Genomic DNA, 121,896 nt, shown 5'->3' with positions numbered 1-121,896 from the left:
CTGTCCTGATTGGAGAACAGGAAAAGAGCCTAAAGATCTTTTTTTTTAGCACAAGGGTGCACGCAGTCTATTTTCTAGAATTTTTAAGTGTATTTTTTTCAATACGGCAGCTCTCGCAGGCATCAGTAAGAGCGGGGTTCTGATTTCCCCGTTTCCTGCAGGGATACACAGGTAATGCAGGATGCCAAGCGCAACTAGCAGGGCGTAACCTCACCCACCTTTAACTACAGCGTCAAACGAGCGGTGCTGCCAAATCCGGGGACCACAAGACGGACAGCAGCACTTTTGAGAACTCCCAGGTGCCCAAGGATGCCCGCATTTCGGGGACCGGTACCCAGTAGAGGACTTAAGAGAGATGCGCTTCCAAGCGCTCAGCCACCGCCGGGCACGGGGCCATCCCTGCAAGCCAGCCCCTCTCGTTTTAAACAAGCACCCTTGCCGCTACTAAGGAGAGGCTTGAGGCGAGTGAGGCGCGCAGCTGCTTCGCCGTGGAGGGCTCAGTTTCGCGGGCAGCGGCGGGGCCGGCGGTGGGCGGGCGGTCTCCGCCCTGTGCCCGAAGCGCGAACGGACCCTCAGCGCGCCGCGGGCCGGCCCCGCCCCCGCGCGTTGCCCCGCCCCGCCTGGCCCTCAGTGGCTGTCCGCTCTGCCCACCCGCAAGCCCCGCCTCCTCCCCGGCTCTCCGCGCACCTCGATTTGCCGGTCTCCCTGTCAATCACCCGCGAGAGGGCGAGCGGCGCGTCCCGCTCGCAGCGCCTGAGCCGCGCTGGGGAGGGGTGTCCTCTCCGAGCGCCGCCGCCGCCGCTCTGTCTCCCTCCCTCTCTCCCTCCGCCCCGGAGCGCCCTCCGGCCAGCCCCGCTTCCGAGCCCCCGCGGCAGGGGCGGGGCGGGGCGGGAAGCGGTGCCGGAGGTGAAGGGCCGCACACCGAGCCTGCGCCCCGCTCCCTTCGTCTCGCCGGTAGGTCTCCGTCCCGGCCGCCTCTCGGAGCGGCGGCAGCCGCAGCACCCCCGTGGGCCGAGGACTTGGAGCGGCTCCCTCCCCGTTCCCCCGGCGGCCGCGGGGCGGGCTGCGTGGAGCGGGACGGCTGTGCCTGTGCGGGGCCGTGCCCGGGGGTGCGGCGGGGCCGGCGGGCGCTGCCGCCGGGGGCCTGCGGGGCTTGGCCGGCGCGGGAGGGGCCCCGCGCGTCCCTGCGGCTGCGCTCCCGGCTGGCAGGAGCCGCCGCTGAGAGACCTCCGGGTGCCCTCTCCCGAAGGAGCGCTTCCCTGGCGGGCATCGAGTCGGGTTTGCGGGAGCAAGTGAGTAAGTTCGCTTTCCTGTTCTGTAGAAGCAGGTTGCTAGAGTGCAGTTGTGCTGGGTTAGCGGGTTAGAGTCAAATTGAGCTGCCAGTGCTCTGCTGTTTTATTTTTGCCTTTTATTTTGCTTTTTATAAAGTTATTTACAAACACACTCTGAATATAGTGGTTTTAAGTTTGGTTAATTAAAGTCTCGAAAAGTGATGTTTGAAGTGATTCGCCGTGGAACTTGTACAGAGCTTATTTTCAGGTATTCCAATTGACTTTGCTGGTACACCCTTAATGAGCGTTAAAGTGACATGCAGCGTGTGAAAGGAATTGGAATGTAATCGAAGATTCTTTTTTTTTTTTTAGTGTCCTTTGTACGTAAGAACTTTTGTAAGTACATACGTAGTTAGAAATACATACTGTGCAAAACTATCCTCTATTTTGCATGTCCTTTAGCATGTTTATAAGTAAGGCACACTGTTAAGCATATTAAGCCTTGCTGCCTGGGTTATGGCTGCTTGTAGGGATAAGCAACTTCCCTGCTCTGTAGACTCACACCTTTTCAGAACACAAATTAGTATCATGTAGATGCATTTTGTCCTGAGCTCCGTTGGGATGTTAAAATCCAAAATGGGAATAATGCAATTTCACTTTTAGAGGGAAAAGATAAGGTAGAGGTTTCTGTGTTAACTGTATTTTAGGGGATATCTTCTCTCGACCTCAACATCCTTTAGTCAGTTTCTTTTGAATTGAGAGGTTTCAACAGTTAAACAGTATTTTCAGTTGAAATAGGTGGTATTTTATTATGCTAACTTGAAAGGGAGAAATTACCTTGCAAACAGCAGACTAGTTACATCAACTGAGGATGACTTTCAGCTAATGAAATTAGCTAATGAAATTAATCTTTTCCTCTTGCCATTCTACTTTTGAATCAAATAGTTGTATTGGCTTATAAAATGTAAATTAATTTTAGAATCTAGATTACCAGTTCTGATACAGTGATACATCACATTTTCTGTAGGGATTTTTTTTTTTCCTGTGTGATCAAAATAAGTATATTTAAGGTTAGTTAAGACATTCAGCCTGTTTGTTTGGAAGAATTACAGGCCCTATCTTAACCCTTCTGAAGTTTTTCTTCCCTAAGAAAAAAAAAGTAACTGAACCTACATAAGAGTTTTTCCTCATCCAGTTTACTTATTTACAATTAACAAGGCTGATTTTACTTCTTGTGGTAATTTTTCAGTTTTTAATAGTCTCATAATTAGATTAAGTGCATTTTTAAAGCTGATGCAGTTTATCAAAACTTAGTGTCCCCACTGCATCTGCAAGGTTTGTCCCATGAAAATAGGGCTGTTCATGGTTCACTAGTTACTGAATTGTTCTGTGATTAGAAATATCAAAGTTACATGCATTTGTAACATCTTTACTTTTGTCTTAAAAACTTGTTTAAAAAAATATAAGGAAGTTTCCTGCTGTTGAAGATAAATTTAATTTAGTTATGTCTTTGAGACAAAAATAGATCAAATGTGAAGAATAGGGAAGTGCCAGTGGTTACTTTTCTTCAGTATCTTCTAATTATAAGGAGAACTTTCTAAGGAACTGATCAACTGTAGTAACTTTATCGAACTTTTCTGAAATTATTCCAGCTGAACGTTTTTTGTCAGTCTGTTGTAAACAAAACATGTAGCTACTTCTTGTTCCTTACGTTTTTCTTTTTACTTTTAACTGATTTTTTTGGAGTGTCATACATAAAAGTAATAATGTGATTAGAGGCATACATAAACCACAGGAATCACAAAGTCATAAGGGAGTTTGACACGCTGTTTCTTCAAAGTTTAAGCTCATCGATTCAGCTGCAAATTTATGGCAGGAGTTCTCAGTCAATCCTTCATACCTCACCTGAGGCTGTAAGAGCAAAATGCCTGACAGTACATAGGGGAAGATTGGGACAGTGCTTCTTAGCAGTGGACTGTGTTTTGATGATCTTAAAATGAAGATGATACCTGGGAGTTGTTTAACAATGAAAATTGTATATTTCCAACTAATGTACCCTGGAAGAGTAGGTAAAAAAATTAAAACATGTTTTTTGCTTTGCTTTTGGGCCTTTAACAGTCTTTCAAAGGTATTTTGAGACTTCTATGTAATTGGTTTCCTATGTCTGTTAAAAGGTAAAAAAGTAACTTTGATGTAATTGTTGTATACTTTCTGACAATCCTTAATTTGATTTTTTTTTTTTGCTATGTAGGCATTTTAATGCTTCCTCGATGCTGCTGCAAAACCAGTGCAGTGAAATCAAGCCTGCTGCTGCTGAGCTTGTTTTTCTAAGTGTATTTCTGAGTAGCATCTTAGACACTGTCACTAATGTTCTAGTGGTTTGTGAGCCAATGCTGAAATAGCTGGGTGAAGAAAAATGTGTGTGTTTAAGCTAAACAGTTGCATGAATAAAAGCAGACTAGTAAGAAAGTAGTTAAACACTAGGCTGATGATCACAGATAAAGGCAGAGACTGGGATGTTTAACCCTCCCTGTGATCTTAGGTAAGCCACTTATAATTTAATGTCTCCTCTTTGGCAAAGGGGAGGTGTAGAAGAGGAGACATCGCACACCAGTCCATGCTGCAGAATAGGTTTGGTTTGTGGTTACTTAGGGAGCTTTCTGAAAGCAGTACTTTCAGAAGTTGTTTTGAAACTCTTAGTAAGTAGTAAAGTACTGAGCTAGGTTAAAAAAGCATGGATTAATTTATTTTAGTTAGATTTAACTCACCTGCTAAATTTAGTTCTAATGTTTTATGGGTGGTATAGTAATTGCCTTAAATTAATAAGCAGGAGGATTCTTTCTAAAAAAAGTTGTAGGGAATATTTATAAATATTAAATATGCAACACTTTGAGAGTATTATAAATGTATTTACCAGTGTTTTCTTCTAGAATGTTTATTGAACTTCATGTTCCTTCATTTGTGATAGAGAGCATTTTTCACAGCATTTTTAACATCCACTCTTCCCTCTCTTGTTTATTCCTTTATGTGATGTTTTTGAGAATGTCTAGAAAAGCTTTTTAATAGATAAAATCCACTCTTGGCTGTTCAAAAAGGGGTATTTTATACAAAATAAGTGTACTGTAGGTATGGAAAGCTGTAAAATTTTCTCGCTGTTTGTGTGTCTGGTGTTCTGCCTTGTGCAGTGGAGTTAGGAATGGGGGGAGACATATTGATCAGTCAGAACTGTCTTTGCAAAAATGTTTACTCAGATAACTGCAGGTCACAGAAGTCCATGACAGACATACGGGTAAGATTTGCGTATTGAAGTAGGTTTATTACTTAATCTGACTTTGTGTAGAACATCGCTAATATAATTACAACAGTGTTTTCTCAGGCTTTATGATCTTCTCTGTAAGCTTACTAGCCAGTTATGCTTTTAATATACCAAGACTTTTTAGTAACTGTTTTGCTTAACTGAAATCTATTAGTAATTTAATGTCATTGTCCTAGAAATAATTTTTCCCTAGATTTACCTGGGTAGTAATTTATACTCTTCATCAACCACGTTTTAATGTTGTAGGGTTTTTTTTTTTTTTTTTGTTTGTTTTTGTTTTGTTTTTTTTAATTGAGACAGGATGTGGACTGTAACAGTGGTGGATGATATCCTTTTCAGTAGTCCAAAAATACAGAGATATTTTATGACAAGCAGAGCCTAGATTTCATTTTGAAGTGTGTGGCTTGTCACACTTCCTTACAGTCTCTGGAATTATTCACTAGGTAATTTGTGAGATGCTATGCTCTTTTTTCAGTAAACCATGTACAATAACAGAATGTAGATGGAACAGATTCCAGCAGCAGCATAATTAAAGGTCCTGTTTGGGTGGCAGTTTGTCTGTGGAGGTTGCTGAGAACAAGTGTGGTGTCCTTTAAGAGGTGCACTCAACCATTTGTGGAACACCAGCCATTGCAGCTGTGTTCCAGGCTGTTGAAAAGGCTATCCCTCTCTACTTCCAGGTATTTCCCTGCTTCATTCCCAGCTGTGCAGTTCTCTATGCACTCCTGCTCTGCGTCTTGTCTCTTGTGTCTTCCACTGAGTTGATTCAGCTTCTGTTCAGTATGAGTTACTGTTGAGTGTGTGAGCTTTCTGTGGGGTTAGGAGGTCTAATGGCTTCACTGAGGTGTTGGAGCACTGAGGCTGGAGCAGCAGGAGCAGCAGGTAGTGTGGCCACCTGTAGCAGGAGGGGAGTGCCATTGTGCGAACCCATTATATTGTCTAATTGCATTTTTCATAACAAAATTTCAGACTTAGGTTCTATTGTAGCCTTAAAATGGTTCTTTTTGGTTCAGTATGTCTTTGAGCTTGAAGTGCTAATTATGTAGTAAATGTTGCATCTGTTATGTTGTGAAAGCTGCATGGGCTGTATTTTTGTATAAAATGCTTTAAAGATATGGGCTTCTGGCAGGTTACCTTTGTGATATTGGAAGCTGTGATTTAATCCGAGGTAGGGCACACCTCTGCAGCACAGAGGAAAGTACTATTTAAAAATTGTATTGTTATATGTAGAAAAATCCCATGAGTACCTCTCTGTATTTAAGGCACTAAGCATTTTCTGTTTTAGGTCTCTGAATTTAAATGAAGCAGCCAACATGACTGTATGTAAAGGTGTGGAAGACTTCATATTTCAACAGCTTTTTAATGTAATGGTATAAAGTGATCATCATAACTGGTCTACTCTGGCCTCCAGTCGGGAGGCCTGGAGACACACCATCTATAACGCTGCTGATGCCTTTGAGAACACCCGCAGGATCACTCTCGAGGAGAAAAGACAATGCAGAAAGAACCGTGTCTTGCAGGATATACCACCTAAGGAGTCTTTCTGCTGTGCCTTTTGCAACTGGACCTGTCTATCTCATATTGGCCTTTTTAACCACCAACGTGCGTGTAGCAAATGTGGGTAGAGCCCTTCCCAAATCTTTGTTCGTGAAGCCCAGCCATGATGATGATGATAAAGCAATCTTAGAAAGGAGTTCAGTGTTGCTTTAGGGGAGATCTGCTAGCTTAAAATGAAGTACATATTTAATTTCAGATACTATTAATATTTTTGATGGCAGTATGATGTCCATAAATATACAACTATCTTGAATCCTAAGTGTGCAGTAATTGTGGGAATATGAAGTAATACTACAGAGGTTGGAGTTGGACATGATTGCATTAAGGTCATGTTTCACTCTAACCTCAACCACTAGTATTTTCTTAGTTGTGTCTTGCACATACTTTCTTCCAAAAACAAAGAAGTTCAGTATAAAATCTTTTTTCTTTCTCTTTCTGTGGAAGATCACCTCAATTGGTACGCATTAATTTCTTGCAATGTTCCAGGAGTAGGTTGCTCTGTGTATCAAGTTATAAAAGTTTCTGTTTAACATTTGCTACCAGTAGGCTAAGGCATCTCTAAATGTGGAAAATAACAAATGATGAAACTTGAATTTATGGGTAGCAGTAAAGAGGGACAGAAGAATTTTTCTAACAGACAACAGGAAGACAGAATGACCAGATTTGCTCTTAAGCTTTTGTCAGACTGGGAGATAAATGTCTTTGCCTTTCAGAAATGCTCTTTGAATCTCTGATCTAAATTTTCCGGTTTTGAGCTTTTAAGTGAAATCTCTTTATTATACTTTGAATTTTCTTCTAAAAAAAAAGTCTATTTTTAAAAGAAATAAGGAATTTTTATCTGCAGTTCTCTCATCTGCTGCCTCTACAAATATGGAACTTTTTGGGTGCTTTTTACCAGGCTTGGATTGTTATGCCTTTGAAGATAAGTTCCTATAAGCTTCATAAAATCAATTTACATAGTAGATATTAGCTATCCATGGTGAAGAAAGGATGTTATCTGTTCTGTATTCAGCTTGTAGCTTGTAGTACTAGGCCGGCAATAGTACATCTCCTTGCTGAGTGAGAAGGGAAGGTTTTATTGTGGGAAGAAACAAGGGGTTTTGCAAAAAAAGAGAGCTCAAGATTTATCAGAGGGAAGCCTGGAAATACTGTGGAAACATGGAAGATATCCAACAAGCTGAAATTACTGTACTGAGTCTGTGTGGGTGTTGAACACTAATCTGTAGATAGCTAAGCTTAGCTAATATTGATACTTTTGAGGAACAATTTGCTTAGTCTGAATCTGTTGTAGTCTTCCTAAGTAGTACATTAAGAGTTTACTACACAGTGCTTATATCAAAATACCGACATTTTCTCATTTTAGTGCTTGAGAATTCTTTTTAATTAAAATCCTTGTAGTGAAGTAGTTGTTTCAGACCTTGGAAACATCAGGTTATTTTGTTCGCAGAACTTTGAGTTTACACCAGATGATTTCATATTCAGTATTGTTTGGTTTTGTATAAAGCATTGAGAAACTTGTTTTTTCCCCTGAGGTCCATGGGAAGTCAGTGGTTTAAGTATGTTTTATATTACATTACTATTGATGAATCCAAGATCTTACCTAGTGTTTTTCATTAAATTTGTGTCACTATGCGTCTTATGCATTCAATACAAAGGTGGCAAGCATGATTCTAATTGGTGTGGTGTCTGAGACTTCACCATACCATTTTATTCCACATTAAGCTTGTAAAACAAGAAAAAAAAAGTTTTTACCATTTAGAGGCTGTAATGCTCTAGTTTCAATTTAATAAAGGCATTTTAGGTATACATTGCAGTGAAAGCCATACAAGTGAGGAGAGTTGCAAGTATATTTCATGGTAAAGTAGTTGGATTGCTGTAGAAGGTACCTATTTAGTTTATGGAGGCTATTAAGAGAGCAGAATCACTTGATTACTGTGTAGTTTTTTATTGTCAGAAAACCTTGACAGATTTATAGCTGCAAAACTTATTCTGGAAACCTTTTCCTGTACTGTGAGTTATCCCTTTCCTTATATGCGAAGTTGTATAACTTGACTTTGGCTCCCATCTAAGTTTTTGAAGTAGAATCTGACCATGTAATTAAAGATAAGTGAGAGGAGGGATTGTCTCAGTGAATTAGAAATGCTTTTAATTTTGACAGCTGATCTTCACAGTCACTGTGGAATGCTACAGCACACTATGTACTTTATCTATCAAAATTCTAACCTGAAGACAGAATTAATGTCTTTTGGACTTTGAGAAAATATTTGTTGGTTTTTTTTTTTTTTTTTTTCCTTCACATAGCACTGGAATGCTTTATTTTAGTGCTTGATTTTGTATTCAGATGTAGTTACGGTGTTAGATGAAATGCAATGCTCTTTTTGCTTTGTTTTCTAACTTTTAGATGTGTTAACTTTACAGTTTCTCTGGCCTAGTTTGAAGCTAATCTGTACCTTTCAGTTGTTCTGTAGTAACAGTTTAGTGCTGTGATACGTTTGATGTAGAAAATTGAAGCCTCCATTATGTAGTATTAGCTAGCTCAGCACTAGCTTTCTGTCAGCTGTGGACAATATAGCCCATTTAAGTTTGTATGAGTGTGGTGACGAAAAAGTGGAAAAACCAAATGACTGAAATATTGCTTAACCATCAGTGATATCCTTTCTCTGCTCTATAGTAAATCAGCCTTCATACTGTCACATTAGATTTTTAAAAATTATTCCTTGTGTTATCCTTCTCCCTTCTGAGAACTGACTTTCAACTTTTACTCTAAAGTGATGATTATATAATAGTGCAAGAAGTATGAACGCACCAAAGTTTTAATCAAGTAAATGCATTCACTGGCATGGAATCCTGAAGTGAAGTTGGCGAGATTTTGTTGTGAAAGTCTATGATGAAGTGCAATTTGTGGATTAGGGCCAAACTTGTCTTCGAGGTCAATGAGAAAATATAAATGTTTATGCAGTGACCAGAGATAGCAATCTTCAGCTGGTCTTTGTTTTGAGTTAACAGAGATGAAGTGATTGCACAGAGATCTTAATTGCTGCATAGTTAGTCCAGTCTGTCATTTGTGAAAAATTGTGTTGAGTTGGGGTGAGACTGAGTACTCTACAGGTCTTTTGATGTGACAGTATTTTGACCAGAACTGGCAACTGGGTGGTGGAGAACCATGAAGTTTGTTAGGTAGTAGTCTTTCAATTGACAAAATTAAATGTACAGAACAGATACTGAAGTTTGGGTATTGACAGCCCTCAGATTTGTTTATGTGACTTTTAAACCTTGGTACAAGAAAAATTACACTAGCTTAACTAGAATAGACTTTCTAAACAAGCTTCAATAAAGATGAGGTATATTTTTGGTTACTTTTTGTACAGAGGAAGGTTTGATTAAATGTGTTAATAAAGCTATTTTTCTGTTAGATTGTGTGCATTAAAGGAGGATTATATGTGGCCATATTCGGTTTGCTGGTGAACTTTCCCTAGGGAAATAGCTATATGCATGCAAATTGAAAAACTCCTTCCAGAATCTCAAACTAATTGTGTTCATTGAAAGTAGTGTGTGGCAGTTGATACCATAAATGATAAATGTAATTTCTTTTTTTTTTTTTTAGTATATGTACAACTAGAGAAGAAAACATGGCTTTTTAGAAGGCTTGGTTGTGTACATTTTTATTCATGAGAAAGCCACTTGGATTTACCTTGACATTTTCAATTAGGCTGCTTCTTTGAGTGCATCTCATTGATAAGTGTTTGTGGACTGAGACTGTATCTATGTAGACTTAGTTTCAGTTACATAAAATTCTGTTTTATGGGGGAAAATCATACACATCTGTAGCAGTAAGCAATTCGTTTTCTTAAACCTTAATTTTCAGGTATGCTGACAGTCTAATTTGTACACCAACATCAATAAATTCTGTTCTTGTTTTGTTTTGCAAAACTACTGTGCTAATGTAGAATGGGTTGATACTACAGAGTGTAGAAGTGCAAAAAGACTGGACACTGCCTGAACAGTACATTTGTCTTAGTTACTCACAGCAAGTGAACTGAAGAATCTGTGAAAAACTTAGACCTCTAAGTAAAAAAGAAGTGGTTATGTAGAAGGTACTTGAGATGCAAACATCGTGTTGTTGGAAGTTCTGGTAATGCAAACAAAGTTTAGGTGCGCTTGTGACCTGCTAGTTGCCTTGGAGTGCTGAAGAGCACAAATCAAAATAGGTGTTTTGAAGCCACCATGCACACTGAGAAACAAATTGCACAGCTGAGCACCTGCATGATCTGTTGTAAGGAGATTTCATTTGCCTTTGAAATTAGGGTATTATATTTGCTTTCTTAAATAAACAGGTGTCTTCTAAAGTGTGATGAATTTGATGTGCATGTGATCAAAAAGTAGCAGTTGCTTTGTGTGTTTTCCCTCTTTGCTGCTGAAACTCTGGGAAGGATTTGGAAGTTAGTAATATATTATGTACTTTTTCCTCTGTGGAATAAATGTGGAGAGTGTGGGATCCCTTGTTCAGTATTTTGAAAGGCAAGCTGGCAGGGAAAGAAAGCGAGCGGTGGTTTTTGATGGCCTGAGTGTGGTTGCTGCCGAAGCTGATTCAGGTACATTGTTCCTTCTTGTGTGTCCCATGTGTTTTTCATCTTATTATTGTGGAGACAGCAGTCCTCCTATGCGAAACTGAAAAAGCCCATCTTTTTTTCTTAGGTTAATTCACATCTGCTGCAAAATATTGGGTTTCTTTAGGGAAAATGATGTTCCTTCAGAGGATTTGCATGTTCCTTTTACAGTGCTTCCAAGGTAGTTGTTTACCTAACTGAAGTCAGAATAAGTACCTAGAGTAAAGTATTCCTTGATGACTTAATTAACATCTGAAAGGATGAAGAAGTTTGAGGTGTGCTAGAGGTGGTAGAAAGGAAAGAACATATAATACGAATTTGTATTTTGATTTTTTATGTTAAAAAATTAAAAAACCCTATAAAACTAGGCTTCACTGGACTTGGAAGAGTAAGATTGAACTTCCCCAGTTGTATGAAGTGGATTCCATTTTTGAGAGCAAAATGAGTTACTGATGAATAAGTTTTTATTATGTTGAGTTTACATTCAGAAAATACCTTCTAAGACTTGTAAAATGATTCAGTAATGAGAAATTTTGATAATTCAGTTGATAGCTGAAGAGAGAAATTATGACAGGAGAAGTTTGTTTGGAAATGTTTTTTGTTTTTTTCAAGGCTAATATCATGAGTTTGTACCATCTGTAGAAGTTTTTTGTACTGAATATTTCAGCACATTGATTTTGTTGTTAGTTTTGACTGAAATGCTAAAGATTTTGATTTTTTGTCCTACTTTGGAAATATGAAAAATGATGGAATAATATTTTTGTTACATTAATTGAATTATGCAATGAATCCTAACAACTTTTTATCTTAGAGTTTTCCTAGGAAAGTAATATACACAAAATAAATCTATAGACATTTATTTGTAACATAAATCATTGGAACAGCAACTCAAGTCTTTCGGGTCACATGGAGATCATGTGAAGGCCTGAATTTCTCTCACTGGACTAAATTTAAAATTATGAAATATTGAATGATTAAAGAGTGGATTAATTTTTTAATGAAAAACATGGATCTGACTAAATTGTATATAATTTTAGAGATATTTCTCAATTCAAATTTTATCCCAAGAGTTTTTCAAAGTTAGAAACTGCTGTCCTAAACTTTGAAGGGTCCTTCAATTGTGAGCATTTTTGCTGTGGATTTGGAATTTCATAGGTGTTTTCTGTTGCATGGAGACGTATATAAAAATGAATGAAAATTATGCAGTCATTTAAAGCTAGGTGTTCTTACTAGCCTTAGCTTTCCACAAGACATAAAAAAGTACCAGAAATAGTTGATTTGATATTTAAATTTTGTATTGATGATCTCTCAATAAATCTCTTGTTCTTGAGCTTAGTTTCAGATTTGTAGTATGAATTGCAGATTTTCTGCTGTTAAATACTTCAAAAGGAGTTTTGTTGAATAAAATCCCATATTATTCTCTCTGTAGTCCAAAAGTATTTGTAACATCTAAATGAATATTGGAAAATGAATGTGACTGTGCTTCATCTCTGGTAAGAGCTTCTTAGTAGATGAAATATTCCGTAAAAACTATGTGTAATGCTGGAGAAAGGCTTTTGGAAATCTGTGGCAGAGGCATTGGAAACTTTCTCTGAACTCTTATAGAAGGTGTGAAGAGAAGCTGTGCTGCTAGAGTAATGTCAGTGCCAAAAATCATGAGACCTTGGGAGTAGAACTATGTGAACAAAGACACTTGAGGGGTGAGAAGAACTGCAGAGGTATGAGAATGCCAGGAGGCTGAGTGAATTTTAAATACCTTGTGCTTAAACCAGGGATGTTTTTTTTACTGTCTCTCATAGAATGATAAAATGCCCTGGGCTGGAAGGGGCCCACAAGGATCATCAAAGTCCAACTCCAGCAAAGGACAGCACCAATGATCACACCATGTGCCTGAGAGGCTTGTGCAAACGCTTCTTGGACTCAGACAGGGTTGCTTCTGTGACTACTTCCCTGGGGAGCCTGTTCCAGTAGCCAAGCACTCTCTGGGTTAAGAACCTTTTCTGAAAATGTAACCTAAACTTGCTCTGACACAGCTTTGTGCCATTCCTTTGGGCCCTGTCACAGGTTACCGCAGAGATCAGTGCCTGCCCCTCCTCTTCCCCTCACTAGGAAGTTGTAACTGCAATGAGATCTCCCCTCAGGCTCCTCCAGGCTGAACACACCAAGTGACCTCAGCCACTCTCATACGGCTTTCCCTCAAAAGGCCCTTCACCGTCTTCGTTGCCCTCCTTTGGGTGCTCTCTAATAGTTTAATATCTTATGTTGTGGTGCCCAAAACTACCACAATATTCCAGGTGAGGCTACCCCAGTGCAGAGCAGAGTGAGACAATCCCCTCCCTTGAGTGGCTGGTGATGCTTTGCCTGATGCCCCCAGGACATGATTTGCCTTCCTGGCTGCCAGGGCACTGCTGACTCATTCAGCTTACCACTGACCAGGACCCCTTTCCCCGGTACTGCTTTCCAGCATCTCATTCCCCAGTCTGTACACACATCCAGGGTTGCCCCATCCCAGGTGTAGAATCTGGCACTTGTTCTGTTAAACTTCATAACTTCATACAACTGGTGATTGCCCAGTCCTCTAATTTGTCAAAGTCTCTCTTCAGGGCCTCTCTGCCCTTGAGGGAGTGAAGAGCTTCTTCCAGTTTAGTATTGTCAGCAAACTTAGTATTCCTTCCAGTCCTTTCGTTCAAGTTGCTTATGAAGATGTAGAAGAGAATTGGTCTGGGGACGGAGCCCTGTGGAACCCCACTACCGACTGGACACCAGTCTGATGTTACTCCATTCACTATAACTCTTTGTGACCAACCCGTGAGCCAGTTGCTAACCCATCGCATGATTTTGTCCTGGGAGAAGGATCCTGGGGAGACAGTATCAAAAATCTATAAGGAAATCCCAAAAGATTATATCAGTGAGCTTCCCTTGGTCAACTAGGTGGGTTACATTGTAATAAAAGGACATGAAGTTTTTCAAGCAGGGCTTTTCTCTCATGAAGCTGTGCTGACTGTGACTGATCGCTACATTGTCCTTTAGGTGTTTTTCAGTATCTCTCAGAATAATCTTCTGCACAGTTTTACCAGGCACTGAAGTGAGACTGACAGGCCTGTAGTTTCCAGGGTCATCCTTCTTGCCATTCTTTAAAACTGAGACAATGTTAACCAGCTTCCAGTCAACTGGGACCCCTCCAGATTCCAAAGACCATTTGAAAATCATCAAGAAAGGCCTCGTGATAACATTAGCCATGTCTTTGAGTATTCTCAGATGAATCCCATCAATCCTCATAGATTTGTTGGGATCCATTTGGAGCAGCAGATCTTGTGCATGTTCAGAATCAACTGTGAGTTTTTCATTAGCCATGGTTCTCCAGATCATGGTGCTGGGACCTCCTTCCACTATCATTGGAGTTGAAGACTGAAGCAAAGAAAGCCTTGTCTCTGTCCCTGTTTGTGGGGTGACCATCCTCATTCTCTAATGGGCCAATGTTATTTCCAACTGCCTTTGGCTGTTAACGTGTATTAAAACACTCTTTTTATTGTCCCCCACAGTTCTGGCAGCTTCAACTCCAACTGAGCTTTGGCGCATGCATTTTCCCCCTGCAATAGAAAGCATCATCCCTGTATTCCTCCCGTGTCACCTGACCTTGCTTCCACTGGACATACACCTTCCTTCTTTGCCTTATGTCCGAAAGAAGATCCCTGCTTAGCCAAACCAGCCTTCTGCCTCATCTGCTTGACTTCTGGCAATTTGGAGTTGCCTGCTCCTGTGCCCTTAGGAGGTGGTAGTTAAAAAATGACCAGCACTGATAGACCCCAGAACCTTCAAAAACATTTTCCTGGGGGACCTTACTTACTGGTTCCCTCAGCAGCCTGGAGTCTACTCTCCTCATGTTGAGGTTTTGCTGGCACTTTTCCTCCTGACAGCAGAGGTCTTAAATTCAATCTCTTCATGGTTTCTGTGGACAAGGTGACTGCCAATCTCCACTTCTCTCACAAGATCCAATCTGACAAGGAACAAATCAAGGAGGGCACTTTTCCTTTTCACTTCCTTTAGTAACTGTACCATGAGGTTATTATCCAGATGTTTTAAGAATTTTCTGGACCTGTTTGTGCCAGCTGTATGATGCTCCCAATTAACATCTGGCAAGTTGAAATCCCCCATAAGGATGAGGGCAGTTGTTTGGGAAGTATCTTAGTTCCTCAAAGAATAATTCATTGGTGTCATTGTCCTGTCTGAGAGGTCTGTTGCAGACTCTGAGGATGACATCCGCATTATTTGTTTGCCCCTTAATCCTTATCCAGGGGCTTGTAAATGTGCCACTGCCAACTGTGAGCTCCATACATTCCAGCCCCTCCATTACATACAATGCCACCCCACTGCCTCACCTGCCCTTCCCGTCCCTCCTAAAGAGCCTGCAACTATCGAACATGGCACACCAGTCACAGGACTCATCCCACTAGGTTTCACTTGTGCCAGTGATGTCAAATCTCTGGGACTGGGCCAAGTTTTGAACTCCTCTTGTTCTTAGTGCGATGTGTGTGTTGGCATAGAAACATTTCAAGTATGGTTTGTTGTAGCTGACATGGAGCAGATTAGGGATCTCATTGTCACTCAGTTCCTCAAGTTTTGGTGTGCCATCCCATTGCTTATCACTGGCAAGCCTGTTTGTCCTTTTCCTTCTTCCAATCTAGTTTAAATCTCTGTCAATTTTTTTACTTTCCTCTACAGTTCTTCTGCTAGTAAATGCTTTTCTTAAAATTGGAGAAAAATGTTAGTATGCTGGTACTAGCAGTGATATAGGATTTTGTAATTAAACTGTGAAAGGCATTGCATGTGATACCTAAGGGAGCAGTTATGGTTGCGTGTTTCATTTACCTTTGTCACTCCTGGCACTGGAATGTTTTATTTAGCAGCTTTGATATTCTCTCTATCAGTTTATTTAGGAATAAATCTGGAACATGAAAAAGGAATTAAGTAGATAGTTTGTGTTTTAAAGGTGACTTGTGCACTTGAATTCTTGTGACAACACCTTGGAATATGTAAACTTGCATATAATTACAGTGATGCTACTGCTGCAGACTTAGGCATTTGAGAAACGTCTGAATAAGGAAGGTGCTTAAATGAGTTATTCTTTTACTCTGTCTTATATAGTGTCCTAGAGAGTCTTTATTGCTATAGAACAGGGTTCTTGTGAGGCAGTCTTTGGTAGTGTTAAACAGGACATTTTCAACTGAGATTCAGAGAGCTGTGCAGACTTATATCTCTCTAACCTAGGGATGTTCAGAATATTTTTCAGCAGTAGTTGTGAGAGAAATTGAGGTTGAGTGGGCATGTATGATCTTTGGTAGTGATGTAATCTAAAGAGTTGGCAGTTGTTGCCAGGGCACTTGCAAAAGGAGAACTTTAGTACGGATATGATTAGATGGTTTGATCAAATTCTTGCAGCCCTGCAAGAATTTTTCTTGTAGCTGGTGTTGCACTGCACGATTAGGTTTTGAATACTGAATCAAGGAGGAAAATATTAGGAGGATTTAAAGAAAAATTTCTCCAGCGTATATATAGGTAAAGTTGCTTGACTTCACAGATTTTCTGTAGCAGCATATGGTTCCTTAATGTGTTCTTTTGGGTGATGTGTGAACTTGGAACAATAGCAGCAAAGCTGTTGAATATACCAAGTGTATAATGGAACAGACAGATCCTGACTATGTTTTTCTAAATCACCTGTTTATTCACCATGTGTGTAATATTAGTGTTTATCTTCAATGCCTTTTATCTGTTTTCTATATGTCTATTTCTGTATGGATTCTTAGGGAGTTTTCAGTGTTCTGAGTTCTTCAGGATGATACAACTACACAACATGAATTTATATAAAAAATAGATTGATTATACTGGTGAATTGAAGGATCACTTTGTTTACACACCTGTATAGTTCCATTAAAACTCATTCAGTTGCTCTCTGTGTAGAATTTTATTCATCAGAGAGAATGAAAAACAAACTTTTGAAGCAAACTGGATTTTCCGAGTTAGAGTCTTTGTCTATTAAGCAAATTTTGTGTGCAGATCATCAGTGTGTAAAACATTTATCAGAGTAAAAATGTCTCTTTGAGAGAAGAGTTGTCTATCTGTCCTCTTCAAATATCACAAATTGCTTTTTTAACCCTTAGGCAATAGATGTCTTTAGGGAATGGTTCCTTTGGTACTTTCATTGACTTTGTTGAAGTATTTAGTCACCTATCATAATGCAGGAAAAACATCACTGAAGTTGTGAGTTCAAGTGCCTGAAAGTTTTGCAGTTCTAATGCATATGGGTGAATTACAACATGTTTGTGTAATGGAGCAGAGAACTGAGCAAACCCTCCTGAGCTAGCAATAACTACTGTAATTCCAGAGCTAGTGGTTTACTAGCTTGGTGAATCCAAGTAGTAAATTTTGCCTTTTGGCTTCTTACATCAAACGTGGTAGAAACAGTACTGTCAGAAATATTTAATTCTCTATGGACCCAATAAATACAGTTGACATTAGGTGCTTCTTCATTGGGTAATTTGTTTTGGGATGGCATTTGTTTTGGGATGGTATTACTACAGTCTTGTGGCTAAATTTATTCCAGTAAATTTGAGTCAATATTCTGTTTAAGTTATGTGTTGATATGGACCAGTAGCCTGGCTATCTTTTGCCACTGACCTTGTGTTTCTAAAACTGAGCTAGAGATTCCTTTTATACTTCTGCAGGTGTTAGGTGTGTGACTGTTGTCAGTCACCTGGAACATTGTCATCACTTTTCTTGTCTTCACACCTCCTCTCCTTGCTTTTCAGACAATCTCTCTGTGGTGCTTGGGCAAGTATCAAATTACATCAGAAAAATAAGACCTCTAGTAGCTGATGTTAGTTGGGCTTCTTAGTTACTCTGATATTACTTGCTTTCTTACAGGTCTTCCAGTCTTGTTTCACTTTTTATCCTCAGTCTATTTGGAATGTTTCTAATGAAGATCTAATTAGTTTTCCTTCTATGTAATACTATTTTGACTTTTTTTTTCATAGCTTCCTTTGCCTTCTCTTTCTTTTTATACTTGAACATAATAGTCATTTCACTCCTATGACATCGCTTTACTAGCTTGGCTTTTATGGTGTGTTTGCCATTATACTGATATTTAGTCATATATTTTTTTAACCAAGAATGTTTACATCATAGCAATATTCCCTAGTACTGGGCTGAAACTTATTGTTCAAGTGTGCTCATTTATGTTGACAGAGATGAAAAATGAAAATTAAACAGAAAATCAAGCTGTGAGATGGATGACTTTTTTTTTGGACAGATTGCCCATACAGCCCATGTAACCAGCACATATCAAGAAAAGGGATTTGTGTAATTTAGAATGCTTACACTGTATGTGTTATTTTTTCTCTTTAGATGATGCATACTTTTGAATGATGTCTGACTTCTGAGCCTTATAAATTATGCTGAGTATGAAAAAAATCTGCTAGACTTTCCTTAACAGTCTAAGAAAACTAATGCAATTCCAATAATTTGTACTTGCATTTTGTATCAGAAGTTTTTACATGCCAAGTAATTACAAATACTACAAATACATATGTCTTTGCCTTTTAGTGCTTTTCCTCTAGAATGTGAGCATTATGGTGAAGAAAAGTTATTCCCATCAACAGTATAACACTGTCGTAGGTAAGTGCAGTATAAATAAATGAAAACCTTTTGTATTTCTAAGGTAAATACATCATAAAATGTTGTACAGGAACTTTAGTATGAAGAAAGTCATAAGTGCTGTACTTATTTCAAATTAGTTGTAGATTATTTTATTAGGAAATGTTGTAAGAGAACACTTGTGTCCTGGAGAAACGGTGACAGGAATGCTTGCATGTTTTCTTTTTAATATCTAGTGTGGGAAAAATGTATGGGACTTATGATGTTTGTTTAGCAGGTATCCTATAAAAGGTACTAATTTCTGTTTACATAAGAAAGCATACCCATAATGTAAGTGAAAGGGGAAGGATATAAGTTAGCATGTAATAGATTTGTCCAAATAATAGATGCATTTCTGGAAATTGAAATTTATGTTGATCATAATGTATTTGGAATAAGCAAATCTAGGATTGCTTATTGTTAGTTCTCATTGAATATCCAGTAAAATATGGAACATAAGTATTTTTTTCTTCAGTATTTAAAATATATATGTGCATTTTATTGCATCAAGTGTGCTGACCTTTCTAAGAACTAAATAGTGCCTGTGAAGTTCTATCTCAACACACTTAATGTCTAGTTTTATTTCTTCCCTGGCTTTTGTAACAATAGTGGTGAGGAAGAATGACCTGTTGTTTCCCGTTGAGTCTATTCCTCTGAGATCTGTGGTTTGGAAAGTGATGTTAGGGTATCTGGTAGTGGTGCTTAAACCTGAAAGGTTATGTAGTAGCCTAACGTGCTTGTCTTTTTCCCTTAAATGCTTCTGTCTATACCATAACGCACCACTACATTCACTCCTCACCTCTGAAGTCCTTTTCCCTTGCATTAAGCAAGTCGTCTTGGACTGGAATCTGCATTTGTTTTTTTTAGTTGCTCTCAGAACAAGTATTTCATTTTCCCTTTCACAGTATTGTGGTCATTGGAAATTCTTTGCCAAACAAATTTCCATGTACTTCACTGTTCAGGTGACAGGTTAATTGGCTGTTGATTAATGATTTTTTAAATATCATTTAGTTTTAATCATGGTATGAGTACATATGATTCAACAGATGCAATTATTCAGGTGGCTGTTCATATTATTTGGTATATTTTCTCTACTTGCTCTTTGATTTTTGAAATGTAGTAAGCTATGAGGCAAGTAATAATTCTACTTTGTGAGAAATGGGTTTAAGAAATGAAAATGTCTTCAGCTCAAAGTATTTAAAATAAGCTCCTGGTGACTACCTTTAAAATAGGCTGTAGCACATGAAATGCATTTTTTCAGAGGATGTTTTCTTTTACAGCAGTGTATTCCCAACACTGAAGCAAAGATAGCAAAATAATTTTGGACAGGTATTTAACTTGTCTTGAAATTTTGCCTATGTAGTAGCCAACTGCCTCGTGGATTATGTGTTTTCACACCATTAAATAGGAAACAATATCCCAAGTTTTCTTGGGGTTCTTTACTGCAGTAGTAAGATAACATTGCTTTTGCTGAAGTTTGTGTGGGAATTAGTGTCTAGTCAATGATGCTAAACAGTGGAGAAGGAGACTGGGGAAACAAATTTATGACTTACGTGTGGTAGGGTAGAATAAGTAAATATATTTTATTTTTAGATTCTAGGAGTTACTGAAAAAACTGAAGCGCCCTTGCCATGGGTTTATAAATGTGCATCTCAGATATTTTAATTTGGAAAAGATAATATATTTATATAACTTCCATAACTGCAATGTGAGCATGTTCTTAAAACAACAGATATTACTTGAGGGGGAAAAAAATTTAAATAAAATGCTTTCTTTTGCAGAGCTGTCGTAAGATGGATTGAGAGTCTAAGTGTCAAATTTTAAGTGTGTTTATCTGTTCAGGAAGTAGTTTTGTAGGGTGTTTTTTGTTGTTGTGTTTTTTTTTTTAATATCTGATGTATGAAGTGTTGAGATTTTTTAGCACACTTCAGTCACACCAATATCTCTTGCTATTACATCCTAGAATCAGAGGCTTTAATTTTAAAGAAGTGCTTTTCATAGATCTGTAAAGCAAATATAATTAGTTATAGCTTAATTGTGTGACTGGTTGAAGGGAAAGATAATTTTGTACAAGAATAACTTTATTTTTCTTTTAACAGAATTCCTGTAAATACTAGTAAATGTTGCTGATGTAGTGCATTCTGGAGATACGTTTTTACTACAGATCCTACCAAGGCTTTGCAAACAGGATGAACATGTTGCTGTTGACTGCTTACTGACAGTAACCAGCTGGGCACTTTCTTCATGATGTTTTCATTCTTACATTGTCCAATTGGAGTTTGCTTGTACTGATTTTTTAAAAAGAGGAAGATATCAAAGTGGAGTACCGTAAACTTGACATGGAGAATAAAAATAAAGACAAAGATAAGCCAGATGAAAGAATGGCACGGCCTAGTGGGAGATCAGGCCATAATACACGTGGAACTGGTTCTTCAAATTCTGGCGTGTTAATGGTTGGCCCTAACTTCAGAGTTGGTAAAAAAATTGGATGCGGTAATTTTGGAGAACTACGGCTAGGTAAGATCCTTGTTTCTGTATTTCAGTTTACATTATTCAAGACCATTTTATGCAGGGTAAACATGAAAATCTCTGTATGAATACACCACGCAGCTTTGCAAACTGCTTTGAAACTTCAGATGCGCAAGGCAAATTTAATCCATCTTTTGTGGCTTTACCCTGCCAGTGCAAGCTCCGTGGTTTGTGAAGAATCTCAGTAGCAGGAAACTTTCTGGGATTAAAAATGTTTTCTAAATACGTGCAGTGCTATCCTAAATTCAGTCAGTTGTCTCTTCCAAGGTGCTGGAAGTTACTTCATGATTATTGTAGTTTTCTGTATTTTCTGACTTCCTGAAGCAATTTATTCATTTGTATTTGATACTAGATATATGTGAGACATGTCCTTCTCCTGTAAGTCCGGCTTATAGTACTGTGGTCTTGCAGATCTCTTTGAGATACTGTGGCAGATGCTACAGCGTTTTTAGTAGCAGCAAGCACTTGGATTCCTTCCTTTTCTTTCTAGTGTAGTCAGGCCAAACACTGAAATGCTGTTAGACATGGGCAGTGAAAATCCATCTGTAGAAAAAATTTGGGAGATGAATAATTAAATCACTTCAGTTCCCCACTGAACAGATGGCTGAATATCAAATGGTGGAGAAAGCACAGACTGAGAAGGGACTATAGGGTTTTGAAGAATTTGGCCAGCAAAGCTGGAAATATTACCATTTATTAACATAGACACTAACTGTATCTGTTTGGAAGACTGTATATTTAATTTTGGAGACTTGGATTTCCATGATGGACAGCATGATTATCCACGGTTTTCAAGGTGTGTGAATTCTGTATGTGTTAACAAATTAACTTGACACCTAATGGCAAGAATTTATTCCACTATTCTTGAAAGGCTTGAGTTAATGCAGTGCTTCAAGCTTTAAAGAGGGGTGGGTTTCAAAGTTAGATATTTGAGACTATGGTGAGCTATGTAGGTGTTGTTTCTGTTCATCTTTGCCTGTGGGACAACTACTACTCATTGTCCTTCAGGCAATATTTCTAATATAGTGCTTGCATAAAATATAACTTGTTTTAATATAGGGCATTCTGAGGACTGTCAGGATGTAAACAAGTTTAGCAAATTAATACTGTAGAGGGATTAAAGACAATATTGCTTCAGCTCTGACTGAGGACACTGAATTTAACAATCTCAATAATAGCTACTCTTGTTATTTCTAGTAATAGTTAAACAAGATTGATACATTTTGACCTTTACATTGGTACATATGTGCCTTTGCAGTCCACAAGTCAAGCTGAAACTCTGTCTTTCAGTCTTCCATAACTTTTGTATACTGGCTTTGAATGATAATTTTTGTTTCAAACCTCTTTGTGAACTAAATCAAACCAGAAGAATTAGTATTACATAAAGGTAACTACAAACTAATAAAGTTAATTTTTTCCTGTCTCTCATCTTGGTCACAGCATACAGAGTTAATTAAAAATTAATATCAGATTAACTCATTTGCTTGCAGCAGGTACAGAGTGAAATAATCTTTCATTTTAAATACAATATTAATTTAGCTAACACATAGTCTGACAGTACTGAAATAAAATAGAACAAGGAAGTAAAAGAAATAGAAGGAAGATAATAGGGCAGTGTACTGTCCTGCAGCAGTCACCAGGACAAGGGCAGCCTTTCTCATTTTAGTGTCTGTGGGTTTTGCATATATACTAGAAGTTTCAGGGAGTCCTTGTATCTCCTCTTCGGGGCTCCTCTCTTGTGGCAGCCAGTGGCAAGTTCACCATAGAGCAGATCTTAGGGAGGCGGTGGTCCTTCATCCTGGAGATGTGTCCTGCCCAGTGCAGCTGTGTTCTCAGCAACATGGCCTCAATACTCGTAAGTGCTGCCAAATTCTTATTTATTATTATTTGTGAGGTAAGATGTTTTAAATGTAAGTTACTGAAAGCAGGAGTTAAGATTGGTATTATAGATTCTGATTTGTTTGTTTTTTTTTTCATTTGTGTTGCTACAGTAGCAAGTATTTAGTGGGCACCTTTTCTACAAAGATGCACACAAGCACTTTGTTTCGTATACTTATGCAAATGGGAATATTTGAGCATGTGTTTAAGGTCAAATCTGAGATACTTGAAGGAGGAATAAAGTTGTTAGAGCGGTGAAGTTGTGCTCAGGAGACAGAAATTCAGTTATGAATTGGTAGCTGTTGTAGTTCTTCCTCTTGAGAAGAAAGCAATGGTCAGACTTCAGTAGTGACTTGTGGATCCAAATGGTAGCAATAAAAATGTAGCAAATGACTGTGATTTGCAACCTTGAAAAAGACTAAGTTGTTTTGAATATTGGGCTGTTAATTTTAAGGGTCTTCTGAGTTATAGTTAAGATAAACTGATGGATTAGTAACAGAAAGCTTGTTGCTATTGTGATGTATTACTCAGTACCTGTTGTGTGTTTAGAGACAGATCAACAGGGGTGTCAAATCTACTCTTTGCCATATTTTAAAGTGACAATTGTCTTGATTCACCATATGGAAAGTTAAGGTACCTTCTGATGTTACTTGAGAATACATGTGCCATTACAGCATCTGGCTACTGTAACCCTGTATCCAGTTACTTAACTGTAACTGGATTTGTTACCTACTCCAAGTAGCTGATTTATATATCTAATAGGTAGAGTGAGCAGGGCTCCTGCAAGAGTTTCTGTGAGTATCTTATGGAGTGTAATACCGTGCAGAGACACAGAGGCCACTTCAAACAAAGTACACTTTTTAACAAAAATGTAACTGAAATGATCATGAGATAAGAGAGAACCATTTAAGATGCCTGTGTTTCTACTCTAGTCCCTGGAAAGGTCTTGGAATTACACACCATATTGTGGTCCAGTTAAGGCATGCTGCTCATATTGATTATGTGTCTGTTACTGTGCAGCCCTCAGGTAACTTGCTTTTGGTAAAGTTGATCTCTTAACAGATGTGATATTGTTGTGTCTTGTTTCAGCTTTACAAGAGTACTCTATTTTTTAAAATAAGAGTCAGACCTGAAATTGTAGTTTTTGACTATCGGTGCAACTCGATTAGAGGATGGTGTTGATAACACCAAGGCAGGTTCAATCCCTACACGGACCATTCATGTAAGAGTTGGACTTGATAATCCTTGTGGGTCCCTTCCAGCTCAGAAATTCTGTGACTGTGATTCTGTGTAACTGTCTTTACAAGGAACTTTTTTATCTTGGTCCATGTCTCTTCCCTGTTTGATTTATTTTACAAAATTGAGCTTAACATGGCAAATTCAGACCTGAGTAATATTACAGAGAAAAAAAGTAGAATTACCATTAAAAATAATATATACTAAATGCATTTGAAGGCTGTAAAGAAACAAAAAGTGCTGGAAGTGACGCCTTACTTTTTCCTTTATTTGCTGTTTTTAATTTTACACCTATAAAGCTTGTTATAGCATTTTAATCTTTGCATACCATTTGAATTAGTGCTTGTTGAAATATGCTTATCCAGTTAAAGAATCATTTTTAAAGCAGCAAATGCATTTTCAAAATGGAGTAAGCATATCAGTAATGTTCTTGTCTTGTCCTAACTTCTAGCTTAGTAAATTACAGAACTGAGGAAAGGAAAAGTCCTAATTAATTTGAACTTTGGTGTTTCAAAATCATATGACAATACTAAAGTAAGTTTCAAATAGCAATAAAAATGAAAACATGGAGTATCACATTCCATTTATAGTAATTTATCAATTTTCAAACTTTTTTTCGTACATAAAAATTTTACAAACTTACTGACATAGCTGAAACTCTCAGTGAAATTGCCACTTCTTACACTGTTCAAGAAAAAAGTTCTCTCTGTGGTATTAGACTAATAAAGCTACATTTCTTAAGTCACTACCAGAACACCTAGCACCTTAGATGAAAATGTTTCAAAGACTTTCTTGATGTTTAAATGGCATTTTACTTTAACAGAAAAGCCAATGTCTCACGTTCTTGTTTTTATTCTTTTTTCAAGGAAAAAATTTATACACAAATGACTATGTGGCAATTAAACTGGTAAGTTAATATTTTTTTAAAGGATTTGGGATGAAAAACTAATCAAATTTTTCCTTTCATATATATAATAATTTGATTTCTTTAATGGAAATCTTGAATACTCTTGTATGATTTCATCGAAATAGATAAAAGCAGTCAGTGATAGATGTAATTGTATATGTTGGTCATATTGAATAAAACCAGTGTTTAATTGCTGTCACTGTTCTCAAGGCTAAATCTGTGTTTGCAAAGTCTGATGATTTACAGCTGCTTCAAGGATACACTTGACAGTCATCTTAGTAGATTCCTTTGTTGTCCAATAAGTAGAGGAACAACAAATTAAATGTGAATCTGACATCAGGTGACTAGAGAGAAACTCCAGCAATTCTGCAGACTGCATGTAATTTAATGCCCTTACTCCTGCTCCAAACAGTTTTCCTCTTTATCTGTTGGTATTTGCACATCACTTTTGGTGGACACGTTTTATTTGCAATGTTGTGTAATGTTTCTTTCACTTGGAAACGTGGTAAATTTGGGTGTTTTGTTAATGTATTCTTGTTCTGCTTTTCTCAATCTTTCATCAGAACTACTCTTGTAATGTCATAGTTTGCTTTTGGATACTTTAAACTTCTTGGTAAATTACTGTTTTCATAACCAAAGTATTTGACGATGAAATTCAGTTATTTACTTTTTATCACTGAAGGAATTTTAGGACTCCAGTTAATTTCTTGTTGCTGCAGTAGAACAGAACTTTTTTCATAGTACAGTATGGTCTCATAAAGTGAAAGGTATGTGGAAACAGAAATGCATGGCTTTAGATGAGAAATCTAAAAATCATTACAAACATAATAAGCTTCTGAAAAATACTCCTGTCACTGTCCTTGCTTAGTAAAATATTTACTTTGGGAGTAGTTAAAGTTTTAAAAACATACAAGTTATGGTTTGAAATAGCAACATTGAATACAGTTTTGAGAGTTATTATGCATTATATCAGATTAAAACTCATTTTGTTTTAATGTTTCTTGAACTTATTCTGTACATCCAGTGCAACTTGAAAATAGTTTGAGAATTCTTCTAGCTAAAGCCAGTTTACTACAAAGCGTACTTAGAAATATGTTGCAAGACAGTGATTTTTTTTTAGAACACTAATTACTTGATGTAGAGCAAGAGAACTTTTTTAATCTGATCAGTTTTGGTAAAACCGTTTTTATTATATGTAACTTAGTAAACTTGGCTACCATTTAAACCCATTTCAATTGTCAAAAGATACTGTTCAGTAGCAACACTTACTGTATTGGTTTCCCAATAGCTCAGTCTTATAGCTGTTTGTTTCCAGCTGATCAAAAAGCTTGAAGTAACTTTTTTGTGTAACTTAAAGTCACAAAAGAACCAGTATAGTAAAACATGTGTGTAATTTACTACTACTGCTTAAAGAACTCTGAATATGAAGTTAACTTTTGGAATTGTCCTCTTACCTTAGCTTGTGAAAGGCTGTAGTATCTTTGCAATAAAAAGCAGATGGAAGGAATCATAGTGAAAATCAACACTGGAGTTTGCATCATCATTGTAAGACAAAAATACATTTATTAGCCAGTAGAACTAGTGGGTTCTTTTAATATGGTTCTCCATGGTTTGCTTTATTTCAGTATAACTTTCAGATCTTTTAAACTTGTTTCCAAATTGGAAAGGATTTGGTCACAAGATTCAGTCTTTTAAAAGCACTGCATCAAACTGTAGGATTTAGTTGGATTTTGCACTTATTCTGTTTCTCCTATTTGAGGCAGTGCCAGGACTTTATTCTAACAGTTAGGTAGGTTGTACTTGCTCGAGGCACACCATCCTTGCCCTTTTGAAATGTAAACCTTAGAGTTTTTCTCTGGCACTTACTAGTTCTGTGCTTTGAAAGCAGTCGTTAAGCCTATGCCTAGTCTTTGTTTTGTTATCCTAAATGAAGCACACTTAATTTCCTCTCAGTTTTGCATCTGTTGTAGTTCAACTTTAGCCTTCTTGAATGGGGTTACTTCAATTGTGTATGTATTACAGTTTGAGCAGTTACTCTTGGCAGGTATGGTTGTGATAATCTCTCCAGCTGTATCGTAAAAATGTGTTTGAATTCCTTGTGGTAGCATTCCATTGTTGACCTACTGTTGTCTTGTGAGCAGCAAGACATGTCCTATACCTGATGTTTTGTGTATCAATGGTAACCTTATATACCAGTACAGGAGGACTGTGTGGGTTTCTCTGGGTTTATACAGCAGCTTTCAGGAGTACTTCTAATGTTAAAGTAAGCGTTTGACTGTTTTGACTTAACCTTTTCATTGTGTTGAATTAATATTTCCCTCATGGATGAAATTATACAAGAATGTTCCTTTTAATGATGCTTGTGGCAACTTCAGGACTTGCGTAACAAAATAGTTTATAATTTTTTCTATGTGTGGCCCAAGGGTCATACAGTGTATGCATTTTAATGTATAATGTTAATATGTAAATACATTATTTATTGTGGTAAAACAGCTACAGTTCCAGAATCTTACTCTTAATCCGGCTTCTTTCATTATGGCCTGTTCTGGTTGGGGAGATACTCAAGTTAAGTTAGAATAGACTATTTTAAGAACTAGAATGAGACTCTTAAGAGCTGGAATTTATCAGTTGTGCACTGTGTAGTGGTGTTTGTATGTTTCTGCTGATCTATTAGTATACAAATTGATTTCTTGTGGTTGGGTAGTCCTTTAGCAGTAACTATTTGGTATATATGAACCCTACCTTTCCTGCTCACTTCTTTATTTATTGTTAGATTCACTACTTTTATTACATGACCCTGTATTTGACTTAAACCTCCTATTCAGCTTTTTTCTCTCCTTCATTCTTTTCTCCCTTCGACAGGTTTCTCCATTGCCCGAACTTACCTCCTCTGCAGGACACTTAAACACTAAAAAAATACCAACTAAAAGAAACAACTTCTGCTTGAGCTTGTCATGATCCACCAGTAGGGGCTAGGATGTTTACTGTTAATCCTTGTTGGGCTGAACAAAGACACCAGGTCATGTGTCAGGGAGCTCTTGTGCTTCATTGTACAGTTGCCTTAATTCTGGCAACCAGCCCACTGCTTCGACTCCAAAGGTGTTGGCTAACAAGCCCTTAAATTCTTACAATACTTTTCTTAAAAGCGGTGGCTAACAAGCCCCTAATTTTGTACAGTACACTTCAATAAGCTCTCAACTCCCACAGCAAACTTCTCAAACGTGCTGACTCACAAACCACAACACTCCATTTCAGTTCTCAGAGGTGCTGGCTACTGACCCACAGCACACTTCCACAACTCACCACTCCCACAACAAACTTCAGTATGGGGTAGAATATGATAGCTGTGCTTTTCCCATGCAAAGCAAGGGAGGAGAGAAATAAAGGTGGAAAAGAGAGAGAAAAAAGAAATTCACTTGTCTGTAGATTCTGTGTTGGTCCTGCTGTGTGGATGGTCTGGAGCTGGGATAGCATGACAAAATGAGAAAGAGAGTGAGAGGGGCCAGTCTGACTCCTTTTATACTTAACATTGTGCAGGCTCTTGTGCAATCTAGACCTTTCCTGCCGTTTAGTTCATGCATGCACAGCCAGCCCTTTAAGCCCTTCTCCGGGGAGTGACTTGAGGCGCGGGACTGAGCACAAGTCTCAGGGAGAGCAGGAAGGTGGCTCAGAACAGCGCTGCCCCACCTCCATGGGGCCCTCTCTTCCAATGACACTTTTTCTGTTATAACGGTCACAATGTTTGAGACGAAACATGGTTATACCTGGTCCTCCACAGAGCTGCTTCTGGAAATAAGTCAGTTTTTCTTTCTTTGTGTGAAAGATAGCAAGTTACAAAGTAGTCATTGCTGCCTTTAAACTGTAATCTTTAAGGCACTGATTCATTAGTCCACTGTTAAGATTTGAATTGCTAAAATAAGTGAGGTGTGTTTGGAAAGAAGATTGCACTTGGTTTCAAGATTAGAATGCTTTCTTCCTCCTCTTTTTGGTTTCAAGGAATTACCACAGTCTAGAATGATACTTTTCAGCATCTCTTTAGGAGGTTGTAGTAAATCTAAATCCTAGTGCATGTCTGTTTAAGAGACTGGTCTTTTCCTGTAACAAAAGAATTTTTTACCTGAAAATAGTTTTTGTTTGCCATTGCTTATGGAAGTGTGAGGCAGAGAGTCTGAGCAGTAGTTCCCAGTGTATGCCCATGTGTATGCCCATGTGTATGCCCATGTGTATGCCCATGTGTATGCCCATGTGTATGCCCATGTGTATGCCCATGTGTATGCCCATGTGTATGCCCATGTGTATGCCCATGTGTATGCCCATATACTGAGCAGGAGTTCCCACTGACTGACTTAAAAACATGAAAAGCTGATTATTGATATTGTGCTTTGGGTTATCAGAGTTCTCGAAAACTTCAGACCTTACAGTTCAAGTACACTGCTTTTGCAGAGCCCTTTAGAAGGGCAGTGACGTCTTCAAAATGGTATAGTAATTTATCCTAAGTATTTGGGACAAAAATAGTTGTGAAAAAATACATCATGGACTTGAAACAGATTTCACATTTCAGGTGTCTTTATCCTTTTATTTGAACATATAAACATCCCACAAAAGAAAAATAGGAAGGAAAAAACTTGGCTCAGAAGACCCTGTCTGATAAACTGAGGAGCTGTTGTTTCTGTTGCTCAGGTAACTGGGGCTTAGTAAACTGCCCATTGATTCTTTGATGGGAGCAAGATCCCGTGTCCCTTGTTAAGAGAGAAATGATCTTTTGCAGAGAAAAGAAGGTGTCTAGGTTTTAATACTGAAGCTTTGAAATAATTAGAGTTGAATATAAAAGCAGTGTAGGGAAGGTCATTTACAGAAACATTGCAAATCTCAGAACAGTTCTTTCAGGATACTTTAGTGAAGACCTGAGTTTATGTAAGTAAAACAAAATACACTAGTTTCTTTTGGTAAGCAGAGAAATTGACTTCAAAGTCCTCTGAGATTAACATGATATTTGAAGAGTTATGTGTTCCCAAGCTTATTTTTACATGCCGAAATGTACCGAAACACTAATAAAAATAAAGAATCGTGTTTTGCCATTTCTTTTTTTATTCTTGTAGAAAAGAAAATTGTAGGTGAAGAGCTTATCATGCTTGCCCTTTCACATGTTTTGTTGAACAAGTTGATGTATTTCTTTTGCATGTCTGGAGTTACAGGAAGATATCTAAACGTCCTTACAAAAATAAGGCAATTCCTAAAGGCTGCCATCTAGTAAATGGAATGCAAGTACATATTACCACATTTTGTTCCCCTTCACTACAGGGAGTAAAATTATTTAATTGTCCCTCAAAGTTTAACTTTAGTCTTTGGCTGTTATGTAGTTGTCAAGTAGACTTGCTTGACTGTTATAGAACATTGCCTTCTGGAGGCTTATCAGGACTGTTTCCTGCAGATGACCAGAACACACAGTGCTCATGAAGAAGTAGACGTGTGTGTCAAAAACTGGAAGGTGTTTCTTTTCCCTAAAACAACTTTTTGTGTACATTTATTCTTGTAAATTTAATACATACAAACTATTTTTCATCCTTTTTATGGGACCATCTTACAGCATTGAGAGGCTATTAAGTTGTTAACGTACTATCGATTGAGGCAAAACTGTATAATTGAACAAAGTTAAACTTAATTAAACCAGTGTCTTGTGTTATTATAATCAGCAGACATGCAGAGTTTTGTGGAATAAAATATTTTCCTTATAGCAGGCAGAATCACAGCTTTTAATTAGACACTATGTAGAGAGTGATTTATTTTATAACTAACAGACTTTTATAACACTGCTGCAGGCAAACTAGTAGCTAAATTTGCGTAGTTTTGTGAACGGTTAAAATGTTTAAATAAATGCATTATAATGGATTTACTCATACCTCTGAAAGCTGAGTACTAAAGGTTGATAGTTGCACTGATTTGCTTAGGCTCACGTTTACAGTAAAGAGTTTTGTTTGAGAATATCTGTCTTCAATACTTGATCATAAATTTCATGTGTGCTTCTCATGAATTTTAAGTAGAATTGTCTGGAGGCCCAGGTAGTCTTGCTTAGTAATTAATTTTTTGAAGGATAAACACTGTCTTTTTTAGAGAGTTCTTTCTCACTCCTTTGGAAAGGATGACAGTGTTCAGCTATGATGAATGCTCTGAAGCATAAAAAGCATATAGTAAATTCTATTTCTTTTTTGCAGAACCTGTTACATTGGTCTTTCTTTACTTTTAGGCATCAACCTTTGGCATCCTGGCAACATCGATTTACTGACAGGGACTTTGACAGGAATTGGAAACACCAGAGTGTTTGAATGAGATGGGTTGAGAAAGAGGACTAAGTTTCTCATGATTGCACATGAGCTCATAGTTCTTATGCCCTGGATATGACATTAGGAAACAACACAGGTCGATAAACTCATAGCTTCTGGAGAAGATTGTGTGAGGAAAATGATGAGCACCTTGCCCAAACTTTTCCAGAAAATTGACATCCAGCATTATCAGTTATTGCTGCTAGCTATATTAAAAGACTTACCAAGTATGTGCTGCAATTCTAGTAGTAACAGATTGTGTAATATAATGCACAGATAATGTCCAAATTATCACTGGTGCATTGGAAGATCACAGAATCAATTAGATTGGAAAAGACTGTTGAGACTCAGTCCAGCCTATGAGCGAACACCTCCATGTCAACTAGACCCTGGCAATAAGTGCCACATCCAGTCTTTCTTTAAATGCTTCCAAGGATGGTGACTCCACCGCCCTGGGCAGCCTGTTCCAATATCTAATCACCCTTTCAGTAAAGAAATTCTTCTTAATGTCCAACCTAAATCTCCCCTGGCTCAGCTTAACCTTAAGACTGTGTTACATATCACAAGAAACTAAACAAAAGATGCCCTAGGAAATTACTTCAAGAATCTTGTGGTAAAGTACCTTTAATTTGCAAAGGGAGATACTCAAGAAGTTAGGGCTTTCGTTTAGGTTATTTGTGTGTTCCTGTGCTTCATCCTAGGAGTGCTGATCTATAAGACTTGACATGCTAACATGTCGAACACAGAACTAAGATTTCATTAGTGTACATAAATTATGTTTAAAAAGGCAAGATTTAAACTACAAACTTATTCTGGGGCTTTTCTTTATTTTGGATTTATAGTTTAGGATGGTGATACTCAGTTTCTGCTAAGCTTGTTACTATTTGGTGAAAGGATTCGGTATTTTTTGTTAAGATCCTAGGATAAAACATTTTTTAATAAGGATACATTTATTGTGGAATAGGTTTTTGGAGAGTCTTTTCAAGCTGTTAAGTTGCATATCAATGTCAGTTTTTGAGAACTGCAAGTCATAACACGTACATGCTTTGGAGTGCCATGCTATTTTTTAGGTATTCCATTGTGGGTCTGTGCTTTGGTTTGCATGTTGGATGCCGGTCCAGTGGAGCCATGCAAGTTATAATTGGCCCTTTATGCACTAGTGTCACCCGAGGGAGGCTTCATTTTCTTGGTTTCTTAATTACCAGTAATTTTGGAAAAAACATTCAAACTTTCTACGTGGCTTGAAAACAGCAGGGCTAGTTTGGCTGGTAGTAAGTTAGTATATTAGTTTTTAGGCTTTATTTTAAATGTTGTTTTTGTTTTTAAATCAGGAGCCAATGAAGTCGAGAGCACCACAGCTACATTTGGAATACAGATTCTACAAGCAGCTAGGATCTGGAGGTAAAAAGGAGTGTTACGCATTTTACTGTGATGTAATCCAGACTCAATTTTTGACAGAAGTTTTTGGATTTAGGGTATAAATCTACTTTATAAAGTGTTCTTAGTTACTTAAAGCAGAAAGAAGCCCCATGAGTGAGTGGATTAATGTATAATTTTTTTCAAGTGTTGTAACACATTTTTGTTCTATTCTTTAATTTAAAATGTGTTTATGGAATCCTGACTATTTAATGAACCTTAGCTGTCACAGCGTTTGTCTGCATATGGGTATGCCTTAAACTAAGTAGTCTGAGACTATTCCCAGTGCATTCTCTTTGAATAAACACTGCAGATCTCCAAACTGCTGATTACTAATCACATATTTTTATTTAAAGTTGCTGTGATACTTCAATAGCTTCAGACTCAAGTTAGCTTTACTTCACTTTCGTTGGTACAGTATATATTGCTGCTTGCTAGTTTTAAACCTCTTAAATACTTCTGTAAAAAGTTTAAATGCAGTTTAATATTTGAATTTCTCATTTCGCTCCCCTTGGTGCTTTTATACCCAGAAGTACTCTTATGATGGTCGCCTGAATGATCCAATTGTCACCTTTTGCTTTTATAGGTGAGCAATACCTAAAACTTCTCACATATTTTTGTGCCTTTCACAAAACTGCATATAATTAGTTAGCAAGATGTGAAGCTTCTTAAACTAGGAAAGTGAGTGCAGATATTCTCTAAATCAGTTATAACCTAGGAAAAAAACCTTATATCTTTTCCTTGAAAATGTTCCTTTAATTCCTAGAGTAGGTCATGTAGTTAGCTATATTCCCATTTTTTACTAATATAGAAGTTTATAGTATAAATGGGCTACTAACTGGCTTTTTACATGCATGCTCAGGTGGTTTTTTTAGCAAAGGCAGCCTGGATTTTGTGACTGATTTTAGTTATGCTTAAACTGGTATAAAATGCTATTTAAGATTAAAAGTCATATCTGAAAGTCAGGGAATACCACTTTCATTTTGTTGCCTTGAATGTGTGTGCATTATAATGACTTTTAATACTTTTTAAATACCACTTTCACTTTTTTACTTAAAATTCAGGATCGTATGTTCATTGCTGCAGTGGCCTGGATAGGGTTTCTCTAATTTAGTAGCTTTCAACATTTTTTTATGTTCTTTAAAGGCTTTCTCTGGTGAAACCTACCTTCTAATATGTTCAATTTATATAGAAAATTTTTTTGATGCTCTGAGGATGAATGCTTTGCAACCAGGAATCTTTAGAGACAGCTCTTTGCAAGACATGACATGGTCTATTCCTCTTCATAGATGGAAGATAAAATTGCAGATGGCTAGTCAAAATGTTGAGTCTTAAATGCTTGCTAATTGGAGAATGTCATCAGAATATGATGTCTGGGTGTTCTTTTGTTAGTTATAAATTGTCAGCATACCCTAGATAGACTAGTGAAATAGCTAATAAGTGCAAAGCTGAGATCCTAAGTACTTAACTAATGGGTAATGGCAACCCACAAGTTAGGGACTGTACCAAGCTGTGAAAACCAAGGTGTAACTATCTAAAATTGGAAAGGAGCTGTGTACTGGAGGTAAGAATAAAGCCGTAATTTCTAGTTCAGACTTCAGAAATTAGACAGTGCTTCTCAGAGGTAGGAACCCTAATGGGAATATTTCTTGGGTAAAAAAATGTATTAGTGAATGTAACTTTGTATACCTTTTTGTTTACTGAATAAAGTAAGATAAAGATAAAGCTGGTGACTTACTGAGCTTCATCAATATTTATGAAGAACCTTGTCTTAGACGTCCTCTGTTTTTGCAGTAACCTGCTTTTATTCAAAAGTGAAAGCCTGCCCCAGCACATACAGAACCCTGAAAGCTCCTTTCTCAGCCTTTCTCAGGTACACACTTGAGGCTTGTGGTAAAGGCTCACTGAGAAGAAATATTCTTTTTCCTATCTTCTACTTAGAAGTTGAAAAAATTGCTGATTCCTTACCTTGCTGCAGCAGTCTCTTTTTCCGTCTTTGCAGGAGTTGGGTCCTCAAGCCCAGGAAGTCAAGCAGTCTAAGATTCTTCAAGAAAAAAAGTTGCAGTATTATGTATTTTCTGTTCTCATGTAATCTGTGGCAGTTGGTTTACTGATTTTTCATAAGATGCTTGTTTACTATCAAACATGGATTTAAGAAATTTTGTCACATGAACAGTTGCAAAACATAGTGTTGGAAAATTGGTGGACCAAGTGATAAATTCAGGAAGCAGCTAATCCTTCCTAGAACATGAGATATTAAAAAATCTTATGCTAGATCTATCCATGAGGACAGTGTTGCCTTACGGGCAGTGCTGTACTTTTGTCAGAGCAAGAGTAGATTAAAGGATTAAAGAAAAGTAGATTAAAAGTAGATTAAAGAAAAGTAGATCTTCAGTGTGCAAGTTGCAGAAGAGTCTATCATAGGAGGTATAAAAGTAGTTTTTACTGCTGGAAGAAATTTCAAGTATGGTAATTGTGAGCAGATGGGAGGTTTCTCTGGTACATAATTACTCACCACACTAGCAGTCACAATTATCTGAAGCCTTCTGGCTTTTAAGTCCCTAAAAATCCACATTTGCAGACTTTCTTAATTACAATGAAGTAATCTTTTCCTTAGTAGTTTTTGTTTATTCAGACAACCTTTTTGTAGTTTGGTTGATAGCTTTATAACTGTGTGGACTGGGTATTTTGCATTTAATTGTACAGAACTGTGCTTCCCCTTCTCATGTTTACATGTATTCATGTATATTAATAACAAGTGACTACTATAGTTTCAGAAGCAACTGGAGAAAAGGGAGTAGTACTCCCTTTCTTTCCCACTCTTGTAAGCAGAACCATTATTTTCTGAATTCTCAGTTTATGCTGCAAATTGACTTGTGCTTAGTGTGAAATAACCTGATGCTTAAGGGATAAAATTCCTGTAGCCCCTGTGAAATCCCACCGTGTTTGGAGATGGCATGGGGAGGAGGGAGTGGCATTAACATGGCAATGAATAGTTCTGGAAGAAAATGAGGTTATTTTCCTGCAGTATCTCCCTGAAAGCAAATAATGAAACTGTTATTAGGATTACAGGTTATTTTACCTTCCAACCCTTTTCAACAGAACTCCTTTGTGCTTCCTCTGATCTTGTGGACCTCCTTGAAGAGTAGGAAGAAGTAGCATTTTGAAATTGTATGTTTTCTTGGTATTCCCTTGTCTCAAGCCAGTATTTGTCTACTGCAAATCTCTTTATTTATTCTTATAATATCCCTTTTTCTTTCTTTTCTAGTGACCTCGTGGCTTAGATTTTTTTTTTTAATATATTTTATTAATTTCTGTGGAAAGAATCTTGCTTTTCTCTGTTTTGAATGCCATGAAGATGGAAGACATGCTTGAATGGAAAAAAATTTGGAGGGATCTTTTATAGTTCTCTCTGAGAGAATAAGGGAAAAAATAGACATAAAATATGATAGATATACAGTTTTTATATACAGGACTTTTAAACTGTATTAATTCTTTGTATTTAATAAAAAGTGCTCTTGACTTGCATGGATAATTATTAACATTTCAATGTATTCCTTTGCAGAGAATCTGCTCATAAAGAAGGTTTTACTCTTAAATATACTTTTTATTGATTATACCTCCTAAGGAGTTATACCTCCTAAGGAGTCTTTCTGTTGTACCTTTTGCAATCGGATATGTCTGTCTTGCATTGGCCTTGTTATCCACCAGCGTGCTTGTAACAAATGTGGATAGAGCCTTTCCTAAATCTTCGTTCGCGAAGCCCAGCCATGAATGATGAACTTTTTATTGATGTGCCTGTGAATGTGCAGTATCTTGTAGGTGTTTGTCAGGAAAAAGAAAAGTGAAGAATCTTTCCTAAACAGGAAACATTTTATGTACTTTTGGGTTTTTTTTGAAACATTATTAATTATTCATGCAAATAGACCTAAAACTTATTAAAAATAGTTCTTAAATTAGTCTGAAGATGTGGCTTATCTTAGTCTCATCATTATTTAGCTTTCCTTTAGCTTTTTTCTTTTCTGACATAATGTTGTCATTCAGTAGCTATGAGCATGTTTTCCTCCTGAAGTTTGAGGTCATACAGTCAGTATGTAGAAATTTCTAGCCAACTGAATGAGCGGCATACTGATGGAATTTAAAATATCTTCTAATAAAATTTGTTAAATGTGTATTTTCTTGAATATTCGAGTATGAATTGTAAGAAAAACTGATATGTTACCAAAAGCGCAGTACTACAAATAAAACTATTGCTGAATTCTTACCTGAAATTGCACTGAGAATTTTGGAATTAATAGAAAACAGTTTTGTATTTTTTATTGATTTCTGAATTCATCTTTTATACTATCAGTCTTTCTTTGTACAATTAGAAGATGAGCTGTAGGTGTATTTCATGTGGTATGCCCATAATTTAACTGTACTTAAATTCAATTTCCTAGGAGGGGCTGAGGAGGAGAGGGGTAAACAGTAACTGCTGCCTCAATTTGACTACAGCAAAAAAGTACTGAGTAAAACTGAGGTTTTTAATGTGGGATTTTTTTTTTCAGTTAAAAAAGCCCTTATTGGTGAAAACTTAAAATGTTTTAATTCTTTAACAGCTAGGCATTTACAGTATGGTACAGTTCCCTTTCGCAGAAAGCAGTCAGTAAATTAAAGAAATCATGTGTTATGTGTTGAAGAGTGTAAAAACTATTCGACTTTTTGTTGTCTAATTTTTCTAACGTGTCTTAATGAAGGAGTGGTTATCATAATGGCTGCGAGTCTTTCCAAGTAAGTGAAGACTCTTTTGTACTTACTCATCTGATAAGTGGAACAAAGGAATGGCAGGAGCTTCTGCTGCTTAAGGTATCTTAGTAGAGCTCCTGTCCCTGTGGTGCTGTTAAAACAGACTTACTATAGTACCTGTCTAGAGCAATGAGGGGTATCCACTGTTAGATTTTTATTCTTTCATTTGAGGCCATTTTTAAAAGAGACAAAGATCTGTTCAGCTGTTGATTATCCTACTGGTCAAACTGCTGTATTAGTATTTCAGAGAAGGCAGATGCTCAGTATTGTAAATCATATCTTATTTTTCTTAACTTTTGTACTTATGTTCTTTTAGCTGAAATCTAGTTAACACTTCCACTCTAAAATCTGTAAAAACTTACAGGGTGACTATTGACCAGTAAATGTATAAAATACATATTTGTGTACTACAGAAAAAGGTGTTATACTTCAAAAGGCTATGACCACTGTGAAGTGAATGCTAAGTATTGCATTCTGTCTGTGAGTCTTTTTGTGATTCGCTACCAACAGGCATGTGGTTAATGTGCTCTGCATTGCTATCTAAAAGTATACTTTTTGGTTTTGAGGTTGTGAGAGCCTGTCTTTGGCACAACAGAATCATAGTACTTGTACAGCGGTAGTCAAAAAGTTGCTGTTGGGTTAGTGGTTGAAGAAGATTGCAGTGCAGGCATAATGTGATTTTGGAAGGTACAGAAACGTTACCAGATCACTTTTGTACATATTGGCTAGTAAGAACAGGTCTGTAGGTAATCCTGAGGCGCTGCAGGCAGGGAAGTACAAAGCATTTGTGCGTGGTGGTCAGCTGCTGATGCAGAGCTGTGGAGTCTGCTCCATTTTGGTAGTCAAGCTCAGTAGAATATTTATTTTAGCTTTTAAAGCATGTCAGGATTTGCCAGACAATTGTGTTTTGGTTTGGGAATGTAGCAATGTGACTTTGAAATACTCTGAATTTCTGATTTTGAGAGGGGCAGAGTGCCTTAAGGCTAGAGACTGAACGCTTCTTTGTTATGAGGTACACAGCTTTAAATGCTGCTATTTATGTTTTTTTCCTTGTTCTCTGTGTTGGAAATATTTGATGGTTTGAAGGCCAAGAATGAGGTTCAGTACTTCAGTGTTTAGTGCTTTTTCTTCTAGGTAAAGACAAAAACATTCATGGTAACAAAATTGTGATTCGTCATATAATTTCACTTCAGACCAGTGTTAGCTGGTGTATATGAGACCCAAGTGTGCCGTGATACCTATGCAATTTTTTGTACACCTCTATTCAGGATATAGAATGCGTGAAGCAGATATTAGCACTAAAAGACAGGCTATCTTTTGTATTCAAGATAATTACGGGTGATTTTTTTTTTTTGATCTGTTGCTGGGAGAAGGCAATGGGATACCACCTTTAATTAATCTCCTGGGCCATAGCCACCTTGCCTTTCACTTCAGCCTCTGGATGAAAATGTAGCACAGCTTGATTTCATCAGAGTGTGTCAACATCTGTGTTTTGCTATAACTCTTCCTAGGACAAAATTTTCAGCTTTATGTTTTCTTGATTTCTTTCTCAGTTGATAGACTGTAACTTATTTTACTAGGTTGATATTCTGCCATATCAGGAGGAAGTATCTCAATAACAAGTCTCCTTTAGGGTAGTGCTAGAAACAAATTGTAGCTCAATTTATACAATTAAAAATAACTTAGCTCATTCTATATTTGCAAAATATTTTGGGATTGGTATCTTGCCCACACTGTTATTATAGGATAAGAATTATGGAGGTTATTGGGGGTTTGAAGTGAGTTTGAAAAGATTTTTTGCGAGTACTCTAATGCGATATGTATGCAGACATATCTGTTTGCAGCACATAGACTGTTCCCAGTACTTAGTTAAAGTAGTAGTAATTGACTGGAGCTTCAGATTTTAGTATATTATTTAATTTCTAAAACAAATGTATTATGTTTGTAATGATCAGTAACAATGGAAGTGGAAGATAAAATGATAAAATGTCTTACCTGGGAGCTACAGAGTTAGCAAGTAAGTCAGTTCAGAATAGTCTCAGTTGACATATGAATTACATTTCATGAGTTCTTACAGGTGTATCTGAGATGTCTCATTTTTATATATCTTGCTAACTGTCATGCAGTATAAATGTGAAGTGAATTTTATTAGTAACTTCAGAACTTTGCTTTGAGATACACCTAGGTAGGTAACTGAGACTTTACTCTTAAATTGAAAGCTGTTTTTAATTTATTTATTTTTTTAGTGAAACTGTCCTACTTTATTACTTTTGTTCTAATTTGACTGAGGTCATTATGTAGAGGAATAAACAGTAAGCAGTTAGTTGAAGTTTTTTTAATCTCTGATTAATAAAAATTAATGCAGGTGATCTTAAAAAAGAATACTCTATCCTTAATTTAAGAATTTATCTGTAAGAGTGCTTAAACTGAATCAAATATTGAATTTCTTGACTGAAGAGGTATCTGTTCATAAGTGCTGTTAATCTGTGTACTGATGGCTGCTATGGTTTTGTTATGAGTTTGGGATGAAGCTGACTCCATTTTGAGTTTGTTGCTGCTGATACAATTCCTGTAATAGGAAGGTTGAGCTGCTCAATTATCAATGTGAATATGCTAATATTTATGTTTATGTGAATGAAAGATGACGATAATAGCAAATTTATTTTTCATGTGTAGTCCCACAAAAACTATAAAAATGTTTCTGGCAGTTTTTCTTGTTTTATACTAATCCTTTTCTAACATTTGGCTTAAGGAAATGTATAGAATTTTCTCAATTTATATTTAATTTTTTCCCCTAGAATAAATGCAAGAGATCTGGTAAGAATGACAACTGCATAATAGATTCACATGATAATATTTCTGAGAAACAGTGATTACTGGTCATAAGAAGCCTGGTTCTATGCAAAAATTTATATTGGTGATTGTGACATCACACAGAGATTTCAGAGATTAATTGTGGGGTTTTTGTAGCATACAATAGATAGCTGTAATTGTGAAAGGAGGTTTGATGATACAGTTCACAGAACAGTTCATGTTAGATAAATGGATATTTGATTTAATAAAGATGACAATAAAAATGCATCTGTAATTCTGTTTTAGTAATGTAAATACCTAGTTACAGAAGATTTTTTCCTTGAAAATAGATTTAACTGTTATACTGCTATTTCTTATTTATGCAAACATATTCTTATTTTTACAAATAAGAAATGTGGTCTAAGTTTTTTGGTGCTAAATTCGTGTTGCTGATACAGTGTCTCATTCCATGTTTAGGGTTTTATGGTTCATAGATGATCGTGGTTTCAGGAGCATTACAGTGCTATGTTTTGAGATATTGTATGGCCCTTCTGTATATGCTGCTTTGGTTCAAGTCAAAACACACATATGGCACTACCCTGGATTTTATAATCTCTTCCTTTGAGAGGATTCACACCAGATTTTGTAGACTAAGTAGAGAATACTTGTGTTTGTGGCAGTTTGTTGAATTGTGTCCTTGACAGAGTACCAGTATGGATGTGCCATGAAAGATAACTGTTACTGCAAATCTACCTAAGGTCTTTTGTTTTTGTCCAGTGAACTGTCACATGGGAAGATTAAAAATACAGTTTCAAGGCAGTAGTGTATAGGAAGCTGAATACAGAACACCTTGTTCTGCAAGAGCAGTCTTGTGTATTTTACTAGCATTTATGAATCTGATTTAGCAAACAGTCTAAGCAATAAGATATAATGCATATCACATCAGTGTGTTTCTTGACTGGCTTAGAGAAAACTCTAGTTACTCTAGTAATGTTTTCTTTATTCTGGTGTTTTTATCCTTTCATCATTATAGGGAAAGTCAGATCTGTCAGCTTTAAAAACTTTCTAGACGTCATGTACATAAACTAAAGCATTTAAGCAAACATTAGGCAATATAATCCATAAATCCACCGAACTGGGCACACATAATTACAGTAAGCCAAAAGTGAATAAGCAAACAGGTACACTACTGTCAACATCTCTGCATTCCCACTTATCTGCCAGGATTTCTCCTATGTGTACTGTGATACAACCATCTGACTTAGTGAGAGCTCCAGTGTGAATCCATGCATTTAATATTAGAAAAGCTTAGTTTCTTAGTTTTAGAAAAAAGGAAATACAAAATTATCTTTCTATTTCCCTCCCTCCTCCCTCTCCCCACCCCCCAGCACCCCAGTGGATAGTAATGCGCTTTTAGGGCATTTGGTCTCTTATTTTGGAGACCGGTGTTGTATAGCGGCAATGTTTTAGGTGGCTAATGAAAGTTAACTTTTCTAGAAAAAGAAACTGGAAACCAAGCGATATTCAAATAGTTAATTTCAAAGTCACGACTTTCTTGATTTTTGCCATGAGGTTAAAATGGTATTCAAAGTCATATTGATTTAAAATGGATTTACAATTTTATCACAAAGCAGTCACATAAAGTATTGTAAATGGCTTTAATAAATTGAGATCATTGAAATGAAAGTGTTTTACTTGTGATCATCTAGGGATAAGCAAATGTGACACATATCTGAAAATAAGAATGCTGTATTCAGATTTTTAAATCTAGAGAGGAAGTAGATGTTTAAGTGGTAAGGTAATTTAGTGAGAGTATGTGAATCTGTTGTTTTGGCCACAATTAAGTTTCTTCTTTGGTGGAAGAGTTGGAAGTTACTTGTAACTTTTAGTGATGTTTGTGTGATAATGACTGAGTTCCATACATAATGGGAAGCAGTACTTCTTTTTATAAAGGATATTTGAGAATGGGCCAGAAGATATGTCAAGGTAATAGAAAGGATTGAATGGTAATGAATTATTTAGCAAGAAACGTAAGAACAATGACTTTTATTTCACAACAAGACGACTGGGATGTGTCTTAAAAGTTTTGAATAGTTCCTTCTTGTGGAAGGAAAGTGATTGAAGTCAGACTAATTCAGAATGGAAATTATATACATCTTCTTAATTGATAATACGTATTGGAATATCCTGTCAACAAAATAGGAAATTCTTAATTCTCTAAAAATCAGAATTTCTGTGTTTTTCTAACTTAACCAATATCTCTTAAAGATTTATGTAGAAGAGATTATTTATTTCTCTATAGTGGAGAAAAAACCTCAGATTCTATTTATTAGTATCATGTTACTTTCTGACTTATCTTCTGGAGATTTAGAGACGTGAAGAGATAATACAAGTAGCAGGATGATATTAGCTTATTGTTTTTAAGTAAAAGCAGTAAGACTGTTTTGATTAATAACCAAAACCCCCAATTTCTAGTACTTTGAACTATTAATATGAAATTATTTTATCAATATGGGTAATTTTAGACAGAATGCTCCATATGTGCCTTGCAGAAGTTATAACGTGTTAAACACAATTTTGGAGTGTTCTGGAGTTTTCACCTAGTCAGAAGATCAAGTCTTTTAGGTATCTATCTGGTAATTAGGGATGATTTTTTTAAAAAATGAAGAACACTATCTTGTACCATGTTCTGATACAGTATGAGGTATGCAATATGGTCTATACTCCTTCATTAGTAGCGATAAGCTACTCCTGTGAAGTCTTTCTGAAATGGGTATAATTATGCATGTTAAGTATATTAGTATAGAGATGGGTATGATTACACATATTTAAAATAAATTGAAGGTCTGGTCTTAAAACACTGAACAGTTAAACTGAATTTTTAGAGGTTCTCCTTTCATTATTCTTACTTGTAGGAAAGAGATTAATGATAATGCTCTTAAAAACATGTCATTCATTTGATTTTAGTTTTGCTAAAACAGTTTATTTTTTTTTTTCCCCCCAAAGCTGTAGTGGAAACAATTATAAATCTGTGCCCTCAGTGTAAGTGGCACTGTAGTAAGGTATGAAAAACCCAAGACCTCAAAAAACACCCAGAGTTAGGGATGTTTTAATTTTTAAACTCACATTTGCCCTACAGAGAATGAAGGTGAAATCCAGTGTTTCATTAAGGTATTCTAAAAATAGGTTTAGTACTTCTGTATAGTACAGTAATTGTAACAATGGATACTGTAGAAAAGCTCACAGGAAAGGAGTAATGCATTTTCATAGTACTGAATATTTCAAATAAGTGAGACACAGAGGATATGTACTGAAGAGCAAAAAAAGAATCTGGAATAGCTAGGTTCCTTATATAAACAAAATTTATTTTGCTGAATGAGTAAGATGTCCTGTGCATATGAAAAGTGCAAGATGAATAAAAGCAATGATACCAAGTTATTTTTAATTAAATAGTCACACAATGCATACGTACAAAAAGGTGTAAGTAAAATTGGATCATAAGGCTTTAACTGTTGATATTTTCAAACTTCTGGATTGCCTGCCTCTGATTAATGAACTCTCTGGTTCATTAATCTCTTTTGGGTTTTTAAATTATTTCTGCAGACAAAAAGGTGGGTTTATTACTAAATGTAGGTTTGTCATAGCCTTATTTTAAAAGGTTTAATTTAAGTGTGTGGTGGGTTTTGGTTTTTGGTGGGGTTTTTTTCCATTTTTTTGGTAAAAGAACGTATTTAAGCCTCTTTTCATAGCTTTTTAAAATCTGTTTCAATTTACTGTTCCAAAACCTAACAGAGAGGTTCTAATTTTTATTTTTTATAAAATGTTTATATCTTTCACGAGTCAAATATGTAACAGTCACAAAATATTTAATGAAAATGATACTATCTTTATTATTCCTGTTGTATCTTTTACCTGTAGTTTGTATGAGGTTTTATTTTTGCTTTCGTGTGAAAAGTGCATTTATAACTTCACAACAACTTGAAATCGAGTAGGAATTTTATTGGTGTGTTCATTAATCGTATTTAACACCTTGTAATTACTTTGCATTTTCATTTTACAGATGGAATACCTCAGGTTTATTATTTTGGCCCATGTGGCAAATATAATGCTATGGTGCTAGAACTACTTGGACCTAGTCTGGAAGATTTGTTTGACTTGTGTGGTAGGACATTTTCTCTTAAAACCGTTCTTATGATAGCCATACAGTTGGTAAGTAGAATAGATGTTAATTTGAGTATTCACTAGAATAACTAAATTAGTCTGCAATGGATTAAATGCTTATTTAACTTAAGAGATTTGCAGTTCTCATGTTTTAAATTGATGTCAGTGGTCTTTAAAGAGCATGTGATACAGTTTTAGTAGGAAAACTGTCTTATGTTACTTCCATTTACTTTGTTCCAGTTTTTCAAGAGTCATTGCATGAATATAATTACATTACATCCTCGGAGTTCTCACAGGTCACAACCTGAAATAATGAATATTAGTTTGACATACTCTTTTAAAAAGAAAACTTTAATTAAATATAAATAATTCTAGCACGCAAAAGCAGTTGGATTATGAGGCTGCTAAATAGCATAAATATTTTTCCTGAGCATTCTTGTAAGCAAGAAAGCAAACAAACACATGAAAGATTCCTCAAACCCTCCCAGAAATTATAGCACAAAATCATTCAATGAAGAATTATTGTCTTTTTTGAAGATTTCCTTATTTGGTTTTGACCTAAGGGTGGGTGGAAATGCAAAGAAAGACAATTAAATCTATGCATGTTTACCTTGATGATATGAGTTTTAAATAAGTCCTTATGAAATATTAATGATACTGAACTTCCACTTCCCTGAATATTACTCATGAAGGGTAAAAATAGCTGTTTAAAACACAACTGTAATTGTATAACAGGCCTCCAGCTACAGAGATATAGACATATTGAGCTTATTTACAGCCAAAATGACCAAGGTCTTTTTTTAAAATGCTGAAGTTATCACAGATCCAAAGATCCGTTTTATTTAACACTTCCTGTTCCTTTCTGAATACAGAAATTTTGATAGAAAGCGATCCAACTGGAATGTAATTATATGCATAGTGATGAACTTTCAGTGCTTCTCTTGTTTGTACCTCTAATGTGTAACAGATCTACATGAAACTTTGCTACTCACTGCTTGATGACAGTTTCTGGTTTTACTTAATGTGCACAAAACATAGTTGTACCACCTGTTTTTAAAGAAGAAAACTGTTAAATACATGATTCATGACTAATGTCCAGTGTGAAGGTTTCCAACACACAAACTGATGTATCTGCTTAGGGAAAGTGTACAATTTTTATTGATCTTAGCTGGGAGATATCTTGTTAAGAACAATATCCCTTTGATTTTAAGATGGGGGTGATTTCTTCTAAATATAAACTCCATGTAAGATATGTAGCTTCTAACACATTTTAATGTGATAACCTGAAGCTTAAACTAAACTTTCTGGTTTTGTTGTTTGTTTGGTTTTTTTTTCCCTTTTTCTTTTATTAAAGATTTCTCGCATGGAGTATGTCCATTCAAAGAACTTGATATACAGAGATGTAAAACCTGAGAACTTCCTAATAGGACGACCTGGAAACAAAACCCAGCAAATTATTCACATTATAGATTTTGGTTTAGCAAAGGAGTATGTAGATCCAGAAACAAAGAAGCACATACCATATCGAGAACACAAGAGCCTTACAGGAACAGCTAGATACATGAGTATAAATACACACTTAGGAAAAGGTATGTGTGCTTTTTAAGTGCAGAAACAAGAATTGATCAACAGCTGTGATTTGTCATAAACCATCTTGTTTTGTAGTTGTAATTTTTCTCAGTCTGTAGTCATTAAGAAGTACAAGTTTTGTGTACTGCGCTAATATAGTTTGTCCTTATGGAAATACTGTTTATGGGAATAATATTTTCTGAATCTCTAATCATCATGGTGTTGTTTTGGGAATTGTTATCTTTGTTAGATATATGTAAAAGAAAGATGGGGTATATCTTTTTGTATTATAACATCTTCACATTTAGAAGTATACCATGGCAGAGTGAAGTGTCCAGGAAGCAGATACACTTATTAAAGATAGTAAAGTGAATAGATTGCAACAACACAGGTTTTCAGTGGTATCTTGCTAGTTTTCTGTTCTCTTTGAAATGCATCATAAAATAATAAAGTAGCTTATATATGATACTGATTTCTTGATTATTTTTTTTAGTGCTTACACTGTTAATAAGGATTTAAAGGTTATGCTAACGAGCTAATGAAAGGACAGAATATATATAAAGATGAAAGTTGTTATTATTGAATGAATAAATTTACCTGGAAAAAGGTATGAGCACTCAGATCTTTGTTTATTCCAGTTATAAAGAGGTTTTCTAGTGAAAACAGGTTTGACCCCTTTGAATTTGTGTAAACTGGTTGTTTATCACTGCATGGTAATCACTGATTAGGTTGCTCTTTGAATTGGTCATAAAAATGTTGCACAATACATACAGCTCAACTGTAAGTGCGACTGTTAATATGGCAAATGAGAAACCATTCACACTTTTCAGACAGCAAGAAGGTGCTTTATCAATAAAGCATAACCATAGAATCATTTAGGTTGGAAAATACCCTTAAGATCATTTAGTCCACTATTAACCCAGGACTGCCAAGTCCATCACTAAACCACATCCCTAAGCACCACATCTACAGATCTTTTAAAATATTTCACAGAATGGTGACTCAACCACTTCCCTGTGTTCCAGTGCTTGAGAACCCTGTTGGTGAAGAAAATTTTCCCAGTCTAAACTTTGCTGTGGCACAACATGAGGCTGTTTTCTCTTGTCCCGTCGCTTGTTACTTTGGAGAAGAGGCTAAACTTTCAGATAGTTGTAGAGGTCTCCCCTGAGCCTGTTTTTTCCTCCAGGATGTAAACAACCTCAGCTTCCTCAGCCACTCCTCAAAAGACTTATGCTCCAGACCCTTCACCAGCTTCATTGCTCTGTTTTGGACATGCTCCAGAACCTCAAATATAGGATTTGAGCTTTCTAGACTTAGCTTTTGGAGCTCAGTCTCCTCAGATAAAGGAAGCATTCACTGTATTTTTCAGGCATGAAAGCTGATGTCAGCTTAGGGTGACTTAAATTTTTGACACTAGGCTCTCATCTCCATTAGACAGAATAGACTTTTGAATAATATAAAATTTTCAACAGTGGCACAATGACTTTTAAAATCAAATAAGCTTTTTCCTTCTTAAATAAGAAGATTCCCCTATCTCATTTAAGAAAATAAACACGAATATGAAACTGGTAATTACTTGAAAAACACAACTGAATTTTGTTTATATGTCTGATATTAACACAGGAACATAGTAAATGACTACAAGGGTGACTTTTCCACTCCTTAAGTAGAGTCTTGATCTCTGGTTAGATGTGTTTATTGTTGTTTAATCACAGAATGGTCTGGGTTGGAAAGGATCATCTAGTTCTGCCCCTTCTGTGGGCAGAAAAACCTTGCACTAGACCAGGTTGCTCAAAGCCCCATCCAACCTTGATCACTTCCAGGGATGGGGCATCCACAGCTTCTCTGGGCAAACTGTTCCAGTGTCTTGGTGCCCACACAGTAAAGAATTTATTCCTAAGATCAAATCTAAACCTACCCTCTTTCAGTATGAAACCACTACCTCTTGTCCTTGTAAAAAGTCCCTCTCCACCTTTCATGGAGGCCCCCTTTGGGTACTGGAAGGTGCTGTAATGTGCTCTCTGGGGCTTTCTCTTCTCCAGGCTGAGCAGCCCCAACTCTCCGCCTGTCTTCATAGGAGAGACACTCCCTGATTGTCTTCATAGCCCTTCTCTGGACTCGCTCCATGTACTTCTTATGTTGGGAACCCCAGAGCTGGATGCAGCATTCCAGGTGGGCTCTCACCAGAGCAGAGTAGAGGGGCAGAATCCCCTCTCTCTCCCTGCTGGCCACCCTGCTTTTGATGGAGTCCAGGATATGATTGGCTTTCTGGGCTGCCAGCTCATGTCCAGCCTCTCATCTACCAGCACCACCAAGTCCTTCTCAGAACTGATCTCCATTCTCTGCCGAGCCTGTACTTGTGCTTGGGATTGCCCGGATCTAGGTGCAGGTTTTGCACTTTTCCTTGTTGAACTTCATGAAGTTTGCACAGGTCCACCTCTCAAGCGTGTCCAGATCCCTTGGAATGACATCCATTCCCTTCAGCATGGTCACTGCACCACACAGCTTTGTCTCATTGGCAGACTTGCTGGTGGTGCCCTCAATCCCACTGTCCACATCACTAGCAAAGGTGTTACCCAGCACCTGTCCCAATACCAACCCCTGAGGAATGGTGCTCCTCACTGGTCTTCACTTGAATATTGAGTTGTTCCCAACAGCTTAAGAGTGCAACCACCTAGCCAATTCCTTGTCCACTTGTTCCATCTGTCAAATCAGTGTATCTCCAGTTCAGAGACAAGGATGTCCTACATTAGTGTCAAAGGCTTTGTACAAGTCCAGGTGGGTGATGTCAGTTACTCTTCCATCCTGCACCAACACTCTATCTGTGTGCAAAATCACCAAATTTGTTAGACATGATTTACCTGTAGTGAAACTGTGTTGTCTGTCATCAGTCACCTCCTTGTCTTCCATGTCCCTTAGCACAGTTTCCAAGAGGATCTGCTCTGTGATCTTGCCGGGCACTGAGGTGAGACTGACTGGCCTGTAGTTTCCCATGTCTTCCTTTTCTTGCCTTTGTTGTAATGGGGGTTACGTTTCTCCTTTTTCCATCTGTGGGAACTTCACTGAACTGGAACAATTTCTGAAATGTAATGGTTAATGGTTTAGCCTGAGATTCCCTCAGGACTTGTAGATGCATCTCAACAGGTCCCAGGGACTTGTGCACCTTCAGTTCCTGAGATGGGCTCCAACCTCTTCTGCAGTGGGCACCTTAATTAAAGGTATAAATGAAAATAGGGTTTTTTTTTTTTACATAAAGTCCTCATTATTCTTAAGACAACAGTATGACATACAATGTGTACTTGTCATGCAACTTCATTTTTCTGTAACAGAGTCATCAACTTTGGGATTCATTATTTTTTTCAGAAAGGAATGCTGTTCTGTCCCTTATATTATTGTATGAAATCCTATCATTTTTAGTAAGACTACAAACTCTAGGTTTCAAATTTTTTTTTGCTAAATTTTATCGACTGATAGTTCAAGTTAAGTAGGTTGTCACTTTCCATTTCTGTATCTAACCATGTAATCTTCTTGGTAGCTAATACTGTCTTTTCTGATCCAAGTAACTTTCTTTGGGGAGGAATGTAGTGTTTATAATGGATGCTTACTAAAGACTGAATGTCTGTTCTATAAACTATATTATGATTATGTTATTGTGTATCCTAAAAAAAAGATGATTTCTGGGAATAGCCTGCTGAATGAGGCTCTAATGTTCATTTAAATCAGTCTATTTGAATTGAGATAATTGTCTGTAGTTCATGAACTAAATAACAGGTACCGGTTTCTTATTAATTTAGCTTGCTTCAGGTGACCACTTTGAGAGAGGAAACCATCTGCCCTAAAGCTTTGTTGTGTGTTTGTCATTTTATGATCTTATTACCTTTTAGGCAACATATCCTCTTAATCTCATTAAATTGTGATACACTAGCATCTGTATACATTAGCAGGTCTTCCTCTAGCTGATGCTTGAAATCCTTTTTTCTTCTAGTTAGTCCACTGCTAGTTTTTTTCCAGTTTTCAGAGGTCCTTCTTTGAATAATAGCAGTATAATCTTTGGTTTTCCTGTTTCTCCAGCTCATCTTGAAGATTTCCATCCATAGGAAAGTGTGTTTGATTACTATTTCTTAATTAGCTCAAATTGGTCAGTGAAGAACTTAAATGGATTCTAAATAATAATCACTGTCCCTAGAACTAAAACAAACAAAAAATCCTTTCTCGTAGCAGAGTTTTGAGAGCATTGTGAATTCAAATGGTGTATCCTAGAAGTAGTTCCCAAAGAACTGTCCTAAAGAAATATCACCAGCAGTCCAAAGCTCATTTAAAAAAAAGACCCTGAAAACCAAAAAGCCAAAATCCTCTTAATTTGAAATAATTTCAAGATAAAGATTGAAAGTTTCACCTTTCATAGATAGGATTCTCTGTGAAGGAGCCATTGCCTCCATAAAATACTTTTTTTTTTTTTTTTTTAGAGCAGAGTAGGTTAATTTTTCATCAGCATAACTTGTAGGAATCAATGTGAAAGAGAGGGATTAGCAAAAACCTAACAGAACTTTCCAGTGCATTTTTGTGGGCTGCACCTTAGTGTTGCCCATAGGTGGGCCGTCTGTTGCACACTTGTAACATTCTGTGAAGTACTCATTTTCTGCATGCCCACCCTATCTCATAAAGAGCACAGAATTTCTGCCAGCAACTGGAGCCAACATTTCTTTCACGTATTGGAACCTGTGAGGCATAGAACTCTACAGCATAAAAAGAACTCTGTAGCTTATTCCTGCTTTCTTCTTACCCTGTGTGATTGTATCAGGATAGCATGTGATCAGTAAATGAGATGTTGTGGGGTTGGCAGAGAAATTCAGATAGAATCAAATTGTCTAGAGGGCACTGAGAAAAGTGGCAGGAGTGGGCAGTGAGAGTGGAGGAGTGAGCACAAGAAGAGTGTTGGCAAAGAAATTGGAAACATGGAAATGAGTGAAGGAGAAATGATCATGAAAGAGCCTCATATGGCTGGCAGATGTGTGATGAAGTAATGGGCTAAATATAGAATTATCATGCTAGTATGTGTTTACTCAGTGTTCAGATGAGAAGGTAGGGATAGGAAGTACGTTGTTCTATCTATATGAAGATTAATAATTGTTCTTCAGATGCAGTATATTTATGGCAATATTATGTGTTGATCAAATCAGAGCCAGGTTGACTTTGTTAACTTTGCTGTATTTAAAAAAATCAAACAATCTTTTTTTTTTACTTTGATTTCCTACTCTGTTTTTCTTGTTGTCAAAGCATAGTGATTTTGTCTTTTGAAATACTGGGTGAAAACAATTTTATAATTTTGTTTTTCTGCCTTGTGTCAGGGAGGAACTCAAATTTAGATTTGAATACTGCCTGTTTCCTCAATACGTAATACAACATTTGTTTCAACAGCAGTACAGAATGAAGTCTGGTGGAAATGTAAAAATGTCTTTTCTACATGTAATTTAAAGACGTGGTATTATCTATTGTGTTTACTTTTCCTACAAATAATGGATTTAATTTAAAAACTATATGAAATTGCTTTGAAAACTTTGAATGCACTGTGTTTTACTTGTTACTTTCTGTTTTAACTTTCTGTGAACTTTTTGAAGGACTGCCACTGCTTTAGTACAGATGAAAAATTATAGCCTTGCCAGACATTGTGTACTGTAAAAGCTTAAATATCAGCTAGACTTGAGACAGGTTGTATGTACATGCCTCTTTATGTTGGTTTCTATTCAAATAATAGTACTTCTGAGCCTTCTTCAGTCCACCATTGACTTGCTCAGAAATTCCATTATGGGTCCCGCAGGAAAAGGCTGTCTTCTCCATGGCTTTATAGAGAAAAAATGAATTCAATTTAAGTTTTCTTAAACTGTTTCAAGTTCACAAGTAATGAATTAAAAATATTGTAATTAAAATGCAATTTTAAGGGTCAAACTAAATTTTAAATAAACAATATTTTAAAATAAAACCAGTTTTTTACAGCAAGATAACTTGCTTTAAGTACTGTTGAGATGAATATACCTGCAGTCTGCATCTGCTTTTTTTTTTTTTTTATTTTAGCTGTGTTTGTAATGCAGGGCATAGTACACCAGAACCCCCCAATACGCTTAGTTTGATTTCAAGTACTCTACATCTACCAATGATTTTTACATAATTTTGAAGCTAACCTTTCAAATATAATGTAAAATTACTCAGCTTGAATTTTCTAATAATATTTGCCTTTCATTTCAGAGCAGAGCAGAAGAGATGATTTGGAAGCTTTGGGTCATATGTTTATGTATTTTCTCAGAGGAAGTCTTCCATGGCAAGGTTTAAAGGTAGTGGGATTTGATATCTTCCTCTGTCCTATTTTCAGATCATCAGCTTTTATTGACATGTTTGTTTTTTTCTTTTTGAATGTTTGTCTGCAGGCTGTATAACTTCAGATGCTTGTTTTGTTCTTGTATCATAGGCTGATACATTAAAAGAACGTTACCAAAAAATTGGAGACACAAAACGAGCAACCCCTATAGAAGTATTGTGTGAAAACTTCCCAGGTAATGTCTACTATTTATAAAAATGTTCTTATTGATTTATAAAACAAAACTGGGATAAGTAATTGCTTAATATCTGGCTTTAAAAATAAATAAAATAATGCTTCCAAATACATGTATTATGTACTATGGTGATAAATCACAGAATTGGTCAGGTTGGAAGGGACCACAGTGGGACACCTGGTCCAACCTCCCTGTTCAAGCAGGGTCATCCTAGAGCATGTGGCATGGGATTGTGTCCAGATGGTTCTTGAATATCTCCAGTGAGGGAGACTCCGCAATCTGTTCCAGTGCTTGGTCACCTCTCAGTAAAGCAGTTCTTCCTCATTTTTAGGAGGAACTTCCTCTCCATCAGTTTCACCCCTTTACCTCTTTTGCTATTGCTTGGCACCACTGAGAAGAGCCTGGTTCCATCCTCTTGGCACCCTCCCCCTTCAGACATTTACACACATTAATTAGGTCCCCTCTCAGTCCTCTCCTGTCAAGGCGGAACAGGCCCAGCCTTTCCTTCTAAAAGGGCCACTCCTCCCAGCTTTATGTCATCAGTGAACTTGCTGAGGAGGCATCTACCCCTTCATCCAGGCCATTGATGGATAAGTTAAACAATACTGGGCCCAGAAAGAAGAATTATCCTTTTGGAGCAGCAGCAAGCTAATGCTGTTTTTCTTAAAATGTAGATTCTTCTAAAGGAAACAAAAAAATATTATATGTATGCTTACAGTGATCAACTAGTCTGCATTTTTATGTTCACACATAAAATTTTGCAAGCCCTTTAAGCTCAAATATTTTTAATATGTTTTTAATAATAATATGTTTTTAATACAGTGTCATACCCCTGTTAAAACCAAGCTGAATTGGAAGCAGCTTGAACTAATATTTAAATTAACTTGCAAGTTTTGGGTGTCACTTCTAGCTCTCCGTAAGTGCAAGGAGAATCAATGAGGTATTGGAAAACTGGAGAAGCAAATATGACATTTTTTAAAAGTTGGACTAAAGTGTTCAGAACAGGGGATATACGTAAAATGGACATGATTTTGCCAAAATATAAATAAACACCTTGAAAGGTAATAACAGTATCACTGATAGGAAAAATAGATTTGCTGAGAATAGCTCATGACAGACTGATTTTGTTTCCTCTTATGAAAGGAAATCCTGTCCACAGCAGGCCTTGTGGACAGGAGCAGATACTTTGTCATATACCCCTTTCTTTACTTTTCCTTAGTCTTGTCTCTGTGAAATAAATTGAGGGGGGAAAAGAAGTAGAGGCATTTCTTTCCCCACTTTTTTGACGTACTGTGCATTAGAATTGGAAGGTTGAATGGAAGAACTAAACAGGTAATGCAAAGGGAAAATTAGTGAGGGATCACTTGGTAGGATATGTTTAGAATATGGCAGTTTATCTCAAAGAGCATTATTACTATTAAGTAACTTTTCTTTCTGGTAATTCACAGATTCGTAGTGAACAACTGTTCAGGTTTTAGGGTGAGAAATGCTTTAAAATGAAATAATTTTTTTTTTGGTTCCATTAAAAGAGGTAATGAGAATTACGTATATTTCTTATTTATATAGAGGAAATGGCTACATACCTACGTTATGTAAGAAGGTTAGATTTTTTTGAAAAGCCAGACTATGACTACTTAAGAAAGCTCTTCACAGACTTACTTGATCGGAAAGGCTATATGTTTGATTATGAATATGACTGGATTGGAAAACAGCTGGTGAGTACAGTTAAGCTGTTAGTAATATAATGGCCATTTTATGTGATCAGTTTTGAGTCAGTGGTTCAGAATTGAGTTTCAGGAGATGTGCACCTCAAGGCTGTCATTAGAATTGTTAACAGCTGCTATTACAAACCCATTTTCAGATGCATTTTCTAACATTATCTTTTGGCTTGAGTGTTTCATATTCTTTCTCTTTCCAGACATACTCTCAGTATCTAAGTATATCTCTGCTCAATCCAAAATGGGGTTGCATAAAGAATTACTTTAACCCTTTAGTCAGGTTTCATCAGAATGTTCTAACTGCTAACTGAAGAAAGTATCAGCCTAAAGTCTTTCAGAATATTAATTTATAATAATACTTAGAATTGCTACTTCAATTATGTAATTCTTAGTTTGCTTTTTTCCTTTTTGATGTTAAGTGTAAATATCTAGTGAAACTTCTTATTTAATTTGATGATTTTGTGTTATTGGAAACTGTCAGATTCAAAGACTATTTTCTTTTACAAACCAGTAACTTTTGATGAGACTTAGAAATTTGGGGGTTTTACCAGTAGCTTCGTATTATTTATATTTGTAGCCTACTCCAGTGGGTTCAGTACATTCAGACCCTGCAATGTCTTCAAACAGAGAAGCATATCAACACAGAGACAGAATGCAACAATCCAAAAATCAGGTAAACTACTCTTATAAAATTATCAACATTAGTATGTTTTTGTCTAATGATGTGTGCTATGTTATTGATTTTATTAGAGCTCCAAAATAAAATTGACACCAGGTTTTCTCTGTTTTGACTTGGATTTAAGTAGATCCTTGTTAAAGTTTACAGATCTAGAAATACATTAAAATGTCCTAAAAATTTGCTTGTTTGAAGCTATGATATAATGTAGCTTACATTAGTAGTGCATTTTCTCTCTGATACTTCTTTAATCACTGTCACTTTCCATATACCATGTCATCTATTTGGGTTCATTTTGGTAACGTGTATGTACAAGATTTTTGTTTTTTTTTTAAACCGGGCTAATGACCAAGGTGGTAAAAATTTTAGAAATTCAGAGTTCTGTCCATTTACCTTAGCAAAGTTAGAAGGTTGCATTGGTGTACCTTTTCTTACTACGAATTTTGAGTTTTAGCTGCTTCACCTCTCTATGAAAATGTATGTGTAGTCATGTGTAAGTATGTTGATAATGCAGAAGTGCAATCTATACAGGAATTAAGTGTATAGTGCTTCTGTGCCTTTAAAAAAACCCCAATAATAATTAATGCACAAATTTTTTATTTTCGTAATTTTTTTTCTTCTTTTGCATAAATTCCTAATGCATTCAAAAATGGTAGTCAGCAGACCATAGGGCAGCTTGGGACTCACAACAAGCCAATCCACATCATTTGAGGGCTCACCTGGCAGCTGACAGACATGGTGGCTCGGTACAGGTATTTTCTGCTTCTTTGCATGACTTAAATTAGTTGTTTTCTGGTACATAATACTGGTATCCTGTAGTGTATGACATAATTCACATTTTCATATTAAAACTACTTTCCAGTAATGCTCAGAATGTTACTCCTTGGTTCACAGTTGTCAAACTGAAATTAAAACAGGTGTAGAAACTATGGAACTTTTTGTTTGTGGAGTTTTTCCTGCACGTTTCTTAGTGAAAGTCTAAAACAATTGAACTGTCTTTTTAATGGAATGTGCACTTAAAATAGTGCAAGCAACTGAAGTTTACACTTTTGATGTGTTAGTTATATTAGCAACTAAAATGCACTATTGACTGAATTCAGTATTATTCAAGCCATGTCAAACAGTGCTGCAGTCTTGCCAGTGTGATAATTCCATGTCTTCTTTAAAGCTTTGGAACTCAATTAAAACTTAACATCCTCTAAATTTTGCTGCTTTAGAAACAACTGTCATGTGTCATGTAAGAAAATCTAGTAATGATAATTATAACTATGTATCAAGAAAAGTTTCAAAGTTTTGTGCTTCTCATTAATAAATCTTTTAAAAGCTTTATGGTATATTTAACTTGATTTGCAGTAGTTCTCTCAATAACATCAGTTTTAAAGGAAATAATTCATCTTTTGAGAACAGTATAGTCATGTGGAATCAAAGTTGGATTTGGAGTTGTCTTCTAAAATTATTACTTTTTAATTTTTTTTTTAATATTAGAAAGAAAACATATTTAATGTGTTAAGTTACAGTCAGTAGAACTTTGAAATTGTATGTCATATCACTTGTTTGATAATTGTAGCACTTAAGAAACCTTTTATTCTTTGTCAGATAAAATGCAACAATTGCAAGAGATATGCTTAATACCCTTTGGGGATGGGGAGGACATTTTCTAGGAAATAACAGTAATATACCTTACTGTTAATATAATGGGGGGGGTTTCTCAAAGGATTTTTAGATATTTGCTTTCATGTTTTCCAGTCCAAGTGACAAGTGTGTACATGCTTGAGTTGGATCCTTTTTTTTAAAGTCTGCTGTCCAAGGAGATAGATGGGAATAATTAAACAGGTGCTCCTGGGAAAGAAGTGTGATGGAGAATGCCATGTGAAAGCTCTACCAATGCTAGAGTTGGGGCCTATTTAACTTGTGAAAAAATCATACATTATTTCATTTACTTTGTGTAAGAAAAGAGAAGAAAATAAGAGTTCTTGCAAATGCCTTTGCATACTGTCACCTGTTCTTTGCAATAGTCAGGATTGCTAAGTTGTATTGTGCATGCTTTCCATCCAGAAAGGGACATATACCTGTCTTTTTATTTCTTGATGTACCCTACCCTTACTTGAGTAAACTAAAGACAAAGGCTTCAGTTTTTGATCAACCACTGTTATGAAACCTTGAGTGCGATCCCTGAGGATCTCTTTAGAAAAATTCATTTTGAATTTAGATCATGGAGCAGAAATCCTGAATTATTAGGACTGCAGACAAAGTTGACTACAATATTAATTGGATAGCATTACTTTATATGGATTAATGCAAGCTGTAGTTGTGGTTAGTTATGTAATTATGCAGAAGAAGTTCCACATGAACAAGAGGAAGACTTTCTTTACTATGAGGGTGGCCAGGCACTGGAAGAGGCTGCCCAGACAGGTTGTGAAGTCTCCTTCCCTGGAGACGTTCGAAAGCTGTCTGGATACAGTCATGAGTAACGTGCTCCAGGAGACCCTCCTTGAGCATGGGGGTTGGACCAGATGACATCACTAGTGGTCCCTTCCAACTGTAACCATTCTGTGCTTCCTTTGGACCCAAAAACCCCTTTGGACAAGTTGAGCAAATTTTTTTTACCCTTACATCGTCAGCAATGCTCCTGTCTTATTTAGCAAGTACTTCTGATGCACTTTCCACTGTGCTTATCACTATTACAACTGGATATTTCACAAGAAGCAATGAAATTTATCTGCACAGTAAGATACCTGGTGAAGTGGTTGGGATCATACTGTTTCTCCTTCCAAGTAAATTTGGACAATGATGACAATAAATATTAAGATACTTGTTAAAAAAAAAAAAAACAACAAAAAAACCAAAACCAAACAAAAAAAAACAACCCACAAACCGAAACTACTAACCTAGAGTGTTTGGTTCAAAATGCCTGACCCACCATCTTATTGTTAAAGTACAATTCCTATTTATTTCTGTCACTGAATGTGAAGTGCTTCTGTCATGCGCAGTGATATGAAACTAAGCTTAAACCACCTTGTTGAAACTACACCGACTTACCTGTCATCATAGAAATAAAGCCCAGTCTCCCACAATTCCTTCAATTATGTTGACTAAAATGTAACTAATTAGATCCTGCAATCTCAGACATCTTTTGTTTTGTTACAGGGCAGCAGTTTTTCTTGTCAGTGGTTGCTATTTTAGTCAAACATGAAAAAGAAGAGAACTCAGCCTAATGTAGGCATATGGCATGGAAAATGCCTTAAGTGTAGCAGACTTCTGACGCTCTGTACTTACTTAGAAAAGGAACCACAAAGCAAACCTCAATAGGCTAGGCTCTTAGTTCTGGCTATAAATAGATAAGATACAACTGCTGCATTAAGAGGAGAGCTTGGAAGGGTGAGGGGAATAATATTATGATAGTGGCTTTTCTTCCTGCTCCTTTTGTCTACATTAATCTCTGACCATCAGGCAGCAGCTGGTAATAATCTTGGACTGTGGACTACTGTTGGTCTCTGCAGCTGATTAATTTTTTGGCAGTGTTTTTGTGTTCTAAAAATCAGATACCATTTATACTCTTCAGTCTAGCAAATGTCTTAGTTCTCCCTTCTTCTAGTGAGTACGCTTTTGAGATACAAATGAATCAGGCCATACAAAGATAGAAACTAAGGAGCATAAATACACTAAAGAAGCAGAGACAGGGTTAGATTGATTGGTATCAGGAAAGTGTTTTGTGCCTTCCCTTAAGACTCTGAAGAGACATGAGGGAGATGAGCAAACCTGATCCACTGAGGTGCTTTGCTTAGTCCACTCACTGAGTGTGTCATGTAAATGTCAGTTCCACTAATAGATATGAAAGGAAAATGACAAGAGCATGGGGATACCAGAATGAAACCTGGCAAAGAAACTATTACTGAAATAAAAAGAATTATGGAATTAAAAAATCTATTGTTTTTTTTTTTTAAGATTTAGGAGTTAACAAATGTGAGTCTGGCACTGGCATAATTTCAAGTCTTTCTGGTGATTTCAGGTAGTAAGCTCAACAAATGGAGAACTCAACACAGATGACCCAACTGCAGGCCGTTCAAATGCACCCATCACAGCTCCTGCAGAAGTAGAAGTAATGGATGAAACAAAGTATGTCCTTGTTTTTGTATTCTTTGGATCTCGTGGGCTCAGCTACTTCAATATTTTTCTCATATAGTTATTAAAGAAATATTATCTAAACTAATAGCCACTGGTGAGGGACAAAACTCCAGTGCTCTGTCTAGTTTTGTCTTTAAATTTTTAAGTAAAAGACTTTCTATAGCTTGTACTTTTAGGCTAAGACTTTAATAACACATCTTGCTATGCTAGAGAAGTGCATGCATTTTTGATATTTCAACTAATTTTGAAATATTTAGGACAATCTTCTGACTACCAACAGCTATGTGTGCAAGATGTGAAATTCTTTCTCTGTGTGGTATTCTGATTCTCTTTTTTTCCTTACTCTCCTTCTGTGTAGCTGCCAGAAAGTGTTGAACATGTGGTGAGTTATACAGCATAAGCAGGCAGAAATAGCCCCAGAAGCTTTGTTCTTATTATTGGGTTTAAAACTAATATCAGGGAACTTTAAAATAAAATGTCCATTTGAAAATCACAAAACACGTTTTAATTCCGTGAAAAAATTGTTTTTACAAGTAGCTGCCTTCAGGAGCTATTCTGCCAGCTTCAAATACTGCTTGCTTTTAAGTTGTGTAGTCTGTGATGTACTTTATTTCAACCTTTTTAATGGGCACTAGAATATTTTTTCCTACTTACTATTTTATTTTAAAGGGGAAAACATTTTTTTCAGATGTTGTAGCTTTCAGCCAGTATTTTAACATCTAGAAAATAACTAATAAATAATAAATGCTAGCCAATGTTTGAACTTTGCCATTTGTCTCTGTAAATGAAATATTTACCAGAGTATTAGTCTTTAACAACCTGCTAACTAATCACTAAAACATAACTTCAGGGTTCCTTAAAATTACAGTGTAATGAAAGGGAGAAATATTAATGTCAGTTAACGTGGGATGGACAACAAATGTTTATGCATTTGAGTAGTAAACTCAAACTTGCAAAATAGTACAGAAAAATATTCTTGACAGCTAAGGCAATATAACTTACAACATGTTTTATTTTATAATTGTACCTGGAATAGCATTTTATAAGGATATGTACCCTAGTTTATTGTCAAATAGGGGCACTCAAATATGAAGGATACATTAGTAACAGAGCAATCCAGCGGCATTCCTTAATATCAGTTAGTGTTGTAGGGACTGTTTTCCTAACTTTTAGAAAAGGGGAAATTTTTGAAAAGCCAGATTTTGAGGTTCTGGTGTGTAAGGTTTATGTGCATGTGTAGTTAATATTGTCGTGAGTGGAGGTGTCTGTTGTGCCACATTTCTGCACCAGTTTTCTGTAATGACTGAAAAGAACTAAGTTCTTAATCTACCATCTTTGTAGAGTACTGTATTATTATTTTACTGTCAAGAATACAGTTTTCTTATATATATTTAAACCAAAAAAGTTCCCAAAGAGCAAGGATGTTAGTAGGCTGTTCATGGATAAATTCCCTGTCCTCTCCCTTTGAATAAGCACAGTGACAACCTTCCTTATGCTCAGTTCATGTACACACAGGAAATGATTAAATTTCTCGTGTTTTGAATAGTGCTTAGCACAGTTCAACCCATGTTTAGTTATCAACTTTACTTAGTTATGTGCAGAAAGTTAAAAGAATTCATAGTAGCTAGGATGCTCAGCTGCTGTAGAAGTATAGAAATTTATTTTCTCTGATGTAAATGTGTGATGGACAAATATGCTGTCCTTGACCTCTTTTGCTTAGTCTTTACTGATTTTGTTACAGATGAGATAACTAGTCTCAATATCCTACTCTTTAGATAAATCTTCTTTTATTCAAGTATGAAAGTCAAATTAGTTTTCTAGCACTGTCTATTTAAACTGCAGTTTCCTCAATCCCTGGAGTTTTTTTAGGGGATAGAAGTTGTTTTATATTTTGGCAGTAATACACGTGTGCCCCTCATCCACACCTGCTCCCCAGCATTGCTAATAAGCATCAATGCATAAGTATACATATTTTTTCAGAAACAATGCTTTAGAAGGTTTAAGTAATTTTACATTTTAACATAATAGTTACAATCTTAATATCAAAAAGTATTGTGAGACATTTAAACATGCATTTATAGATTTTTACACTGCTGAAGAATGTAAGGAAATGCAATAATCACTGTCTTTCGTGTCTATGATATGAACATTTTTGGTGTTAAGGAGACGTTGTTTTCCAAAAAGACTCACTTTGTGCCTCTTTCATAATCTTTTCTCCTTCTGAAAATATGAACAAAGCTAACCTCTCTTGCTGATGTCTTCTATTTATAACACAAATATAATTTAACTGAATATTAGCTCTTCTGTCGCCATTTCAGTGGAATATTTTTCAGTACTCAGTATATTCAAGATTTTTTTTCCATTGATTTATTTTGTTGTTTTGGGACATTTTTTCAACACTTTCACTGTTTGATAAATATTTCTGTACTCTCAGTATATATTCTAAATCTTATGTCATTTTCATGGTGTTGCTGTGCAGCAAACATGAGCAGTAGGTGTCAGGTTTTTGGCATTTTGCTGACTTGGTTTTGTTTTTTGGGTGTTGGTGATTTTTTGTTGTTGTTGATGGTTTATTTTTTTGTTTGGGTTTTTAAAAAAGTAGCTTTCAACCCTACTTCAGTTGTTACTTACTGGAGTTGTAAACCAAGGAGAAAACTAACCTGATCACTGTTCTGCCCTGACATTTGCTGACCAATCAGCCTCTCTTTCTTTTACTCTTTGCTAGAACAGTTGCTTCTATGAGATGTGTGATTTGCATAACCAAAAGGCTCTGCCATGGGAAGACAGAGAAGGGCAAACAGGAAACCATCTGTCCTTTTTTCATCTTGCATCCTCTTTGACACTGTAAACACTTGTTACTAATCCTGCAGTAAAGTGCTGCCACGTGGTAGATGGCAAATATAAAAACACAGCTATCTAAACACAAATTAAGTTGCTTTAGCATGTTGAGTGAAGGGACTGTTCAAATGGTAGAAGGAAGGATCTTTAACAGGAAAAAAGTTTTAAGAAGGATGTTTTAAGAAGGACAAGAAATATTCATTACATGCTGAGATTGCTACCTTAGATAATATCTCAAAGGTCACTTTAGATTGTACAGGAAAAGTTTAGTGGTTTTTGAGTTTTATAGATTGCTATTATACTGCCTACTCTAGAAATGTTTTATAAACTACAAGTAAAGAGGTTAGTGGTCATTAAATGATTTATGTAAAAAGAAAAAATCCTTTCCTAGAATTAGAGATTTTTAAAACTTTTTAAAACTTATTTATTCTTATGTATTTTGCATGTATATTGAATGATATATTTGTAGCCTAATACTGTTTAATAATGCTCCATTCTGTAGCTTTAAATATGGCTACAAGCATATTGTATTATATATAAATGGTAATAACACCCTCTAGTGACAGTATCCTTAGGAACATATCTACATTTCTTTTATGAATTATACTAGTTGAGAGACTATGCACTATGGATCTCTAGTTTCAGAGTTATGTTTCTGTCATAAAATTTATTATCAGGCAATGCAGTCTGACCTTTCTTATTCCCATGTAAAGGTGCATATATGCCTTGGAAGATCTAGCACTTCTAGACTTAAAAAGACACATTTTGGTGTACTTCAGTTCACATTTCCAAGAGAGTCCTGTGTTTTACAGTTCTCCATGGAATTTACATTCCTTTAACCTTTTTAGATATATTACATATTAATAAGGGATTTATTTTCCTGCACCAAGCAAGAGTCTTCAGCATTTAGTGCTTTGCCCTGAAACTGAAATACTTGAATAGTTCTTATAATTAAAAAAAACCCCAACTGTTCATAGAAATGATGCTCTTTGTAGTAGTATCATTCAAACTCCAGAAGACCAGGATTAAAAAAACAGTGATTTATGTTGGTTAAAGATAGAATTCTTGAATTCTCATTGCATAGTGCCATTCTTCTCTGGTTGAAAGAGAAGCAGCAAACTAAGTGGGCTACGCAGAAGGAATAAAGGACAGTATGAGATTTGCAGCAAGGAATGGTTAAAATTTTTTGATAAGGAACCAAGAAAACCTCAAGTGTCCTTGAACTACACAGGATACAAGCAATCTGAAACATTTAAGAAGTGTGATCTACTTGAGAGGTGCTGCGTATAAACAAAATTTAGTTGAAGAGTGAAGAGTTAAATTCTAGATTGTCTTTCTAGAATATAAATTCTCTGCCACACTTTCATCTTCCTGCAGTTACTTATGTAACCTGGGTTCTGATATGCTAAAATTATGAATCAAGACAAAATTTTTCTGTAGGCATTCCTTGAGGCCTCATAATCTCAAACAAGTATAAAAGTGATTTACCATCACAGTTCAGGGTAGGATTTCCTCATTTACAGACTCATAGGATAATTCATGTTGAAAGGGAGGGAGCACTGTAAAATGCTTTTTTTTTTTTTTGGTGGTATATACATATATAAAATTCTTGTGAAAAGATTGGGGTCAAAGAAAGATTAAACTGAATTGGCATCTATACATCTACGAGTAAATTCAAACCTATAAGATAATGGGTGTTAGCAGGTATAGGCAGATATTGAAAAAAAAGGCTTAGTAGTAATGGGGGAATTACAGTTACAGTCAGTGTAGCCTTCAAACCCAATTCTGTCTTTTCTTTTACAAGTACTTTAAAGTTAGTAAATACATTATGATACTTCTGCTAGCTGTAAAAATACTTACCTATGTAGTTTCCCCTACTGAATTTTAATTTTGGGCTTCCTCTTCATCAATAACCAATGTTTTTTTCTACTGAAAGTTATGTAACTCTCAGAGCAGTTCTGGTCTGCCTCTGCCCACTGCTACTTTTTCAGTGACTGAGCGACAGGGTGCCTTGGATATTTTGAGAAGGTAACTTCTGTCTCCCCTTACTTTAGATGTTGTTCTCACCCCCTGTAGAACCTTATTTTTAGACCCTTGTTCTCCCTGATTTTCAAATGCTTTCCCCATTTCCCATATTCCAAACTAAATTGTCTGTATTTCTTTTGAATTTTAGTGATATAAAATGCTTGGTGAACTTAAGGATTTACTGATAGGCTGTTGATGGAGTACATTTATACTTTCACTTCTGTTGTACTTCATAGTTTAAGACCCTTTGGTGTATAGCACTGCAAGTGAGAATTCAGTAACCAAACCACAGAACTCCATGAGGCAAGCTCTGTTAGGTAGACAGCTTGCATGTTCACTTTTGATTGCACAGTGTGAATGCTTTAGTAAATGGAAGCTTTACTTTTAAAGGTGGTGTTCAGGAGTTGGGAGTTGCCTAAAATAAGGCTAACAGTGCTTTCAGATGAATTAATTTTCTTTGTGTTCTTTGTTGCTTTCCTCTTCAGTTTATTTTCAGAAGTACTTTCTGGACTTCTGCAGTCCTCTGTATTATCTGTCCGTAGCTCCCTCCAGTTCTTTTTCATTTTGTAGTATTCTTTCAGGTACTTTCAGATGGTCTCTGTTTGCTAAGTAAAATTCACAGTATTTATCAATAAAGCAGAATAAAGAATGTCAGTGTACTTAATACTTAAGCTGTGATTTTTCACTGTAGTAGTGTTATCACAGCACTGGATGAGGACATTAATTTTATGTTGTTCATGAATATTTTGTTCTAAAAAATTTTGGGGAATAGCCTTGGGGAAGGTTTTTCCAAGTTCTGGTTGACAAAGGAAGCTCAAGTTTTCTTGTATTAGCAACAGTAGTGTCTCAAGTGCACAGTTTAGGTGATACAATCTTAAGTGCAAGCTTCTACTTGGAATATTACCAGTTAAAGAGTACTCAGGTAATGGAGTGTCCTTTACTCTTACAAACACATTTTAAGTCAACCTATAGTGCCTGTGCTTTTGATACTCTCATCAATACTCTAAACTTAGTAGCTATTTCTATCATAGCTTTTTTCATTTGATACTTTTTTTTCCAAAAAAAGATGGAATGTGTAAAAAATATCTCTACTTCAGTTTCTTTCACTAATAAATCAATCATCTGCAGTAGTGTGTTCTTTTTGGTGCTGGCTATGCCTGAACTATGTACTTAAGTGAAACATACAGTAATCAGTTTAGTTTTGCTGTTTCTTTTTATATCATATGTAATTTGTGTCACACTTGCAGGTGCTGCTGTTTATTCAAGCGGAGGAAAAGGAAAACCATTCAGCGCAACAAATGAACATGAGAAAATGCTTACTTGTTCACCTGTTGTCTTGTGATCTTAAAAAAAAAACAGCAACAAAACCCAAAGCAAAAACCTCCATAGTAAACACATTTTCCAAGGACTCCGTGAGAAACAGTGTCATGCCTGTGTGCTTTGATTTGGTTCTTCTGCATTGAACTTTTGTTTCTTTAATTCATCTATTCTGAAAGCTTTAAAATATTGTCGAATAGGAGTGGTTCTTTGACCGTCAACATATGGACCAACGATGTGATAGAAATGAACAGTATCTTGAGCAAAAGTGAACTTGAGAAGTATTTCTTCTTTTCTAAGAAGTAGCAGCTGTGTCTTAGATGAAGACAGATGTCATAAATCTGTTATTTGAGTTTGTAGCAGTGTATCAAAAGCAGTTCTCTTCAAAAATGCAGAAGAAAAATATGAATGCACAACCATATTGAAAAACAATAAAATCTTAAGATTTATTTTATGACACCTGCATTGTTTTTCTTCTTTTGTCCCAGTATTACTGTTGATATTGTAGCCAAATGGTCACTGTGTAGAGATACTGGGGAGGCTGATTCAGTTGTTGACAGTTATCTAAATGCTGGAGATAATAATGAACAGAAAGTATTTCCAGTAGCCTCTTGGTTTGAAAGTCTGCTTTTGTTATGCTTACAATGAAAATTGCAGTACAGTAGAAATTACAAGAGCATTTGTACAAAGAATACAGAAGTTTGTATTATTTAAGCTGTGCTTCTAATAATGTTAGCAAAATTGAATTACCTTCAAAAGAGATCTACAGAGCAATTATAAAAGAAGAAATGTGATTCTGATTAAAGCGTAATCAGTATTAAAGCCTGTATGCTCACTAAGGTAACTGATGATTGACATCATCTTTAATTTGAAAATATAGATGTGCCATGAAAAGTTAGAGATGTATTTGTAAATTATTTTGCTCTTTAATTTAGAAAACAAATGCAATGGAAGTGAGTTAGACTTCTCTCTATACCAGCCCATAGCACCCAAAATTTCCCATGATTGTTTTCTTGGAAGTTGCTTGTCTTGCAGTGTAAGATAGGATGGCAAGGATGTGTCAGGTACTTCTCTACAGTCCCATGAAGTGCTTGCAATATGAGCAAACCAACAGTTCTGTAGACAAGACAGCCCATTTTGCATTTTCTTTTTCAGAAAATATATGCTTCTTTTAAAGCCATAATGATAGAGTTATGCTTTTGTCATGTTTAGCTACCAGTTATTAAAGAAAAAGTGTGAAAGATGGAAGTGACTAGACAGATTTATTGACCAAAACTCAGATTATCTCCATTTTTTTATAATTCTTCTAGCCATTTTTTTCTATCCACACATGTCTTTTGGCATACTTATTTATTTTTAACCTGTTTTGTGGTAGCATTTAAAATGTATATTAAAATAAATGCACACTTTTGAATTAATCATTGCATTTACAAGAATTTTAATTGTATTTTGTAATTTATTTATCCTTAAAAGCCAAAAGTGTATTTTATTGTTTGGATTGTGTGCTTATATGTATACTTTGATCTTCATTGTTATTTGTGTTCATGATCTGAAGTGTTTGTTTTAGAAAACCTGAACTTGGTCTACAAAAAGACACGGTATAACAGGTCATAAGGTTTCCACTCCAATAGTCTGTGTTATTGATTATTTCAAACTCATGAAGTTAGTTCTTTGTCTTTATTTGAGCTGAAAAGTAGGTTACTTGACCATTCTCATATGAAAACATCCTTCTTTGTAGCACTTGACCAAATTTTTAGCTTTGTACATGTGGTATGTACACCTGATGAGTTTTATTCTCAGAGGTTTTTGATCTGTACAGTGTTTGTATGATCTGAACTCCATACACATAACAAAGTGTGAATAGTATGGACTTAAAATGGTCAAATATATAAAAACTTTATTTGCTGAAACGACTAGTATCTAGGCACTTGCTTTTCAGCAATTTTTTTAAGTGCTTGACTTAAATGCTGAAGAAGGTTTTCTTTTAGTGGAGCAGTCAGCACTGGTATAGGTGTGCCAATATGATTTGTATTTATATCCTGTTATTTTTCCTGTCTAAACTAATGAAGTAAATGTTGGTTGGATGTCTAAAGATGAAATACATCCCTATTTAAATGTAAGACAAAAAATAAAGATAGTTTTATAAAATTTGCCTTTTTTCCCCCCCTTTCCTACAGTCCTAGATGAAATAATGATAGCTCTTATTTTAAGAATTGCTGAACAGATTTTATCTTTTTGCGTGGCAAGGACTTTGAAAGCATGATACTCATAATGCTACCTTGACCTACAGTTATAGTTATGTTTGTTTAGTTAAGAGGTGTTACTGTTACATGCTTTAATAGATCTGATAATAGCAATAGAATGAAGAGACTTCAATGCACTCATTTGAAATCTACTCAAAGATAAAGTCTATGCTGGTCTCTACCACCTGGAATAAGACCTGAAGAGGTCTGGGAAATTCATTAAAAGAAGGTGTTTTGGATTAGAAGAGACCCTTAAATAACATCTAGTCCAAACACAAAACACCACCACTGCCCTCCAGTATATGGAGGGTATGGAGATCTTTCACTGCATTTCAAAGCCCTATCCCACCTGATTTTGGATGTTTCCAAGGATGGGGCATCCACAACTTCTTTAAGCAACCGGGTCCAGTGTCTCACCAGCCCCATGTAAAAAGTATCATCCTTACATCCAATCTAAATTTACCCTCTTTCAGTTTAATCTGTAATTTCTTGTTCTGTCACTACAGGCCTTGATAAAAAGCATCTCTCCATGTTTCTTATGTAAATATTGAAAGGCCAAAATAAGGTAGTACTAGAATCTCCTTTTCTGCAGGCTGAACAACCCCAACTCTCTCAGCCTTTCCTCATAGGAGAGGTGTTCTCATCCTCTCATCATTTTTATTGTCTTCTCTGCACTTTCTTTGAGTGGTTCAAGTGTTTCTCGTGCGCAGGACCCCAGGGTTGGATGCAGCACTCCAGATGGGGTCTTAGCAGAGTAGAGTGGAAGGGCAGAGAATCCTCTCCCTTGCCCTGCTGGCCACACTGCCTTTGACACAGCCCAGGATACGGTTGGCTTTCTGTGCACGTTGTAAGCGCATGTTGCTGATCTCATTTTTCATCCACCAGTATCTCCAAGTCCTTCTCCTCTACTCTTAAACCCTTCATCCCCCAGTCTGTAGTGATACTGGAGATTGCCCTGAGCCGGGAGCAGGATGTTGAACTTGTCTATATTGTCCTTCAGAAAGTTTGCATGGGCCTACTCCAGAAGCCTTTCAAAGTCCTAAAGCACATATTGACTTTTGATAAAGGTGCTAAGCACACTGAGTAGGAAAGGTGTACTCCTAGGTCTGTTTTTGTAACTAGAGGTGATCTCATGGGTGAAGTGATGACTGGTGGCTGTCTTGGCCACAGTGATCATGAAATTGTTGAGTTTAATTGTTAAGAACTGTACAAAAGTAATGGCTACCACTGAGAACTACTACAGGAGGTTGGTTGATATATTTGCTTTAATTAAGTTCTTCATGCAACCATAACCATCTAGAAGGGATATTGAGGAACAAGGTTTTGGGAGAACATCTCTTCTCTGAACCATCTTTCCTGCAAGCCTGGAGATAATTTTCATCCTTTATAAATGCTAAACATGACAAGGTGTTCTTTTGTCCTGTCCTTGAGGTCAGGATAAGATGAATCTGCTGACTCATCTGCAGCAGAAGCAGATCATGATCCTGCTCTCCTCACCACCAAGCTTAGACTGCAGCCCTACCTGTCACTCAAAAGTAACTGTGGCTGTGCAAGCCTACCCAGAAGTTTTAGGTGTCCAGGGAATTAGACTTAGAAGATTGACATCTTTCAAAATTATTATTTTACAAGTAAGTGGGACATTTCTTTATCTGAGAACTATGAGGAGAGTGTGTCTTGCTGATGGAAAGTATTTCCACCTACTGAAAGTTAAAGTCTGAGGCTGAAATCAAAGCAGAGACACTATGGCTGTATTGGCTTTGTGTGGCAAGGTTTTGGAAGTAGAGGGGCTACAGGGGTGGTTTCTGTGAGAAGCTGTAAGAAGCTTCCCACATGTCCAACAGAAGCAATGCAGCCATCTCCAGGACAGACCCACCACTGGCCAAGGCCAAGCCCATCAGAGTCAGCAGTAGTGCTGCTGAAATAACAAACTTAAGAAGAGGAAGGAGTTACTGTGTGGGAGCAATTGCTACCAGAGAAGGAAGGAGTGAGAATATGTGGGACAAACAGCACTACAGACACCAAGGTCAGTGAAGAAGGAGGTGGGGAGGTGCCCCAGGCACCAGAGAAGAGATTCTCCTGCAGCCCGTGGTGCTGCCCATTGTGAGGCAGCTGTGCCCCTGCAGCTCGTGGAGGTCCATGGTGCAACAGAGATTCACCTGCAGCTGATGGAGGACCCTACACTGGAGCTGGCAGATGCCCAAAGGAGGCTTTGACTCCATGTGAAGTCCATGCTGAACCAGGGTTGTGGTAGGACTTGTGTCCCAGTGGAAAGAGAAGCCCATGCTGGAGCAGGTTTGCTGGCAGGACTTGTTAGTCCATGGGGAGCCCATGCTGGAGCACTTAATGAAGAACTGCAGCCCATGGAAGCACTCACATTGGGGAAGTTCAGGGAGGACTTTCTCCCATGGAAGGGACCCTACGCTGGAGCAGATAAAGAGTGTGAGGAGCTCCCCCCCCCACAGAGGAAGGAGAGGCAAGAGACAATGTGTGATGAACTGACCACAGTCCCCATTTTCTGTCCCCCTGGGGTGGAGGAGGTAGAGAAATCAGCAGTGAAGCTGAGCCTAGGAAAGAAGGGAGAGATGGGGGCAAGGTGGTTTAAGTACATTTTGTACCACTTGTACAGACATAAAACTCGCATTACTGCTGAATTAGTTTTTGCATGGTGTACTTCCTTTTTTTTTTTCCCTATGGGTTTTTTTTGGTTGGTTGGTTGGTTGGTTTTGATTTTAAACAGATTTCCTGCTATGGGTGCTAAAATACTGTATTTCACTTGTGCTGCAATGCTGCCACTTAGAGTGAACATTTGAAAGTTCTTACTATATGTGCTTTGTAACTGAAATCATTATTTTTAAATAAAATATGCTTGAGAAATATCACTAGGAATTGAATAAGTGCTTCAGAAAATGCTTTGTTTTGTAGCTAAAATCTGTTACTTAAAAAACCCTAAACAAACAACATGCACACAAGCCCAACTCAATGACTCATCTTGTGTTAAATATATTAAACTATTTTAAATGTTGATGCACTAGGAAAGTTCAATAGGTGGCTAATCTAACTGGTCTTCAAAAAAGACTTTACCTTTGTTTTTTAAGAACTATCCTATAAATATTTTTATGATTTACAAATTGTTGATATTATATTGTTTTAAATAATACAGTAGAGCATTTTCTATACAAAAAGGCATGGAAACATACTTACAGAGCACAAATGATATCTGCATATTTCTAAATGCATTTATCTAATTAAAGGAAAAGCAACTGATATTTCTGACTAGAAAAATGCATTCAAATTTTCAGTAGCTGTCTTTTCATGACAGCAATATCTAATGTTCTGAGCCTTCCAATAACTTTGGAAGTTGAATGTACAAATGTGTAATGCAGAAATTAGCACAGTAGCTATAGTTACTGTGTACTGATGATCAGCTAGGAACTGAAAAACTAGTGTGCAGATGAAACTGAATTAAAAATCAACCACATCTTTCATCATGGAACTACAACTGTGCAGCTATTGATCTGGTTTAATAAGAACATGAAGCTTAACAGCTTATAGATCTCTTTGGGATCTTTTCCTTCCATACTCCAAAAATGTAAGATTTTGCCAATGGGATAAGAATACATTAATAAAGCTCAGGCACAGACAGGCCTGAGCCTCACTGCTTTGGTCCGATTTGGTTTTTTGGTTTTTTTTTTGGTTTTTTTGTTTTTTTGGTTTTTTTTTAAGTGTATTACTCAGTAAGTTTTGAGTCTGTGTATTTGATATTTTTTCCCCTATATGGCAGGGTGGTGCCATATACATAAACTATTTGCTGACCTAAAAGAAAGAAAAGGGAGTTGGGGAAAAAAGCAATTTCCATAAACATTCTCCTATAGATGATTTTCTTGATGATAATAATTTTAAAATGTGTGCCACAACTGAAAAACATGAAGCATCACATTTCCTTTCATGTCAAGCTGGTATGACCTTCTTTGTTGGGAATAACAGGAAGTATTATTTTTACAGTACATATACTACACTTTCAGCTCAGTAGTTGTGGAGCAGAAAACTTAGCATGAATAAATACAGATATAAATTGTCAGGTCACATTTCAGTGAGAGTTCATGTTAGGCAGTAATAAAAATGGAAGAGCTTACCATGAAATAAAATCATAATGTAAAGATCAAACCTGCCTATGAGAGTCTTTTAAGAAAAGATGTTGGACTGAAAAGATTACAATTTTGTTTTAAAAGACAGTAACATGATACAGCAAAACTAGGGCACTTCTGATGGATAAATGTGTTATGAATTAGGACCTGATTTAGTAGAAAAATGGCATCTACTTCCGTGTGGATGATCTTACTGTGCAAGAAAAACTGTCTTTTTAAACATGAGTATTGCTCTTCGATCAAAATAAAACAAAAGCATAGTTAAATAATCAGCTGTTATAATTTTTAAGTTTGGGATACTCATGCACTGAATTTTATGGTTGCTGAAGTGATTTACATTCAAACATTCCAATTTAGCAATTTTATGGACATCACTGATACTGTGCTAGTTTGTACCTTTCCTTCAGTAAGCACGCTAATGTAAGAGCAGTGTAGCAGTGAGACATCATAACCCAGGAGAGAAGGTTCAGAGCTAAAAGCACAAAATCAGTTCAAATGGAAACTCAGCAGATCACTTCTAGTCAGTGTGTCATGTGAAGATACAAAGTTGACTCAATAGCTGTGAAGCTTTTAATGAAGTGTATTTAAACTAAGATGGCTTATCAGAATCCACAAGCAGTCTCAGCATAGACAGGTGATTGTAAGGACATTTTTAATGACTTTTTATGATTTTTTTCAAATGTAGTTTTTCCAAATATACTTAATTCAAATTAAGAGTGAAAACAGATAAGGTTTTTAAAGTCACTGTACAAGAACAGCCATGCTGCAGCAGACAGACTGTGTACTGAGCAGAGTAGTCTGTCACTAGTAGTGTTTATCATCAGATACCTAAGAAAGAATATGAGAAAATGAAAGATTGTATTAATACTTCTCCCAGTACTCGTCTCTCTCAGCATTACAGAGTTCAGGAACTTTCTCAGTCAGAAGCACTATTTATCAGTTTAATAACCTCAGTAAATTTTGGTTTTTGTTCCATTAACTTGTCTGATTGCTTGGTCGATGTATTGAGAAAACTTTTTAAATATAATTTTGGTCATCTAAAAAATGCATCCCCTATTTTCTTTTAAACAACAGTGTAAATTTAAACTGTAGTTAGAGAAAATGCTGTTAACTACCATTATGCAGATATGTTTGTAACTAATCCTAACTTTTTTTTCTTTTTGTCTGTCTTCAAGATGCTATTTTCCCTTAGGCTTTCACTTCTATTTCAGTATTCATTTTAGCCTGTGTATTCATTGACACAAGGCCTTGTCCTGCCTTTACCTGCAGTGTGAAGTACCGTGCTACAGCACTAATATTTACAGAGGAAATACTATCTTCTGAGGCTATATGTACAAAATCTCAGTAATAACAGAGAATACAAGTTTTTTGCCCCCTACCTTAACATCATAACTTACAGTCTGTGAACTGTTTACTACAACATTAGGCATGTGAAAGCAAACTTCTGCAATCATGATAGCTGGCTTCAGTAAACCTAGTCTGCTAAATTAGAGCAATTTGCTACTTTAAGTTTCTGGTTGTAATACTCTAGAGACCACCTAGTAATAATGTAGCTTCATAAATGTTGTATTGGCTGCTTGCTTATTATGTCTTTACCATTGACTATGTATGATCCTTCCATGGATAATGCCTGGTAACAGTCTGGCTGATGATGAGTTAAATTTGCAGGTATGCAAAATAGTTGATTTGGGCCATCCCCTTTCTTAAAGGGGAAGATACACTTCAGTGCAAGCTGTCCACTCAGAAATGATGCACAAAGATACGCATCACTGAGATCACTTAGATAATCTGCTGTTTCTCAGGCAAACTAAGTAAATAAAACAGCTCTTTCCTCCAATAACTTCTCTGGGAGAAAAGCAGATGCTTTCTGTCACATCTCCATATTTCTTATCAGGCAAAAGCTATAAAAATGGTTTTTTAACTTTCTTCATCCCAAAAATATTTATTTAAGTTTGTCTAAGGAAAGCTTTATCACCCATTTCAGACATAGGGAGTTTTTTTGAAAGTAAACCGGACTTCTGTATTTTGGATATTCTGTACTACCTAGCTCACAGAAATATTGTGAACAGCCTTGCTTGCAAATTTTTTGAGGTGGTTTCATGATGAGTATTGAGTGTGTTTGTATCTCTCCGACACCTGAGATTTGTGCAGTATATATAGTAACTTGAATTACGTGCCCAATAAAACTACAAAGTCCTTACCTTTTTTTTATTATTTTTTCCCCCCCCAGTGGTGTGTGCAAGTAAGCTTATTTCAGGAAGTGACAGGAGACTTCTCACTGGGCAGGAGGATGAAACATACTCAATAGATGTTTTGAGTGACTTATAATGTATGACGGACGTGGGCGGTGGTCCAAGACACAGTGAAGAAATCAATAACTTTTTCTGGTCTTTCTTTTCAATGAGGTGAGGCTTGCCTGGTTTAAATTGTTAGCTGCTTTTTGTTACACCTCTGGCTGCAGCAGGTGGGTCGAGCTTCTGGTGCGCAGCAGACCCGAGGCAGCTCGGGCGGCAGTACCTGCACGGTGGAAGAGCTGCTCTGACGGTCGAATCCGCAGGACAAAGGTGGAGTTGAGCAAAGGAGTCCTGCATTCCTGTCATCTCATTCCCCTATCCCTCCCTCCTCTTGCCTACGTGTCCACTGGGAAGTGAGGGCGAGGGTGTGTGGGAGTGGGGGTCTGGCGAGCGGAGCCAGCGCTGGATGTGCCACTGGATGTGCCACTGGATGTGCCACTGGATGGCAGCATTGACTATGTGTTGGACCGGGCGGCACTGCCGGGGCCGGGCTGGGCTCTGGTTCAGCCTCGCTAAACATCAGCCGGGTAAAAGATTGATTGCAATGCAAATGTATTTATAACCACTAGAGATAGTCACCTTCCACCCCAATTAGCCTTTGAATTGATTAAGTGAGAAAAACATCTATTATGGAATAAAAGTCTTAGAGATTAGTGTTGCATTATTTCACTACATTTGAAATAGCTGTAGGTAAGAGGGTCTTACAGGCATCAATAAGCTTTAATACTATAAAATGCTTTTAGGCTACATCAGAAGCAAATTACAAGTCGAAGGTTTGTTTGCTGAGTAAAATATAACTACAGGTACGTTGGGTACGCTGGGACTTTGTGGTATTTACAAAATCCAGCTTATAAAGTTTTTCTTTTAATTCTTTTATTTTTTAAAAGGGATTAGTTCACTGGTTACAAAAATGTGCTTCTTTCTGCAAGCTAACAGAAATCAGTTATGTTTTGAAGTTGTCTGATTTTTTTTCTATTTTCTGTTCTTTCTGAAGAGCCTGGAGTGAGAGGAATGGTGGTGGTTCTTTCTCTGGAATATGAATCTTAGGTACACCATGATGTCTGACTAGTACTGCTAGGAAAGAATCCAGGAAAGAAGAGAGTTCTCTACTTGAAATTATAGTAAGGAGCTGGTCTGGTTTAATGCTTCTAATTAAAAGACCTATTTTATATCACATTGAGTTTCAGTTACAGGTGAGAAATGTTATTTCTTTGAAAGGCAAAATTTCCCTGACATTTTGTAATATTGCGCTGTTTTTGCTGCTTTGATGTAAATTAGCTTCCTTTCTAAGGAATACAATGTGAACAAACAGCCTTTGAAAACAGAACTGGAGCTGTAGCTGGATGCTTCCCAATTCAAATTCTGCACCTCTCACCCTCCCCCCTTCCCACTGTAAAATCTGTGCAAGTCTTTGCTTTCTATTTATGTATTCATTTGTGTTTATATAAAGGATGAAGCTTAATGAAGTCTGTGCAGTCACAGCAGGATAAACCACTGTGAGATCAGATGTGGCCCTGTGCTGTGTGTGAGAGCAAGACCTTTGAGCTGTGAGTGTTCCTATTCTCTGTATTGTCACTCAATTCATCTTTATTTAATCCATAGCTTATATGGTTAACACCATTACACATAAAAGGTAATTTCAAAATACACTACCAGATTTTTACATTCTGGGAAAAATTATAACTTATTCTGTTTTTTATGACAATAGAAAAATATTTTATACAATCCAGAATGCTGGCTTTGAGGGCTTGAACCAGAAAGATCACCTTCCTTCCACTCCCCACAGCATCTATTGACTGTTTTGAAGTCTAGTCTGAAATTTACCTGAATTCATAACAAATGCCTGTATCTAGATGACAAAATATTTTTATTGATACTGAGCAAAACCGCATTCCTTGGTATGAAATTTTAAATGTATTTTAGATATTTGTATTTATAGTTTGCTTTCTGACATTTAAATAAATAGTATGGGGACAAAGAAAAATGAAAAAATAGGAGACAAATTAGCAATGTTTGCCAAGTATGTCTTTGAATGCACAAAAGCACTGAAAGGTTTAAAAATGTAGAATATGCTATAAAAATTGGAAGGAGAAAAAGTAAAGTGAATAATTCTACTTCCATCTTCTTTTGTATCCCTCTTTTGGATATCTACAATGCACTGCAGCACTGATACCAGATAATGCAGTGATATCCCACTTAGTCATGGTGAGGCATGCTTGACAATCTATCAAAAATCAGCTGGAAGCAAAACCTCCTGAAGGCAGCCTGGATCTGATGGGATTTGTCTTTATGTGTGTGTACATAAGTGCGAGATACGCGAGATTTAAACATAAATGGCATGCATGCAAAACACACTGGGATTTAAAATATGTATTGTACGTTCTGCAAAATATGTGCTCCTGAATATCTCCAATTCTGAAGAAATAAGCAGTCTGATAAAAATAGAATCCAGGGAGCTAATATTGGCATTGATTTTTAATTTACACAGAAGTTATTACAAATATATATCAGTGTCAATTAAAGCAGTTTCATTGCTTACAACATATAGGAAATCAGATTCCATAATTACATTTGCCATGCGTATGGTAGCCCTGATTCTAAGGTTCAAAGGTCACTGACAATTAGCATAAGATTTAAAATTAAATTACACTAAATTTTGTTCACTATAATTACTTCAAAATTTGACAGGAGAATATGAATGTTAAATCCAAAGAATATATTCTGGCAGCAAACCTCAGTTGTCTTTTCCCCTAAGGTTTTTTTTTAGATGTTTAATTTTGTATTTGGTTCATAGAAAATAGTTTATGTTGTGCCTAGGTAACCAGATAGAACTTATTTACCATATAGACAAGACTTTATGCAATGTTTGTAGTAGCCTGGGAACACAACAGTGTAGATAAGATTAATAAAAAGGCAAATGTAATAATCTGGCACTGGTTAAACATTTCAGTGGATAGCAACAAAAAAAGTCAGTTCAGTCATAGCTGTAGGGTTGTATTTATATTTGTGGACTTTATGGTCTTATTTTCCTCTACAGAAGATTTTAGTTCAATTTCTTCTCAATTTGTATTATATTTTTAGTCATTAAAGTGTGTCTGTGTGTGAATTCAAAGTTTGGTGGATGCTTTTCTGAGGAAGAAAATATTAAAATGTGGAAACCTTTCTGCAAGGATATAATTTTAAAGCATATATTCTGATAGCAGAAAGTAGATGCAAAAAAGAGACACTATTTCAATTTTCTCTGTAGATACAGTTTGAATATTTATGAAATGGTTTCAGCAATTAATGATATGAAGACAGGAGTACAACACCGAGGAACCTACCCTGATTGAGCTTTGTCTTGTACCCTGATTGGCAATCTCAGATGTTCTAAGAGGATCTGCACAGACAGCTGAATATGGGATCTGTGCCCTTTATATAACTGTGGAAATGAAACGGAATAGACTTGGGCCTATTGTTGGAAGGCATTGCTAATCCTTCTTTAAATGAGGGCAAGCTGTCAGCTGTTCTCAGAGATGTGATGGTTCAGCCTCTCAAGGTCTGTGAAACTGTTGCTTGATGCTAATATCCTATTTAGTTGTTGTCTGGTGTCTGAGAGATTGAAAAATGTTACAGTCTATAGTATTTCCCATGCATTGGTTAAAGTTACTTAAGTCTAGTGAAAAACAGGGATATAGCTTGAAGTTAGTTAGCTTAAAATCAGCCTAAATAAAAAGGCAGTTTTCAGAAGATGGAAACCTACAGTGATTCACTTGAGTGAAAAGTTTTCAGACTGTACATGAGACTGAAAAAAATGTATCCCATGTCCAAACTTTTGAGAGAGGGAAAGTGTCACAAAACGCGAAAACCATTGATTCCTCAGAATGTTTTTACCTTCTTAACAGGTGAGAGTGGTATGACAGACGTGCAATATTGTACATATGCATGTTGTTAGAGCACTTTGGTTAAAACTTAAAAACACATAGAAATTTTCCATGTTACAGAACATAAGCAAACAAACCTTGAGCTGAATAAACAAGGCAATACAACATTGTCTAAGTTAGTGTACTACATATTTCTAGGGGTATGCATAAGGAAAGTAATTCTGTAAGGAAGAATCTACACTTTATGAACATGATTAGTCTGCAAGAGTCTGTGTGAAGACATGAAGAGAACACAGGTCAAATAATATAATGTTTTTAGTCCACATTACTATATTAATGAGAAACTGAACTATTTTTCCACTTCTGGTTAAAGATAAAATGTGCATTATTTAGGCAATAAGGTATTTTTCTATTTCCTATATAGGAAAGAAGGATTATTTTTAGTAAGTGTTGAAGTGCCATCAGTGAACTAATGGTTATAGTGTGCTTAAAAATGGGTTATTTGACATCACTGTGAAGTGTTTCTGGATAAAATTTGTGGTAAAATTAACATGTGTTAATCTTAGTGAAGACATTATTTCTACCAGAAAAGTAAATGAGTTTGAAGCAAAGTTGAAGCAAACTCTCAAGAAACACCATAAAGTTACAGGTTGATGATGATATTACATATGAAGATCAGTTTGAGGTAACATCACAAATGTAGTCCAAAAATGTAAAAGATTTGTTTGCTAGACAACCAAAAGCTATGTTGACAGTAGATGGTTATTCTAAAATCACAAAAAGAGCATTGTAAACTTCTGTGTATATTGATTGCTAGACAGTACATCAGTTGTCAATGCAGATAATGGGACACAATATGAATGACTTGAAATGAATTGCTAAAGTATATCTCTTTTAACATTGGGTCAAGTAGGTGTGCACCCTGTTGCAAACTGTATGGTAGTCACTTTATAAAAGCAAATATCCTGGAAGATTGTCTTATTTCTTTTTCTGCTTTACAGAGAATTTAGGAAACAATACATGTTGAGTTGCCAGCCTGAGTGGGAGAACAGGTGATCAAACCATATAAGAAGAATGGACTTGAAAACAACAATACAGAGGTGCTTTGAGGATTTAAAAACCCAAGAAGATTGAATCAGAGCCTGAATTTTTTGAAAATAGGATTACTGTGTACTCCGTCAGCAGAGAAAGAAATAAAGTTATTTTTCTCTTTAACATTTTGGCTGACAGAGAATATTTTGGTTTAGATGATATTACTTAATCAGTGTCCTCTGTGCTGTATTTATTGAGAAACACACAATTCTCTGTTGCTCTCTCTCCCCTTTCCTTTAGTATCTATTATTTTTTCTTTCGTTATGATAAAGGCTTTTACTTAAAAGCTCTCTCACAGGCTTTTCTTGAATGACCAGAGACAGTAGCTAATATGAAACTAAGAGTGTCTTAAAACCACATGAAGGCCTAATTTTTTTCATCTGAAAATATTGAACTATACCTCTAAATAAGAAAAGCGAATTTTTATACTGTACTGACAGTCCTAGGAAATTTGTGATTATATTTGGTATTTATAAAGCCAAAAATAGCATATAGCATTTTTGTAAACTTGCATTTTTATAGTAAAAGTAGCATAAACTTTCTTGGTTTTTCTCTGGGGAATGTTTTTTGGAACAAAGGAAAAATAAAACTGTATTTAACAATAGGTTTGATTTTACCCCCTGCCACATAAAAAGGTTTGAAATTCTCAAAATTGTTTCACTGTTTGCACTGAAATAGTGTGGAAGAATAACACTGAGGATTTAAGACCTCCCACTGTAACCGTACTTATTTTTGAGGAGGACTGGAAAACTGTCTGCCTCTAATACACAACTAATGTACACAAATTCAGTCCCTGTAATATTTATGCGTTTTATTTTCAGTGAAGAAATTTGCAGATTCTTTGGATATTTGCTTTCTTTTGTAGCTTTATTATTTTAGAATTGAGGCTGGACAAAACACTTGTTTTATGGGAGGATCCTAAGCTATGAGAAGGAAAGAATAGTCAGAAAAAACTGTGAAGCAGATATGAGATGGCTTTTTCTTTTTTCATTTTTTTTTCTAGTGCAGGCAGGGTAGCGATGTAATGCATCCTGAAGATCTGTTGACTCCTTGTCAGCTCCTGATTTTAAACTTTTTCAGTTTATGTGACTCTTTGTGACACACATTCAAAGCTCCTGATAAAGAGCTTGCCGTATTTTAAAGATCTCTTAGAAAGAACTATTGAAATAAAGCTGAAAAAAACTTTGCATTTTTAAATTTCACTTAGGTTAAGAGCAGTTACTATCTGATGTACTTTAGTGTCATTAGTGCTTTGAAACTGGTTTGTAATTGACACGGATTCGCATGATATAAGCCATTATCAAGACTGTCACATTGTTGGCATTCTCAGAAGACACAGTGTTTAAGATCAATATAGTGACTAAACAAGGTTAAAATGAATTATGGGAATTTAGAGGATAAATTCCAGTAGACCAGTCTTTGAGCAACCAGGTCTAGTGGGAGGTGTCCCTGCCTGTGGCAGGAGGGTTAGAACCAGATGATCTTTTAGGTCCCCTCTAACCCTGGCCTTTCTATGGTTCTATGAAATAAGATGTCAAACTGAACAGTGTTAGACATTTTGAGAATAATATCACCAAAAGCAGGAGACTTTGCAAGCAAACTGCTATATCAGAACCATTTCTGATTATTTTTTGTAATTCAGATAAGAAAAGACTTCTGCAGTAACAAGCATTCCAGTATTAATTTATCCAGTTGTAGAAATTCCACAGACTTAGGTCAAGCAGGGATAGCTGAACCCCAGTTGTTCATGTTCTTGTCTTCCAGCTCTTGTGTTTTGATTTTTCATATATTTTTAGGTCATGTATAATCTGCAATGTATTAGATCTTGCTACAAAATAGATATCAGGAGATGTATCTGGACACCTGTATGGACATAAGAGATGACCTTGGGAGTTACAGCTGCTTTGTATTGCCCAAGGTCACCGATCAACATCACGGAATATAAGCAGAGGACAATATGGCAATTGTATGATGTTGTACCACATGCAGATAAACACTGAGCAGTATCTTTCCCAACTATTATCTGCTACTGCATGCTATGCCATACCCATTTTATAGATAGGAAACCAAAGCTGTGAGAGATTAAAATTCTCTGTAATTCTGTGATATAGGCCACACTTTGATTATACACTGCTCGAATCTAAAGCTTCAGCCAACAGTTCTGCCTCCACTTAGGTCACAGGATAATTTGGGCTTTAGTGGCACTCTTATCACATATTAGCAGTTAAAATGCCATGTTGGAAATGCACTGTAAAGTATGCTTCTTTGAAAGAAACACTGTAGTTTATTTCTTCCTTTCTTTATTTTTTTAAGGTGGTTTTATGAAAGCCATACTACTTTGGATCCCTCATTAATTTATTAATTAATTAATGAGAGTGTTACTCTCATTATTTGTGACTGTTTAAAAGCTGGTTAGTCATTGCCTTCTTTATACCTTGAATAAGGCATAGTTAGCAATGAGATAATATTTTTGTAGTTTTATTTTGTTTTGTTTTGTTTTTAACAGGTGCTTCCAATTTGTGGAAATGTAGAATTTGTTTCCATAGTAACTTTCAGACTTCAAGGCTTGTGGGAAAAAGACTGGTAAGTGTATGATTTAGATTATACTTGCTGAGTTTTATTGTGTTTTAAATGTGGTTAAGTTGGAACAATTTAGAGTAGTGAGATCTGGAAGGTCTGACTGAAATATTTTGCGAATGTCTTTGTTATTCTGAAGTACAAATAATTCTAAAGAAAATTTGACTCTGACTAGGTTTGGTGGTCTTGTTTGATAGTTTTGATTTTTTAATTAAGTGAGCTTAATATACAATAGTTGTATTTGTGGACTGAAATGTTATTTTCATCCTGCTATTTCAGAAAAAAAACCCCACTTTATTTTAGGAAAGCTGAAATTTTTGTGAGTAAATACTGAACCTGAGGCCTAATTACATTCCTTGTATTTGTTGTTATTAGTTCCATATATGAGGTGTTTATTTCTTTATTACTAATTCAGTTGCCCAAATTACCAAAAAACCCCCAAATATTCTTATACCGTTTCCCCTCAAGGTGAAAGTAATCAAACAGAAGCTTTTGAAATCTGAAAATAGTGCTTCAGATTTGACCTACAGTCTTGTGATTATCAAATACAAATGTGAACATGTTTTTGATTGAGCTTCAAACCATGGTCTGTACATAATGTGAGTATGATTACTATCTTCTTATACTTGATTTTCTTTTCTTGTAGACTTTGTTAATACAAAACCACCAGTGGTCATCAAGATCATGTGTGAATATATATACGGCTGCTCTTCAAGGCTGGCTTCAGTTTATTCGAGGAAACATCTTACATCTCTAATATTTTAATGTTAAAAAAAAGGATGAGCATTTTTTGAGAGCTGACAAGGGTCTACAATCCATAAAATTAAGGAACTCATATTGACATATGAGAACATATATTGAGTATTGGTTATTTTTAATGTTCTTAATGTAAGAGATTATCTCTGATCAAAAAACTTGATTGGACCCAAACACAGCATCTGAACTGTTGTAGGCAAGAAATGTTTGTTTTTCTTTAGCTTACTTTTCTTTGGTTAGGCTAGTTTTTAAAGGTTTTCTTTAGCTTTCAAAAAAACCCAAACTTACCCCTAAATGCATCTGTTTTGTTGTATGGATAACATTTATTGTCCATAAAACTGAAAGCCTTATGAAGAGTAAGAAAACATAACACAGTTAAATCTTGGAAGAGAAATCATTCTGCTGAGGATATTTGGCATTGCCTGGAGTTATGAGTCAATATCATTCAGTTTTATCATAATTTTGCTTGGATCCCCTCCATAGAATATCTTAGCCTTACCAGGTTTTTTTGGTTGTGAATATGCATTTGAATCTACAGAATGGATACCAAATCAGTCTACTTGCTATGGGAATGTACAAGATTAGGACAACTACTTAGATAGTATTAAATATGCCTAATTGTATTTTATGGTGGGTTGATCTTGGCTGGATGACAAATGCCCACCAAAGCTGCTCTATCACTTCTGTCCTCAGCTTAACAGGGGATAGTAAATATAACAAAGGGTTTGTGGGTTGAGATAAGGACAGGGAGAGGTCACTGACCAATTGCCATCATGGGCAAGGAGACTGGACCTGAGGAAATTGATTTATTGCCAATCAACTCAGAGCAGAAGAATGAGAAATAAACCCAAAACTTAGAATACCTCCCCCCCTCCCCTTTTTTCCCAGGCTCAGCTTCATTCACGTTTTCTCTACCTCCTCCCCCGCAGCAGTGCAGGGGAACAGGGGACAGGGGCTCTAACAGTTAATTGCATGTTGTCTCTGCTACTCCTTTCTCCTCAGGGGGAGTGCTCCTCACACTCTTCCCCTATTTTATCACAAGTGCCTTCCAGGAGGTGCAGTTCTTCAGGAACAGGCTGCTCCATTGTGGGTTTCTCACGGGGTGACAAGTCCTACCAGCAAACCTGCTCCAGCTCGTGCTCGTCTTTCCACAGGTCACAAGTCCTGCAGAAGTCTGCTCCAGCACACCTTCCCACAGGTTCACAGCCTGCTTTCAAGCATCCACCTGTTCTGAAGTGGGGTCATCCCCGTGCTGCAGATGGATCTCCACTCTCCCATGGACCTCCATGGACTGCAGGGGCACAGCTGCCTCACCATGGTCTGTACCACAGGCTGCAGGGGAATCTCTGCTCCAGCATCTGGAGTACGTTTTCTCCCTCTGTGGCACTTCGTGATATGTTTGAGTAGGCATGGGGGTATGAGGTTGATGATGGAGGTATTTTCCAACCTTAATGGTTCTATAATTCTATGATTCACTTGGTGTCTGCAGAACTGTTGCTTCCTCACTCTTCTCTTCTTTGGCTGCAATTGTTTCTGCACAAAAATTCTTCCTCCTCTTAAATCTGTTCTCCTAGAGGTGCTACCACAGTCACTGATGGGCTTATCCTTGTCCACCGGTGGGTCTGTCTTGGACCCGCCTGGCATTAGCTATACTGGACTTGGGGGAAGCTTCTGGCAGCTTCTAAGCCACCCTTGTATCTCACCTGTTACTGAAATATTGCTGTATAAATCCAATACATATGTGCTTGAAAATGGGATACTTCTTTTTGTCATCTTTGCCAGTTTAGAGATTATATTGAGACACTTTGGTCATCTTCTTTCTTTTGATAATTTTTGTTGGTGTTACCTTGCTTCCTTTGCAGCTTAAATATGTGATCTATCTTGCTTAACTGTTCCTCAGATAGCTATTTTTGAGACTTCCTTCTCCAAAATATATTATTGGAATTTTGACTGGGGTAGCATTAGTTTTTTTCGCAGGGCATAGTGTAGGGTTCTGTGTATGGGGTTTATTTGGCAGCTGGACTTAAAACAGAAGGAATATATCAAATGTTTTAAAAACACCTGAACATGTAGTACTATGTGCATATTTTGAAACCTGAAAGCATGAACTGAACACCTTTTTTTTTTAGTGTCCATGTAATGCAGTTGGATCATGTTCCTTAGGTATGCAGTTATGGTCATGCTGCTGCTCATAAATGAAATTTTGAAATAGAATGCCTGATTCTGAATTAAAAGTCAGGGCTGGCTAACTAAATAAATAATTTCACCCCTTCAAGTAGTGGTAGCAGAAGTTGTATCTTAGAGTGGGTGCCAGCCTAGGTACTTTGAGCACTCTAACAAACTAGGAAGCCAAGAATAGATGAGCAAAAAAGTTAATAGCCATACTTTTTCAGCACTTCATTATATACATATCTGACTGTTAAAAGACCTAGAAGGTAAAAGGAAGACATCTGTTTGTCAGTTCCCTTCATTCCCACCAAAAAATTGGTCTGTTTCAAGCAAATTTGAACTCAAAAGTTAGACTTCTCAATGATAACTAAATTCTTTCAAAATCCATGAAAATCAATGAAAAGAGAGCAGTGGCGGGAACAGCAGGAAGAGTTCAAGCATTACCCTTTCGTGGGTACCAGCTTCAGCAAGCACACGATCCTCACTAGTGAAGGGGTAGGGACTGGAAGGAAGATCAGCTTTATTGTTGGTAAAGAAAGATCAGAGAAAACTGCAGGAAAAAGTCTCAAAAATTTCTACAGGGCTTCTTGTTGTTTTCAGATAAGGCTAAACATTCAACGTTTGAAAATTCTCTCCTGACAAAATTGTCACATGTGAGTAGTGTATCCATCTGTACACTTTTTGCTGTGTCCCCTCAAATCAATCCAATATTTGACACTTTAAATTTGTAGTGTTCCCAGGAAATACTTTCTTTGTACTTTATCATTTGCATCTATATCTGAGGTATTTGCATCAACATTTTCACTGAGGAGCCATCTCTTGTTTTGTCTGCATTTCAATCTGGTTGAAAGAGAATGCAGTCTAATCTGAAGGGTCTATGCTCTATTATGTTTTAAGGTGTTTTGATACCATACCTGATATATGCAGATGCATACCAACAAGAAGTCTCTGCAAGCAATTTCACATTCTTTTAGAGACAGAAGCTGGAATAAAGACTGTGTCCTGGCTGGACAGACTAAAGAGTAGAGTCAGCATTTAGGAATTCACAGGCAGGTAAAGCACCTCTCCAGAAAAGAAATCAAAATATATCCATAAATCTAACTGTCTTTGTGCACAGTCATGATTTCAACTTGGTTTTGAATGTTTAAATAATGGAAAGTTCTTGAATATTTTAAAGTATGGTCACAGGTAGTGAAGAGAAGTTATAGAAGATATTAGGTATGGAAGTGCTGTATACTGAAATGAAATGTAATAAATATTTAATTGGTTGGGGTTATTTGGTGAAAATCAGAAACATTACTGATGTTTTTTCAAGTTCTGTTCAAATTCCTTAGCCTTGAGAAACAGTTATTATTGTAAATATGTGATTTGCTGTCCTCATTGCTGTTTGGGTAGCTTTTCATTGTTTGTCACTCTTGTGTATCATAAACAAGGGTATTAATTTTAAAGGAAAGGGAATGGAGATAATTCACCATTATAGTCTAGGTATTGTGTTGACATCAGTAGGTCTCTGAACAGGGTCTCTGAATTTTCAGGTCTCTCCTGATCCAGTGTTATTACTTCACTACTCCTTTCTTCTTTTTTACTCACCTCAATAAAACATTAACTTTTAAGGCACTAGTTTTCATTTTACTGTTCAAGTAGGTGGAAAAAGCCCCTAAAAGAAATGAATGGTTAACTATTGTAACAATAAAGTAACAGTCAGACTTGGTTTCTTTGTGACATTTGCTTAGCTCAAAAGCAAAAATACATGTGCAATTAAGAGAAAGAAGTCTGTGAAAGAGATGGCTACTTACAGAGGCTTCCAACTTAGTTTCTCATCAGTGAATAGTATTATTTTGTGGTTGTGAATAATGCTGTTGGATAATGATTTTTCAGGTGGATAGTCATATATTAATTTTTTGAACACTAAAGGGAAAGTAAAAGCTAAACATTGGTTCCACAGGGTTGTTTGGTTTTTGTTTGTTTGTTTGGTTGGTTGGTTTGGTTTTATTTTTTATTTGTTTGTTTGGGGTTCTTTTTGTGGTTGGGTTTTTTTGTGCTGATGTTCTATTTTTTTTAATGTGTTATATTTCTGGGACGAAGGAGGTTTCAAGAAAAGTAGTAGATTCTTTCAAATTGAAAAATATGAAATGTGGTAAGAGTTTCTGGGGACCCAACTGTGAATAATCAGTAGTAGGAGCTTTGCCTGTCTGTAAGACCCAGATTCGCTTCCCCATAAGAGCCTATTTATCCTTGGGGTGTAAAAGAAGAAAATGTTGACAGCAGTGCTTAAATCAGTGTGGTGTTTTTTACAGCAGGCGTTTTTTTTTGCTTTGCAGAGGCGTAATGGTCATGCTGTTGTACGGGTTTTTTGTTCTTGTCATATATTAGATTTTCCAGGTGAATAGGACTTCAGGCACTGAATTAACACAACATTTGTCCAAGAGGTTATGTAAGTTGGAATCTTCATTGAACAATTGCAAAATAAACTCACTTTCTCAATAAAAGCTAGCTACCAGTAAACACTTCCATGCAATTGTTGCACAAACAGTAATGATCGTGCTGTCCAAGTTTATGTCATGTTGGTGGCAGATGGCACGTAATAAACAACCCGCTGTTTTGATTTCTGCACGCTTTGATTGTTTGTCCAAATGAGCAATAAGTGTAGCTAATGTTTAGGCTCCAAAATATCTTTGACTGTGAGTGGAGAATGCTTCACTTGTTCTGCTGAAGCAGGTATTCTCTATTCTTGTTTTCTCATCAGAGCCCACAAAAAAGCTATACCCTTGGAATAGCTGTGCTATTTGGTTCTCTGACCACTTGATGTTGTATTTGGTGTGTGCTAATAAAATATTCACTGTCTTCTGTCAAGGATAGAAGGAAGGGTTACATCAAGGATACTTATTTTGCTAAGTGTTCTATTTCACTCTTTTCTTCTTCTTGCCTCTAGCCAAGAAAAAAAGGTCGAAATTACCTTTTATTCTTGTTCTTCCTAAAATAATAACCAAATCCATATTTTAAAGTGTCTTTGGATTACCCTATTCAATTCTTTTTCTCTTTCTTCTGCTTATTCCAAAATCAACTAACAGGGAAATTTAATTGTACTATTATTTGACTTCCAGATAAAAAAATTACCTTGTAAAAGCCAATTTCAATTGGTGCTGATGTGTTTGCTTTTTGAAATATCGAACATCTGAATGTTTGATTGCTCAGGATCAGATTGGATGCAATTTCTGTGGTTTTCTTTGATCTCTAAAGACAGCAGGAGTCTACCTTTTTGAATGGCACTTGAATGTAGGTTAAAAAAGGAAAAAGAAAGTAGCATGTGTGAATATCAGGGCAAATTATATCATTATATTCTGAACAACATGCCTTGGAATTACAATGCTAAGCACAACTTGCTCTGTCCTCAATAAATAGAATTATTTAATTCAAATATGTGTATGAAAATTGCCATTTGTATGATTTAAGTCATGACCATTTAACTATTGTAATTGGAATTGATTGTCCAAGTCTTTGTAACTCGGTTCCATGGTAACAGTTTGGATATTAGTGTGCTGTAATAAAATTGCCATGGCTACACTGACTGAAGCCTTGATCCTAAAATGAACTTCACGTGAAAACAAGGTCTTACATTTGTCTAATCATTGGCATTTTCACACCCTGTTGAAATCAGCTTGCAAAACACTTGGTCATGAGCAGGAAAGATTGCTGCTCTGAAACACTTTAATCTTAATCTCTCTGCACTAGGGTCAGAGTAAGACTTTTTTGAAATAGTCTCCTAACAAGTTAAGAAATTTCTGAATGGTTGAATAAGGAGTGGGCATTTGGCTTGTGTTTGTGTTTGTAACAAGGAATGACTGCAAGCTAAACAAGGCAAACCCTTTTCCCTACTATGAATGATCAAGTGTTTTGAAATCCATTGATTTCAGCTGGCCATTGATTAGGCCTTCCCCACAGGAAAAGACACACCTCTTCTGTTTTCCTGAGCTGCCATAGCAGGACTGATAGTTCTCAGGGATGCAGCACTTGCTAGTGACCAGGAAGATGAGAGGTCAGTTAAAGATGATGAAGACAAAATGAAATAATTAGAATCTATCAGGAGTTGGAGGGAAGGAGGTCCTTCAAAGTGGCACTTAGAAGGGTTCCTAAAGGAACAGTTAATGTGTGGAATATTCACTCCTTAACCACCACAGGAGATCTCATATTTGATGCTGTCAGCATTTGATATAGGAAATTGTAATGATGACTATTGAAAATGGAACAGGATAAGAATTTAAGCAATCATTTAATATATATGACTAACAATCACAGGTTAATTAGGTCAATTTACCTTTGCTTAGACCAAGTGCAAGCAAAATGACCACAAGGTCTGAGGTACAAGAGAAAAGCTGGAGCTTTACATAGGCAAGGAGTAGATGAAACAGCTTCAGCGTGAAATTAACAATAATGTTGTTAATTTAAGGTCTGACTACCTTAAATGGGTATTGGACATCTGTTAAGACAGGAGGGAGGGATCCAGCTTTTAAGAGAGTGGCACTTCAAAAAGCTACTTGAGCAGTCTGAGGATGAAGGAAATTGATTCCTTAAAATAAAGGATCTGGGAAGCTCCTGTTTATAAGAGCTCTGGTTGGAGGAGAAGGAGCGGTAGAAAGACTCTGGTAAGAGTGTGTGTATTGTGTATTTGTGACTGTGATGTTAGGGTGGACAATTCAGTGTGGTGTTATGCCAATATAAATCAACTAATCAAAGTCCTGAAAGCTGTATAGTTACATCAATAGTATTTCATCAGTACTGTTGAACCAGTTAATCCTGCTTCACAGGGTGAATACAATTACTGCAAACTGAACTATGATCTCTGCCTACCAGTATTCTCTGCCTTGTAGATACAGTAGTCTGGTAGGAGTGTATACTTTTGCATGGTATATACTGGCCTGAAAAATTGCATGTCCTTGATAAGAAGAAAAAGGTCTTGTCAGGAGACTAAAGATTGAGAACTTAAACTGTATTTTCCTAACTGAAACTACTGTAAGACCACCATAGCATTTTGTGCAGTCCTCAAGATGCTCAGAATAAAGAGAAGACAGGACACTTGTAGACCCCCTTTTTGTACATACCCTAACTCTGAAGAGATGAGGAAGGAGAAACCATTTTTTTTGAACTATTGAACTGAAGAAATGTTCTCCCATCCCATCATGCAAAGACCTTGTTTTCTCTTAACAGACACTCCTAAGAGATTGTACATGTTTTTGAAAATTGGGTTGTTTCCTGTTTTCCAACCGCTTCATTCTAACGCAAGCATCTTCCAAGTTTTATTTCACTGAAATAGTGTCCCTGCACTCTTTACAACACACTCTTTACAACAATATTGTGCATCTCGTTGACATGTTATTCTGAAGCCAAACTTTAGTGACTTTCTCTTTTCAAGTATTAAGGTACTGTTTATTCAGAAAGACTGAAATCTTTCTCGATTATAGGTTTGGCTGTTTTGTGTTGTCCAAGCGCATCAAATCGGGGATGAAACCATATTTTTCTTTTTGCTGGCATGGCAAATCTCTATGCTTAGATCACAGGAAAGGGGAAAGATAGTCTTCTGCACCTAAAACTTCCCATGTGGTTTGGTATCCATCACCATTCTTTCCTAATAGTGAACGGAGCTCAAACAGCCTTTACTGGGTAAAGTCCTTTTCCCAATTCAAGGAGTAAGAACACAGATTAATTTAGGAGAAGGTAGGGGTTTTTGGAAGACAATGAGTTAAGGTGTCCCATAAACAGGAATCCTTCAACTTTCATATTGAGAACTGAGATGAATATCTACCCTTCTGGTTAGTCTTAACTTCAGAAGTCTGTGTTTGGGCCTAATTATTTTCTCTATCTCTTCCAAAAATCTAATTAATTTATTATGCAGTCAGATGTTAACTCAAGGCTTTTTCATATTTTTGGTCTGGTTGGTTGAAAGTAATAGAAAGAATTCAATAAAAAGCTGACCCAAACCTTTCAAAATCAAGGATTCCTTATCCTTCTGTCACAAGTTACAAGCATTTAGCAGAGAGGAGGGAGGATTCCCTTTGAAACAAGCAGAAACAATTTGTCCTGATGATTTCCAGAACTCCTTTTAGTTTAGCCCAAGAGTTTGACAACAGTAAGGTTAGATGGAGTAACAGTGCCTTGCCAAGTGGCTCTGCATCTACTATGGTTGAAAATAAATGACAAATTATGGAAAGTAGTAATGCAAAACCTGATGTTCCAAGTGTGTAAATACATCTCTTTTCAAGATAAGGTAGGATGTGAATATACAATATAAAGCTAGCTCAAGCTGAATGGAAACATGCAAATATTTAGTTTAGAAAGAACAGCAACAGAAAGATGAGAGTTTATTAAGGAATGGAAAAATCAAACATTGTTTGGTATGTTACTGTACAGTGAGGTTATGTATTCCATTCACATTTGTGAATGTAAACACTTTCAGTGCTGGAGCTTTTGAGAATGATTTTCTCCTTAAATTATGGTCCTTTATTTTATCAGTATTTTGAACACAGGAAAGTTTGATTTAAATCTTGTCAGTAATTCTTTTCAAATAACAGATTTGACAAGCCAATTTTCCTGTTACTGGTTTACTCTATGAACTTTCAAATCACCAAAGCATTATTTGTTATTCCTGTGCTTCTTTTGACCCATGTTTTAATTTTAGTTGTCAAAATGCAAACAGACTGTGAGATCTTAGTTACATTTCAACACAGTAATTGCTAAATCGTTTAGGAAAGAGAAAATAAAAAAATCACATAAGCAGTTGTTATTATGCATGTGTGTTTTTAATATCTGATTTTCAGCATAACCTTAGATTACAATGCAGGTTAAATTTCCCTTGCTGATTTATAAGTATGATGTAAACTCTGGGCTCAGCTAATGATATTGCAATATAAAATTGTTCTGTTGCAAAGTAAAGACCTTGCTTAGCACTGCAAAGCTCCGGGTTCATTTCAATGTGATCATTCAGGCACTATGAAGGGATTATGCTTTTATTGTATTTTTTTTCATGAATACATGAATGAACAATAAGTTCAACAAACAAGAGTTCCCTACTGGCTATGTCAAAGAAATCATTTTGTAACATGTTATGAATTTCAATCAGTCATCCTCAACAGTCCTTGTCCTGCTGAGGTTTGTGCATTAATAAAGTAAGCATTTTGGAACTACTGCAAATAGTCTTGAGTCTTGATCAGAATGTGGAAGATCAGGAAGTTGAAAAGGAGTGCTAAAGAGGAAGCATCCTTTTTGTATTCTTCCATGTTTTTGTTGCATCTACCTTTCCACATTTTACAAGCATTGATTATGTTGTATTTGCATGTCCAGGACATGTGCTTGTTTTGTGTACCTTCCCTTTCAGTGAGTTGTTGCCCTTAAGAAAGAACTACAAGAGTGATGCTAATGCCACAAATACGTATAAATGCATACGCATACACGTGAAAGCCTGAGCTTCAGAAAAAGCAGGATGGAAATGCATGACTGGGGATTGTTTGACCCTGAGATTAGCTCTGTTGATTAGAGCATGGTGCTAATAACACCACGGTTGTGGGTTTGATCCCTCTATGGGCCATTCACTTAAGATTTGGACTTGATGAGCCATGTGGCTCCCTTCCAACTCAGAATATTCTGTGATTCCATGATTCTGTATCATAAACCCCTTGCCATGGACAGGGACAGCTACCACTAGACCAGGTTGATCAAAGCTCCATCCAACCTGGCCTTGAACACTCCGGGGACGGGGCAGTCACAGTTTCTCTGGGCAGTGTGTTCCAGTGCCTCATCAACCTCAAAGTAAAGAATTTCTTGGCAATATATAATCTAAATCTACTCTGGAAGTAGGTTTAAAACTGGTTTAAAATAAAAATGGTTTCCAACCATTCTTCTTTGGCCTATCACTATATGCCCTTGCAGAAAGTCTCTCCTCGTCTTTCTTGTAGGCTCCCCTTCATATACTGGAGCGCCAGAGTCAGGTCACCTCGAAGCATTCTCTTCTCCAGGCTTAACAATCCCAATTTGCTCACCCTTTCCTCACAACAGAGGTACTCAATCCCTCTAATCGTCTTCCTGGCTCTCCTCTGGACTTGCTCAAACATGTTAATGTCCTGCCTGTACTGAGGAACCCAGAGCTGGAATGCAGTGCTCCAGGTGGGGTTTCACCAGAGCGGAATAGAGGGACAGAATTAGCTCCCTCAACCTGCTGCCCATGCTACTTTTGATGCAGCCCAGGATACAGCTGGCTTTCTGAGCTGCAAGTGCACCTTGTTGGTCATGTCCTCCTCTCCTTCACCAGAACCCTCAAGTCCTTGGCAGGGCTACCCTTGATCTGTTCATCCCCCTGCCTGTATTGATACTAGAAGTTGCCCTGACCCAGATGCAGGACCTTGCTATTGGTCTTGTTAAGTCACGATTTAACAAGACCATGTGCCCACTTGTTGAGCTTGTCCAGGTCCCTCTAGATGGCATCCTATCCTTCAGGTGTGTCAACCACACCATTCAGCTTGGTGTCTTCTGCACATTTGCTGATAGTGCACTTGATCCATTCTTCTCTGTCATTAATGAAGATTAAATAACACTGGTCCCAATATATATGGACCCCTGAGGGCACCACTTGTCACTGATTTCCACAGGACTCTGAGTCATTGACCACCACCCTCTGGATGTGACCTTCCAAACAAGTATCCCAGGGTACCCTATTGACAGTTTCCTTGCAGAGATAGAAGTTTGCTTTCCTAAAGTTCAGAGGCTTAACTTTACTCCTTACCTGATCACTACAGCCCAGGTGGTCTCCAATCTTGATGTCCCCAGTTAGCTCACTTATGCTGGTGACAGATCCAGTAACACATCCCTTCTGGTAGGGCTGTCTATTATCTTACTTAAGAAGTTAAACTTCGTGAGTTTCAGGAGTCTTCTGGATTGCTTATACCTCACCATACTGATGTCTCAGTACCTTAGATAAAAGGTAATTGCATTGTGCTGTGCAGAGGAAGCTGCTGTATTAAAGGGTTCACAGCACTGTGCATATGACATTGAACAGAATAAGAGAATTAGTGTTATATGAAGGAGGAAGGAGCTGAGAAAAAAAAAGGAAATTAAATGACTCACAGAAAGACATCTGTAACAAAATTGTTTAAACTGGAGAAAAATCTTCCTGAAAACAGCAATCTTAAAAGCCCAAAAATGCTGTTTTCCCTTAGAAAAAGTAACCGAATACTCGTTGGCTATAGGCTCCCATTTTAACCATTTGATATAACAGTTGCTTCTGGATGATGCCCTTGGGGTTTCATGCAGGTGACTCATATTTTATAAGGTGCCTAGGGTATACTGTATTAATTTATCAGCATGGGGAATTAGATAGAAATACCTTTGTGCACTGATCATTTTCCAACTCATCTTCAGGTTCAATGAATTACATGTTTGTTTGTTTTGGTTCTTAGAGAAATCCTTCTATTCTTTTTCATGTCTGAAATGGTTCATATTAAAGCTTTCATAATACCCTTCAGTTTCTGTGTTAAATTGATGTTTAAATTGGAATGAAAGTAGGAATCTTGGCAGTTTAGATAATTCACTTCATCTGGTGGCCAGCTATGTTAACAATCACATCATATGCCAGCACTTACGCTAGATGAAAGGAGTCCCTGGGGCACTAGAACTGCATTTTAGAAGCATAGGAAAAATACAGTTATGGTCTTTGTTTCATCATTTTATTCTGTAAAATGGAAAATTATTTTAACTGGAATTTTTAAGTGTTAAAAGAATAATTTAAAGGTTACTTTGAGGGCTGTTTTGGGTGTATTTGCCTTGGAAGCTGAATGGTAATTGATCAGTATTCTGGACAGGAAGTGTTCAGCACAATGTCAGCAAATTATGTCTTTTTATTCCGATGTATTGAGCACTTGGAGGAAATGGTATATTGTTAGCATATGAATAACATCAAAGCCCCACATTGCAAGATGTATTTCAGTCTTCTGGAATAAAATGCATGGCCTCCCCTTCATGTATTTAAGTGCCTCCCCTTGTAATATAGTGCATGCTTGAACCCTAAAGCTTTTTCTTGTCTAACATGAACAAACTGAATTTCAGGATTCAATTGCTGGTGCATGACTGCATGTTCCATCACTTAGCAAAAACATTTGCAATATCAAATTGGCTTCCTGCTTGAAGAGTAAAATGTATTTGATTAAAAATAAGATTCTTGTGGGAAAAGTGGTTGTGCTGTTTTCTTTTTTTAATAGCAGTTCTCACAGAATGAATTTGTGTCATCTGTGTTTCCCTGATAATCAGAGTGACTATAACTACTCTGCGAAAAGTATGAATTTAAACAGTACATTACATCTGAGCTTATTCTGATTTGGCCTTTGTTACTGTCTCCCGTGATTACATTTCTGAAATTAAACCAAATTAAAAAATAACCAAAAGTAAATTGCAGAGATTTACTGAACTGATGTCCTTAAGGAATATGCTTTTCCTTCTTTTATTGTCCTGTAATAAAAACAAGCAAGCACTCTTTAACCATTTTGTTTGTTTGTTTTTTAAGAGCTGGAGTATTATGCACGAGAAGAAATTCTTCTAACTTGAAAATCTCAGCTACAATGAGTCTCTGGAATGAGTGCTTGTTTGATAATCTATCACAGACAAAGAAATTCCAAATGCTTAAGCTATTTAGTCCATGAGCTTAAAGGCTATGGGTAAGAAAGTTTGCTTACACTAACCATCAACTACCTATTTGCAGACATGTTTGGCTCATGAAGATTTCACTACTTTCACATAATAACTTTATTTACTGGCTGAGTAGAAAAGCCCTTGTAGTTGAGAGTCAGTATAAATTAAATTAAAAATATTTAACACTAATATAAGACTGGTGGAAATTGGATACTCAGCACTGATCAGGAAATTTCCAGTATTCTAAATCTATTCCAATTCACATCAAAGATGTATCTGGCTCAGCTAACTTTGTGTATCAAATCAGTGTTGGTTTCTTTGCTTTCTAACACCAGTTATTACAAATTTCCTTTTATTTTAATTATACATTTGAAAATAGCAACATGATGTATTTTACATTTCCTTTTGCATTCAAATTTATTGCTAAAAAATTCAGAAGCCATTGTACCTGAAAAGCTATACTATTACTATGCAGCATTTCCAGCACTAGAGGCTCTGACTAGGTTCTGCTTTGCTGCCCTTGCTCTGATCCACCAGAAATGTGTACAGAGTACACTTTGAGACCAATAACACTATTGAAGTCAAGGAGACTACAAACGTTTAAGTATTTTGCTGGGCAGGGTACGAAGGGTCTTTCACTTCAAATAACAGCACGGATGTAGGAAGAGAGGATTGATTTGGTTTCATGGTTACTAAAAATGGTGTTGCTTACTCTCTCAGCTTATTACCTATATGAAATACTATACAGATACTTAGGAAATACTCATTATATTAATATTTTGAAAGAAAGTGTAATTTTTTCCGAAATAGTTGTTGCATGATGCACATTTTAATCTCACAGCTAAACACTCATGAAACTAAACAACTGATGCTGTTTCACACTAAACGTACAGGTCTTGTTTCATGCAAGGCAAAGAGAGTGAAAGAAAAGAAAATTAATTCCAGAAAATCCATCAATTTACTCTCCACACATGGACTTGCTTTAAAATAAAAATTTAAAAATCACTTTTGTCTTCCCAAGTACTTTTCCATCTCTTAACTGATAAAAATACAACAAGCCATTTTTATTTCCTAAAAGGACACTTGAGAAAAGTAGTTCCTTGAATCTATAACTTTAAAGTGTGAATCAGCCAACAGTGTGATGACTGCATGTTTGGGATTGTTGCTGGTCTTGCTGCAGTTAAACACGTGCTGAAGATTTAAAGGCATCTCAGGTGGTCTAAAACTCTTACCACCCAGTCTGATTTTGGGTTTAGTATGCTATAAATAAAGGTCAGAAACCACACGTTGTTAAGCTGTGCTGCGGTAACTCTTAGAACTGGCAATAACTGAATAAGTCAGTGGAAATGGTGTGTTAAAATGAATGAAAATAAGACTAATAGACTTACTTTTTAATGGAATAACTCCCCATCACAGTAGCCCAGCTCTACCCCTATACATCATTTGTTTATGAAAGATGAGATTAAAGATTATGCTAAGTGACTTTCAGGTGTATATGAAAGAAACAAATGAAAATCCACAAGATAAAGTCCTCTTTAGAGGTAGAAACATTGTATAATATTATTTGCTTTGATTTTCAGGTAATCAGATTTGTGGTAATGTGTCTCTACAAGAAATGTACAAGTATTTTCAGCTGGATCTTTCAATATTTTAGAGACGGTTTTGACTTTAAACGGGTCATAAGCTGTTAAATAGTAACTTTTCCTGACACATCCCTATTCCGGAAACACCTGTGCTAAAGAGGTGTGTGCTGATCTGCTGAGAAAATTGGCACAACACTCCAACATTTGCTGAACAAAACTGGAATGAAAATCTTTCTAATGAATTCTCAAGATGATCTCTTTGAGGTACTATGCAACCATTCTACCCTTTTAATATTTGCTACATTTAGCAAAAATACTTTAGCTGAGTTATTGATAAAGTGAAGGAAGTGGGATAAAAAGGGAACTAAACAGTTGTCTGCAGAGGATTCATTCATTATGCATGTTTAGTATATGTCAGACATAACTGAAGGAAAATTATGGATTAGAAAAGGTACATAGGATTGCCATGAGGATCTATACTTTGTTGATGGAAATGCTTATTTGTGCTAAAACCTCACAGAAGAAAAAAGTAGATTAAAATGTTTTTCACTGAATTTGGAGACTAGTTTCTGTTTACCATTTGTCTAAACTCCAAAGTGCTAAATTGGAGGGAAAGGGCAATAGGAGTAGACAACAAAGATAAGGATGAATTCATACTCCCTAAGTGTGGGTAACCACACTCCATCTCCAACTCCCTCAGTGTTCGCTTGCTCACTCAGAGGGAAAATAACATTTCTTTTTAAATTCTGTTGAGAATGTGAAAAACCTTAAGGAGACTGCAATTGTGTTACGCTTGTTGGTGCAGAGTACCTAACAATCACCTTAAGGATTCTGGGTTTGTTGCAATCATTCATAAGATCTTTGAACTATTCTTTCTATTTGTTCCTGTTATTTGAACCAGCAGGAGGCTGAAAAGGACAAGACTATGACTTACTGATGTGTTCAGAGGGCTACAATCTTGTGAATTCTGTTCCCTGCTGACATGAAGAATAGGAAGGAAGAGAAGAGCAGAGTAGCTGTACAATATATCGTGATGGTATCAAACCTCTGTGCTCTGGATGGTTTGTTTGATCACCTTTTAAAGGATCTGTAATTTTAACATTATTGTGACCCTTTCTATAGGTCAGTGGAAGAGGACTTCTGTCCTTGCTCCTGCCCTTCTTATCCTTTACTATTATCTAAAGGCAATGTATTTTTTTCAGGAGTGAAGCTAATGAAAGCAAAGACCTAACAGGGAAAAAAATAGTGAGAAGTTTTCAAGAAAATAAATTAGAAAAAGTCCACAGCGGTCCACAGAAACCTAGAAGTGCTCAGAGGCTGCTTCCTTGCCACTATGTTACAGACAAAGATTGTATCACTTGTGATAAAAGGTCTGAGTAGGCTTTTACAGCCTTTCCAACTGCATGAGCCTCCGCAAAATAAAAGCCACACTTTTTTACAGTGTTACAATAATTTAATCTGAAATTATTCTTTACAGTAAAGTGTATCAAACTTGGTACTCATTAATGGAGCTACATTTAGATCCCTGGTATGGCTTTTTCATTCCTTTAATTTGACTGTATTCACATGAGTAACCTGAACAATGGGTCATGAAGAAAAACAACAGTGAACCATTACCTCACTTAACTCCTGTCAGTTCATTTTTGTCTCACATGTTTTGTAATCTTATACCTCAGCCTTGCACAGAAAGTATAAACATTTCTTTATATAATCTTCAGGTGCAGTAGATAGTACAGAACAGGGTACAGATCAAATTTCGAGTGTTTCTTTATGGGCACCAAGTCAATATGTCAGACAATGAAGGAGATAAACACCATGGGAAGAAGATTCAGACTAGTACTGTAAAATGATAATTATTCTGAAGACTGTCTTTTGGTTTTACTGTATGTACTTATGAATAAAAAATAATGATCAGGGAACCTTAGACTTATGGCACCTCTGCTAGTGCTGAACTTTGGTTATGCCGAAGCACAACTCAATGGTGACCATATCAAGCAATCAAAGGCCATATTTAGAGTTTTGTGATAGTCTCAAGCATTCTGTTCTTTGTATAGCAGTTAATTAACTAGCATTTAGTTGAGTAAGTTCCTCTATTTCTTGTGGTTCTTACTTGTGTACCTGCAAAACTATTGCTCAATGAGAAATGTTAGATATATGACAGAAATCTGAATTTTGAATTGCAAGCTCTATCTGCAAAGCGTGGTTTGATTATACTATTAAATGGAATCTAGCTGCTGCATCTGTAACTACTGTCTACATTTTACTTGTGCTACTGCTAAGTAGAACTATGAGTTATCTAGTAGTGTTCAAAGTCAATCAGTAATAGGACAAACAGAAGTAAAAAATGTGTTGTGATTTTTCAGTCTAAGTCAGTCCTGTGTACTAGGAATCTGGTCTTTGTTGGTGCATATACTTTGCAATTCTCATGTGACATTGTCTAAGTTTCTTAAAATTATAACAACATACAGGTAAGTTGATTTAAAAAAAAGAATTTTAAAAGGTGAGCATATTTATTTTGCATATCTATTTTGAACTGGGATAATAATTTAACTTTTTATTCTCTTTGAACATTTCTGTTGATATTTGTTTACCACATCAGTATGGAGCTCATGGTATTCTGTCCTGTTGAACTAGAAATATAGGGGTAGTTTGCACTGGGAAATGCTTTGGTTCCTTAAGAGAAAGTAGAGATAATTATCCACAGAAATCAGGTATTTTAGTGCTAACTACAGCTTCAAAAGTAATGATTCTTTTTTTCCTACAAGTTTTTTTTAAATGAAGTTTGCTGTTGAGAGCTAATAGTGAGGTTTTTCTTTGCTTTTTTTGTTCTTTAATTTTGGCTGGAGTAAATCACAATCTTACTAAATCGTTAAAGCTGGGTCCCACAACCATGAGATTATTGATTTGTGTGTGTGTTAACAAGAAGAAAATGCTAATCAATTACATAAATTGGTTTGATGACTTATTGGTTGCTTTTCTGATGGTAAAATGACTTTCAGAAGGATGATTTTGACCAGTGGTTAATAAAGCAGCTAACTGTGGTGCATCTTCTGCTTTTAAATCTGCTTAAAAGTTTTGAGGTAAGTGGCTCAGCTTCTAAATCTTGGAAAAGATAAGAAATGATGTTACTGAAATAACAATAAAAGACCTGTGTATCAGGTGACTCATTACACTGTATAATGAAGTAGCTGAGCAACGGATTTTATTTCATGCAATATTCTATGAAAAGTATACTAGTAAAAGAGAGCCCTACTCCCTGAGTTAAGGTATATATTTCACTACTGGCAACACATACAAAATGCAGTTCAAATATTACTAAGTGGAAATTAATGTGTATTGGTGACCTTCAGACAATGGTGGTATTGTGTCTACTGAAGTCTGGAGTTTCTGCTGTGAGCTTCCATAAAGCTTATTGATCTTTCATGCAGCATGTCCATAAATCAGTGAGGTTTAAATAGCGCTCCCCTCTCGAAGACCTGCTTATTTGCCTTGAGAAAATTCTGTAGCATTTTAAACATCACTTTATGACATTGTAAGTGATGCCTACTCTAGAAGCACTTGGAAGAGCCATTAAAGTTAAGGGTCTATCAGCATTTCATTATAAAGCTTGATTTCAAGGGGTTTATAACTCTACCATTTAAAAATGCATTCGACTGAAATCTGGTATGTGACTCATTGTGTTCTTTTTAGTATTGGACAAATTATTTCAGGTCATCTTTTTATTTGTGGGAGGAGAAGTGAGGAAAAATTATGTATAAATATTTTTTCTTACAGAATAATTTTTTTCTTACAGACAACAACCCTTAAATATTTTATTTCCACACAAAATGTCTTTGTGATTATGTGCTTTGAAAGATCTTATCATGTCATATGAATTAATAGCTCGCAGTTAGTATACTCTATATGTATGATAACTTTCTTTTTTTTTTTTTCAAAAGTATTGAAAAATATATTTTTTCTGTTTTTTCAAAGAAAATTCTAGGAGACCTTATTTATTACTTTTAGTTTTAACAAATAATTTTATGTGCTTTGTGTAATGGAAGACAGCACTGAACTTCTAAGTTAGAATTTGTAATAATTTTATTTATGAACACTATATATTTTTTTAAAAAAAATCTGTCAATCAATATTTTAGTGGTTACCAAGTACATCTGTGCTATACTTTGTTGCATTACTCATTTAATCCTTGATAGGAGATTGAAGGGTAGGATTTGAAATATACTGACAAGTTGGCTTTTTTTAGGACACCAGATCTAAAGTAACTCTGTGAAGAAATTAATCAATAGAGTTTTATGACAACAAACAAAAAGACGTAGAACTTTCCTAGCTGCTATTTCATAGATTTATAAAGTTCTGGAATAGATACCTTATGTGCAAGGTGTGCAAAATGGAATAAAGAAACAGCCTTGTTCTGAGGTGCTGATAAATGTTCACAGATAAAACGGCACTTGAAATTCACCAGTAAACTCCCTGAGAGTGATTGTTAGTCCAAGATGTAAACACAATATACTGCCAGCAGAAAACACTGTTATATAAGTAGTCTATGTAGTCGCTGTCCAGTCTAGTCACTGTATGCCATTTTCAGTGTCAAAATTATCTGGAGCTCTGTTAAACAGCAGCACTACAAAAAGTCCTGGTATAGCATACCACAGCTGAAGTGTACAGAAATTTATTTTTTTTATAATAAGGTATTTAGTTGTAATGTTCCTTATGACTTTATGTTCTTTAATAAGTTATGCTTAAATTAAATTACCCTGATTATGCATGAATGGGAAGCTACCTTTTAGTCTGTTTGGAGAAAGCTGATCTAGAAGTTGTTCAGTTTCCTCTCTTTCCACTTGCTCTTTCAACCTAAAATCTAGATAATTGCAACTAAAAGTAGATGTTGGGAAAGTGATGACTTAAGATGCTCTGAATACGTGTTTGAATTCAGCTAGCTGGCTGCAGAGCTATAATTCAGAGCTATAATTTTGCCTTATTTTAGATTCCCTAGAACACACTCACATCTTACAAAATCACAGGTTAGGGAGAGGCTTTGATATGTGTCAGGTCTAATATGACTATTTGTCGAAAGTTTCTGGTTAACAGGAACTTAGGCAATGTGCAGAACAGCTGGAAGCCCATTCTGGATTAAGGAGGATGTTTCATTTTCTTCTTTGTGCAGCATTAGGAGATAAAGTTCCAGCACAAAATGACATAGACGTGTGAGTGGATGAATGTGTACATGTTTATATGCATTTCTTGATAGTAGACATATATATAATGTTTGTTTAATGAAAGTTTTTACGTAATTTAGCTACTTTCTTGCTAAGCTATTTTTACAAAAGCCTCTGACCTTTCAAACAGGTGTAACTTTGAAGTCAGTACTTTTCACGAAGTGAAGAGGTGGAAAACAGAAGTCACTCTCTACTGGTTAGAGATTTCTTGCGTTTTTCTCTATTGTTCTTATAGTTTTGGCAGTCCAACTGAAATCGACTCTTGTTTTCTCTTCTATTTGTTGTATCTAACTGTCATACTGTTGTATTATATATTCGTTAGTGAGTTTAGCAGAGCTATAAAACAGAGGGCTCAGTTCTCCTTGCCTCCCGTATCCCAGAGTTCTGTCAATTTATAGACAAGCGTTCATTGTTTGTATTTCACATGGCCTGTGGCATTTTTTCACTCTACAGTCCAACTGAGCTTGAACACAAAATGTGTCATTGCTCCTTGGTTAGGGAGGTGCACTAAATGACCTCCTGAAATCTGTCTAGTCCTTTCGCGCTGTGAACACATTATGTGCCTGTGAAGCGTATACTGAAAGTGAGTCAGTGGGAACCAAACCAAAGTAAAGGACACTGAAAACAATGGTATTTCCATATTGACCTGGACTACTACAAGGCTTTTCACATACCCCAGGAACAGAGCTGTGTATCTCAGTTGCCAAAGGAGTGAAACGCAAGTATTATTTATTTTTTAAAAGAATCTGATGCTGTGAATCATATTTTAATCCACATCATGACAGTAAATGTGTGCACAATCTCGAACAAATGATACAATCAACATCTAAGTGATATTAGGTTAATTTCAGGGTTAGATCAGAACTAGTACTACTGTTGGGTAAAAGACTAGCAACAAATTTCTGGGAGAGGGACTTTAAAAATTAATGGGTTTATGACCAATGCCCTGGTCCAGGGCTTCTGTTGCATTGGTCACCTTTGCTACCATTTTCTGAGTAATGTATGTAAGGAAAATATCAGTGCAAAAATAATGAAAACACGTAACAGGTAGGTAGTGGTTTGTCTTAGCAAAGATTTAATTGTTTGCTACTCACAAGCATATTTAAAGCTGGGATTACAGGCTTAGCAAAAGCATGAATGCATAGCTAAACATATATCAGCTGCTCAGTGTTTATAACTGTGATATTGCCACTAGCATTACAGCAATGTCCCAGACAGAAAGTGTTGTAAATTTCTCATTTAACTAAATGTAAAGAGAAGTCTTCAGTTCTGACAGTGATTACCCTTATATACACTTGTTTCATAGCTCTTTCTCCTTTGAGAGGAGGAGGGAAAAGAAGAAAAAAATGCTAATTCAGCAATCTGTTGTTGGTTATATAATATTATAGTTGTTCTCTTTCTTACCCAGTGAGATTTCCTTCCGAGTATTCAGAAAAGGCAACTTATAACACATCTGATGCCTACCTTTCTAAAATCCCTTCTAAACTTTTCATTCTAAATCATCTTCGGTTACTGATTTTCTGTTCAGTCACCAGGCACTGAATTACCTTTGGCTGAGATAGTCCATTTTCTGTCATGGACCTGGTAGTGAAAGTCGTGCTCATCTGCCATGGGCTCCAGACTGCATTGTCTGCTGCCACTGTGGCTTCCTCAGTTCAACACCATAGTACAATCTGGCCATTTTTTTTTTTCCCTGAAAAGGGTAAAGGGGAGTGGAAAGCTAACCAATTTCTGTGAATTGGTAGCCAGGATTGACATGGTTTCTGATAAGCAAATGTATAGACGTGAAATACAGATTTAGGTGTCTGAAGTTATAATTCTTTGTCTTTGTACTGTGGAATGCAAGATGACCAGAAATAATAGTGATAAATGCTCTGTCATTGTCTTCGAATTGACTTATTCTCTCTAACACTGGAAGGGAAAAGACACATTACTAATTGCCAATAAGGCTGACACAACTGGTAAAAAATTCCAATGCTCAATAGCATATTCTTACCCATTCTACTTTCTTTGACAACCTTAATTCATATTTTTTATTTCCTTTGCTGTGGTCATTGCTTAGGGCAGCAAGACAATAGCCTTAAGGGATTGGCTCTTTCAGCTAGTCAGTAAGCACAGCACTAGCACTGTTGCATATCCCTTTGCTATGGTGCTCCAGTGAAGTCTTACAAACAGCTTTGACCTGTCTGATCTGTGTAATCTGTCCAGAAGCTCTTGGCTACAGTTTCTCTTTTGAAAGCTGTACATATGAGCCAGTGTTTAGTCCTCAGCACCACTTAATTCCTCTGCAAATGTCTAACTCCTTTGACATGGAAGCTAAAGTCACTGTGACAGTGACTGATTGTAGTTCCTGTTTTCCAGTACCTTATAATTTTGCTGCCAGCTGTTTTTTTTTTTCTGATCCTTAAGTATAAGGTGAGAGCTTATACTCAGAAATGGAGCAAGTCAATTATTATCTAACTCAAATCACCGAACAGCAATCACTGGCATGCAGAATTGAACCATTTTTTCATAATTCTTTTTCCTGAGAGTGGAGTGTAAAAAATGCCTGTAAAATACATTTTAGTGAAGCGTCTGACTACTATGGATAAGTTCCTGCTCTTCTTTTATAAAGAATCATCTGACTTGAGTTCAAGACATTTATTTGTCAGCTAACAACTATGCCCATTTTCAGGAACATTAGGAACAGTCACATATGAAAGTCTGAGGAGGCTATAGAAGGATGAGGGAATGGAGTGTATTTATATTTTTCCTGCCCAGCATGAAATTATAAATGCTGCAAGTCAGCACTTTAAACAAGAGCCCTCTTTGGAATGGTGATGTGCTCAGCAGCAGCTCGGAAAGGTGCAAATGAAAATGTACCAGATGGTACTAGTTGCTGAACACTGAATTCTGAATTTACTTCATTGTATGCATATGTATTCATAGGTCATTCTATCGTTTTATAAATAATGGAGGAAATGACTTATGTTTCCTTACATAATACACCAAGAACATGGAATAGTCATTACATCATCTGACTTTCAGAGTGTGAAGTACTTTACAAAAACAACTGTGCCCGTGGGAGACTCCCATTTTACATAGACCCTTTTAAAGGGTTTTCCAGTTGCTTTTGCAGAAATACATATTTTTTCAAGAAAACGTAATTTATTTACAAAAAAAGACAAACATAGGCACTTCCTGTTAAGAATTTGGCATGTACACGATTATGTGAAATGGATATCACACATGACTTGCTGGGGAGACAGTACAGATACATGAATGTGATATGTAGGCAAGAAGTATAGAGTAAAGTCATATCTGTCATCTATGTCCTTTACTCTCTTATACAACTTCTAATTGTAGATCCAGAGAACTTATCCCTATTTTTTGCTCTTGCCAACCTGAAATGACCCAGATGAGCCCTGGAAAGGGGTGTTGTCTGTGCTGGAGGGGAAAGTGAAAAAAAGCCAAGGGACATGATATACCAAATGGCCAAATTTCTTTTCATCCCTTTTTGTCTTGGATGGTGCATCAGAAAGGTGGACAAAGCCCTGTTCTACATTAAGAACTAGTCCCCCCCCTTTCTACTCTGCACTTTGTGCTCTACTCTGAGACTCTTCCCTACCGTGCCATCACACCTTGAGGGGGAGTAGAGAGGTAAACAAGCAAGAGGCCTCCTCACGACTTCTCTGTCCTGGAGCTCTCAAGATGGTGTTTGTGCAATGGGGACAAGCAGGAGCCCCAGCAAAAATGAGCCTGGCACCATCATTGCAGCTTGTTGCAAGGTGGTGATCAGCAAAAGGTGGTCGTCCTTTCTCCTCAGGATGGCTTTTCTTTCCAAGGACCAAGGTCTCACCTGACACATACTATGGTCTGTTGCTTGAAGTATTGCACTGAAGGATAGCAGCCCTCTGTTGTCAAAGGCACTGACTACTCTTTCCTGCAGAAGCCATGGCCATTGCGGTTGGAGGTGACGTGGTTGAAAGCCTCTGGGTAAGGATTAGGGGAAAAGAGAATAAAACAGATGTTATTATGCAGGCTTATGATGGATCATCCAGCCAGGTTGATGACAATAATTTATCAGTCTGTAAGGACTTAAACCTCCCTCTAAATTGGTTGTCCTTGTTCTGTCACTATAGATCTTGGTTAAAAGTCTCTCTTCATGCTTCTTTAAAGCCTCTTTTAAGTATTAAAAGGACAATAAGGTCTGGCAAGAACATTCTCTTCTCCAGGCTTAACAACCCCGACTCTCAGCCTTTCCGCATAGGAGAGGTGCTTCATCCCTCTAATCATCTTGGTGTCCTTCCTGTGGACTCTTTCCAATAGGTGTTTTTCCTGTGCTGAGAACCCTAGAGCCAGACAGAGTACTCCAGGTGGTGCCTCACCAGAGAAGAGTAGAGGGGCAGAATCCCCTTCCTCATCCTGCTGGCCATGCTGTTTTGAATGCAGCCCAGGATACAGCTGACTCGGGGCTCTTAGCGCGCATTGCTGGTCATGTCTAATTTTTCATCCACTGGTATCCTCAAGTCCTTCTCTGCTCTCAAACTCTTCATCCCCCAGTCTGTAGTAACACTGGGGATTGCTGTGAGCCAGGAGCAGGATATTGAACTTGTCCTCACTGTCCTCCAGAAAGTCTGTATGGGCCCACTCCAGAAGCCTATCAAGGTCCTGAAGCGCATAGGTGACTTTTGATAAAAGTGCTAAGCAAACTGAGTAGGAAAGTTTTACTCCTAGGTCTGCTTTTTGTAACTAGAGATGGTCTCATGGCTGAAATGATGAATGGTGGCTGTCTTGGCTACAGTGATTATGAAATTGTTAGGATATTTCTCACCATGAAAAAAATGTTACCCTGGATAATGGAAGAGCAGTCTTTTGGCTGCTCAAGGAACTAGTTAGTGAGGCCCCCTGGGGATCTCCTTTCAAGGGTATCTGAATCCACGGATACTAGGGACTTTTCAAGAGCCACCTTTTGGAGGAATACAGGAAAAGGCAATTCCCATGTTTTGGAAGTCAAGGACATGGGACTGAAAGCTGTGTTGGTTGAACAGGCAACTGAACACTGGACTTTGAAAACTGAAAGTTTATGGACTTTGAAATCAGCGTGAGGCTACACAGGAGGACTATGGAGGTGCTATTTGCCCCTAGGGAGAAAATTTGCATTACCAAAACTCAATTGGAAGCAAGTCAATGTTGGGATGGATATCAAAAAAGGCTTTTTAAGGCATGTTAACATCAAAAGGATGACTAAATAAAGCATCAGTCCATTACCACACAAATAGGGACTAAAATAAAACAGACATTTCATGCCACCTTTACCTCTGTCCTTTAAAATCAATGATGGGCCCTGGAACCACTGGAGCCCTGGGTTTGAGCACCACAGCTCAGGGAGTTGTCTGAATTTATGCAGAATTTGCTGCTGCAACTGATTGCACAACTGATCTGCAAATAATCTGTGGGGCCCAATTGGATTAATCCCAGGGTACTGAAAGAGTTGGCCAATGTTATTGCAAGATGTGCCTCAGCTATCAATAGTTTTGGGAATTTGGAGAGGTCCATGACTGGGTGATAGCAATTTTCAACAATGGCTAGAAATGTGACCCTTGTAACTACAGGCCTGTAACTGTAACTCCAGTGCCTGGCAAAATTATGGAAAAGATTGTTCTGGGAGCCACTGGAAAACACTTGAAAGAGAATGCAGTCATTGGTCAAAGGCAACAATAGGTTCATGAAGAAGAAGTTATGCCTTACTAACTTATTATTCTTTGATGAAAAAGTTACCTGTCTAGTGGAAAAAGGAAGGCAGTGAATGTAGGTTGTTTGGTTGTGGGAGGTTTTGTATGTTTTTTTATTTTATTTATTTTTTTTTTTAACAAACATTCAGCCACAGACTCATCAGATTGCACCTGAAGCAGTCAGTAATCATTAAAGAGTAACTAATTATAATTAATCAGTTATCGGTTGTTGTAACTGTTTTTCTTCAGTTTAAATATCTAGCAACTACAAATATTTATCATTCCTTATACAAGTATATGCAAGCATATTCTATGATTCTATGATTTTAAGTGGCTCATATGGGTAGAACATGGGTTTCAGTGTTTTGAGGAGGAGTTTGTGTGTACATGTTTACATGTTCTTGTGCATGTGGATGCAGCATGTTCAGCTCTGTAGTTTAGGTCTCATTTTGGGAAGTGGTATGTGTAAAATTCTGATTGAAGAGGAGACACTGATAGGTTGGGGTTATTTCTTTTGTCAAGTGGGGATTTTCCTATAAGAGAGAGACTGAGATTTGTACTGGGACACTCGAGGACTTTTGATATGGAAAGCAGGGACACCAGAGTAGGACTTTTCAGTTCTGGTAAACCTACCCATTGCACATGGTGAGATAAACCAGTCTTGGATGTAGTTTCATGGTGTCTTGAAGAGCTCTGTAGGTGCAATACTTCTCCTGCGTTATGTGCCTTGGATTAGACTTGATTCTAACAGGTCTCTCTAGAAGATGCAGTCTTCTAAATACTCTTTTTGGCTTCTCTCTATACCAAAAATGGATGACTATTTTTTAACATACTAATTTTAAAGAGTTTTCTGTTCAATTTCTGTTGTGTACTTAGTTAAGGCTACCAACTAGTGATTTTATGATTAAGAGAAATTGAACAATATGGCTTAGAGTCCTTTGGGTACTAATTTGTTTTCATTCATTAGCACATTTGAAAAGAAATTTTTAATTATTCCACCATCTTAAACATAATTATAAGAATTTTAGAAATGCAGCCAACCTTTTTTTTTTTTTTTTTTTTCTGAACGTGAAAGATGACTGGGAGGTATCTGATGATATAGTGAGGGATAGGTAACTCTGTTGCCTGTGATACATTCAGGATCAGATGGTACAGCTTCAGCTGACTTGTTTGGCCAAATTTGCACCATGCATGTTCTTTCATTTCTTGTGTTTGTTTTCTAGACTTGAAAGTACAATTATAGAAATATGTCTGACATCATGTTACAGCTTTAGGTCATGTCTTGTCTACATTGTAAAACCACACCAGGGCACAACTGACTTTAACCATGCCAGACACAAATTCATGTCAACTCTGCTGGCACTGTTGTGCTGTCAGATGCTGAGAAGTACAAGAAGCACAACTGTGGAAGAAGCAATTTCTCCATTTTTTTTCTTTTTTTTTTTAATGAACTAATTTGATTTGAAAAAATTACTGGAAAGTACGAGTTTTACACCAATTATTTGAGGCACTGATATAAATATTTTCTTTTTCCTTTACATTTCTTTAAAAAAATTAGGAAAGCTAATTTTTTCTTTCAACCTGTTACTTAATATAATGGTCTGACTTACTCCCAAGCCCAAGGAATCTAGAATGGATCAGAGTGGTTCTTTGTGAAAAGAAATTTCAGCAGGAGACAGTATTTCTGAATCTATTTTTGGTCTGTTTGTTAAGATGCTCTCATTGCAGCTTCCACAGTCTCTAGGTGCACTGTGAAAGGGATGATCATGCATGCTGATATCTTGTACTTGTTTGGCTTGGACAAGAACTTGCAGTCTTGGGTTTACCTAGGGCTATCAAAAATGTGGTGAATAATTATTAGAGGGGACTGGATAGAAGAGTTTTCATTGTGTGAAATGAATGAAGACATTTCTTTGGGTCTTAATCCAGTGATTTTTTCCTTATCCAATTGAATAAATTATGAAGTTTTTGCTTCCTGCTTGTATTAAAATTTAGTGTAAAAATACAATTTCTGATAATGAAATCACTTCCTTATGTGTCAGAAGCTCCTGTCAATGAAGTGGTAAAAAATATACATCTGTCTTTTAGTCAAAGAATTATTTTGTACTTTTCTCTGACTTTCCTAATTTTTTTGATAACTGAGTCTTATTTTGTTTGACACTTCTAACATGTTGACATAATATGTGTACATATGTGGGCACAATATAGGCCTAGAGGATCCTTCTGTTATAATATGTTTGGTTGAGCTTTTGGAAGCTTACTGGTCAAACCCAGTATTTTTATGAACATTAGTAGTTTTGTGAGAGTTTAAGAATTTCCAAATATTTGAATGAGTTTACTAATCCCTCTTCTCATATTCTGGTAAATATAAAACTTCCAAGTCTTGTTGCTTAAATTACGTCTGTCAAATCATACAAGCCTGGACACAATACAGACATTTTATGTATATCCAATTGACAATATGCCAGCCAATTGTCATGAACTTTTAACACTGTAGCATACTTCTGCACAGAAAGGAAATTTAATATACAGAACCTAACATTTCTTGCAACTTTTTGCATCTGGTACGGTGTGCGTGTGTGTGTGTGTAACATACTCATACTTTTAACCTTCCTGAGGGAATTAGGATTTAAGAGATTGCTTTGCCACATATTACAGGAAAACACACATAATTCTTTTGTGAGGAAACCTTTTATATTTAAAGGCTTTATTAATCACAGACATCTCTCAGCAGTTTGAAGACTGAAGGATTTATGGGAGTAATTCTTTAAGAATGGTTGGAAATGATTACCTCATTTTTATCTGAAATAACCTAGTACTTCCCTGTTTTTGTTTATTTACAGGTTTAATGGTCTTGTTTGTAGAAAGTCTGAATGTGCTGTGCTGAAAATATGATCTAATCTTTCAACCTTTGTTCACGTGAAAAAAATCTCGCTGAGGTGATTAGGCTCCATGAATAATAACTGTTTGTGGGAGTGGAGGTTGCCACATCATGTCTGATCTGATCTGGGCTGCAGCATTTTCTTTTTCCTTCCAGCTATGTGCTTTGTTGAAAGATCAAACGAAGCCATGCAAATGATGGTAAGATACTGTAAAGAAGAGTATGTCTCAATATTTCTATCATCTTGTATCACGCATAGGAGAGACAACTCTTTTCTCCCCTACTACGAAGACACAGATGCATATTAAATTGTGGTTTCTGGCTGCCTTTCAGAACAATAAGAAACTACACACCTGTCAGCTCTTGGCAAGCCAGAATGGTAAAATTACTAACTTTGTTTCCACAGCATTCTCTCATTGACAAACACACTGTTGGCTTCATTTTTCCCTCCATCACTTCTCAAAAGGCTTAGATTTCTCCCTAGAGTCACAGAAGAATTAAGCAGTTTTACTACTGCTTCTCATAAATGGCTTACTTTTTAGAAAGGGTACATTTTCATGCTAGGCTTGTTTTATTACTGCTTTTCTTCTGGAACAATTTTTTTTTACCGATCAGTGTTTTGCGTCTGTAAGCCTTTGTGCTGTATAGCACCCACCTTTCCTAAGGCAATTCAAAACCCCTGCAAACTAATGGCTCATTTAGTGATCAATTTGTCAAATAATATTCACAGATGTTTTTCTTGTAATACAGTGCAGGTAATACCTATGTGAGTGATTCCTGCTCATAAGTGGCTAGGTAGAGAATTTGTTTTGTAAAATGCAGTGTGGAGTTCTCCAGCAGTCACCTTTCTCTCTTGCCTATAAAGCTTTTAAACAAAGCTTTCTTTTAATATAGAAATGTGAATGAACATTGGAGATAATTTCTGTTTAGGACAAGTCCTTAACCACAGGCTTTTAAGGAGCTGCAACAGATTGCTAAAGTGGAGTTAAGAGTGGACTTTCAATCTTAGGTCTTCATTGTTAGCTCTTGTGGTCTTAGCTAAAATCATGAAAGTTATAAGAAAACAGTCTTTTTATTGTTTGGGTTTCTGTTTGTTTGATTTGTTTTGTTTATGATTTCCTTCCACTTGTTATATTAACAATAAAAAACAAACTGAAGGGAAAGATGGTTCAGAACACTTTACAGAGCGATTGAAAACTTCCCCATTACATTCCTGCCCCCACTTTCCCTCTCTTCCCAGTCCTTACAGCTCCCTCCCACTGCCGCCCCCGAGTTAAAAGCACAAACCAGGAATTCCTCGGAAAGTCTTTTATGGGGCATGTTGAAAACTTTGAAGACATTAATCTGAAATGATCTGTCAGGGATCCAGGAGAATGGAATCTAACTGAACTTTAACTACTTTATCCTACTTAAGCCGGAACAGAACTGCTGAGCTGAGCAATTTAAGATTCCCACAGCTGCACTAGCAATGTTTTCGTTCATGGTACTAAATTGTTTCCATTAGCCTGAAAAGGGTTATAAAACCTACAATCAATTTACTTTCTGGGGCATTGTGTTTTGAATACCGTTTAATAGGGTGTGACAAAAACACATAATTTCTCCACATGTTCTTACATTGCAAGCAGATTTTGCTTGGTACTAGGCAGTGAACCAAATGTTCTGGACAGACAAATGTTCAGCAGAGAATGCACTGGAATTGGAAATAAAGGAACAGTATCAGACAGCTAGAATGCCCAGGGCATGACAAGAATCTTAAGTGCAAGAGAGGAGCACAAAGGAATAATAGGAATTTTTATCATCCATTTGCTCATCAGCTCCACATTTGCTATGGATAGGAATCATTAGATTTGTTTAACGTACGGGAAAAGAATAGATTCAAAAACTAAAAACATGAATGAAACCAATTGGACAAAAGTATATTTAATACTAACATGAAAAACCAGAGATAGCTGAATATGATGAACAGCTGTGGGCAGAAGGAGGATTCTTGCTTTATTCCAATGAACTCAATGACTTGGATTACTTTCTCAGCCTAATACACCCACAGCATTTTTGTTACATGAATAACCACATTTATTTTAAAAAGACTTCTTGATAGAGGAGGACAGATTGATTTACTTACCTGTGCTAATGTTCCTAATCTGTTTTTGTCCCACATCTCCTTTCAGTGCAAGCAATTCAGCTTGCATTTTTTATTCACAGTGTGTCTTAAATCAGTTTATTGCACAGGGAAATAAGACTGTTTAATGAGGAACCATGAGTAAACATATTCAAGTAAATTATATGAAGAGACATTTCTGAATAGTGATATGGAAAAAATCCACATTGTCCCATGGCAGCATGTGTCTAACAATGTGTTTTGGTGGTTCTTTAATTGTCTAATCGTGTGCTGAGGTACACTGTAAAACAAGGGAATGCTGGCCATCAATAAAGAACTTAACTGAATTCTATTTTTGACAGAAGATTATCTTAATTGTCCTTACTAGGTGTTTTATTGTCTCTTAATTTAAAATTAACCATTTTTAAATGAGAGCAAAAGAAATATGAAAAAATTCACTCCAAGTTTAGAAATTATTGCAGTGTTAATAAGACAGCTCCTTGCCAACCAGTGCTGTAGGGTAAAGAACAAAGCAATAATCAGGGCAAAATTGAACTGGTTGGTTGTAGTGCAGTGACTTAAAGGTGTGCTATTTTTACTTGATTTGTTCTTGTAAGGATTTCTAAGGGGTCCTTTTTGAGATCTTAAAAATTAGGTGCAGGCTTTTTCGGATTGAGTCTTTAAACAGAGAAAATTAGCTACTCTTCATAGACACTTTTAAGCTGCTTCTCTCTAGCATGTATTCTGGTTATTTAAACAGTATATAGCAATAGGTGTTATCACTAGTATTTTGTAAGATGATGATAATAAAAGCCTAATATACTTTACTTGAGGTGTAAAAATAACAAGCACTAAACCTGATTGAGAATCGCTAGATAATCATTTCATGCAACATTATTTAAGATGCCAAAACATTGTTTCCAATGTTCAGCTCAGTGGCTCAAGAGAGACTAGCTGTAAAGCAGAGAGAAATAGAAAACTACTGCTTGAGGGGTGTTAGACAGACTATACAAACCATCCTGTTTTCCAAAAGCTGTACAGGAAGTCCATCACACCTAAGTTCTTCTCTGTCCTTTCCATTGGGTATGTGTTCTTCATGCTTAACCTAGTCTTTCCTCCTACCATTTAACCCTATACTTTGTCTGAAACTTGGAAAATATGGTATTCAGTTCTTTCCTTGCAACTGCATTTTACAGAAGAGAGGTACATCACTCCCTTTTGCACTTTCCTCTCACCACAACACTCATTCCCATTCTTTTTGTTTCTTAATCACGCTTTAGAATTATTGAATCATTTAGGTTGAGAAAGTCCCTTAAGAACATCAAGCCCAACCATTAGTCTAACACTAAGTACAACAGCAATTCATGCCCTATGCACCACATTTACACATCTTTAAATACCTCCGGAGATGGTGTCTCCACCACTTTCCTGGGCAGCCATGATCTAGTGCTTGATAACCTCTGTGGAGAAGAAATTTTTCCTAATATCCAATCTAAACCTACCCTGGCACAGCTGGAGGCCATTTCCTCTTGTCCTGTCGCTCGTTGCTGGGGAGAAGAGGCTGATCCTCACATCATACAACTTCCTTTCAGGTAGCTGTAGAGAGCAAAAAGGTCCCCCTGAGCCTCCTTTTCTCCAGGCTGAGCCCCCCTTGCTCCCTCAGCTGCTCCTCATAAGACCTGTGCTCCAGCCCCTTCACCACCTCTTTTTAAAGACACCTTCTCTGGGCACACTCCAGGATCTCCATGTCTTTCTTGTAAGGAGGGTCTCAAACCCGAACACAGGACTCAAGGTGCAGCCTCACTAGTGCCCAGCACAGGGAAATGATCACTGCCCTAGTGTTGCTGGCTACACTATTTTTGATACAGGCCGAATGGCTTTATCCTTCTTGTCTGCCTGGGCATATGCTGGCTCGTGTTCAGCCACTGTCAAACAGCACCACCAAGTCCGTTCCCTCCAGGCAGCTTTCCAGCCACTCTTTCCCCATCCTGTAGCACTGCATGGGATTGCTGGGGCCCAGATACAGACCCAGCACTTGGCCTTGTTGAACCTCATCCAATTGGCCTTGGCCCATTTATCCAACCTGTCCATATCCCTTTGCAGAGCCTTCCTATCCTCCACATTCTCACCCAACCTAGTGGTGTTGTTTTCTATCTTTTTGGTCACTTCTATGCTCTCCTTTCATTTGAGCATGTTTTACAGGCCAGAATGATCTTCTAGAGCTCTGTGCAGGGCAGAGGGTTCCTCTGGGTACTGCATCCCAGTATGCAGTGCTGATGCCTCATCTTTTGTTTATGGTCTCTCCTTGTCACCAGAGCCAGAGTTACTAGCTGGTCAGTGAGATATATCTGTATATGACTATCCAAAAATAAAGTCAGAATTTCAGTTTTGTCTTTATTGAACTTTATTTTTCTTCTCCACACCACTAATCAACTGGAATCCTGATGATTTCAAATAATATTTTCCAGCGTGACTTCAGTACACCTGTATTTGTAGCCTCTGACTTGGCTTTTTTCTGGCATCCAAATCACAAATGAAAATAATGACTGATATTTTGATACCTGATTCAGTAGGGTGGAAAATTTAAATATTGTGATGTCTTCTTCATGTTAGTTGTTAATGAAAACTTCATAGACAACTGGTGTTATCTCCAACTATCCTTTTTTCTCTACTTCCTATACCCCACTACAGCTCGCTTTCTACCTGTAATACACTTTAAGAAACTGTTAAATTTGTGACTTATTTTCCTTTCACAGGCTGTAATCTACTACTTGTCTGAAATCTTTTACCAAAAGGAGTTGTTATTATTTTGCTAGTTTCCTCTCATGAAAATGATTATGATCACAGTAAACACTGTTAAGTACTTCTAGTAACCATCTACTTTCAGATCCTGAAATTCCTTTGAAAAAAAATAAACATCATGTCTAACTGTTATTCAGGCTTGTTTTCTGTGAAAGTGGTTTTAGAGTAAAACAGCTCATCCATTTTTGTGGACAAGCTTTCAGGATTTAGTACTTTTAGTGCTAAATTTAGCACTGTTAATACTCAGGATTTTAACTATTTTATGACCTTTCTAGCATTAAAATTCACCTGACAAAGCAAATGGGGACACAGATATGTGGATGTAGTGGGATCATCTCAGTTATAAAGAAAGGATAAACATGAGTTTTACCTTTATCATACTTATGTAATACATTAATACAATTTTTTTGAGCAAACAATGCAACTGCTGGGAATAGAGATGAAGATCCTGTAAGAGTGTGTGACTTTGGAAACATAATGGAAGTAAAAAGATAATTGCAGCTTGGGTCTATGCAGAATATGGAAAGGCTCTTTTTTGGAAAGGGAGTTTTCAAAATTTCAAAAATTGTCTAGTCATTTGAGAAAAGTCAACCATTTTATAGCATGATTGAGAATGGAATTTTGTATACAGAAAGGCTGTAAAAGATTATAACTGCTGTTGAAAAGCTGAGAGTAATAAAAGGTGACTTCACTGAAATATGTTGGGTGATATTGCTTCTAAACTGCTACAAAATTCAGTTTCTACTAAATCAGTAGAGAAATATTGAGAAATGTTTGGGATTTTTAAATAATATTCTACCCTTAAAACTCCTAATGATTGTAGAAAACTTTAAATTTTGTCTGAAATATAATTGATCATTGAAGTGTGAATGTGTTAGTGTTAATTTTATGAAAATTTCTAGATAAGAAGTGTTTCAAATAAGAATAGAGGACTCAGCAACTTCATAGTAGCAAAGTGATCTAAACTAAATAAGATCTGAGACTGGTTTAATGCTAGCTAAAACCGCTGTATTTGTTCTAATAATTGCTGTGGATATTAGGGAGTTGTGACAGCTTGAATTAATCTTTGAAAGGTCGAGACAACACCTGTAAAGACTACTTCTATCATGTAAAAGAGTGCTAGAAAAGAAGTGACCAGTGCTCCACATACAAACTATGTGGGAATCCAAATAAATTGAAACATGAAGATTTTGAAGGTGAGTGCAATCAGTGGAACTGGCAGTGTAATGGCAACAAAACCATGTACAGTACTCCTGACCAGTTATAGAGCTTTTTCAGTACTGTAGCTGTCCAATCCAAATAACCTGCAATATTCTGAATAGTTTAATGATAGGCTACTGTTATGGGAGTAGGTGAAGAAGAGGACTTGGGAGGGGGGAAGGATTAAGGCTTGTTATGCAAAAGATGCAAAACTTGGCAAACTACAGCAAATCTAGTTGCACTGGTTTAACTCTAAAAAAATGCCCTTTTGTTAGACGTGACTCATGGCAGTTGGGAAAAGGGACTCATACTGAAATTCATGGTGAGAAAAGATTTGTTCTGATGTGCTGGAGTGATTAAAATGGGGCATATCTGGCATATTTAGAATGGAAATATGTCCACTACTGCCCTCTAGCAAAAAGGCAGTAGTGGACATGGTAGGAGTGTGTGAGTATCTAAGCTGTCATGTCTGCTTGAAGGCTGAAAGTGAGTAAAAACCTTACGAAATACATTTAAAATTCTATTTAACGTATTTGCTGAGAAAGCTGGCTAAAGTTGGTAGCAGAAGCTTATGAAGATATGGTGTGGTGGAATATGGTTCTGATTTCTGCTCATCACCTATAGGCCTGTGGTTCTGAACATGCAGGTCTCAGATGAGTTATGCATATCTATCAAAAGGATGAACTAGCACCTGGTTATATCAATGAAAGGGTCTTTCAAGAGAAATTTGACCATAATAAATAACGAATCAGTTCTACCTCAATTAAAACTTCTTAGTGAGAAGCAATATAGCATGTGCACTCAAATTACTCCAATTAATGAGTCAACTTCAAACATTCTTTCTTAAAATAGTTGTCTGCTACCATTTTTTGTGATATTCCCCCAGTAGTTTTAAACTGTATATCGTAAAGTATGGTATATCTGACTTTTAGTTTTTGAAAACCAGAGTTCTGAAAATAATGCAGTCAGCACTTGTGAAACATCTGTATTTAATAAAGATTTGCAGAAGCCATGCTCTGAATATGACTTCATTAAACTGAAAATGGCTTGCAGCTTTAGTTATCAATTGCCTTTTGCAAGGTTTTGAGATTCTGCAGATGAGATTGACTCTGAATCCTTAAATGTACTGCAGGAGACATGAGTTCATGCTGTCATTTTGCCAATAATGAAAGTAGGAAAACGATACTGGAGGAAGTTGTATATGTGTTTGATTGTCAGTGTAGCAGGAATACCTCAGGAACGTAAAATTTCGCACTGTCCATGAACTCAAAAGCTACAAATTATTACTCTCTGTATCTGACTTTCCAGACTTCTTTGGTACTCTCCTCCTCATTCTTTTAGTACTTCACTTGTTATTACTAAACCAAGAGAAATGATAATTTTTCACCATTGTTTGTTTCCATTCTTTTTTTTAAATAAGATGTATCAGAGAGAATGGAGACCCTGCTATCATATTTGTTTTTGTTTGAAGAGAACACATGGTCTGCAGGCCACATAATTCTGAAATAATTCTTTTGGCTTAACGGGTACCATTCGTATGGCATGCTGATAGGACAATGGGACATACTGAAAGCTTGTGGCTTCTCTTTCTGTCCTCTCAGCTGCTTTGCACCATCAGAGTGACTCCACAGCTTGACATCTCATTTTTGGGAAGGATACAGAATGGGAAGGAGGTCTCAAGAAGTTCAGAGGAGTGGGAAATATAATTGACAATTCAGAGTTTTTAATGGCTCATCTTTTTTTTGAATCACATGGCTCTCCATTAAATAGTCATTTGATAAATATATAGCCAGGTCTAGAAGACAATAGTGAATAAAGATGTACAATTTTTTGTTCTCAGATGCTCTGTGGGCCTATGCCAAAGAAAGATTCATACCATAGCTTCTGACCATGACCTCTTGATCTCAAACCTAAGGAGGAGAAGGAGAAAGGTCACAAATTTCACGATGAAGGTAAAACTGGTATCTATGGAAGGTCATTCGTGAGGTAAAAAGTCATAAGAGTTAGTCTTGTGGACTTTATTCCAATGTTATGTGAACTCAGGACTGTAAACAGAGATTATATTTCTTTTTTCTAAATTAAATGAAAAATATGCATGATGTTCATTAATAGTCAGGCTACCATTGCTTTGAGGATTAATTTAGAACTAGGATAGTGGAAGGAGACTGTGGAAAAATAGATTTAAAACAAATAGCAGAGATTTCACAAAGGTAATTAAAAAATTGTTTAAGATTTCTGACAATCTGAATATCGGAAAATATACCTTTTCAAAGTTCTTGAAGTTGTTGGCTCCTTTGAGATCTTAGCTTTTTGCTGTTGTCATAAGGCCTTTGACCTCAAGGCAAAAGCAATAAATTTTAGACATGAAATTTATAATCACGTATGTGACTTTGTGGTAACACAATACACTTTATATCCTAATTTTGGCGGTGTTAATGCATCTACTGCCTTATTCATCCTTGAAACTGCAGACACCTTTGCCTGAGTTTTACGAAACACACTCCCAAAACTTGATTATAAAACCAAGCATGCTAGTTGTATGCAGAAAAGTGTTGACAAAGCTTGTGGTTATGTACAGCCACATAGTTATGTTTGCATTTTTGAAATGAGATGATATCTTTGGACCTGTAGGTCCTTGCATGTTCCATGCATACATTAGAATTCTTGCTTTGCAAAACTGGTTTCATGCTTTTAATAGAATGAGAAACCAATCTGATAAAGTGTTCAACATACATCAATACACATTTAGAGTACTATTATGACATTATGAAAATAATGAGTAGAAATTTGGAAAGTTGAATGGGACTATGTGGGCTACCAAGAGGGTACAAAACATCTTAAGGAGTTTTTTGACTGTATAAAATGTTAGGAGAGAAGAACTGAGTTATCCCTGTGACAGAAAGAAATACTCTATAGAGGAAGTCTCTCACTCTGTGCTTTCTTTGAAAAAGTTTATTCAAAGAGCATGTTGAGTTTCTGTTTTCACTAGCCATAGAAATGCCAAGCAAACACTTCAGTAGATCAAATATCTGTTTAAAACAGAAAATCTCTTCATGCATAATGTTTTTTTTCACACAGATCCTAGACCACTGCAACATAAAGGGCGAGTAACCTGTTTCCTATTTATCAAGCTTATTGAAAGACGGGACAACCATTTAGATCACTGTACCCTTGCCTACTCTCAATCAGTCTCCTTGTGTGTTTGAAAACATTTGGGTGAGGACATTTTCCATACTTTAGATGATGGCCCCTGGTCCTCATACTTTCTACTTTCATGTTCTCTAAACTACTGGAAATCTTGTAATTAGTGGCTTTAAAGGACAGAGAGTTACTTAATTCATTTGTTTGATGATATTAATTTCATCTCTTGTAATATGAGTAGCATTCTGTTTATCTTCTACCCAGTGTAATTTGATTCGTATGGTTTCTTTTGCATGTTTTAATTTTAAACATATTTAATGTTTTTATTTAATTCTGGTTATATGTATGTTGATGAATTGGATCTTTTCTGTGCTGTCCATTGAGATATTTGATTAAATGAGGTAGAAACAAACCCATGCTGTCACTATAGACAAATGCCTACAATGAAAGATAACCCAGAAAAGTAAGAAAAAACCAAAAGAACTGATTTCTATAAAAGAGAGAAAAAAATCAGCATCTAAGAAGGAATAGATAATAATGACAGTATATCAACAAAAGAAGAAAACCAGTTCATCAGTATGGTAAAAACATACACTACATATCACTGAATGATATTGACTGTTATTATCGGCAAGGTTATTAAACTCACTGATTCTATTTCCAGTGATACAGCAGATACATCCATATGTGTTCATGTATGCAAACTCTCTTTCCAGAAATGAGACTGTTTAAATGTTTGCTGTAATGTGGTTGTTGCTTCCAGGACTGCAATTGAAACCTCACTGCTTACTTCCTACAGTGGTTTGGTACTTTTCTATGGAGTATGGGATTCCAGTTGTTTTTCTATTCTCTTTGGCCCGACCAAACAGGTTAAGGTTTTTTGTAAAGGAAGGTACTGAAGAGCAACTGATCTGTTTCTCTTCATAAATGTCAAAGGCTATTAACTCCCATGCTTTAACAAAAAGACTCTTAATTGCATCAGAGTTGTAAGAAGTTCAATTAACATGTGTTTGTTTGCTCCAATTACTCTGATCTTGATTTCATAATGCTGTAATTTGGATCTGTTGATTCAGGGCATTTTCACCTCCGACTAGCTTTCTTAAGCCTACAGACTCTTGAGGTCTCTTTTATTTTGTGCATATGTTCTTTCTGGCTGTAATCTCTCATTTTGCGTGGGCAATTGTTCTCCAGAAGCATGTTGGGGACACCTGCAGCTTTGAGACTATTCAGTTCAAATATGACCAGAGGCTCTGTTTTGTCCTGGAACAAAATATTTTAAAAGTTGGGGAATATAAGCACAGACAGCTCTGTCATTGTAGAATCACAGAATCACAGAAGGTCTTGGGTTGGAAGGGACCTTAAAAATCATCCTGTTCCATCTGCCCTGCCATGGGCAGGGACACCTTTTACTAGACCAGGTTGCTCAGAGCCCCATCCAGCCTGACCTTGATCACTTTCATTATTAAATCTAAAACCACTCTCAGTTTGAAGTCAAGCCCCCTTGTCCTGTCACTACATGCCAGTGTAAAAAGTCTCTCTCCATCTTTCTTGTGTGCTCCCTTTAGGTACTGAAGTGACACAATTAGGTCATCCAGAAGCTTCCTAAACAATTCCAATTCTCTCAGCCTCTCCTCATAAAAGAGGTGCTTCATCCCTCTAATGAACTTGGTGGCCCTCGGTGCCCTTTACCTCTCAAACTGTAGTTGCATGAATGGAACAAAAGGAATACTCTGCACAGCACCAACTTGCCTTTTGTGAGGTCCAGAAGGCAAATATTGAAACTGTCAACATTTTCTATCTGAAATTGTATTTGCTCTTCTTTTTACAATCCTACCTGTCCAGCCAGGACTTTGTTGGAAGATGTTCCTTCAGCCTTTTAAAAGGGAAAGGTAGCAATCTTCTTGAGTCTGTCTTTTCCTTTGTTTTTATTTTATACCTGAATTAAACACTTGTTTAGAAGGAATTCTCTAAGTCCCTTAATGGTTGAATGAACTCAGCTAGGAACTTAAAGGTGAAAGCCACTAATGCCTTTCTGTCAATTACCTCAATTAGTCACTTTCTCGTATTGGACTTCCCTGAAATTGTCTCCTTTGGTCTTTATTACCTGCTTGCACTTTACCCTCCTCTTAGCCTTAAAGTTTTTGTCACTTTGATAGTAAAGATTCAATAGGGG

General features: G+C 36.6%; 1 protein-coding gene across 9 annotated transcripts; it reads left to right on the top strand.

Annotated features, from left to right (window-relative positions):
* Nucleotides 1–775: 775 nt before the first annotated feature.
* On the top strand, nt 776–65,740 carry CSNK1G3 (casein kinase 1 gamma 3). 9 transcript variants are annotated; one of them, XM_051789422.1, is made up of 17 exons: nt 1,210–1,292; nt 1,644–1,667; nt 18,351–18,422; nt 20,540–20,957; nt 24,950–24,990; nt 32,642–32,711; nt 44,365–44,513; nt 45,820–46,054; nt 52,278–52,363; nt 52,498–52,582; nt 54,149–54,297; nt 54,878–54,973; nt 55,633–55,728; nt 58,986–59,092; nt 59,460–59,483; nt 63,876–63,967; nt 65,212–65,740. In XM_051789422.1, the coding sequence occupies exons 4-16, from the start codon at nt 20,780–20,782 to the stop codon at nt 63,931–63,933; spliced, it is 1,374 nt and encodes a 457-aa protein (XP_051645382.1). In that variant the 5' UTR covers nt 1,210–1,292; nt 1,644–1,667; nt 18,351–18,422; nt 20,540–20,779; the 3' UTR covers nt 63,934–63,967; nt 65,212–65,740. The 9 variants fall into 9 exon arrangements, with proteins under 9 accessions (XP_051645380.1, XP_051645384.1, XP_051645378.1 ...); XM_051789420.1 differs by lacking the exons at nt 1,210–1,292; nt 1,644–1,667 and adding an exon at nt 776–954; XM_051789424.1 differs by lacking the exon at nt 1,644–1,667 and having other exon boundaries at nt 1,174–1,292; nt 55,633–55,722.
* The last annotated feature ends 56,156 nt before the right edge of the window (nt 65,741–121,896 follow it).

The sequence above is a fragment of the Manacus candei genome, unplaced genomic scaffold (assembly GCF_025592945.1).
Source record: "Manacus candei isolate 608988 ecotype Guabito, Panama unplaced genomic scaffold, ASM2559294v1 h1tg000027l, whole genome shotgun sequence".
Classification (NCBI taxonomy): domain Eukaryota; kingdom Metazoa; phylum Chordata; class Aves; order Passeriformes; family Pipridae; genus Manacus; species Manacus candei.
Note: the sequence above shows the minus strand (reverse complement) of the source record. Positions and strands in the feature narration are given on the sequence as shown.

Excerpts from the sequence above, each read along its gene's own strand:
- CSNK1G3 (XM_051789420.1), top strand. The coding sequence starts at position 20,780 with ATGGAGAATAAAAATAAAGACAAAGATAAGCCAGATGAAAGAATGGCA. Across the intron at positions 20,958-24,949 it reads TTTTGGAGAACTACGGCTAG|GAAAAAATTTATACACAAAT; the intron begins GTAAGATCCTTG and ends TCTTTTTTCAAG. Across the intron at positions 44,514-45,819 it reads TTATGATAGCCATACAGTTG|ATTTCTCGCATGGAGTATGT; the intron begins GTAAGTAGAATA and ends CTTTTATTAAAG.